Raw genomic sequence first — 144,179 nt, 5'->3', positions numbered from 1 at the left:
CCCACTCTCCCCTCTTCAATAAATCGACGTAATTAATTGGTGAAGACATGGTCCAATATTAAGTCATTAATCGATGTACTGAAGGTCCAATTCATGTTGAAACAGAACGTAATTAATAGACATACTCACATGCTTCACCAAGGCTTCACCATGATGAGGTTCACCCTCCATCCGTGTTTTTTGGTTTTACGTAACAAAGCAAAGGTATCCGTCCCCAGTGACAGGAAAACTTTCAGTTGATCTATTAATTTAATTATTTCATGGACTTTTTAAAAGGTTCATTTTGTTGCACTCTTGGTTTCACTCAAAGCTTAGTTTCACTCTCCCTCCTCTCTCCATCCTCTCTCACCCCTCCTCTCTCTCTATCCCACCCCTCTGACACTCTCTCCCACACATTCCCTCTTCCACCCTTGCCTCTCTCTCTCCCCTCCTCTCTTCTGCCCCCTACTCTCCTTCTCCTGCCCCAATTTCCTCTCCTACTCCTCTCCCACTCTTTCCCCCTCTCTCCTCTCTCTTCCACCCCTCCTCCTCTCTCTCTCTCCCCCATCCCTTCCTCTCTCTCTCCCACCGATCTCCCTCATCACCCCCACCCCCTTGTTGAGGGGATTGCTGAGGACTGACAGTTTAGTTTTGAATTAAAACAGGCTTCCCCAGAGTGTAGCATGTACGAATCAGAGTTGGAGTGAGCCGACTGGAGGGGTGCAAAGGTCGCTCCATTTTCAAGCATGTCAGAATGCAGGCAGGTCTTTGTGAGGTAGATAGCATGGGCTTTAAAATCTCCCTCCCAGTCTGCTGCAGAATTTGCTGGTTAAAAAGAAAATGTTGCTGTTTGGGTGTGTTTTATTGTCTTCCCTTCTCGCATGCCGCCTTCCTTTCCCCTCATTCTGCCTTCCCTTTCCCTCACGCTGCCTTCCCTTCACATCATGCTGCCTTCCCTTTCCCACACGCCACCTTCCCTTTCCTTCACGCTGTCTTCCCTTCCCATCACGCTGCCTTCCCTGCCTCTCGACTCACACTTACCTTCTCCCAAACCCTGTCCCCTCTCCACCCCTATGGACATCTCCAGGCAGTCTCCGAGTGCTGTATTTGCATGCTCTTTAAACCAATCCGATTTTGTTCAATCCTAAACGAACACGCCCCCCCCACACACACACACACACACACACACACACATCCTTTTCTCCACAAGATCCACTACCACATGCATGCGGAAAACCCTTCCACCCACCCCATTTTTCCCTCAAGTCCCCCTACCAAAACAAAAGTCCAAAAATCCCTCCCTTTCTGCTTACCTCCTCGCAAACCCCATCCCCACTTTGACCCGATTGTCTCCCCCATCCTTCTCACTCCAAACCTTCTAGTGGAGCATGTAGCGACGTTTGGTGAGGCGATGCTCTGCCCCCCCCCCCCGCTTGCTCGCTCTCCTCCATTCCTCCCTCGCCCCATCCTCACTGCCTCCGAGCTCCCACAGACCTTTTTGCTCCCCCTCCTGGATTGTGTGGCAACGTTTAATGAGGCATTGCTCTCTGTTCCTCCCTCCTCTTCCTTGCTCTCACCCCTTTCCGAGCTTCCCACTTCCTCACCCTCTCGCTCCCCGACCCCTCCTTGCTCCTTCCTCTCTCCCCCTCCTTCTTCGACCTTATTCCCTCCCTTCACCCCTCTCTCTCTCCCCCCTCCCTCTTCTTCCTCCCCCCTCCATCTTTCTCCCCCCTCTTTGACATTCCCGTCAATGAAGGATTGGTTTGTATTTTCTCGTGAATAATAATGGTCCGAGTACTGATCACTGAGACACCACACGATGTACATCCTCCCAACTGGACCCTATTCACACCCATCATGAATCCAGTTTCCGGGAAACTATTTATTAACTCCCTTCCATCGCCGAACAATCAGTGTTCATGTTTGGGATTTTCGGTGTTCAGGCAATGATCGTAAAACCACTGAAGGAGGAAAATAATTCTGGGGATTAGGAAACAATTACAACAGCGATCATTTCACGACTTTATACACCGCCCAGTGGTTTGTTTATCCCTGAAATGAAATTCGTGTCAATCAAGGAAACACACGTTGGTCATGGATATAACTTTAAACAAGAGGTTCATGGGACAAGAACAAAATATTATGTAATATAAACATAACCAGTAAAACGAGTTACACTGAGTGAATTAACCAGATAATATTAAAGCTTTCATTTAATAATATGTTAAGTTAACCCTTCAGAATATCTCACTTCCCTCCACCCCACCAACAAGTGGTGAAGGGAACGGTCATCAATGACAAGAAGCAGCTGCCGAAGCAGAACCTCGAGTCGGCTTCGCGCTCAGGAAGCGAGACTTCTGCTCCTCATCAGGGTTAACGTGTCCGTTCACTTTCAGTTACGTTTCTGGACTCACAAACTATAGAAATGATCCCTGAAAGTATAGTCTTAACTTGCTTTCTCCACCGACTCGCTCTTCAGCTTTACCGGCATCGAAACATCAGGGGAGAGTTCCAGGTTTTAATCACTTCATGTTTCTCTTTTCTCACATTTTATATAAACATTTCATGTGTTCGGATAAAGTTAATTTCCTTCATTATATTAACATTCTCTTCACCTCATTCCAATTACGACAAGAGAACATATTTGATGTAACCTTATATTGTAGTTTCGCCCATTCACCGCGTCAGAGGAGTGAGAGCAGTGACGTAAACGCGTTTTATGGTTTTAAATTGAATCCATCCAGATCCAAATCTACCCATATGTACCACGTCCATGTGTGCTGTAAACCTACCTCTACCTTGTAACTGTCGACTGCACATCCCGATTTGGACACCAACAGTACTGTGCAGCTCGGTAAGTGGCTTAAGCACTCAAGCAAGCACTCCAACAGACCGCCTGGCTTGGCAAGCGATGACCAATTTCCGTCGATACATCTATGCTCCCGGAAACGCCCGTGCAATGTCCGAATTGGAAAAATCAACACTTTTTTTAGGAGTCGGAACGGCTAACACTTTCAAATCTGGAGCTAACATTTTGTAATTCTGCTTAGTTTAAGAGATTCTCTCGGTTATTCAAATGCGCAAAAGAAATAAAGCCGTGAACGCTGGCATCTCCAGGCATTTATAAGCACTGCAATATACCCAGCGATTTATAGCTATGATGAACAGGCATTCGATAACATGAGTGGGGAAAGTGAAAAAAAAACTTCGTTATTGAGAAATTGTTGCAGCCTGTTCCAAGTCAGGCCAAGGTAGAGCAGGCCAAACAACATGGGGGCTTCAGACCCCAGTGAGATTACCCAGGAAACGCCGCCGTAAGACACAGAGCGAGGTGGACGAAGATCGCCTGATGAAGGATATAATTAAATAATCCCGTTAATTATGTTCAAAAGGGGTGTTTTAAGTATCTAAAGTATCAATTTTCACTCATGCACTGTGTTGGAGAAAATGCTTTCCGATTTTTCCCAGGGTTCTGGCTTCGATGTCAGTCTGCATACAAAATTTCCGTGCCTCCTCATTGTCTCGGGTCGCTCAGCTGCATTTTATTTCATTTATTTATTTGAATATATTGTTGCAGCCACGAGTACCAGGAAACCAGCTTGTCACTCAGGGGGATTAATCCCCGGTTGTCCTCGGTAGAGCCGGACCTGGGGGCACCGCTCATAATTAACGTTGTGGTGCAGTGGGTTGTTTTAAAACCACGAACGCCACCCGGTCAACCACGAGTTCCAGTGTCCACCGTCTAATTATTCCGTTTAACTGGAGGTCACGTGGTTACCTGAGTGGGGAGCGCGCCCTCGGTAAAGCACCAACGTTATCTGATTATATTTTAATTTGGGCGGCCGAGCGTTTTAACCGCTGGTTCGTACCGACGATTTTTGGTCAAATCTGTGGTAATTCCCTCCCAGTCTACCTCGGTTCGAACAATGCTAGACCAATGGAAGGAAAGGACAAACATGGACAGGTTGGAAATCGACAAATAATTTATTACTAATAAAATTAATAAATAAAAAGAACTTTTTATTTTCTGAGGTCAATAAAGAACGAATTTCAAAGCAAAATCAATCAAAATGCCACGAAAGAGATAAAGGGCAGATGCTTATCGGGGGTTGACTTACTTACAGCTAAACACAGACAAGGGTACTCAGCAGATCATTCAGGGGGAGGGGGGGGGAATAATCGTCTTCACCAGAAGATTCTTCTTCATTTTTTTTGTGGTCCAGAAGTCATTTCATCCAGAAGTCTTCACATTCACCAGAAAGTCGTCCGTGAAGTGAAAACGTCCTAAAATGCATGCGTGTTACGTCCGTCGCCAGCACCCAGCCCTGCCATGCACCCTCTTGGGAATAGCCTTGAACGCCAGTTGAAGTCTGGAGGGCACCAAGATCGTCTGTCACGGGTTTAGACCCTGGTGTTGTTGGTGACCGACCCATTCGTCACTTGTTGGCGGTGCTGCTCACACCCACACGAGGGATACCTTGAACAGATCTACACCTGAAATGCCAAAGAAGTCAAACTTCCATTATGGGACTAAATACGCTTCGACTTTTAAGCTAAATTATGCCAGAGAACATTAGTCAGCATTTTTCCATCACGGCCAATTTTGAGAAATGCAGAACATACCCCGTGTGCGGGTGTACCTTGATCCGTACGAGAGGGTAGTTTGAACCATGCCCTGGGATCACCAGTGAAGTAAAAAAGACAACTGAAGGTAATTATAAACTTTTAGTGAACTCTAAACAGTTTAACACATTGAAATGTTCAGAAGTTCATTTCTTGACGTACCTGGATATTAAATGTTATTCTCTCTATCTTCAAATCATGAACACCTTGATGAACGTTGCACCGTTTTTCGACATCCTGTAAGGCTCTTCTCATCTGCCACTGTCAGCTTTCCCTCCGTTTGTCTTTGACTTATGGTGCTGGTCCATCTTCTCAAGAAAACAGACTGGTTCTCTTCCATTCTTAAGTTCTAAAACACCAATTTTACAAGGACAAGGTATTGTGAACCTTAAATATAAGAACCCCGTTTAAATTGACAGACCCAAGTTTTCTGCTGCATCTGTAGTATGAGATAAAGAAGAAATTACCCTTTCAAATTTGCTTTGGCCATCATTGAAAAAAATAATTGTAATCTTACAAATCCAAAAGGCAAGTGAGAATGACTGGAGGAGTTAATGGACTTTCCACGAGATGATCAGAGACCAGACGACAAGAAAAATCTTTGTGAAGGGAGTTATACGAAGGGAATAGAGGCCTGTGGTTCAAGGTACCCCTTCGTTCAAGATTCCCCACTCTCCCCTCTTTAATAAATCGACGTAATTAATTGGTGAAGAGATGGTCCAATATTAAGTCATTAATCGATGTACTGAAGGTCCAATTCATGTTGAAACAGAACGTAATTAATAGACATACTCACATGCTTCACCAAGGCTTCACCATGATGAGGTTCACCCTCCATCCGTGTTTTTTGGTTTTACGTAACAAAGCAAAGGTATCCGTCCCCAGTGACAGGAAAACTTTCAGTTGATCTATTAATTTAATTATTTCATGGACTTTTTAAAAGGTTCATTTTGTTGCACTCTTGGTTTCACTCAAAGCTTAGTTTCACTCTCCCTCCTCTCTCCATCCTCTCTCACCCCTCCTCTCTCTCTATCCCACCCCTCTGACACTCTCTCCCACACATTCCCTCTTCCACCCTTGCCTCTCTCTCTCCCCTCCTCTCTTCTGCCCCCTACTCTCCTTCTCCTGCCCCAATTTCCTCTCCTACTCCTCTCCCACTCTTTCCCCCTCTCTCCTCTCTCTTCCACCCCTCCTCCTCTCTCTCTCCCCCATCCCTTCCTCTCTCTCTCCCACCGATCTCCCTCATCACCCCCACCCCCTTGTTGAGGGGATTGCTGAGGACTGACAGTTTAGTTTTGAATTAAAACAGGCTTCCCCAGAGTGTAGCATGTACGAATCAGAGTTGGAGTGAGCCGACTGGAGGGGTGCAAAGGTCGCTCCATTTTCAAGCATGTCAGAATGCAGGCAGGTCTTTGTGAGGTAGATAGCATGGGCTTTAAAATCTCCCTCCCAGTCTGCTGCAGAATTTGCTGGTTAAAAAGAAAATGTTGCTGTTTGGGTGTGTTTTATTGTCTTCCCTTCTCGCATGCCGCCTTCCTTTCCCCTCATTCTGCCTTCCCTTTCCCTCACGCTGCCTTCCCTTCACATCATGCTGCCTTCCCTTTCCCACACGCCACCTTCCCTTTCCTTCACGCTGTCTTCCCTTCCCATCACGCTGCCTTCCCTGCCTCTCGACTCACACTTACCTTCTCCCAAACCCTGTCCCCTCTCCACCCCTATGGACATCTCCAGGCAGTCTCCGAGTGCTGTATTTGCATGCTCTTTAAACCAATCCGATTTTGTTCAATCCTGGACGAACACGCCCCCCCCACACACACACACACACATCCTTTTCTCCACAAGATCCACTACCACATGCATGTGGAGAACCCTTCCACCCACCCCATTTTTCCCTCAAGTCCCCCTACCAAAACAAAAGTCCAAAAATCCCTCCCTTTCTGCTTACCTCCTCGCAAACCCCTCCCCACTTTGACCCGATTGTCTCCCCCATCCTTCTCACTCCAAACCTTCTAGTGGAGCATGTAGCGACGTTTGGTGAGGCGATGCTCTGCCCCCCCCCGCTTGCTCGCTCTCCTCCATTCCTCCCTCGCCCCATCCTCACTGCCTCCGAGCTCCCACAGACCTTTTTGCTCCCCCTCCTGGATTGTGTGGCGACGTTTAATGAGGCATTGCTCTCTGTTCCTCCCTCCTCTTCCTTGCTCTCACCCCTTTCCGAGCTTCCCACTTCCTCACCCTCTCGCTCCCCGACCCCTCCTTGCTCCTTCCTCTCTCCCCTCCTTCTTCGACCTTATTCCCTCCCTTCACCCCTCTCTCTCTCCCCCCTCCCTCTTCTTCCTCCCCCCTCCATCTTTCTCCCCCCTCTTTAACATTCCCGTCAATGAAGGATTGGTTTGTATTTTCTCGTGAATAATAATGGTCCGAGTACTGATCACTGAGACACCACACGATGTACATCCTCCCAACTGGACCCTATTCACACCCATCATGAATCCAGTTTCCGGGAAATATTTATTAACTCCCTTCCATCGCCGAACAATCAGTGTTCATGTTTGGGATTTTCGGTGTTCAGGCAATGATCGTAAAACCACTGAAGGAGGAAAATAATTCTGGGGATTAGGAAACAATTACAACAGCGATCATTTCACGACTTTATACACCGCCCAGTGGTTTGTTTATCCCTGAAATGAAATTCGTGTCAATCAAGGAAACACACGTTGGTCATGGATATAACTTTAAACAAGAGGTTCATGGGACAAGAACAAAATATTATGTAATATAAACATAACCAGTAAAACGAGTTACACTGAGTGAATTAACCAGATAATATTAAAGCTTTCATTTAATAATATGTTAAGTTAACGCCTCAGAATATCTCACTTCCCTCCACCCCACCAACAAGTGGTGAAGGGAACGGTCATCAATGACAAGAAGCAGCTGCCGAAGCAGAACCTCGAGTCGGCTTCGCGCTCAGGAAGCGAGATTTCTGCTCCTCATCAGGGTTAACGTGTCCGTTCACTTTCAGTTACGTTTCTGGACTCACAAACTATAGAAATGATCCCTGAAAGTATAGTCTTAACTTGCTCTCTCTCCACCGACTCGCTCTTCAGCTTTACCGGCATCGAAACATCAAGGGAGAGTTTCGGGTTTTAATCACTTCATGTTTCTCTTTTCTCACATTTTATATAAACATTTCATGTGTTCGGATAAAGTTAATTTCCTTCATTATATTAACATTCTCTTCACCTCATTCAAATTACGACAAGAGAACATATTTGATGTAACCTTATATTGTAGTTTCGCCCATTCACCGCGTCAGAGGAGTGAGAGCAGTGACGTAAACGCGTTTTATGGTTTTAAATTGAATCCATCCAGATCCAAATCTACCCATATGTACCACGTCCATGTGTGCTGTAAACGTACCTCTACCTTGTTGTATCTGTCGACTGCACATCCCGATTTGGACACCAACAGTACTGTGCAGCTCGGTAAGTGGCTTAAGCACTCAAGCAAGCACTCCAACAGACCGCCTGGCTTGGCAAGCGATTACCAATTTCCGTCGATACATCTATGCTCCCGGAAACGCCCGTGCAATGTCCGAATTGGAAAAATCAACACTTTTTTTCGGAGTCGGAACGGCTAACACTTTCAAATCTGGAGCTTACATTTTGTAATTCTGCTTAGTTTAAGAGATTCCCTCGGTTATTCAAATGCGCAAAAGAAATAAAGCCGTGAACGCTGGCATCTCCAGGCTTTTATAAGCACTGCAATATACCCAGCGATTTATAGCTATGATGAACAGGCATTCGATAACATGAGTGGGGAAAGTGAAAAAAAAACTTTGTTATTGAGAAATTGTTGCAGCCTGTTCCAAGTCAGGCCAAGGTAGAGCAGGCCAAACAACATGGGGGCTTCAGACCCCAGTGAGATTACCCAGGAAACGCCGCCGTAAGACACAGAGCGCGGTGGACGAAGATCGCCTGATGAAGGATATAATTAAATAATCCCGTTAATTATGTTCAAAATGGGTGTTTTAATTACCTAAGGTATCAATTTTCACTCATTACTGTGTTGGAGAAAATGCTTTCCGATTTTTCCCAGTGTTCTGGCTTCGATGTCAGTCTGCATACAAAATTTCCGTGCCTCCTCATTGTCTCGGGTCGCTCAGCTGCATTTTATTTCATTTATTTATTTGAATATATTGTTGCAGCCACGGGTACCAGGAAACCAGCTTGTCACTCAGGGGGATTAATCCCCGGTTGTCCTCGGTAGAGCCGGACCTGGGGGCACCGCTCATAATTAACGTTGTGGTGCAGTGGGTTGTTTTAAAACCACGAACGCCACCCGGTCAACCACGAGTTCCAGTGTCCACCGTCTAATTATTCCGTTTAACTGGAGGTCACGTGGTTACCTGAGTGGGGAGCGCGCCCTCGGTAAAGCACCAATGTTATCTGATTATATTTTAATTTGGGCGGCCGAGCGTTTTAACCGCTGGTTCGTACCGACGATTTTTGGTCAAATCTGTGGTAATTCCCTCCCAGTCTATCTCGGTTCGAACAATGCTCGACCAATGGAAGGAAAGGACAAACATGGACAGGTTGGAAATCGACAAGTAATTTATTAATAATAAAATAAATAAATAAAAAGAACTTTTTATTTTCTGAGGTCAATAAAGAACGAATTTCAAAACAAAATCAATCAAAATGCCACGAAAGAGATAAAGGGCAGATGCTTATCGGGGGTTGACTTACTTACAGCTAAACACAGACAAGGGTACTCAGCAGATCATTCAGGGGGAGGGGGGGGAATAATCGTCTTCACCAGAAGATTCTTCTTCATTTTTTTTGTGGTCCAGAAGTCATTTCATCCAGAAGTCTTCACATTCACCAGAAAGTCGTCCGTGAAGTGAAAACGTCCTAAAATGCATGCGTGTTACGTCCGTCGCCAGCACCCAGCCCTGCCATGCACCCTCTTGGGAATAGCCTTGAACGCCAGTTGAAGTCTGGAGGGCACCAAGATCGTCTGTCACGGGTTTAGACCCTGGTGTTGTTGGTGACCGACCCATTCGTCACTTGTTGGCGGTGCTGCTCACACCCACACGAGGGATACCTTGAACAGATCTACACCTGAAATGCCAAAGAAGTCAAACTTCCATTATGGGACTAAATACGCTTCGACTTTTAAGCTAAATTATGCCAGAGAACATTAGTCAGCATTTTTCCATCACGGCCAATTTTGAGAAATGCAGAACATACCCCGTGTGCGGGTGGACCTTGATCCGTGCGAGAGGGTAGTTTGAACTATGCCCTGGGATCACCAGTGAAGTAAAAAAGACAACTGAAGGTAATTATAAACTTTTAGTGAACTTTAAACAGTTTAACACATTGAAATGTTCAGTTCATTTCTTGACGTACCTGGATATTAAATGTTATTCTCTCTATCTTCAAATCATGAACACCTTGATGAACGTTGCACCGTTTCCGACATCCTGTAAGGCTCTTCTCATCTGCCACTGTCAGCTTTCCCTCCGTTTGTCTTTAACTTATGGTGCTGGTCCATCTTCTCAAGAAAACACACTGGTTCTCTTCCATTCTTAAGTTCTAAAACACCAATTTTACAAGGACAAGGTATTGTGAACCTTAAATATAAGAACCCCGTTTAAATTGACAGACCCAAGTTTTCTGCTGCATCTGTAGTACGAGATAAAGAAGAAATTACCCTTTCAAATTTGCTTTGGCCATCATTGAAAAAAATAATTGCAATCTTACAAATCCAAAAGGCAAGTGAGAATGACTGGAGGAGTTAATGGACTTTCCACGAGATGATCAGAGACCAGACGACAAGAAAAATCTTTGTGAAGGGAGTTATACGAAGGGAATAGAGGCCTGTGGTTCAAGGTACCCCTTCGTTCAAGATTCCCCACTCTCCCCTCTTTAATAAATCGACGTAATTAATTGGTGAAGACATGGTCCAATATTAAGTCATTAATCGATGTACTGAAGGTCCAATTCATGTTGAAACAGAACGTAATTAATAGACATACTCACATGCTTCACCAAGGCTTCACCATGATGAGGTTCACCCTCCATCCGTGTTTTTTGGTTTTACGTAACAAAGCAAAGGTATCCGTCCCCAGTGACAGGAAAACTTTCAGTTGATCTATTAATTTAATTAATTCATGGACTTTTTAAAAGGTTCATTTTGTTGCACTCTTGGTTTCACTCAAAGCTTAGTTTCACTCTCCCTCCTCTCTCCATCCTCTCTCACCCCTCCTCTCTCTCTATCCCACCCCTCTGCCACTCTCTCCCACAGATTCCCTCTTCCACCCTTGCCTCTCTCTCTCCCCTCCTCTCTTCTGCCCCCTACTCTCCTTCTCCTGCCCCAATTTCCTCTCCTACTCCTCTCCCACTCTTTCCCCCTCTCTCCTCTCTTTTCCACCCCTCCTCCTCTCTCTCTCCCCCATCCCTTCTTCTCTCTCTCACCGATCTCCCTCATCACCCCCGCCCCCTTGTTGAGGGGATTGCTGAGGACTGACAGTTTAGTTTTGAATTTAAACAGGCTTCCCCAGAGTGTAGCATGTACGAATCAGAGTTGGAGTGAGCCGACTGGAGGGGTGCAAAGGTCGCTCCATTTTCAAGCATGCCAGAATGCAGGCAGGTCTTTGTGAGGTAGATAGCATGGGCTTTAAAATCTCCCTCCCAGTCTGCTGCAGAATTTGCTGGTTAAAAAGAAAATGTTGCTGTTTGGGTGTGTTTTATTGTCTTCCCTTCTCGCATGCCACCTTCCTTTCCCCTCATTCTGCCTTCCCTTTCCCTCACGCTGCCTTCCCTTCACATCATGCTGCCTTCCCTTTCCCACACGCCACCTTCCCTTTCCTTCACGCTGTCTTCCCTTCCCATCACGCTGCCTTCCCTGCCTCTCGACTCACACTTACCTTCTCCCAAACCCTGTCCCCTCTCCACCCCTATGGACATCTCCAGGCAGTCTCCGAGTGCTGTATTTGCATGCTCTTTAAACCTATCCGATTTTGTTCAATCCTGGACGAACACGCCCCCCCCCACACACACACACACACACACACACACACACACACACACACACACACACACACACACACACACACACATCCTTTTCTCCACAAGATCCACTACCACATGCATGCGGAAAACCCTTCCACCCACCCCATTTTTCCCTCAAGTCCCCCTACCAAAACAAAAGTCCAAAAATCCCTCCCTTTCTGCTTGCCTCCTCGCAAACCCCCTCCCCACTTTGACCCGATTGTCTCCCCCATCCTTCTCACTCCAAACCTTCTAGTGGAGCATGTAGCGACGTTTGGTGAGGCGATGCTCTGCCCCCCCCCCCGCTTGCTCGCTCTCCTCCATTCCTCCCTCGCCCCATCCTCACTGCCTCCGAGCTCCCACAGACCTTTTTGCTCCCCCTCCTGGATTGTGTGGCGACGTTTAATGAGGCATTGCTCTCTGTTCCTCCCTCCTCTTCCTTGCTCTCACCCCTTTCCGAGCTTCCCACTTCCTCACCCTCTCGCTCCCCGACCCCTCCTTGCTCCTTCCTCTCTCCCCCTCCTTCTTCGACCTTATTCCCTCCCTTCACCCCTCTCTCTCTCCCCCCTCCCTCTTCTTCCTCCCCCCTCCCTCTTCTTCCTCTCCCCTCCCTCTTTCTCCCCCCTCTTTAACATTCCCGTCAATGAAGGATTGGTTTGTATTTTCTCGTGAATAATAATGGTCCGAGTACTGATCACTGAGACACCACACGATGTACATCCTCCCAACTGGACCCTATTCACACCCATCATGAATCCAGTTTCCGGGAAACTATTTATTAACTCCCTTCCATCGCCGAACAATCAGTGTTCATGTTTGGGATTTTCGGTGTTCAGGCAATGATCGTAAAACCACTGAAGGAGGAAAATAATTCTGGGATTAGGAAACAATTACAACAGTGATCATTTCACGACTTTATACACCGCCCAGTGGTTTGTTTATCCCTGAAATGAAATTCGTGTCAATCAAGGAAACACACGTTGGTCATGGATATAACTTTAAACAAGAGGTTCATGGGACAAGAACAAAATATTATGTAATATAAACATAACCAGTAAAACGAGTTACACTGAGTGAATTAACCAGATAATATTAAAGCTTTCATTTAATAATATGTTAAGTTAACCCCTCAGAATATCTCACTTCCCTCCACCCCACCAACAAGTGGTGAAGGGAACGGTCATCAATGACAAGAAGCAGCTGCCGAAGCAGAACCTCGAGTCGGCTTCGCGCTCAGGAAGCGAGATTTCTGCTCCTCATCAGGGTTAACGTGTCCGTTCACTTTCAGTTACGTTTCTGGACTCACAAACTATAGAAATGATCCCTGAAAGTATAGTCTTAACTCACTCTCTCCACCGACTCGCTCTTCAGCTTTACCGGCATCGAAACATCAGGGGAGAGTTCCAGGTTTTAATCACTTCATGTTTCTCTTTTCTCACATTTTATATAAACATTTCATGTGTTCGGATAAAGTTAATTTCCTTCATTATATTAACATTCTCTTCACCTCATTCCAATTACGACAAGAGAACATATTTGATGTAACCTTATATTGTAGTTTCGCCCATTCACCGCGTCAGAGGAGTGAGAGCAGTGACGTAAACGCATTTTATGGTTTTAAATTGAATCCATCCAGATCCAAATCTACCCATATGTACCACGTCCATGTGTGCTGTAAACGTACCTCTACCTTGTTGTATCTGTCGACTGCACATCCCGATTTGGACACCAACAGTACTGTGCAGCTCGGTAAGTGGCTTAAGCACTCAAGCAAGCACTCCAACAGACCGCCTGGCTTGGCAAGCGATGACCAATTTCCGTCGATACATCTATGCTCCCGGAAACGCCCGTGCAATGTCCGAATTGGAAAAATCAACACTTTTTTTAGGAGTCGGAACGGCTAACACTTTCAAATCTGGAGCTAACATTTTGTAATTCTGCTTAGTTTAAGAGATTCTCTCGGTTATTCAAATGCGCAAAAGAAATAAAGCCGTGAACGCTGGCATCTCCAGGCATTTATAAGCACTGCAATATACCCAGCGATTTATAGCTATGATGAACAGGCATTCAATAACATGAGTGGGGAAAGTGAAAAAAAAACTTCGTTATTGAGAAATTGTTGCAGCCTGTTCCAAGTCAGGCCAAGGTAGAGCAGGCCAAACAACATGGGGGCTTCAGACCCCAGTGAGATTACCCAGGAAACGCCGCCGTAAGACACAGAGCGAGGTGGACGAAGATCGCCTGATGAAGGATATAATTAAATAATCCCGTTAATTATGTTCAAAAGGGGTGTTTTAAGTATCTAAAGTATCAATTTTCACTCATGCACTGTGTTGGAGAAAATGCTTTCCGATTTTTCCCAGGGTTCTGGCTTCGATGTCAGTCTGCATACAAAATTTCCGTGCCTCCTCATTGTCTCGGGTCGCTCAGCTGCATTTTATTTCATTTATTTATTTGAATATATTGTTGCAGCCACGGGTACCAGGAAACCAGCTTGTCACTCAGGGGGATTAATCCCCGGTTGTCCTCGGTAGAGCCGGACCTGGGGGCACCGCTCATAATTAACGTTGTGGTGCAGTGGGTTGTTTTAAAACCACGAACGCCACCCGGTCAACCACGAGTTCCAGTGTCCACCGTCTAATTATTCCGTTTAACTGGAGGTCACGTGGTTACCTGAGTGGGGAGCGCGCCCTCGGTAAAGCACCAACGTTATCTGATTATATTTTAATTTGGGCGGCCGAGCGTTTTAACCGCTGGTTCGTACCGACGATTTTTGGTCAAATCTGTGGTAATTCCCTCCCAGTCTACCTCGGTTCGAACAATGCTAGACCAATGGAAGGAAAGGACAAACATGGACAGGTTGGAAATCGACAAATAATTTATTAATAATAAAATTAATAAATAAAAAGAACTTTTTATTTTCTGAGGTCAATAAAGAACGAATTTCAAAGCAAAATCAATCAAAATGCCACGAAAGAGATAAAGGGCAGATGCTTATCGGGGGTTGACTTACTTACAGCTAAACACAGACAAGGGTACTCAGCAGATCATTCAGGGGGAGGGGGGGGAATAATCGTCTTCACCAGAAGATTCTTCTTCATTTTTTTTGTGGTCCAGAAGTCATTTCATCCAGAAGTCTTCACATTCACCAGAAAGTCGTCCGTGAAGTGAAAACGTCCTAAAATGCATGCGTGTTACGTCCGTCGCCAGCACCCAGCCCTGCCATGCACCCTCTTGGGAATAGCCTTGAACGCCAGTTGAAGTCTGGAGGGCACCAAGATCGTCTGTCACGGGTTTAGACCCTGGTGTTGTTGGTGACCGACCCATTCGTCACTTGTTGGCGGTGCTGCTCACACCCACACGAGGGATACCTTGAACAGATCTACACCTGAAATGCCAAAGAAGTCAAACTTCCATTATGGGACTAAATACGCTTCGACTTTTGAGCTAAATTATGCCAGAGAACATTAGTCAGCATTTTTCCATCACGGCCAATTTTGAGAAATGCAGAACATACCCCGTGTGCGGGTGTACCTTGATCCGTACGAGAGGGTAGTTTGAACCATGCCCTGGGATCACCAGTGAAGTAAAAAAGACAACTGAAGGTAATTATAAACTTTTAGTGAACTCTAAACAGTTTAACACATTGAAATGTTCAGAAGTTCATTTCTTGACGTACCTGGATATTAAATGTTATTCTCTCTATCTTCAAATCATGAACACCTTGATGAACGTTGCACCGTTTTTCGACATCCTGTAAGGCTCTTCTCATCTGCCACTGTCAGCTTTCCCTCCGTTTGTCTTTGACTTATGGTGCTGGTCCATCTTCTCAAGAAAACAGACTGGTTCTCTTCCATTCTTAAGTTCTAAAACACCAATTTTACAAGGACAAGGTATTGTGAACCTTAAATATAAGAACCCCGTTTAAATTGACAGACCCAAGTTTTCTGCTGCATCTGTAGTATGAGATAAAGAAGAAATTACCCTTTCAAATTTGCTTTGGCCATCATTGAAAAAAATAATTGTAATCTTACAAATCCAAAAGGCAAGTGAGAATGACTGGAGGAGTTAATGCACTTTCCACGAGATGATCAGAGACCAGACGACAAGAAAAATCTTTGTGAAGGGAGTTATACGAAGGGAATAGAGGCCTGTGGTTCAAGGTACCCCTTCGTTCAAGATTCCCCACTCTCCCCTCTTTAATAAATCGACGTAATTAATTGGTGAAGAGATGGTCCAATATTAAGTCATTAATCGATGTACTGAAGGTCCAATTCATGTTGAAACAGAACGTAATTAATAGACATACTCACATGCTTCACCAAGGCTTCACCATGATGAGGTTCACCCTCCATCCGTGTTTTTTGGTTTTACGTAACAAAGCAAAGGTATCCGTCCCCAGTGACAGGAAAACTTTCAGTTGATCTATTAATTTAATTATTTCATGGACTTTTTAAAAGGTTCATTTTGTTGCACTCTTGGTTTCACTCAAAGCTTAGTTTCACTCTCCCTCCTCTCTCCATCCTCTCTCACCCCTCCTCTCTCTCTATCCCACCCCTCTGACACTCTCTCCCACACATTCCCTCTTCCACCCTTGCCTCTCTCTCTCCCCTCCTCTCTTCTGCCCCCTACTCTCCTTCTCCTGCCCCAATTTCCTCTCCTACTCCTCTCCCACTCTTTCCCCCTCTCTCCTCTCTCTTCCACCCCTCCTCCTCTCTCTCTCCCCCATCCCTTCCTCTCTCTCTCCCACCGATCTCCCTCATCACCCCCACCCCCTTGTTGAGGGGATTGCTGAGGACTGACAGTTTAGTTTTGAATTAAAACAGGCTTCCCCAGAGTGTAGCATGTACGAATCAGAGTTGGAGTGAGCCGACTGGAGGGGTGCAAAGGTCGCTCCATTTTCAAGCATGTCAGAATGCAGGCAGGTCTTTGTGAGGTAGATAGCATGGGCTTTAAAATCTCCCTCCCAGTCTGCTGCAGAATTTGCTGGTTAAAAAGAAAATGTTGCTGTGTGGGTGTGTTTTATTGTCTTCCCTTCTTGCATGCCGCCTTCCTTTCCCCTCATTCTGCCTTCCCTTTCCCTCACGCTGCCTTCCCTTCACATCATGCTGCCTTCCCTTTCCCACACGCCACCTTCCCTTTCCTTCACGCTGTCTTCCCTTCCCATCACGCTGCCTTCCCTGCCTCTCGACTCACACTTACCTTCTCCCAAACCCTGTCCCCTCTCCACCCCTATGGACATCTCCAGGCAGTCTCCGAGTGCTGTATTTGCATGCTCTTTAAACCAATCCGATTTTGTTCAATCCTGGACGAACACGCCCCCCCCCCCCCCACACACACACACACACACACACACACACACACACACACACACACACACACACACACACACACACACATCCTTTTCTCCACAAGATCCAATACCACATGCATGGGGAAAACCCTTCCACCCACCCCATTTTTCCCTCAAGGGCCCCTACCAAAACAAAAGTCCAAAAATCCCTCCCTTTCTGCTTACCTCCTCACAAACCCCTCCCCACTTTGACCCGATTGTCTCCCCATCCTTCTCACTCCAAACCTTCTAGTGGAGCATGTAGCGACGTTTGGTGAGGCGATGCTCTGCCCCCCCGCTTGCTCGCTCTCCTCCATTCCTCCCTCGCCCCATCCTCACTGCCTCCGAGCTCCCACAGACCTTTTTGCTCCCCCTCCTGGATTGTGTGGCGACGTTTAATGAGGCATTGCTCTCTGTTCCTCCCTCCTCTTCCTTGCTCTCACCCCCTTTCCGAGCTTCCCACTTCCTCACCCTCTCGCTCCCCGACCCCTCCTTGCTCCTTCCTCTCTCCCCCTCCTTCTTCGACCTTATTCCCTCCCTTCACCCCTCTCTCTCTCCCCCCTCCCTCTTCTTCCTCCCCCCTCCATCTTTCTCCCCCCTCTTTAACATTCCCGTCAATGAAGGATTGGTTTGTATTTTCTCGTGAATAATAATGGTCCGAGTACTGATCACTGAGACACCACACGATGTACATCCTCCCAACTGGACCCTATTCACACCCATCATGAATCCAGTTTCCGGGAAACTATTTATTAACTCCCTTCCATCGCCGAACAATCAGTGTTCATGTTTGGGATTTTCGGTGTTCAGGCAATGATCGTAAAACCACTGAAGGAGGAAAATAATTCTGGGGATTAGGAAACAATTACAACAGCGATCATTTCACGACTTTATACACCGCCCAGTGGTTTGTTTATCCCTGAAATGAAATTCGTGTCAATCAAGGAAACACACGTTGGTCATGGATATAACTTTAAACAAGAGGTTCATGGGACAAGAATAAAATATTATGTAATATAAACATAACCAGTAAAACGAGTTACACTGAGTGAATTAACCAGATAATATTAAAGCTTTCATTTAATAATATGCTAAGTTAACCCCTCAGAATATCTCACTGCCCTCCACCCCACCAACAAGTGGTGAAGGGAACGGTCATCAATGACAAGAAGCAGCTGCCGAAGCAGAACCTCGAGTCGGCTTCGCGCTCAGGAAGCGAGATTTCTGCTCCTCATCAGGGTTAACGTGTCCGTTCACTTTCAGTTACGTTTCTGGACTCACAAACTATAGAAATGATCCCTGAAAGTATAGTCTTAACTTGCTTTCTCCACCGACTCGCTCTTCAGCTTTACCGGCATCAAAACATCAGGGGAGAGTTCCAGGTTTTAATCACTTCATGTTTCTCTTTTCTCACATTTTATATAAACATTTCATGTGTTCGGATAAAGTTAATTTCCTTCATTATATTAACATTCTCTTCACCTCATTCCAATTACGACAAGAGTACATATTTGATGTAACCTTATATTGTAGTTTCGCCCATTCACCGCGTCAGAGGAGTGAGAGCAGTGACGTAAACGCATTTTATGGTTTTAAATTGAATCCATCCAGATCCAAATCTACCCATATGTACCACGTCCATGTGTGCTGTAAACGTACCTCTACCTTGTTGTAACTGTCGACTGCACATCCCGATTTGGACACCAACAGTACTGTGCAGCTCGGTAAGTGGCTTAAGCACTCAAGCAAGCACTCCAACAGACCACCTGGCTTGGCAAGCGATTACCAATTTCCGTCGATACATCTATGCTCCCGGAAACGCCCGTGCAATGTCCGAATTGGAAAAATCAACACTTTTTTTAGGAGTCGGAACGGCTAACACTTTCAAATCTGGAGCTAACATTTTGTAATTCTGCTTAGTTTAAGAGATTCTCTCGGTTATTCAAATGCGCAAAAGAAATAAAGCCGTGAACGCTGGCATCTCCAGGCTTTTATAAGCACTGCAATATACCCAGCGATTTATAGCTATGATGAACAGGCATTCGATAACATGAGTGGGGAAAGTGAAAAAAAAACTTCGTTATTGAGAAATTGTTGCAGCCTGTTCCAAGTCAGGCCAAGGTAGAGCAGGCCAAACAACATGGGGGCTTCAGACCCCAGTGAGATTACCCAGGAAACGCCGCCGTAAGACACAGAGCGCGGTGGACGAAGATCGCCTGATGAAGGATATAATTAAATAATCCCGTTAATTATGTTCAAAAGGGGTGTTTTAATTACCTAAGGTATCAATTTTCACTCATTACTGCGTTGGAGAAAATGCTTTCCGATTTTTCCCAGGGTTCTGGCTTCGATGTCAGTCTGCATACAAAATTTCCGTGCCTCCTCATTGTCTCGGATCGCTCAGCTGCATTTTATTTCATTTATTTATTTGAATATATTGTTGCAGCCACGGGTACCAGGAAACCAGCTTGTCACTCAGGGGGATTAATCCCCGGTTGTCCTCGGTAGAGCCGGACCTGGGGGCACCGCTCATAATTAACGTTGTGGTGCAGTGGGTTGTTTTAAAACCACGAACGCCACCCGGTCAACCACGAGTTCCAGTGTCCACCGTCTAATTATTCCGTTTAACTGGAGGTCACGTGGTTACCTGAGTGGGGAGCGCGCCCTCGGTAAAGCACCAATGTTATCTGATTATATTTTAATTTGGGCGGCCGAGCGTTTTAACCGCTGGTTCGTACCGACGATTTTTGGTCAAATCTGTGGTAATTCCCTCCCAGTCTATCTCGGTTCGAACAATGCTCGACCAATGGAAGGAAAGGACAAACATGGACAGGTTGGAAATCGACAAATAATTTATTACTAATAAAATTAATAAATAAAAAGAACTTTTTATTTTCTGAGGTCAATAAAGAACGAATTTCAAAGCAAAATCAATCAAAATGCCACGAAAGAGATAAAGGGCAGATGCTTATCGGGGGTTGACTTACTTACAGCAAAACACAGACAAGGGTACTCAGCAGATCATTCAGGGGGAGGGGGGGGGAATAATCGTCTTCACCAGAAGATTCTTCTTCATTTTTTTTGTGGTCCAGAAGTCATTTCATCCAGAAGTCTTCACATTCACCAGAAAGTCGTCCGTGAAGTGAAAACGTCCTAAAATGCATGCGTGTTACGTCCGTCGCCAGCACCCAGCCCTGCCATGCACCCTCTTGGGAATAGCCTTGAACGCCAGTTGAAGTCTGGAGGGCACCAAGATCGTCTGTCACGGGTTTAGACCCTGGTGTTGTTGGTGACCGACCCATTCGTCACTTGTTGGCGGTGCTGCTCACACCCACACGAGGGATACCTTGAACAGATCTACACCTGAAATGCCAAAGAAGTCAAACTTCCATTATGGGACTAAATACGCTTCGACTTTTAAGCTAAATTATGCCAGAGAACATTAGTCAGCATTTTTCCATCACGGCCAATTTTGAGAAATGCAGAACATACCCCGTGTGCGGGTGGACCTTGATCCGTACGAGAGGGTAGTTTGAACCATGCCCTGGGATCACCAGTGAAGTAAAAAAGACAACTGAAGGTAATTATAAACTTTTAGTGAAATTTAAACAGTTTAACACATTGAAATGTTCAGAAGTTCATTTCTTGACGTACCTGGATATTAAATGTTATTCTCTCTATCTTCAAATCATGAACACCTTGATGAACGTTGCACCGTTTTTCGACATCCTGTAAGGCTCTTCTCATCTGCCACTGTCAGCTTTCCCTCCGTTTGTCTTTGACTTATGGTCCTGGTCCATCTTCTCAAGAAAACAGACTGGTTCTCTTCCATTCTTAAGTTCTAAAACACCAATTTTACAAGGACAAGGTATTGTGAACCTTAAATATAAGAACCCCGTTTAAATTGACAGACCCAAGTTTTCTGCTGCATCTGTAGTACGAGATAAAGAAGAAATTACCCTTTCAAATTTGCTTTGGCCATCATTGAAAAAAATAATTGCAATCTTACAAATCCAAAAGGCAAGTGAGAATGACTGGAGGAGTTAATTGACTTTCCACGAGATGATCAGAGACCAGACGACAAGAAAAATCTTTGTGAAGGGAGTTATACGAAGGGAATAGAGGCCTGTGGTTCAAGGTACCCCTTCGTTCAAGATTCCCCACTCTCCCCTCTTTAATAAATCGACGTAATTAATTGGTGAAGAGATGGTCCAATTTTTCAGTCATTAATCGATGTACTGAAGGTCCAATTCATGTTGAAACAGAACGTAATTAATAGACATACTCACATGCTTCACCAAGGCTTCACCATGATGAGGTTCACCCTCCATCCATGTTTTTTGGTTTTACGTAACAAAGCAAAGGTATCCGTCCCCAGTGACAGGAAAACTTTCAGTTGATCTATTAATTTAATTATTTCATGGACTTTTTAAAAGGTTCATTTTGTTGCACTCTTGGTTTCACTCAAAGCTTAGTTTCACTCTCCCTCCTCTCTCCATCCTCTCTCACCCCTCCTCTCTCTCTATCCCACCCCTCTGCCACTCTCTCCCACACATTCCCTCTTCCACCCTTGCCTCTCTCTCTCCCCTCCTCTCTTCTGCCCCCTACTCTCCTTCTCCTGCCCCAATTTCCTCTCCTACTCCTCTCCCACTCTTTCCCCCTCTCTCCTCTCTCTTCCACCCCTCCTCCTCTCTCTCTCCCCCATCCCTTCCTCTCTCTCTCCCACCGATCTCCCTCATCACCCCCACCCCCTTGTTGAGGGGATTGCTGAGGACTGACAGTTTAGTTTTGAATTAAAACAGGCTTCCCCAGAGTGTAGCATGTACGAATCAGAGTTGGAGTGAGCCGACTGGAGGGGTGCAAAGGTCGCTCCATTTTCAAGCATGTCAGAATGCAGGCAGGTCTTTGTGAGGTAGATAGCATGCGCTTTAAAATCTCCCTCCCAGTCTGCTGCAGAATTTGCTGGTTAAAAAGAAAATGTTGCTGTTTGGGTGTGTTTTATTGTCTTCCCTTCTCGCATGCCGCCTTCCTTTCCCCTCATTCTGCCTTCCCTTTCCCTCACGCTGCCTTCCCTTCACATCATGCTGCTTCCCTTTCCCACACGCCACCTTCCCTTTCCTTCACGCTGTCTTCCCTTCCCATCACGCTGCATTCCCTGCCTCTCGACTCACACTTACCTTCTCCCAAACCCTGTCCCCTCTCCACCCCTATGGACATCTCCAGGCAGTCTCCGAGTGCTGTATTTGCATGCTCTTTAAACCAATCCGATTTTGTTCAATCCTGGACGAACACGCCCCCCCCACACACACACACACACACACACACACACACATCCTTTTCTCCACAAGATCCACTACCACATGCATGCGGAAAACCCTTCCACCCACCCCATTTTTCCCTCAAGTCCCCCTACCAAAACAAAAGTCCAAAAATCCCTCCCTTTCTGCTTACCTCCTCGCAAACCCCCTCCCCACTTTGACCCGATTGTCTCCCCCATCCTTCTCACTCCAAACCTTCTAGTGGAGCATGTAGCGACGTTTGGTGAGGCGATGCTCTGCCCCCCCCCCGCTTGCTCGCTCTCCTCCATTCCTCCCTCGCCCCATCCTCACTGCCTGCGAGCTCCCGCAGACCTTTTGCTCCCCCTCCTGGATTGTGTGGCGACGTTTAATGAGGCATTGCTCTCTGTTCCTCCCTCCTCTTCCTTGCTCTCACCCCTTTCCGAGCTTCCCACTTCCTCACCCTCTCGCTCCCCGACCCCTCCTTGCTCCTTCCTCTCTCCCCCTCCTTCTTCGACCTTATTCCCTCCCTTCACCCCTCTCTCTCTCCCCCCTCCCTCTTCTTCCTCCCCCCTCCATCTTTCTCCCCCCTCTTTAACATTCCCGTCAATGAAGGATTGGTTTGTATTTTCTCGTGAATAATAATGGTCCGAGTACTGATCACTGAGACACCACACGATGTACATCCTCCCAACTGGACCCTATTCACACCCATCATGAATCCAGTTTCCGGGAAACTATTTATTAACTCCCTTCCATCGCCGAACAATCAGTGTTCATGTTTGGGATTTTCGGTGTTCAGGCAATGATCGTAAAACCACTGAAGGAGGAAAATAATTCTGGGGATTAGGAAACAATTACAACAGCGATCATTTCACGACTTTATACACCGCCCAGTGGTTTGTTTATCCCTGAAATGAAATTCGTGTCAATCAAGGAAACACACGTTGGTCATGGATATAACTTTAAACAAGAGGTTCATGGGACAAGAACAAAATATTATGTAATATAAACATAACCAGTAAAACGAGTTACACTGAGTGAATTAACCAGATAATATTAAAGCTTTCATTTAATAATATGTTAAGTTAACCCCTCAGAATATCTCACTTCCCTCCACCCCACCAACAAGTGGTGAAGGGAACGGTCATCAATGACAAGAAGCAGCTGCCGAAGCAGAACCTCGAGTCGGCTTCGCGCTCAGGAAGCGAGATTTCTGCTCCTCATCAGGGTTAACGTGTCCGTTCACTTTCAGTTACGTTTCTGGACTCACAAACTATAGAAATGATCCCTGAAAGTATAGTCTTAACTTGCTTTCTCCACCGACTCGCTCTTCAGCTTTACCGGCATCAAAACATCAGGGGAGAGTTTCGGGTTTTAATCACTTCATGTTTCTCTTTTCTCACATTTTATATAAACATTTCATGTGTTCGGATAAAGTTAATTTCCTTCATTATATTGTTGTGGTTACCAGATTCGCAAACCACCATTCAGGTCCCTTAGGTGAGGTATCTCGGTAAGTGCATGTGTAGTTAGGCCCAAACCCGTTGTCTAGTGGGAATACATGTCATTTATACGTGCTGCGACTCTTCAGGATAGCCGTTTTTCTTTTACTATCTTTATTTTGGACCAACCGCCATGATTACCATCACAACCACAACAACAACCACCAACCACAACGCCGCTTCACCACAACCGCCACGACCTTTACCGTCACAACTCGCCACCATCGCATCACCGTCATCTCGCGCCACTCATGGGCACCGATGCTGGACTCGTGTAGGGCGCACGTTGAACAGCGTGTACAAAATCACGGATTTTGTGCTTCAAAAACGGATCAAAAAGCCTTCACGCCCACTTTTTCTCGGGCCAATGGGGAGCGAGGTGAAAGGTCAAAGGGAGGGGGTCAAAGGCGAAGTTACGGGGGGATAAAAGGACGGTGTTCGTCAGTCAGAACAGAGTCGCAAACAAGAACGAGAAGGAGTCGAGAACGAGAAGGAGTCGGAACGGAGGGGACGAGTGTGGAAGACTGGAGCCCGAAGCCTGCAGTGGCTGGAGAAGCTGAAGAGAGTCGGACGAGGGGGTGCTCGCGTCGGTGCCGGGAGCTGCACGCCCGAGGGAGGCCGGCAGCGCGACCTGGCCGAGGTGGAGACGCACACCAGGGATAATAAAGATCCTCTATACCCCGAGCATCAGCAAGCCCCTCCTGTTTCCCCCCGCGCTGAGATAGTGCGACCAAGGGGGCCCCGTTCCCACCCCCTACCAGACACCGTCCACGAGGCCCGCGGGTTGCGGGGCCATCGCCGCTCCGCGTCTCATCACCAGACGGGTAGGCGCGACCCGGTCTCGGCCTCAGGCCTGCCTCATTCTTGGGGATATTCTTTCCTTGGTTTTGGGTATGTGTTGTCGGCGCCGTCTGTGAAGTAGAATTGTATAAGTGTTGCCGTATGCTCGGTAGTCGGTATTAGCTCTGCACTGTGTTTTCACTTTTATGTTTGCTTTTTGTGGAAATGGAATTGTGTTTTCTTTTTTTTGTGTGCATTTGGTGGAATTGTATTTGTGTGCTTCCCGTGTGCCGCGAATAAATGTGCTTTATTGTTGAACTGTTCTCCCGCTTCGCTTCGTCTTTTCCTCCATTGAATCCCCATCTTGCTTCACGTAAAGGGTTGGTAGTGGGCTGAATACGCCCGATAATTAATCGAACCGTCGAGGTCGACGATAACACCGCTCGGTTATTCTGATAGTACGGAACGGGTCGCTTAAGTGGCCCGTGTCCGAAGTCGACCTGCGGCGAGGTGCGATCGCCCGGTCTACCCTCCGCGTGGGTACTTAGGTAGTTCGAATTTGGCGAGCAACCCTATCCCACGCGGGGGCTGATTGGCTCGATCGCGGTGAGACCGAAAGGTCCACCCGTGACTGGTTCCCGGCGTTAGTCCGAGAGGGTCACGACTGGATTGTCCGTCCGGTGGGCGACGTGCCGCGATTCGAGTTACGTGGCCGTCGCACGCCGGCGGGCGCGAAAACCGCAACAATATTAACATTCTCTTCACCTCATTCCAATTACGACAAGAGTACATATTTGATGTAACCTTATATTGTAGTTTCGCCCATTCACCGCGTCAGAGGAGTGAGAGCAGTGACGTAAACGCATTTTATGGTTTTAAATTGAATCCATCCAGATCCAAATCTACCCATATGTACCACGTCCATGTGTGCTGTAAACGTACCTCTACCTTGTTGTATCTGTCGACTGCACATCCCGATTTGGACACCAACAGTACTGTGCAGCTCGGTAAGTGGCTTAAGCACTCAAGCAAGCACTCCAACAGACCGCCTGGCTTGGCAAGCGATTACCAATTTCCGTCGATACATCTATGCTCCCGGAAACGCCCGTGCAATGTCCGAATTGGAAAAATCAACACTTTTTTTAGGAGTCGGAACGGCTAACACTTTCAAATCTGGAGCTAACATTTTGTAATTCTGCTTAGTTTAAGAGATTCCCTCGGTTATTCAAATGCGCAGAAGAAATAAAGCCGTGAACGCTGGCATCTCCAGGCTTTTATAAGCACTGCAATATACCCAGCGATTTATAGCTATGATGAACAGGCATTCGATAACATGAGTGGGGAAAGTGAAAAAAAAAACTTCGTTATTGAGAAATTGTTGCAGCCTGTTCCAAGTCAGGCCAAGGTAGAGCAGGCCAAACAACATGGGGGCTTCAGACCCCAGTGAGATTACCCAGGAAACGCCGCCGTAAGACACAGAGCGAGGTGGACGAAGATCGCCTGATGAAGGATATAATTAAATAATCCCGTTAATTATGTTCAAAAGGGGTGTTTTAATTACCTAAGGTATCAGTTTTCACTCATGCACTGTGTTGGAGAAAATGCTTTCCGATTTTTCCCAGTGTTCTGGCTTCGATGTCAGTCTGCATACAAAATTTCCGTGCCTCCTCATTGTCTCGGGTCGCTCAGCTGCATTTTATTTCATTTATTTATTTGAATATATTGTTGCAGCCACGGGTACCAGGAAACCAGCTTGTCACTCAGGGGGATTAATCCCCGGTTGTCTTCGGTAGAGCCGGACCTGGGGGCACCGCTCATAATTAACGTTGTGGTGCAGTGGGTTGTTTTAAAACCACGAACGCCACCCGGTCAACCACGAGTTCCAGTGTCCACCGTCTAATTATTCCGTTTAACTGGAGGTCACGTGGTTACCTGAGTGGGGAGCGCGCCCTCGGTAAAGCACCAATGTTATCTGATTATATTTTAATTCGGGGGGCTGAGCGTTTTAACCGCTGATTCGTACCGACGATTTTTTGTCAAATCTGTGGTAATTCCATCCCAGTCTATCTCGGTTCGAACAATGCTCGACCAATGGAAGGAAAGGACAAACATGGACAGGTTGGAAATCGACAAGTAATTTATTAATAATAAAATAAATAAATAAAAAGAACTTTTTATTTTCTGAGGTCAATAAAGAACGAATTTCAAAGCAAAATCAATCAAAATGCCACGAAAGAGATAAAGGGCAGATGCTTATCGGGGGTTGACTTACTTACAGCTAAACACAGACAAGGGTACTCAGCAGATCATTCAGGGGGAGGGGGGGGAATAATCGTCTTCACCAGAAGATTCTTCTTCATTTTTTTTGTGGTCCAGAAGTCATTTCATCCAGAAGTCTTCACATTCACCAGAAAATCGTCCGTGAAGTGAAAACGTCCTAAAATGCGTGCGTGTTACGTCCGTCGCCAGCACCCAGCCCTGCCATGCACCCTCTTGGGAATAGCCTTGAACGCCAGTTGAAGTCTGGAGGGCACCAAGATCGTCTGTCACGGGTTTAGACCCTGGTGTTGTTGGTGACCGACCCATTCGTCACTTGTTGGCGGTGCTGCTCACACCCACACGAGGGATACCTTGAACAGATCTACACCTGAAATGCCAAAGAAGTCAAACTTCCATTATGGGACTAAATACGCTTCGACTTTTAAGCTAAATTATGCCAGAGAACATTAGTCAGCATTTTTCCATCACGGCCAATTTTGAGAAATGCAGAACATACCCCGTGTGCGGGTGGACCTTGATCCGTGCGAGAGGGTAGTTTGAACTATGCCCTGGGATCACCAGTGAAGTAAAAAGACAACTGAAGGTAATTATAAACTTTTAGTGAACTCTAAACAGTTTAACACATTGAAATGTTCAGAAGTTCATTTCTTGACGTACCTGGATATTAAATGTTATTCTCTCTATCTTCAAATCATGAACACCTTGATGAACGTTGCACCGTTTCCGACATCCTGTAAGGCTCTTCTCATCTGCCACTGTCAGCTTTCCCTCCGTTTGTCTTTGACTTATGGTGCTGGTCCATCTTCTCAAGAAAACACACTGGTTCTCTTACCTTCTTAAGTTCTAAAACACCAATTTTACAAGGACAAGGTATTGTGAACCTTAAATATAAGAACCCCGTTTAAATTGACAGACCCAAGTTTTCTGCTGCATCTGTAGTACGAGATAAAGAAAAAATAACCCTTTCAAATTTGCTTTGGCCATCATTGAAAAAAATAATTGTAATCTTACAAATCCAAAAGGCAAGTGAGAATGACTGGAGGAGTTAATGGACTTTCCACGAGATGATCAGAGACCAGACGACAAGAAAAATCTTTGTGAAGGGAGTTATACGAAGGGAATAGAGTCCTGTGGTTCAAGGTACCCCTTCGTTCAAGATTCCCCACTCTCCCCTCTTTAATAAATCGATGTAATTAATTGGTGAGGACATGGTCCAATATTAAGTCATTAATCGATGTACTGAAGGTCCAATTCATGTTGAAACAGAACGTAATTAATAGACATACTCACATGCTTCACCAAGGCTTCACCATGATGAGGTTCACCCTCCATCCGTGTTTTTTGGTTTTACGTAACAAAGCAAAGGTATCCGTCCCCAGTGACAGGAAAACTTTCAGTTGATCTATTAATTTAATTATTTCATGGACTTTTTAAAAGGTTCATTTTGTTGCACTCTTGGTTTCACTCAAAGCTTAGTTTCACTCTCCCTCCTCTCTCCATCCTCTCTCACCACTCCTCTCTCTCTATCCCACCCCTCTGCCACTCTCTCCCACACATTCCCTCTTCCACCCTTGCCTCTCTCTCTCCCCTCCTCTCTTCTGCCCCCTACTCTCCTTCTCCTGCCCCAATTTCCTCTCCTACTCCTCTCCCACTCTTTCCCCCTCTCTCCTCTCTCTTCCACACCTCCTCCTCTCTCTCTCTCCCCCATCCCTTCCTCTCTCTCTCCCACCGATCTCCCTCATCACCCCCGCCCCCTTGTTGAGGGGATTGCTGAGGACTGACAGTTTAGTTTTGAATTAAAACAGGCTTCCCCAGAGTGTAGCATGTACGAATCAGAGTTGGAGTGAGCCGACTGGAGGGGTGTAAAGGTCGCTCCATTTTCAAGCATGTCAGAATGCAGGCAGGTCTTTGTGAGGTAGATAGCATGGGCTTTAAAATCTCCCTCCCAGTCTGCTGCAGAATTTGCTGGTTAAAAAGAAAATGTTGCTGTTTGGGTGTGTTTTATTGTCTTCCCTTCTTGCATGCCGCCTTCCTTTCCCCTCATTCTGCCTTCCCTTTCCCTCACGCTGCATTCCCTTCACATCATGCTGCCTTCCCTTTCCCACACGCCACCTTCTGTTTCCTTCACGCGGTCTTCCCTTCCCATCACGCTGCCTTCCCTGCCTCTCGACTCACACTTACCTTCTCCCAAACCCTGTCCCCTCTCCACCCCTATGGACATCTCCAGGCAGTCTCCGAGTGCTGTATTTGCATGCTCTTTAAACCTATCCGATTTTGTTCAATCCTGGATGAACATGCCCCCCCCCACACACACACACATCCTTTTCTCCACAAGATCCACCACCACATGCATGTGGAGAACCCTTCCACCCACCCCATTTTTCCCTCAAGTCCCCCTACCAAAACAAAAGTCCAAAAATCCCTCCCTTTCTGCTTACCTCCTCGCAAACCCCAGCCCCACTTTGACCCGATTGTCTCCCCCATCCTTCTCACTCCAAACCTTCTAGTGGAGCATGTAGCGACGTTTGGTGAGGCGATGCTCTGCCCCCCCCCCGCTTGCTCGCTCTCCTCCATTCCTCCCTCGCCCCATCCTCACTGCCTCCGAGCTCCCACAGACCTTTTTGCTCCCCCTCCTGGATTGTGTGGCGACGTTTAATGAGGCATTGCTCTCTGTTCCTCCCTCCTCTTCCTTGCTCTCGCCCCCTTTCCGAGCTTCCCACTTCCTCACCCTCTCGCTCCCCGACCCTTCCTTGCTCCTTCCTCTCTCCCCTCCTTCTTCGACCTTATTCCCTCCCTTCACCCCTCTCTCTCTCCCCCTCCCTCTTTCTCGACCCCCTCCCTCTTTCTCGCCCTCTTTAATATTCCCGTCAGTGAAGGGTTGGTTTGTATTTGCTTGTGAATAAGAATGGTCCGAGTACTGATCACTGAGACACCACACGATGTACACCCTCCCAACTGGACCCTCTTTCCATCCCATCATGGATCAGTTTCCGTGAAACTATTTATTAATGCCCTTCCATCGCCGAACAATCAGTGTTCATGTTTGGGATTCTCGGGTGATCAGGCAATGATCGTAAAACCACCGGAGGAAAATAATTCAGAGCATGAGGAAACATTTACAACGGCGATCATTTCACGACTTTATACACCACCTTATGGTTTGTTTATCCCTGAAATTAAATCCGTGTCAACCAAGGAAACACACATGGGTTATGGGCTTTACTTCAAACAAGAGGTTGAAAACACCCAAACATTGCATCGTGCAAAAAAAAAAAGAAACCACTTAAACTTATTTAAAAATGTGTATTAACTCAATAATATTAAATCCTTCGTTTAATTATATGATAAGTTAACCCCTCAGAATATCTCACTTCCCTCCACCCCACCAACAAGTGGTGAAGGGAACGGTCATCAATGACAAGAAGCAGCTGCCGAAGCAGAACCTCGAGTCGGCTTCGCGCTCAGGAAGCGAGATTTCTACTCCTCATCAGGGTTAACGTGTCCGTTCACTTTCAGTTACGTTTCTGGACTCACAAACTATAGAAATGATCCCTGAAAGTATAGTCTTAACTTGCTTTCTCCACCGACTCGCTCTTCAGCTTTACCGGCATCAAAACATCAGGGGAGAGTTTCGGGTTTTAATCACTTCATGTTTCTCTTTTCTCACATTTTAAATAAACATTTAATGTCTTTGGATAAAGTTAATTTCCTTCATTAAATTAACGTTCTCTTTACCTCATTCCAATCATCACAAGAGAACATATTTGATGTAACCTTATATTGTAGTTTCGCTCATTCACCGCGTCAGAGGAGTGAGCGCAGTGACGTAAACGCGTTTTATGGTTTTAAATTGAATCCATACAGATCCAAATCTACCCATATGTACCACGTCCGTGTGTGCTGTAAATGTACCTCTACCTTGTTGTAACTGTCGACTGCATTTCCCGATTTGGACACCAACAGTACTGTGCAGCTCGGTAAGTGGCTTTCGCACTGAAGCAAGCACTCCAACAGACCGCCTGGCTTGGCAAGCGATGATCAATTTCCGTCGATACATCTATGCTCCCGGAAACGCCCATGCAATGTCCGAATTGGACAAATCAACACTTTTTTTAGGAGTCGGAACGGCTAACACTTTCAAATCTGGAGCTTACATTTTGTAATTCTGCTTAGTTTAAGAGATTCTCTCAGTTATTCATATGCGCAAATGAATTAAGCCGCGAACGCTGGCATCTCCAGGCTTTTATAAGTACTGCAATATACCCAGAGATTCATAGCTATGATGAACAGGCATTCGATAACATGAGTGGGGAAAGTGAAAAGAAACTTTGTTATTGAGAAATTGTTGCAGCCTGTTCCAAGTCAAGGCATGGTAGAGCAGGCCAAACAACATGGCGGCTTCAGACCCCAGTGAGATTACCCAGGAAACGCTGTAAGACACGGAGCGAGGTGGCTGAAGATCGCCTGATGAAGGATATCATTAAATAATCCCGTTAATTATGTTCAAAAGGGGTGTTTTAATTACCTAAAATATCAATTTTCACTCATGCACTGCGTTGGAGAAAATGCTTTCCGACGGTTCTGTGATTTTTCCCAGTGTTCTGGCTTCGATGTCAGTCTGTATACAAAATATCCGCTCCTCCTCATTGTCTCGGGTCGCTCAGTTGCATTTTATTTCATTTATTTATTTTAATATATTGTTGCAGCCACGGGTACGGGGAAACCAGCTTGTCATTCAGGGGGATTAATCCCTGGTTGTCCTCGGTAGAGCCGGACCTGGGGGCACCGCTCATAATTAACGTGGTGCAGTGGGTTGTTTTAAAACCACGAACGCCACCCAGTCAACAACGAGTTCCAGTGTCCACCGTCTAATTATTCTGTTTAACTAGAGGTCACGAGGTTACCTGAGCGGGGAGCGCGCCCTCGGGAAAGCACCACTGTTATCTCAATTAGATTTTAATTAGGGCGGCCGAGCGTTTTAACCACTGGTTCGTGCAGATGATTTTTGGTCAAATCTGTGGTAATTACATCCCAGTCTATCTCGGTTTGGACAATGCTAGACCAATGGAAGGAAAGGACAAACACGGACAGGTTGGAAATCGACAAATAATTTATTAATAATAAAATAAATAAATAAAAAGAACCTTTGATTTTCTGAGGAAAATAAAGAACGATTTTCAAAGCAAAATCAATCAAAATGCCAGGAAAGAGATAAAGTGCAGATGTTTATCGGGGGTTGACTTACTTACAGCTAAACACAGACAAGGGTACCCAGCAGATCATTCAGGGGGAGGGGAGGAGGGGGGGGGGAGAATCGTCTCGCTCACCAGAAAGTCGTCCGTGAAGTGAAAACGTCCTGAAATGTGTGCGTGTCACGTCCGTCGCCAGCACCCAGCCCTGCCGTGCACACTCTTGGGAATAGCCGTGAATGCCAGTCGAAGTCTGGAGGGCACCGAGATCGTCTCTCACGGGTTGAGACCCTGATGTTGTTGGTGACCGACCCGTGCCTCACTTGTTGGCGGTGCTGCTCACACCCACACGCGCACCACACGCTTGCTTGCCCAAGCACTGGGAAGGATGAATTGTCTCGTTGTTGGCGCTGGTCAGACACCAGCTTCTTGCTCGCTTCTCAAGCTTACTTCTCTTTCTCTTCTCCCTCCCTGGCTTTCTTTTGCCCCGCTTTCTTTTCACCCCGCTTTCTTTCGCTTTCCTCTCTCCCGCTTTTCTCCTCTTTCACTTTTCTCCTCTTTCGCTTTTTTCTTCTTTTGCTTTTTCCCTCTTTTGCTTTTCTCCTCTTTTGCTTTTTTCCTCACAGAACGAACCTCCCGTTCGTTTATATATCTCCGGGCTGTCTCCGAGGGTGCAGTCCGCCCCAGCTCACCCTGCCCCACTGGCGCACGGTTACCATGACGACCCGTGCACTCTCAAAAAAGGCGGGTGTCGGGGCTCACAAAAGATTGTTGCTGAGGAAGAATGGGGGCGGGCTTCAGAGCTTGTGAAAGAAACATGTCTGTCGTAAAGAAAAAAGCTTCACATAAGAGAGGGGATCTATCCTTTACCCTTCTCAACACATCACATTTAATATCCCATTAGACATGGGGATGGGGCTAATCTGAACATGCATTTAAGGAAATAACAGTCTGAGGACCTGGATGTGTGGATGCATTCATCAGACTGAATTCTGAAATCCATAACAACATTTTTATTTTCATTTGCGGATGTTGTCCGACGGTTCTGTAATTTTTCCCGTTGTATTGGCTTCGATGTCCATTGGCTTGCAAAATTTCAGCTTTCTGTGTTACCCGGATGAAACCGATCTTTAATATCAGTCAGTGAGTCAGTGGTTAGAAAGAGCTTTATACTGGTATATTAGACGAGCAGAGTCCTATACCCTCCCTCCAGGTGGTGGGAGTTTGCACGTTACTTCGTCCTCTTCATCCGTATGCATCATCAGGCTGTGGGGCAGCATCACTGATTGAGTGCGGCTGTGCCGCTGATGCAGTGCCCTGTGTTGGCTCGGGCAGGAATTCATCATTTGTTCAGGGTGCTGGCGATGGCTCGCCAACTTTTCACGGAAGCCACCATGGGATCTTCAATTTCCACCACCTAATGATGGCCATTATTTACTGAGAAATATAGTGTGTATATTGCAAGAATACTGAATATATTGTTGTGTGGTGTGTGTCTAAAGTGGTCTTTGAGGGTCTAACAGGGGGCAAGGGAGTAAAGTTCTCATGGGGCCTCTTGGGGTCAGAAGGTCGAGTGAATCATGCAGTCTAAAGGGTCTAACTAAGGGCTTTAAGGGTGTAAGGAGTTCAAAGGGATCAGGAAAGTGTCTGACAAGGGCTTCAGGGGTCTATGATTGTTTTCCTCGTCTGGCATATGGCAGTTTGTCTGCTCGGTCGCGGTCACTTTGTTGGAGCATAGCCTTGCTTCTGATGCTGTGCTCCTATACCAGTGCATTGGAACTCATTTTGCCGACTTCGTAAAGGATGGCAGGCTGAATCAACCCCGCCTCGTGTTAATTCAGTGGCCAACAGGCTCGATTTCAGGAACCTGAGATCCCAAGACAGCCACCTCAGCCACGAAGCCTAAACAAGGCGTTCTGTTGTCGTTAAAGGTACGTTTCAATGGTAAAGGAAAGCGGGGCACCTTGAACAGGTTTTTCAACATTTGGCTCTAACATGACGGAGGGTACTTTGAACAGATCTACACCTGAAATGCCAAAGAAGTCAAACTTCCATTATGGGCCAAAATATGCTTCCACTTTGAAGCTAAATTCTGCCAGAGAACATTAGTCAGCATTTTTCCATCTCGGCCAATTTTGAGAAATGCAGAACATACCCCGTGTGCGAGTGGACCTTGATCCGTATGAGAGGGTAGTTTGAACCAAAGATCGTAAAGCGGAGCAAGATAGCCCACTCATGCGAAACAATGAAGTATCCAATGGACGTCCTCGGCGGCTATTTTAGCAAGCATGCAGAGCGAGCTTGCGCTCTCCAACAACCCAAAATTATTACCACCAGAAAGGTTTGTGAACACGAGTAATAATAATTTTTATTTTGTTTCTGGTGTTCTTAATTTCTTGCCTGAGGCAGGGTACATAAAGATGCATTCTAATGAATTTGCACTTTTTTAAAGTCAAAGCTTACTGCTTTGACTTTACTGGGTGTTTGGATATGGACACCCAGCAGGATTAAAAACAAAACCTGTCAAAGGGCGGAGGAGCTCCTTGTGAGCCAACGGCCATCCATATCTAGTGCCCAACTGTGTCTGCGGACGTCCTCCTGCAGTTGGGCCACTTCTTATTAGGAGGTTGGTGGCAGGATTTGCACTCCGGCCACCGTAAAACCCTTCATTCCGCAAAACGCAAAAACGCAAAAAAATCTGAAAACCCACTCCGTGGGAGTACCTCCTGTGTAGCTTCCCTTCGCAGGGCAGCTCACCGGATGACGGGATTGGGGCAAAGCCTTCGGGACCCCCAATCTTTGATAGGAGGGAAACCACGGGGTAACATCCCTGGGTCAGATTGCGGGAGAGTGTGTCGGAGTGGTGCTGAGGTGTCGTCCACCAGACGGCGGTCTCCTTGGGTTAACCTGAGGCGGTCCCTTCGGGTGGGTGCCTGGAATGTCCTATCCCTAAGAGAGGATGATCACCTGTCTCTGTTATCATCTGAGCTCAAGCGTTTGGACATCGGGATTGCAGCTCTCTCTGAGGTTCGGAGACCGGATTGCGGCGAGATAATGGCGGGTGGTTACACCTACTATTGGTCAGGTCGCTCTGATGGTTACCATACCCAAGGAGTTGCTGTAGCTGTGTCCAATAAGCTGACCCCAATGATAATTGAGGTAACACCGGTCAACGAGCGTATTATGAGATTAAGGATTCGTCACTCCTTAGGTGTCATTTCCCTGGTCTCTGTTTATGCTCCCACTGAGGCGAGTGATCTCACCGTGAAGGATGCATTCTACACCACACTCGAGTCTGTGTTTGATTAGTGCCCCAGACGAGATACACTTCTAGTCTTGGGGGATTTCAATGCATCGACTGGAACTAGGGACGGTTATGAGGTGTGTGTTGGTCCCCATGGGTCAGCAACTATGAACCAGAATAGCACTAAGTTCCTTGACTTTGCAATAAGTCATGGACTTAGGGTGGCTGGTTCATGGTTTCAGCGCCCACAAGCTCATCGCTGGACTTGGTATTCCAACGCTGGCGGTGTGGCAAAGGAGATTGACCATGTCCTCATTGACGGTCGTTGGAGGATGATCCAGAACTGCAGGGTCTACCGGAGTGCTCAGTTCCTCAATACTGACCACAGGCTTGTTGTTGCAACTCTAAAGCTGCACCTTAAATCCTGGAGAATGGTACCATCCCAGCCGAGGCTGGATGTTGCCAAGCTCAGGGATGAGAGAGTAGCTGAGGAGTTTGCGAACAGGCTGAGTGGACACTTGGGGGTCTGGGTGCTTTGGGGGGTCCTGAAGAGTTGTGGAGCGCCTTCAAGACCACCGTCCTTGATGTTGCCGGTGGATGCCTTGGAACTCACCGCAGGGCAAAGAAGAATTTTGTCTCTCAAGGGACACTGGATACCATTGACCAGAGTCGCAGGGCCAGGCTGAATGGCAGAGCTGAGCTGTTCAGGGAGCTGAGGCGTAAAACTGTACGTGCACTGAGGGTGGACAAGGAGGCCTATGTGCGAGGAATCTGTGAGGGGTAGAGCATCACCTGTGGACAGGTGATTCTCGTCCCGCTTACAGGGGAATTCGCGCATTACGTTCATCCAAGCCCATCCCTCGGAGCACTACAGTTCGAGCAGAGAGTGGTAGGCTCTTGACAGAGGAGTCTGAAGTGAAGGCCCGCTGGGCCGGTTACTTTGAGCGGTTGTACCAGGCTGATCCCCCAACTGTCGAGTTGGACGTCAAGGGTGTTACAATCCCTGTTGCTGACCCTCGAATCAACTGTGGTCCACCTACGCTTGTGGAAACACGGGCTGCGGTGAACCAGTTGAAACGGGGCAAAGCTCCAGGGATCTGTGGCATCCATGCCGAACTTCTCAAGGCTGGTGGAAATGCTGCACTCGTGTCGTTGCATGCAGTTTTGTGCTCTGCCTGGAACACAGGCATCATCCCAACTGACTGGAAGAGGGGCCTTGTTGTCCCTCTCTGGAAAGGGAAGGGTGATCGCCAAGACTGCAACAACTACCGAGGGGTGACGCTGCTCTCAGTGCCGGGCAAGGTCTTTGCTCGGATAATTCTCGATAGGGTTCGCCACCATCTGCTTGAGCACCAGCGTCCAGAGCAGTCAGGCTTTACACCAAAGAGGTCAACGATTGACCGTATCCTTGCACTTCGTGTCCTCACCGAACGCAGACGAGAGTTTCGGCAGGGGCTGCTTGCAGCCTATGTTGATCTCTGCAAAGTGTTCGACTCAGTGAATCGGGATGTCCTCTGGAGGATTCTTGGTCTTCGTGGGGTGCCACCAAAACTGATCGATCTGATGTCTGAACTCTACTCTGGTACTGAGAGTGCTGTGAAGTGTGGTGGTACCATCTCTGACTTATTTCCAGTTGTTACTGGAGTTCGTCAGGGATGTGTACTTGCCCCCACACTTTTCAGCACTTGTATGGACTGGATTCTAGGGAGGATGTCGGAGAGATCAAGTTGCGGTGCGTCATTTGGGAATGTCAAGATCTCGGACCTTGACTTTGCAGATGATGCAGTCATCTTTGCGGAGACTTTAGACATCCTCTTGGGGGCCCTCGAGGTGCTGAATGAGGAGTCGGAGCCGTTGGGATTACGGGTTTCTTGGGTCAAAACTAAGATCCAGGCTTTCGGTGACATCTTGGATGCTGCTGTCCTGTCTGTGTCTGTTTGCGGTGAGGATGTTGAGGTCGTGGAGAGATTCACTTACCTTGGCAGTGATATTCATGTCTCTGCTGGCTGCGAGTCAGAGGTCAATAGACGTCTGGGTCGGGCCTGGGGAGTCATGGATTCACTGGATCATGGGGTGTGGCGCTGCCGGTACCTGTGCGGGAGGACGAAAGTCCGAGTCTTCAGGTCCTTGGTACTTCCAGTCTTGCTCTATGGGTGCGAGACTTGGACTCTGACCAGGGATATGAGACGGAGACTTAATTCCTTTGGTACCAGGTCTCTTCGGAGAATCCTTGGCTATCGCTGGTCGGATTTTGTGTCCAACGAGCGGTTGCTGAGAGAAACTCGGATGAGATTTGTTACCTGCATAGTCCGTGAGCGTCAGTTGCGGCTGTATGGACATGTGGCTCGTTTTCCTGACTCTGATCCTGCTCACCAGATTCTCTCAGCGAGGGAGTCTCTTGAGTGGAGGAGGCCAGTGGGTCGACCACGTGCCTCATGGTTGCAACAGGTTGACCATCATCTCAAGGAGATGGGGATGGGCCTGGCATCTGCCTGGGGGATGGCCAGACGGAGGCCCCTGGAGTACCGGCGGAAAGTGGACGCAGCGACGTACTGTTCTGGCACATGCTCCCATACCTGACCTGACCTGACCATCATCATGTTTTTGTATTGTACAGCCCATAAATCCATAAACATGGATTTCACTCCACCAGAATCCCTTAAACCCCTTTAAGCTTCATATACATGCTCTAATATATCCAGTGTAAATGCTTGGAAGGAGTGATTCATGTCTCATAATGCTTGCTTGGATAAGTTCTTTCATACTCTGTGATCTGCATGATTTGAACTACAGCCGACATTTATCTATATCTGATCTACATGCAAATGTATGGGTACTGCAGTTCTTGTTTAATGAAGATCATGAAAAGTGATTTTATGGTTTCATGATATTTGCATGTAATTATATATATTGCAGACCTTTATAGAATCTCATGTTCATTCAAGTACATGGCTCTGTCACAAAACGAAGGAAAACAAACAGATCGTTCGGGGGGAGGGGAGGGGGGGGGAGAATAGTCTCGCTCACCAGAAAGTCGTCCGTGAAGTGAAAACGTCCTGAAATGTGTGCGTGTCACGTCCGTCGCCAGCACCCAGCCCTGCCGTGCACCCTCTTGAGAATAGCCGTGAATGCCAGTCGAAGTCTGGAGGGCACCGAGATCGTCTCTCACGGGTTTAGACCCTGATATTGTTGGTGACCGACCCGTTCCTCACTTGTTGGCGGTGCTGCTCATACCCACACGAAGGGTACCTTGAACAGATTTACACCTGAAATGCCAAAGAAGTCAAACTTCCATTATGGGCCAAAATATGCTTCCACTTTTAAGCTAAATTCTGCCAGAGAACATTAGTCAGCATTTTTCCATGACGGCCAATTTTGAGAAATGCAGAACATACCTCTTGTGCAGGTGGACCTTGATCCGTGCGAGATGGTAGTTTGAACCAAGCGCTGGGATCACCAATGAAGTAAAAAAGACAACAACTGAAGGTAATTATAAATTTTTAGTGAACTTTAAACAGTTTAACACATGGAAATGTTGAGAAGTTCATTTATTTACGTACCTGGATATTAAATGTTATTCTGTCAATCTTCAAATCATGAACACCTTGATGAACGTTGCACCGTTTTTCGACATCCAGTAAGGCTCTTCTCATCTGCCACTGTCAGCTTTCCCTCCATTTGTCTTTGACTTATGGTGCTGTTCCATCTTCTCAACAAAACACACTGGTTCTCTTACCTTCTTAAGTTCTAAAACACCAATTTTACAAGGACAAGGTATTGTGAACCTTAAATATAAGTACCCCATTTAAATTGACAGACCCAAGTTTTCTGCTGCATCTGTAGTACGAGATAAAGAAGAAATTACCCTTTCAAATTTGCTTTGGCCATCATTGAAAAAAATAATTGTAATCTTGCAAAACCAAAAGGCAAGTGAGAATGACTGGAGGAGTTTATGGACTTTCCACGAGATGATCACAGACCAGACAACAAGAAACATCTTTGTGAAGGGAGTTATACGAAGGGAATAGAGGCCTGTGGTTCAAGGTACCCCTTCGTTCAAGATGCCCCACTCTCCCCTCTGTAATAAATCGACGTAATTAATTGGTGAGGTCACGGTCCCATATTAAGTCATTAATCGATGTACTGAAGGTACAATTCATGTTTAAACAGAACGTAATTTATAGACATACTTCCATGCTTCACCAAGGCTTCACCATGATGAGGGTTCACCCTCCACCCGTGTTTTTTGGTTTTACGGAACAAAGCCAAGCTATCCGTCCCCAGTGACAGGAAAACTTTCAGTTGATCTATTAATTTAATCGTTTCATGGACGTTTTAAAAGGTTAATTGTCTTGCACTCTTGGTTTCAATCAAAGCTTAGTTTCACTCTCCCTCCTCTCTCCATCCTCTCTCACCCCTCCTCTCTCTCCCTTCCTCCCCTATCTACCTCTGCTCCATCCCCCTCCCTCCCTCTGCCACTCTCACTCCCATGCATTCCCTCTTCCACCCTTGCCTCTCTCTCTCCCCTCCTCTCTTCTGCCCCCTACTCTCCTTTCCTGCCCCACTTTCCTCTCCTACTCCTCTCCCACTCTTTCCCCCTCTCTCCTCTTTCTCCCACTCCTCTCCCTCTCTCCCCTCCCCTTCCCTCTTCCCCTCCCACTCTCCCTTTATCTTCCACCCCTCTTCCTCTCTCTCTCCCACATCCCTTCCTCTCTCTCCCACCGTTCTCCCTCATCACCCACACCCCCTTGTTGAGGGGATTGCTGAGGACTGACAGTTTAGTTTTGAATTAAAACAGGCTTCCCCAGAGTGTAGCATGTACGAATCAGAGTTGGAGTGAGCCGACTGGAGGGGTGCAAAGGTCGCTCCATTTTCAAGCATGCCAGAATGCAGGCAGGTCTTTGTGAGGCAGATAGCATGGGCTTTAAAATCTCCCTCCCAGTTTTATACAGAATTTGCCAGTTAAAAAGAAAATGTTGCTGTTTCTGTGTGTTTTATTGTCTTCCCTTCTCTCACGATCTGCTCTTCCCCTCATGCTGCCTTCTCTTCCCCTCATGCTGTCTTCTGTTTCCCTCACGCTGCCTTCCCTTTCCCTCATGCCGGCTCCCCTTCGCCTCACGCTGTCTTCCCTTTCCATCACACCGTCTTCCTTTTGCCTCACGCCACCTTCCCTTTCCCTCCCGCCACCTTCCCTTCCCCTCACGCTGTCTTCCTTTTCCCTCATGCCACCTTCCCTTTCCCTCACGGCACCTTCCCTTCCCCTCACGCTGTCTTCCAATTCCGTCATGCCGGCTTCCCTTTCCCTCATGCTGTCTTCCCTTTCCCTCATGCCATGTTCCCTTTCCCTCAGGCCACCTTCCCTTCCCCTCACGCTGTTCTCCCATTCCCTCACGCCACCTTCCCTTCCCCTCATGCTGTCTTCCCTTTCTCTCACGCCACCTTCCCTATCCCTCATGCCGCCTTCCCTTCTCCTCACGCTGCCTTCCCTTCCCCTCACGCTGTCTTCCCATTCCGTCACGCCACCTTCCCCTTCCCCTCATGCTGTCTTCCTTTTCTCTCACGCCACCTTCCCTTTCCCTCACGCTGTCTTTCCATTCCCTCATGCCGCCTTCCCTTCCCCTCTTGCTGTCTTCCCTTTCTCTCACGCCACCTTCCCTTTCCCTCACGCTGCCTTCCCTTCTCCTCACGCTGCCTTCCCTTCCCCTCACGCTGTCTTTCCATTGCCTCATGCCGCCTTCCCTTCCCCTCTTGCTGTCTTCCCTTTCTCTCACGCCACCTTCCCTTTCCCTCACGCCGCCTTCCCTTCTCCTCATGCTGCCTTCCCTTCCCTCACGCTGTCTTTCCATTCCCTCATGGCGCCTTCCCTTCCCCTCATGCTGTCTTCCCTTCCCCTCATGCTGCCTTCCCTTTCTGTCAGCTGTCTTCCCTTTCCCTCACCCTGTCTTCACTTTCCCTCACATTGCCTTCCCATTCCCTCATGCTAGCTTCCCTTCATGCTGCCTTCCCTTCCCCTCACGCTGTCTTCCCTTCCCATCACACTGCCTTCCCTGCCTCTGCACTCACAGTTACCTTCTCACAAACCCTGTCACCTCTCCACCCCTATGGACATCTCCAGGCAGTCTCCGAGTGCTGTATTAGCATGCTCTTTTAACGTATCCAATTTTGTTCAATTCTAGATTACCTACCCCCTCCCCACATCCTTTTCTCCACAAGTCCCACTACCAAATGTATGGGGAGAACCCTTCCACCCACCCCATTTTTTCCCTCAAATCCCCCTACCAAAACAAAAGTCCAAAAACCCCTCCACTTCTGTTTACCTACTCCCAAACCCCCTCCCCACTTTGACGCTATTGTCTCCCCCATCCTTCTCACTCCCAACCCTCTCCTGGAGCGTGTAGCGACGTTTGGTGAGGCGACACTCTGCCCCCCCCGCTTGCTCGCTCTCCCCCATTCCTTGCTCGCCTCATCCTCACTGCCTCCTATCTCCGCAGACATTTTTCCTCCCCCTCCTGGATTGTGTGACGACGTTTGGTGAGGCTTTGCTCTCTGTTCCTCCCTACCCCTCCTTGCTCTCACCCCCTTTCCGAGCTTCCCACTCCTCACCCTCTCGCTCCCCTACCCCTCCTTGCTCCCTCCTCCCTCCTCTCTCTCACCTCCTTCTTCGACCTTATTCCCTCCCTTCACTCCTTTCTCTCTCTCCCCCCTCCCTCTTTCTCGTCCCCTCTTTAATATTCCCGTCAGTGAAGGGTTGGTTTGTATTTTCTCGTGAATAATAGTGGTCCGAGTCCTGATCACTGAGACACCACACGACGTACACCCTCCCAACTGGACCCTCTTTCCATCCCATCATGAATCCAGTTTCCGTGAAACTATTTATTAATGCCCTTCCATCGCCGAACAATCAGTGTTCATGTTTGGGATTTTCGGGTGTTCAGGCAATGACAGTAAAACCACCAAAGAAGGAAAATAATTCAGAGCATTAGGAAACAATTACAACAGCGATCATTTCACGACTTTCTACACCGCCTTGTGGTTTGTTTATTCCTGAAATGAAATCCATGTCAACCAAGGAAACACACATGGGTCATGTGTTTTACTTTAAACAAGAGGCTGAAAACACCCAAACATTGCAGAGTGCAAAAAAAAGGAGCCAGTGAAAGTTATTTAAAAAAAATGTTCATTTACTCAATCATATTAAATCTTTCATATAATTATATGATAAGTTAACCCCTCAGAATATCTCACTTCCCTCCACCCCACCAACAAGTGGTGAAGGGAACGGTCATCAATGACAAGAAGCAGCCGCCAAAGCAGAACCTCGAGTCGGCTTCGCGCTCAGGAAGCGAGATTTCTGCTCCTCATCAGGGTTAACATGTCCATTCACTTTCAGTTACGTTTCTGGACTCACAAACTATAGAAATGATCCCTGAAAGTATAGTCTTAACTCGCTTGCTCCACCGACTCGCTCTTCAGCTTTCACGGCATCGAAACATCAAGGGAGAGTTCCAGGTTTTAATCACTTCATGTTTCTCTTTTCTCACATTTTATCTAAACATTTCATGTGTTTGGATAAAGTTAATTTCCTTCATTAAAAAACATTCTCCTCACCTCATTACAATCATCACAAGAGAACATATTTGATGTAACCTTATATTGTAGTTTCTCCCATTCACCGCGTCATAGGAGTGGGCGCAGTGACGTAAACGTGTTTTATGGTTTTAAATTGAATCCAGACAGATCGAAATCAACCCATATGTACCACGTCCGTGTGTGCTGTAAACGTACCTCTAACTTGTTGTACCTGTCGACTGCATTTCCCGATTTGGACACCAACAGTACTGTGCAGCTCGGTAAGTGGCTGAAGCACTCAATCAAGCACTCCAACAAAACGCCTGGCTTGGCAAGCGATGATCAATTTCCGTCGATACATCTATGCTCCCGGAAACGCCCGTGCAATGTCCGAATTGGACAAATCAACACTTTTTTAGGAGTCGGAATGGCTAACACTTTCAAATCTGGAGCTTACATTTTGTAATTCTGCTTAGTTTAAGAGATTCTCTTGGTTATTCATGTGCGCAAATGAATTAAGCCGCGAACGCTGGCATCGCCAGGCTTTTATAAGCACTGCAATATACCCAGAGATTCATAGCGATGATGAACAGGCATTCGATAACATGAGTGAGGAAAGTGAAAAAAAAACTTTGTTATTGAGAAATTGTTGCAGCCTGTTCCAAGTCAAAGCATGGGAGAGCAGGCCAAACAACATGGCGGCTTCAGACCCCATTGAGATTACCCAGGAAACGCCGTAAGACGCGGAGCGAGGTGGCTGAGGATTGCCTGATGAAGGATATATTTAAATAATCCCGTTAATTATGTTCAAATGGGGTGTTTTAATTACCTAAAATATCAATTTTCACTCATGCACTGAGTTGGAGAAAATGCTTTCCGACGGTTCTGTGATTTTTCCCAGTGTTCTGGCTTCGATGTCAGTCTGTATACAAAATTTCCGCTCCTCCTCATTGTCTCGGGTCGCTCAGCTGCATTTTATTTCATTTATTTATTTTAATATCTTGTTGCAGCCACGGGTACCGGGAAACCAGGTTGTCATTCAGGGAGATTAATCCCCAGTTGTCCTCGGCAGAGCCGGACCTGGGGGCACCGCTCACAATTAACGTTGTGGTGCAGTGGGTTGTTTTAAAACCACGAACGCCACCCAGTCAACAACGAGTTCCAGTGTCCACCGTCTAATTATTCCGTTTAACTAGAGCTCATGAGGTTACCTGAGCGGGGAGCGCGCCCTCGGTAAAGCACCAATGTTATCTTAATTAGATTTTAATTCGGGCGGCCGAGCGTTTTAACCGCTGGTTCGTGCAGATGATTTTTGGTCAAATCTGTGGTAATTACATCCCAGTCTATCTCGGTTCGGACAATGCTAGACCAATGGAAGGAAAGGACAAACACGGACAGGTTGGAAATCGACAAATAATTTATTAATAATAAAATAAATAAATAAAAAGAACCTTTTATTTTCTAAGGAAAATAAAGAACGAATTTCAAAGCAAAATCAATAAAAATGCCAGGAAAGAGATAAAGTGCAGATGTTTATCGGGGGTTGACTTACTTACAGCTAAACACAGACAAGGGTACCCAGCAGATCATTCAGGGGGAGGGGAGGAGGGGGGGGGAGAATCGTCTCGCTCACCAGAAAGTCGTCCGTGAAGTGAAAACGTCCTGAAATGTGTGCGTGTCACGTCCGTCGCCAGCACCCAGCCCTGCCGTGCACACTCTTTGGAATAGCCGTGAATGCCAGTCGAAGTCTGGAGGGCACCGAGATCGTCTCTCACGGGTTTAGACCCTGATGTTGTTGGTGACCGACCCGTGCCTCACTTGTTGGCGGTGCTGCTCACACCCACACGCGCACCACACGCTTGCTTGCCCAAGCACTGGGAAGGACGAATTGGCTCGTTGTTGGCGCTGGTCAGACACCCGCTTCTTGCTCGCTTCTCAAGCTTACTTCTCTTTCTCTTCTCCCTCCCTGGCTTTCTTTCGCCCCGCTTTCTTTTCAACCCGCTTTCTTTCGCTTTCCTCTCTCCCGCTTTTCTCCTCTTTCACTTTTCTCCTCTTTCGCTTTTTTCTTCTTTTGCTTTTTCCCTCTTTTGCTTTTCTCCTCTTTTGCTTTTTTCCTCACAGAACGAACCTCCCGTTCGTTTTTATATCTCCGGGCTGTCTCCGAGGGTGCGGTCCGCCCCAGCTCACCCTGCCCCACTGGCGCACGGTTACCATGACGACCCGTGCACTCTCAAAAAAGGCGGGTGTCGGAGCTCACAAAAGATTGTTGCTGAGGAAGAATGGGGGCGGGCTTCAGAGCTCGTGAAAGAAACATGTCTGTCGTAAAGAAAAAAGCTTCACATAAGAGAGGGGATCTATCCTTTACCCTTCTCAACACATCACATTTAATATCCCATTAGACATGGGGATGGGGCTAATCTGAACATGCATTTAAGGAAATAACAGTCTGAGGACCTGGATGTGTGGATGCATTCATCAGACTGGATTCTGAAATCCATAACAACATTTTTATTTTCATTTGCGGATGTTGTCCGACGGTTCTGTAATTTTTCCCGGTGTATTGGCTTCGATGTCCATTGGCTTGCAAAATTTCAGTTTTCTGTGTTACCCGGATGAAACCGATCTTTAATATCAGTCAGTGAGTCAGTGGTTAGAAAGAGCTTTATACTGGTATATTAGACGAGCAGAGTCCTTATACCCTCCCTCCAGGTGGTGGGAGTTTGCACGTTACTTCGTCCTCTTCATCCGTATGCATCATCAGGCTGTGGGGCAGCATCACAGACTGAGTGCGGCTGTGCCGCTGATGCAGTGCCCTGTGTTGGCTCGGGCAGGAATTCATAATTTGTTCAGGGTGCTGGCGATGGCTCGCCAACTTTTCACGGAAGCCACCATGGGATCTTCAATGTCCACCACCTAATTATGGCCATTATTTACTGAGAAATATAGTGTGTATATTGCAAGAATACTGAATATATTGTTGTGTGGTGTGTGTCTGAAGTGGTCTTTGAGGGTCTAACAGGGGGCAAGGGAGTAAAGTTCTCATGGGGCCTCTTGGGGTCAGAAGGTCGAGTGAATCATGCAGTCTAAAGGGTCTAACTAAGGGCTTTAAGGGTCTAAGGAGTTCAAAGGGATCAGGAAAGTGTCTGACAAGGGCTTCAGGGGTCTATGATTGTTTTCCTCGTCTGGCATATGGCAGTTTGTCTGCTCGGTCGCGGTCACTTTGTTGGAGCATAGCCTTGCTTCTGATGCTGTGCTCCTATACCAGTGCATTGGAACTCATTTTGCCGACTTCGTAAAGGATGGCAGGCTGAATCAACCCCGCCTCGTGTTAATTCAGTGGCCAACAGGCTCGATTTCAGGAACGTGAGATCCCAAGACGGCCACCCCAGCCACGAAGCCTAAACAAGGCGTTCTGTTGTCGTTAAAGGTACGTTTCAATGGTAAAGGAAAGTGGGGCACCTTGAACAGGTTTTTCAACATTTGGCTCTAACATGATGGAGGGTACTTTGAACAGATCTACACCTGAAATGCCAAAGAAGTCAAACTTCCATTATGGGCCAAAATATGCTTCGACTTTGAAGCTAAATTCTGCCAGAGAACATTGGTCAGCATTTTTCCATCACGGCCAATTTTGAGAAATGCAGAACATACCCCGTGTGCGAATGGACCTTGATCCGTATGAGAGGGTAGTTTGAACCAAAGATCGTAAAGCGGAGCAAGATAGCCCACTCATGCGAAACAATGAAGTATCCAATGGACGTCCTCGGCGGCTATTTTAGCAAGCAGGCAGAGCGAGCTTGTGCTCTCCAACAACCCAAAATTATTACCACCAGAAAGGTTTGTGAACACGAGTAATAATAATTTTTATTTTGCTTCTGGTGTTCTTAATTTCTTGCCTGAGGCAGGGTACATAAAGATGCATTCTGATGAATTTGCACTTTTTTAAAGTCAAAGCTTACTGCATATATATTTCAGTTATGACCATCATCATGTTTTTGTAGAGTACAGCTCATAAATCCATAAACATGGATTTCACTCCACCAGAATCCCTTTAACCCCTTTGAGCTTCATATACATGTTCTAATATATCCAGTGTAAATGCTTGGAAGGAGTGATTCATGTCTCATAATGCTTGCTAGGATAAGTTCTTTCAAACTCTGTGATCTGCATGATTTGAACTACAGCCTACATTTATCTATATCTGATCGACATGCAAATGTATGGGTACTACAGTTCTTGTTTAATGAAGATCATTAATCTGATTTAATGGTTTCATGATATATGCAAGTAATAATATATATTGCAGACCTTTATAGAATCTAATGTACATTCAAGCACATGGCTCTGTCACAAAACGAAGGAAAACAAACAGATCATTCATTTCTGCTGTCATGATGCATTACATACAAGTACATTGTGGGGATAGGATTTAAAATTGTACAAGACATTGAAATCTATATGAACACTGGAATGTTTAAATACATGGACACCTGTGCATCTAATATTTTGATCTAATACCGACTTAATGTGGTGCGAATAATTGAAAATAATTTATCTTTTCATTAATTGTCAGGAGATGATGCAATGTTCAGCATGGGTACTGTAAGTTTCATTTCCACCTGTAAAATGTGTGAAAAATCATTGCAGGCAAGCGGTTAAAAGTACATTTGCCAATGACACATAACTTTTCTTTTTTTTTCTCATGAAGTAAATCCATATGCATGAATGAAGACACTGGAAAATGCAGAGTTGTAAAGGAAAATAAAGAAATACTGTACTTGGAATAAAAAGGCATTTGTAAATATATTGTAAAGTCATGAAGTTTTAATAGAAATTCTTCCATATTTACGTGTACAGCAATCATTTTGATATTGTAACAGGTTATTGCATATTGAATGTTTGCTGTTTGCATTGTGTGTGTGTGTGTGTGTGTGTGTGTGTGTGTGTGTGTGTGTGTGTGTGTGTGTGTGTCCCTCTGTGATTGTGTGTGTCCCTCTATGACTGTGTGTGTGTGTCCCTCTGTGATTGTGTGTGTGTGTGTGTGTGCGTGTGTGTCCCTCTGTGATTGTGTGTGTGTGTGTGTGGGGGGGGGGGGGTTGATCCTTGCCTCCCCTCCCCGGATTTCTCCCCATGCCTAAATAGTTACTTTGAAGGATACTTTCTTGGAAGGTGATATTTATCATACAGATTGTGTTGCATGACTACTTTTGTTGATGATGATGATGATATATATATATATATATGTATATATATATATATATATATATATAAATATATATATATATATATATATATATATATATATATATATATCTCCAGGTAAGAATAATATACTTTCTGCGTGTGTCTGGGCTTTGATTTCTATCCTTTCCTCTCTCAATTTGCTTTTTCTTTTTTTTTATCTGTTGGCTTCTCTTCTTCTCTATTTCTCCATCCGAATTTATTTCTTTCTTTCCCTTTCTTCTCTCGCATCGATAAAAATAAACTGTCTTGTACATGGCTAATGTATCATCGCCTTACTCTCTTTCCCACCCCTCTCCTGCCTCCTACTCCGCGGTCAATACAGTGGTCGAACAGCAACGAAGAAATCAGCTCGGTTGCTAAAATGGCCGCCGCACTGCTCCGTTGCGTACTTCACAGAATTGAACGCGATTGCGCACGAGTGGGCCATCTTGCTGTGCTTTACGATCTTTGGTTTGAACCATGCCCTGGGATCACCAATGAAGGAAAAAAGACAACAATTGAAGGTAATTGTAAACTTTTAGTGAACTTTAAACAGTTTAACACATTGAAATGTTGAGAAGTTCATTTCTTGATGTACCTGGATATTAAATGTTATTCTCTCTATCTTCAAATCATGAACACCTTGATGAACGTTGCACCGTTTTTCGACGTAAGGCGCTTCTCATCTGCCACCGTCAGCTTTCCCTCCAACTGTCTTGGACTTATGTTGCTGTTCCATCTTCTCAACAAAACACACTGGTTCTCTTACATTCTTAAGTTCTAAAACACCAATTTTACAAGGACAAGGTATTGTGAACCTTAAATATAAGTACCCCATTTAAATTGACAGACCCAAGTTTTCTGCTGCATCTGTAGTACGAGATAAAGAAGAAATTACCTTTTCAAATTTACTTTGGCCATCATTGAAAAAAATAATTGTAATCTTGCAAAACCAAAAGGCAAGTGAGAGAATGACTCAAGGAGTAAATGGTCTTTCCACGAGATGATCACAGACCAGAATACAAGGAACATCTTTGTGAAGGGAGTAATATGAAGAGAATAAGAGGCCTGTGGTTCAAGGTACCCCTATGTTCAAGATGCCCCACTCTCCCCTCGATAATAAATTATAAATAATATAATTCTTGAGGTCACGGTCCAATATTAAGTCATTAATCGATGTTCTAAAGTCCAATTCATGTTTAAACAGAACGTAAATAATAGACATATTCACATGCTTCACCAAGGCTTCACCATGATGAGAGTTCATCCTCCACCCGTGTTTTTTGGTTTTATGTAACAAAGCAAAGGTATCCGTCCCCAGTGACAGGAAAACTTTCAGTTGATCTATTAATTTAATTATTTCATGGACTTTTGAAAAGGTTAATTGTGTTGCACTCTTGGTTTCAATCAAAGCTTCGTTTCACTCTCCCTCCTCTCTCCATCCTCTGTCACCACTCCTCTCTCTCTTCCTCCCCTATCGACCTCTGCTCCATCCCCCTGTCTCCCTCCCACCCCTCTGCCACTCTCTCTCCAACGCATTCCCTCTTCCACCCTTGCCTCTCTCTCTCCCCTTCTCTCTCCTGCCCCATATTCTCCTTCTTTCCTCTCCTACTCCTCTCCCCCTCTTTCCCCCTCTCTCCTCTTTCTCCCAACCCTCATCTCTCTCTCCCCTCCCCTTCCCTCTTCCCCTCCCGCTCTCCCTCTCTCTTCCACCTCTCCTCCTCTCTCTCTCCCCCATCCCTTCCTCTCTCTCCCACCGATCTCCCTCATCACCCCCGCCCCCTTTGTTGAGGGGATTGCTGAAGACTGACAGTTTAGTTTTGAAATTAAACAGGCTTCCCCAGAGTGTACATGTACGAATCAGAGTTGGAGTGAGCAGACTGGAGGGGTGCAAAGGTCGCTCCATTTTCAAGCATGCCAGAATGCAGGCAGGTCTTTGAGGTAGATAGCATGGGCTTTAAAATCTCCCTCCCAGTCTTATACAAAATTTGCCGGTTAAAAAGAAAATGTTGCTGTTTGGGTGTGTTTTATTGTCTTCCCTTCTCTCACGCCGCCTTCCCTTCCCCTCATTCTGCCTTCCCTTTCCCTCACGCTACCTTCCCTTTCCCTCACGCTGCCTTCCCTTCACATCATGCTGCCTTCCCTTTCCCACATGCTGCCTTCCCTTTCCCACACGCCACCTTCCCTTTCCCTCACGCTGTCTTCCCTTCCCATCACGCTGCCTTCCCTGCCTCTCCACTCACACTTACCTTCTCCCAAACCCTGTCCCCTCTCCACCCCTATGGACATCTCCAGGCAGTCTCTGAGTGCTGTATTAGCATGCTCTTTCAACGTATCCGATTTTGTTCAATCCTGGACGACCTCGCCCCCCCCCCTATACACACATCCTTTTCTCCACAAGGCCCACTACCAAATGCATGCGGAGAACCCTTCCACCCACCCCATTTTTCCCTCAAGTCCCCCTACCAAAACAAAAGTCCAAAAATCCCTCCCTTTCTGCTTACCTCCTCCCAAACCCCCTCCCCACTTTGACCCTATTGTCTCCTCCATCCTTCTCACTCCAAACCTTCTGGTGGAGCGTGTAGCGACGTTTGGTGAGGCGACGCTCTGCCCCCCCCTCTTGCTCGCTCTCCCCCATTCCTCCCTCGCCCCATCCTCACTGCCTCCGAGATCCCGCAGACCTTTTTGCTCCCCCTCCTGGATTGTGTGGCGACGTTTGATGAGGCATTGCTCTCTGTTCCTCCCTCCTCTTCCTTGCTCTCGCCCCCTTTGCGAGCTTCCCACTTCCTCACCCTCTCGCTCCCCGACCCCTCCTTGCTCCTTCCTCTCTCCCCCTCCTTCTTTGACCTTATTCCCTCCCTTTACCCCTCTCTCTCTCCCCCCTCCCTCTTTCTTGCCCCTCTTTAATATTCCCGTCAGTGAAGGGTTGGTTTGTATTTCCTTGTGAATAATAATGGTCCGAGTACTGATCACTGAAACACCACACCACGTACACCCTCCAAACTGGACCCTCTTTTCATCCCAAACTATTTATTAATTCCCATCACCGAAAAATCAGTGTTCATGTTTGGGATTTTCGGGTGTTCAGGCAATGAGAGTAAAACCACCAAAGGAGGAAAATAATTCAGATGATTAAGAAATATTTACAACAGCGATCATTTCACGACTTTATAAACTGCCTTGAAATGAAATACATCAATCAAGGAAACGGGTGGTATCATGGGTTTTACTCTCAACAATACATTAAAAAGAGAACAAAATTGTACATTGTAAACATATGTAGTAAAACTAGTTTTCCTGAGTGAATTAACTCGATAATATTAAATCTTTCAATTAATAAAATGATAAGTTAACCCTTCAGAATATCTCACTTCCCTCCACCCCACCAACAAGTGGTGAAGGGAACGGTCATCAATGACAAGAAGCAGCTGCCGAAGCAGAACCTCGAGTCGGCTTCGCGCTCAGGAAGCGAGATTTCTGCTCCTCATCAGGGTTAACGTGTCCGTTCACTTTCAGTTACGTTTCTGGACTCACAAACTATAGAAATGATCCCTGAAAGTATAGTCTTAACTTGCTTTCTCCACCGACTCGCTCTTCAGCTTTACCGGCATCGAAACATCAAGGGAGAGTTCCGGGTTTTAATCACTTCATGTTTCTCTTTTCTCACATTTTAGATAAACATTTCATGTGTTCGGATAAAGTTAATTTCTTTCTTTATATTAACATTCTCTTCACCTCATTACAATCATCACAAGAGAACATATTTGATGTAACCTTATATTGTAGTTTCACCCATTCACCGCGTCAGAGGAGTGAGCGCAGTGACGTAAATACGTTTTATGGTTTTCAATGTTAAAACATGAGAAATCGATCTGAGTGTGAAACGGATTATTTATATATTTTATTTATTTATTAATTGGGTGGTCGCTGGACTACCGTTATTCTCAGCTTTTCCATCTGTCTGTCTGTATGTATGTAATGGACAGCTCTGGAGGCCAGAGGAGTCAACGGATTTTGATGAAAATTGACTGGTAGGTTCATACCAGGATCTCGTTGTATGCTTTTGAGCTGGGGACTTTGAAATTATTGAAAAAAAATCCCAAAAATGTTTGGATACAAATTTTTTTCGAAAAACAAAAATCGGCTTCAGCGCTTTTATGCGCACTATAATCAACCTCTTTGTCAAAAAATTTCAACCCAATACGTCAATAATGTTTGACCATTATGCAATTATGTAGCGACCACCCATGTTGCCTACCAGCTTTTTTTTTTTTTTTTTTTTCTCTCTCTCTCTCTCTCTCTCTCTCTCTCTCTCTCTCTCTCTCTCTCTCTCTCTCTCTCTCTCTCTCTCTCTCTCTCTCTCTCTCTCTCTCTCTCTCTCTCTGTAGCATGACATTTTTTGGGCATAATTAAGAAGCAATCAATTGTGACTCGAAATGACGACGAGTTCGACAAACAATTAATTTTATTATATCACAAGCAGAGTACCGTACCCTCCCTCCGGGTGATGAGAGTTTGTGCATTTCTTCGTCCTCTTTCGTGTGCATCATCAAGCTGTGGGGCAGCATCACAGGCTGATAGTGGGTCTGTGCTGCTGATGCAGTGCCCTCTGCTAGTTATGGCAGGAATTTATAATTTATTCAGGGTGCCAGCGAAAGCTCACTTAATGACACCATGGGATCATTACTCTTCACGAATGACACCATGGGATCTTTAATATCAACCATCTAATGATGGCCATTGTCAACTGAAAAAGTATGGTGTGTATATTACAATACTGAATATGCTGTATTGTTGTGTGGGGTGCGTCTGAAGGGATAAAAATGAGTCTCACAGGGTGTGAAGGCAGTAGAGTTCGAAAGAACCGAGGCCAGTGGCCGGCAACCCAAATAACAAGAAGAGCCATTTTTTTCAAATTTGGTCAAAAACACGATGTCGAAAGAGCCGCAATGCACGTAAACCCCATTAGCCTATTTCATAAATTGAATAACAGGACAAAGACACACACACACACACACATTGATTTGTAACGCAACACATGTTTATTGAGTTGGTATCAATGAAAGGAGCCATGAAATTTTCTTCAGTACATTGACTCATCTTATCCATATTTACCTCTGCCACCAAAGGTGGAAGCAGGTTGTTTTCACCCCTGTGTGTTTGTTACTTGACGAAATCTACGATTTTGTCAAGTATGTTGGTCGGTTCAGTTTGTTACTTGACGAAATCTAGGATATCTATATATATATATATATATATATATATATATATATATATATATATATATATATATATATATATATATATATATATGTATATATAGTTACGTCTGAGGGGGGGTATGCATTCAAAGGGTAATTAGGATGTTTAATTAGGTATGCCATGCTGTTCGAGTTTACCAGGATCTCGATGTAATAAGTAGCAATTCAGTGGTGATAAGTTGTCTAGTAAATGTACGGGCTGAGAGCTGATGGCTACCAGGGGGGGTGGGAATCAAAGGGAGCGGAGGCGGAGAAACGTCCGGGTTGGACTAAAGCTTACCTGTGGGCATGGTTGCACCTGAGATGCCCCCATTATCTTGTGGTAACCCACCCCACGGCCATAACGGGATTCAGCCTGCATCATTAAAATGGGGACCATGACCTAGAAATGTGATGATGACCATGGTGTGAGTGTTGTGAAGATGTGTGAGTCCCACTCGATCCCGCACAACTTGACATGTGCAGCAAGGGCATGAGGTCTGCATAATTTTATAGTGAGGCAAATTTGAAAATTGGCTCCCCAGGTAACGCTGGGTCTATTAGCATCCACTGGGGGACCCGGTCAAGTGTAAATATCCCATGAATAGTGTCGTTAAGGCTTAGAGTAGGAATGTAAAGTATAAGTGTGTTTTTGTGGAACCTTTTGTTTCCCCTCCCCAGATCACTGGAAGAGTGTTGGGCAAGAGCGATGATCCAGAGGATGGAGTGCAACTTCGCTCAGTGCCCTCATGTGATAAAATAAAAAAATAAAAAAATGAATGATTGTTTAGGTGAGGATAAGGCCATAAGGGGGTAGTACATTAAGCAGGATAGGTAAGTTAGCTGCGGCTCGCTGCCCATTGCCCCTCCTACTTTACTTCGTTAGGTTAATTAGGTGTGAGTCAGTAAGTGTTAAGGCTGGTACAGTAGCGCCTGTGATATACCTTGCAGGAGCTGCGGTACCAGAGGAGGGGGCAGTGTTACGTCTCAGGGGGTCAGGTCAGGTATGGGAGCATGTGCCAGAACAGCGCGTCGCTGCGTCCACTTTCCGCCCGTACTCCAGGGGCCTCCGTCTGGCCATCCCCCAGGCAGATGCCAGGCCCATCCCCATCTCCTTGAGATGATGGTCAACCTGCTGCAACCATGAGGCACGTGGTCGGCCCACTGGCCTCCTCCACTCATGAGACTCCCTCGCTGAGAGAATCTGGTGAGCAGGATCAGCGTCAGGAAAACGAGCCACATGTCCATACAGCCGCAACTGACGCTCACGGACTATGCAGGTAACAAATCTCATCCGAGTCTCTCTCAGCAACTGCTCGTTGGACACAAAATCCGACCAGCGATAGCCAAGGATTCTCCGAAGACACCTGGTACCAAAGGAATTAATAAGTCTCCGTCTCAGATCCTTGGTCTGAGTCCAAGTCTCGCATCCATAGAGCAAGACTGGAAGTACCAAGGACCTGAAGACTCGGACTTTCGTCCTCCCGCACAGGTACCGGCAGCGCCACACCCCATGATCCAGTGAATCCATGACTCCCCAGGCCCGACCCAGACGTCTATTGACCTCTGACTCGCAGCCAGCAGAGACATGAATATCACTGCCAAGGTAAGTGAATCTCTCCACGACCTCAACATCCTCACCACAAACAGACACAGACAGGGCAGCAGCATCCAAGATGTCACCGAAAGCCTGGATCTTAGTTTTGACCCAAGAAACCCGAAATCCCAGCGGCTCCGACTCCTCATTCAGCACCTCGAGGGCCCCCAAAAGGATGTCTAAAGTCTCCGCAAAGATGACTGCATCATCTGCAAAATCAAGGTCTGAGATCTTGACATTCCCAAACGATGCACCGCAACTTGATCTCTCCGACATCCTCCCTAAAATCCAGTCCATACAAGTGCTGAAAAGTGTGGGGGCAAGTACACATCCCTGACGAACTCCAGTAACAACTGGAAATAAGTCAGAGATGGTACCACCACACTTCACAGCACTCTCAGTACCAGAGTAGAGTTCAGACATCAGATCGATCAGTTTTGGTGGCACCCCACGAAGACCAAGAATCCTCCAGAGGACATCCCGATTCACTGAATCGAACGCTTTACAGAGATCAACAAAGGCTGCAAGCAGCCCCTGCCGAAACTCTCATCTGCGTTCGGTGAGGACACGAAGGGCAAGGATACGGTCAATCGTTGACCTCTTTGGTGTAAAGCCTGACTGCTCTGGACGCTGGTGCTCAAGCAGATGGTGGCGAACCCTATCAAGAATTATCCGAGCAAAGACCTTGCCCGGCACTGAGAGCAGTGTCACCCCTCGGTACTTGTTACAGTCTTGGCGATCACCCTTCCCTTTCCAGAGAGGGACAACAAGGCCCCTCTTCCAATCAGTTGGGATGATTCCTGTGTTCCAGGCAGAGCACAAAACTGCATGCAACGACACGAGTGCAGCATTTCCACCAGCCTTGAGAAGTTCGGCATGGATGCCACAGATCCCTGGAGCTTTGCCCCGTTTCAACTGGTTCACCGCAGCCCGTGTTTCCACAAGCGAAGGTGGACCACAGTTGATTCGAGGGTCAGCAACAGTGATTGTAACACCCTTGACGTCCAACTCGACAGTTGGGGGATCAGCCTGGTACAACCGCTCAAAGTAACCGGCCCAGCGGGCCTTCACTTCAGACTCCTCTGTCAAGAGCCTACCACTCTCTGCTCGAACTGCAGTGCTCCAAGGGATGGGCTTGGATGAACGTAATGTGCGAATTCCCCTGTAAGCGGGATGAGAATCACCTGTCCACAGGTGATGCTCTACACCCTCACAGATTCCTCGCACATAGGCCTCCTTGTCCACCCTCAGTGCACGTACAGTTTTACGCCTCAGCTCCCTGAACAGCAAAGCTCTGCCATTCAGCCTGGCCCTGCGACTCTGGTCAATGGTATCCAGTGTCCCTTGAGAGACAAAATTCTTCTTTGCCCTGCGGTGAGCTCCAAGACATCCCACCGGCAACATCAAGGACGGTGGTCTTGAAGGCGCTCCACAACTCTTCAGGACCCCCCAAAGCACCCAGACCCCCCAAGTGTCCACTCAGCCTGTTCGCAAACTCCTCAGCTACTCTCTCATCCCTGAGCTTGGCAACATCCAGCCTAGGCTGGGATGGTACCATTCTCCAGGATTTAAGGTGCAGCTTTAGAGTTGCTACAACAAGCCTGTGGTCAGTATTGAGGAACTGAGCACTCCGGTAAACCCTGCAGTTCTGGATCATCCTCCACCGACCGTCAATGAGAACATGGTCAATCTCCTTTGCCACACCGCCAGCGTTGGAATACCAAGTCCAGCGATGAGCTTGTGGGCGCTGAAACCATGAACCAGCCACCCTAAGTCCATGACTTCTTGCAAAGTCAAGGAACTTAGTGCTATTCTGGTTCATAGTTCCTGACCCATGGGGACCAACACACACCTCATAACCATCCCTATCAGTTCCTGTCGATGCATTGAAATCCCCCAATACTAGAAGTGTATCTTGTCTGGGGCACTGATCAAACACAGACTAGAGTGTGGCGTAGAATGTGTCCTTCACGGTGAGGTCACTCGCCTCAGTCGGAGCATCAACAGAGACCAGGGAAATGACACCTAAGGAGTGACGAATCCTTAATCTCATAATACGCTCGTTGACCGGTGTTACCTCAATTATCATTGGGGTCAGCTTATTGGACACAGCTACAGCAACTCCTTGGGTATGGTAACCATCAGAGCGACCAGACCAATAGTAGGTGTAACCACCCACCATTATCTCTCCGCAATCCGGTCTCCGAACCTCAGAGAGAGCTGCAATCCCGATGTCCAAACGCTTGAGCTCAGATGATAACAGAGACAGGTGATCATCCTCTCTTAGGGATAGGACATTCCAGGCACCCACCCGAAGGGACCGCCTCAGGTTAACCCAAGGAGACCGCCGTCTGGTGGACGACACCTGAGGGGGGTATGCATTCAAAGGGTAATTAGGATGTTTAATTAGGTATGCCATGCTGTTCGAGTTTACCAGGATCTCGATGTAATAAGTAGCAATTCAGTGGTGATAAGTTGTCTAGTAAATGTCCATTTCTTCAAGGGGGAAATGATAATTATCACGTAATTAGATAGGGACACGGGTTAGGGTAAGTGTGTCTGCGTAAACCCTTTTAGTTTTCCCTGGAGGCTTGCCGTGACGTCACAGGACAGTGCTGCGGATGGCTCCGCCCCGTGATCACGATTGGCGGAAGGCGACGGCGGAGGGCCAATAAAACGGCTCGATTGGAAGTGACGAGGACTCGAGGATAAAAAGGTTCTGTTCGGGGGAAAAAGGGTGGGAGGAAGAAGATCGGTAAAGAAAAACCGTTTTGGTGGAGGCTGTTGTGCTGGGAGCGTGCTGTTTTGTTGGGCTGATTCGATCCTGGATTCATAGTGTCTCGTGGCCTTGCTGTGCCTCGTGCCTCACCTCGGTTGGCTCTGGGGTTCTGCTGGCTCAGAGTACGTGGTCGAACGGCGGGCGGACCTGCCTCCCTCTCCTGCTCGCAACTTGGCGCCAGAACTGGCTCCCTGGCGGCTGTGAGCGGACTTGGGCTGACACCAGGAGGTCGACAGCACCACGGTGTCTCCTGCACCAGACGAGCGCAACGCCAGCTCGTCCGACGCCAATCCAGGGACTGTTGCATCTACACCACGGGCTAGCCTGACCACCAGGACCAGCTACGTTGTGTGTGTGTGTGTGTGTGTGTGTGTGTGTGTGTGTGTGTGTGTGTGTGTGTGTGTGTGTGTGTGTGTGTGTGTGTGTGTGTGTGTGTGTGTGTGTGTGTGTGTGTGTGTGTACCTGGCGCCTTAGAGGGTTTGAGATTTGTATATCCATTGGAATTGTTTGTGTTTTCCCCACGCCCGAACCCACACCACCATCCCGTCGAATCGCCCCGGATCCCTCCTCTTGCCGAGTCTTATTATTTCTGGTTAGAGAAATAAACGTTATTAACTCAGTGAAAAGCGACTCGTGCCACCTTCCTCATCCCGTTTGCGGTAGAGCGATTAAAACCGCCATCTTTGGGTTATAAAAAATAAACCGCCTCCATCGTTTCGGCTCATTCTACGTTGGCGGGACTGTTCAAGTCCCGTGGACGTCACAATATATATATATATTTATATATATATATATATATATATATATATATATATATATATATATATATATATATATGCATACATACAAGATGAGAGTTTTACTAACATATAGATGAGTCAGCATTTTTCCGTCATGGCCAAATATGATGTTAAAAAAAAAATAAATCCGAAGTGGTTCAACATGCCCCGTGTGCAGGTGGACCTTGATTCGTGCGAGAGCGTAGTTTGAACCATGCCCTGGGATCACCATTGAAGTAAAAAAGACAATATTTGAAGGTATTTACAAACTTTTAATGAACTCTAAACAGTGTAACATATTGAAATGTTGAACAAGTTAATCAATAGAACTGACCTGCCCACACCTGGCATTTATTGACGGACACTACATGGCCAAAAGTATGTGCACACCTGTTCATCCAACATCTCATTCCAAAATCATGGGCATTAATAGGGAGTTGGTCCCCCTTTGCTGCTTTTACAGCCTCCACTCTTCTGGGAAGGCTTTCCACCAGATGTTGGAACATTGCTGCGGGGATTTGCTCCCATTCAGCTGCAAGAGCATTAATGAGGTCGGGCAATGATGACGGGTGATTAGACCTGGCTCGCAGTCGGCTTTCCAATTCATCCCAAAGTTGTTCGATGGGGTTGAGGTCAGGGCTCTGTGCAGGCCAGTCAAGTTCTTCCACACCGATCTCGACAAGCCATTTCTGTATGGACATCGCTTTGTGCACGGGGTCATTGTCATGCTGAAAGAGGAAAGGGCCTTCCCGAAACTTTTGCCACAAAGTTGGAAGCACAGAATCGTCTGGAATGTCATTGTATGCTGTATCATTAAGATTTTCCTTCAATGCAACTAAGGGTCCTAGCCCAAACCATGATAAACAGCCCCAGAGCATTATTCCTCCTCCATCAAAATTTACAGATGGCACGATGCATTCAGGCAGGTAGCATTCTCCTGGCATCCACCAAACCCAGATTTGTCCGTCGGACTGCCAGATGGTGAAGCGTGATTCATCACTCCAGATAACGTGTTTCCACTGATCCAGAGTCCAATGGTGGTGGGCTTTACACCATTCCAGCCGATGCTTGGCATTGCGCATGGTGATCTTAGCCTTGTGCGCGGCTGCTCGGCCACGGAAACCCATTTCATGAAGCTCTCGACGAACAGTGCGTGTGCTGACGTTACTTCCAGAGTCAGTTTGGAACTCAGTAGTGAGTGTTGTAAACCGACGACAGACAATTGCTCTGCGCTACGTGCTTCAGCACTTGGCGGTCCAGTTCTGTCAGCTTGTGTGGCCTACCACTTCGTGGCTGAGCTGTTGTTGCTCCGAGACGTTTCCACTTCACAATAACAGCACTGACAGTTGACCTTGGCAGCTCAAGCATGGCAGAAATTTGACAAACTGACTTGTTGGAAAGGTGGCATCCTATGACGGTGCCACGTTGAAAGTCACTGAGCTCTTCAGTACGGCCCATTCTACTGCCAATGTTTGTCTATGGAGATTGCATGGCTGTGTGCTTGATTTTATACACCTATCAGCAATGGGTGTCGCTGAAATAACCAAATCCACTCATTAGAATTTGAAGGGGTGTCCGCATACTTTTGGCTATGTACTGCACCTGGATATTAAATTATAACGGCAGCAAGCCACAGCCGCAGCAGCAACAAGCATGCCACTGCAATCGCTTATCTGCCGTTTGGGGTTTCGTAGTCGTAGTATTGCAGGTTAGTTTGATGTCGTACACAGATATAGACAAAAGAGTAGTGTTCATCCAGAAGCCTTTGGTCATTTATTCATTCCCAAAGAAGCTTTGTGAAGCTCCATGAAAGCTCCAAAAAGCTCTGAAGAGCTCCCAAAGGCTTCAAAAAGGCGCCGTGAAACTGTAAAGGAATGATGTTGTTTTGTGACAAGAATACTTCAGAAATGCATTAGAGTTCCACTATAAATCAAATACAACAAGAAATAGAGCAATCAGAGATTGTAGACCCTCGCCAGGACTTGTTTTGTGTGGTGTATTTTGTCTGGCGTTTGTGTATTGGTGTGTTATGTAATTAATAAGAGACATAATTAGAACCGTCACTTTATAACTGCAGGCAGTGATGACAGGGTACCAAGACGTCCAGTTTTGATTGGACACCTGACCCTGACCCATGACGTTTATTATTTTTATTATTCAATTGAATTCAGAATGGGAATAAAACAAATTGAATTCAAGTCAAATGGAAGAACAAATCTGTGCAGTCCTGCAATGGAGTAATCAGAAGGATCGCAAAAAAGCAAATATGAAGTCATCAGGAGCAACCTGGATAGGATTCACATTTCAGCTGCCACTCCTCTACCCACAAACCCACCCAGGCACAGCCAAGTGAGCCTTTTATTTTTTTTATTTTTAACCCACATCAAAAATTTAATAATTCTGGCTGCCAGATCATGTGCCCAATCAAGTTTAAATGTAAAACATGTATTCCCCATCACAACTAGATTACAAATGTGAAGTTTCATGTCAAGTGATTAAGCAGTTCTGAAGAAAACAATATTTTCTTCAATCCAATATGGCTGCCATACCATGTGACATGAATTATTCCTCAACAACCTTGTACACATGCCTTGGGGACATTTTTGTGAAGTTTCCCCTCAATCTATCACACTGCAACTGCTCTGGAGAAGATTTTCATATGTTTTAGGGTAAATCCAATATGGCTACCAAGCCATGTGACCTGTGATGTCAAATGTGCGAACCTTTTGTTCCTCATGGATCGGCAGTCATGTGTTCTGTTTTCACCCCTTTCTGTCTGTTTGTCTGTGTGCAGGATGTCTCAAAAAGTTGTGGACGGATCCAGATGAAATTTTGTGTACAGATTTGGTGTGTGACAAGGACTAACTGATTATATTTTGGTGAAGATCCGGATCCGGATTCGACTACAAGAATTTTTAAAGTGATTCTTCACCATTGAGAGATATGGCCAGAAATGATAGATATAATAGACTAGGCCAATTTCTGAGATATGTGACTGCATTGGGCATTTTTGAGGAAAAGCTGGTAAACTAGTTTTTCTGAAGCATTTGACTATGCTGAAAATGAATATTTTATTTACCAAGCTGAATTTTGAATTATTCGTATCAAAATTATCAAACAACAAAATGGCCGCCAAGCAAAATTTCAAACGCCCATAACTTCTGAACGAGTGGTGATAAAGTCATGATCTTTGTGTCTAAGACCATGTTTTTGATAGATATGAATGCACTGTAAATCAACAGATTATAATTATATTCAATATATATGGGTGAAACCAGGAAGAATTACATTGCCAGACATTAAAATTAAGTAATAATAATAACTGATTTGTTAAGAAAACCATGCGAAAACTGATCATGTAACACACATAGAATTTTCAATAAATTCTTAATTTTACATTTGTTGGTGAACATCTTCACATAATAATGATTGTAATGTTACTATGTCAGAATTTATTCACTCGTAATGAATTAAATTGCAGACAGTCGAATGTAACTGTGCTCCATCACACAAAATGTGTTCAACTCAGTCCATTTTGTTTTTACACATGATGCAACTGGTCATGCATCTAATGCCCAACAGCTTTGTGCATACCAGTTTCGACTTTCTGCATGTGCATTTAAGAGATGTACATCCCTTTGTGCATCCACATGATACAATATTCTCAGCCAATGCTGTGTCAATCCGGAGTATATCTTTGTAGCTGATAGTGTGACCAGCATTATGGAACATTGCTACCAATTTTTTAGACCTAGTTGCTTGGTGCAATGTTGACCCAAGTCCAACATGTTTCGGAGTCATTTTCTTTCCCCCACTCACACTATAGACGAGGTCCTGTGCAATACTAAGCACCCTTGTTCTTTTGTGTGCGTCCTCCTCTTCATCTTCCACTTCATCATTATGTTCATCAGGATCTAATTCCAATCGTGACTGTCCACCTAACAAGAGACGGATAAACATATACACACTTGGTGGAACACAATCTTTTGCTGCCTCTTCGCTTACATCTACTCCATTGTATGAAGGGTGAGACAGTATATCTAATCGTAGTTTTATGCAACATGAACCATGGAGAGAAAGTCATCTTCTGGGGGGTTTGAAGACAGGAATAGTTGTCAACTCATCATTTTACAGGCAGAAGTATTGTTTGTTTACCACATGCAGAGTTGTCATGCAGTAAAATAAATTAATAGACATCATTGACAAGAGGTGACAACTTTTCTTTGAATGTTGTTGGGCGGCTCATGAAGGATCTTGGAATTTCGATGCCTGCTTAATCTGCCAATTTTTTGTAGTGCAGCCAAACTTGTTCTTGCTCCAAAACATGACCTTCATCCGCTGAGTGCCTCAATTCCTGCCCAAGCCAGACCATGGCTAAATTAAAAGACATTTTCAACTTTAGCTTTGGCGCTGGCTCTCATAAACATCTTCAGGCAATTTGGATGGTAGCATCCTTCTGCTGCCATAATATCATTGACATCTGCCACGCGAATATTGACATTTTCTACATATTTCGCAGCTGACAGAATTTGGTTACTCATGTTCTTGGTCATAACAGTGCATGTCTTTTGCTTCATGCTGGTGCCCTGACAGAACTTGCAGAGTTGCCAGTCTATTGGCTTTGTTTGGCTTTGCAAGCCTGCAGATGAACAGTGTGGGGCATTAGATGCATGACCATCTGAGTGTGTAGGTAAGGTCTTACCATACTGTTTCTGTAATCGCTGATTTTTTTCCTTGCTTGTATACACAGCATAACATGACTTATGCCATACCAGTACTGGTGCTGAGGTAGCTTTGAAGGCTGAAGTTAGTCTGTCTGTTGCATTATCTGTACTTGGCATCCCTTAACTTCTTCCTTGCTGCAGTGGCATCCCTCATAGAGTTGAGGCCTTGTGACATTGCATCGAATAATGCATCATGTTTAGATTCTTGATAAATGATGCACAGCTCAATAGATACTGGCGTTGATCGCTTCAGGCTAACGACTGGGTCCATGACTTCTTTGCTCTGAAAATAAATATGGAACATAAATTATTATTAATGAAGAAAATGTAGGCCTACCTATAGGTGTTAATAACTGTTATAAAATAATAGGTTAGGTTAGGTCAATATTGCTTTACACCTCAGTTGAGGATATTTCACTCATATCGAGGCAGTTGGTTTGGGAATGGTGGAGGAAGACCCGAAAATCGAGAGAACCACCGACCTGCGGCAAGTAAACTGACAAACTTTCTGATACTGGATCGAGCGGGACTCGAACCCAGGCGGTCAGAGACCTATGATCTGTAAGCCAGCGCTTTAGACCACTTGCCCACCGCGGCCCCTATAAAATAATTCATGTTATGCCAGACTAGCAATATTTAACCTAATTGTATAACATACATTTTATCATTATTTGTCCCTTATCTTGACAGAGTGTTAAAATAGTGATTTCAGCATTACACAATTGTTAATCTGATGTGTTCAGCACATTCATACCTATCAAAAACATGGTCTTAGACACAAAGATCATGACTTTATCACCACTCGTTCATAAGTTATAGGCGTTTGAAATTTTGCTTGGCGGCATTTTGTTTTTTGATAATTTTGATACTAAAAATTCAAAATTCAGCTTGGTAAACAAAATATTCATTTTTAGCATCGTCAAATCCTTTGGAAAAGGTTGTTTACCAGCTTTTCCTCAAAAATGCCTTCAGAACTTTATGCAATCACATGTCTCAGAAATTGACCTCGTCTATAATAGCATGATATCTCAAAAAAGTTGTGGACGGATTCGGACGAGACTTAGTGGACATATCAATTTGGAGACGATAGCATACCATTTTCGTTCTCTAAATTTTTGGCTTGCACAGCCTTTCTTTGGGAGCAACTGAATTCACTCATCATCCCTCTGATGCTCATATTCCCAGCAAATATTGTCAGTATACGTATTTGCTCTGAATGGCTCGAAACAATGTATTTTTCTTTCAGGCTTTTGATCACCTCTGGCATGCAGTTTTCATCACATTTTGACGCTGTATTTTGTGTATTCTCCACAGTGCTTGGTCCAGCAATTAGTTCTAATTTCTTTCGCACAGAATCTTCCACTTTACTTCACTTTTCAGGAACGTACCCTGGGTTCCTTTCCGCCTTTCGTTTGTCGAATGGGCTTTCGCCTATCATCGATAACGACTGGTTTAATAGGTCAACTTCTGCTTCTTGCTCAAAAACCTCCTCGTCCTCATCTGTCGAAATAGATTCTGCAATGCCTTCGATAGTACCTTCTGATGATAATTTTGAACTGGTCGAAGATGATTCTTCAATACACTCTGGTGAAAACTGAGAAAGTTTTTTTCTGCACGAAGTACAAAGTCTGTCATCTTTTTTCACCTTTGAAGAAAATTTCATCAACATATCATTTGACACATTGCGAAGATCTTTTAGTTTCGTTTTATGGCAGCTGAACGGATCGCAACAGTTTTTGGAACTCCTTTCGATCTTCAGTCACCATGTTACTGCAAAATATGCAAAAACTGAGATAAGCCCATTTATAACTTAATTTGATGATGGTTATACAAAAAAATGTACACTTAAAAATCAATAGGCAGAATAATTTTTCACAAGTGATGCAATATATTGTTACGGTGGTGGAAATTCACAGAACACCATTTAGGTTCCCAAGAGATCAGTTATTTTGATAAGTGCGTGTTTTAGGTTAGATTCCCCCACCGATGTATAACGGGTCTTGTTCGTGTGCTGGGCTGTGAATCTTTGAGGAAGCCGTTATTCTTTTCTGTCTTTTATTTTCAACAACATCTCAACAACGCTATCAACTCCACAACACCGCCATCTTCTCGACAGCGCCATCAACATCGCGACACCATCACGCCCCCCTCAGCAACAGCGGCAAAATGCCATTGGCGCAGACATGCCACGCCGCATTGGAAGCCACACTCCACCGTCCGTGTGCAATCAGCCGTGAAACGGCTGATTAGTATAATCGGATCAAGATGAGCTCTGCCTCGGAAAAGACTGGCCAATCAAAACGTCCGTGTGCAAACAGCCGTGAAACGGCTGATAAGCATAATAGGATCAAAATGAGCTCTGCCTCGGAAAAAGCCAGCCAATCAGAAATGGGGTTTCCACCAGGGGTGAAAGGGCAGAGGTGAAAGTAGGCGGAGCCAGCAGGGTGAAGGGTGAAGATTCGAAGGGCAGGCACCCCCACCCGATAAAAAGGACGGAGTCGCGTCGCCAGAGCCAGTTGGAGTTGAGTTGGGGTGGAGCGTCAAGAGCGAGTTTGGCAGGGTCGAGGCGCAACGGCAGAAGGACAGAGTTTGGAGTCGCTGAAGGGAAGGTGCATCGAAGCTGCGTCGCGGTCCGGGCAGATGGCCCTGAGAGCTTCGAGCGGCGCTGAGGAGTGAACGGGCCCTAAAAGAGCATCAACTCTAAGAGAGCTAGGCACGTTAGCTCCTCTGAAGCGTCGTCGGCCAAGCCCGATCGACCAGGCTGTGAGGAAGGCCAAGCAACCAAAGAAAGCCGCCCGCCAAGCTGTTTAAGCCGCTCAAGTGACTAGCGCGTTTTGCAACGCCCCGGTGGAACAGAGACACAGGGATCGCCGACCCAAAGATCGTCGAGTCGCCACCAAGGGGCGGCCAGGTAATCAGCCCGGTCTCTTGGAGTCCTTCGGTCATCCCGGCTCCGAGTACCATTAAAGGCTCATGAGCCCTATTTCTTTTCCTTGGGTTTTGTATGGAAGTCTGTGGCGCCTTGTCTCATTTAAGTAGGAATTGCGATCAAGTGCATGATTGCGTGTACATTATCGCATGGACTTCGGCTGTAGGCTTTTTGCTCGTGTCTTGTCCCCATCCCCCCCCCCCATTGATTACTGTGAATAAATGCCCCATTGTTTAAATGCCAACCTGCTCGTTGCGTCATTTTCTGCCATTGACTGCCACGGCGCGCTCGGGTGTTAACTGGCTATTAAGGCCGATAAAAGTGATAATCTGGTCCGACGAAGCTTGAAGATTTAAAACCGCTCGGCAAAACGCACACGGGACGAGCACGCCTAACGGCTCGTTCCGTACAAGTTCTCATCGAGGTATAAACTCTCGATATTTCTGTCCGCGCGAATAGTTCGGTATATCGACAATTCGGCGATTAACCCTGTAGCACGTGGAAAGAATAATTGACAAGTTTATGGTGCGTTAAAAGGCACCCGTAGCTGGTTTCCAGGGTTGTCCGGAAAGCTACGACTGGATTCCGGCCTTCGGTGGGCATGCGACTGCGATTGGACTGAAGCGGTCGTGCGAACGCCGACGCCGGCAGAAATCTGTAACTCATATATATATATATATATATATATATATATATATATATATATATATATATATATATATATATATATATATATATATATTGTTACGGTTGTGGAAATTCGCATTACACCATAAAGGGCCCTCAGGTGAGATATCTCCATTGGTACATGTGTAGTTAGCCCAAACCCGTTGTATAGAGGGAATTTATGTGATCCATCTGGGCTGCGACGCTTTGAGTTAGCCATTTTTCTGTTCTATCTTTTATGTCAAACAAACAGCATCTCAACAACCACGCCATCCCCACCACAGCGCCAACCACACTACAACGACGCCACCTCCACCACCTACGCTACCACATCGCTTCTACAACCATTCGCAAACACCACCACCTTCGCCTTTACCTTCACAACTTCATCCCACATCATCGCTTCTACGGCCATTACCAAACACCACCGGTCAACACCAAACGTCGTGTTCCCGGAGCCGTTCGGCCATGGAGGCCGAATGCGTCGATCCGCGAATCAGGAATGCTTCACGCCCAATTCTCCTCCGTCCAATGGGCAAGCGCGAGGCAGCTTGGCCCCGCCTCCAGGCACGTGTTGGTGAATTCCGTCTATGTCCGTCTATGCAAATTTTAGGATCAGGGGAGGTTCACGCCCATTTTTGCCCGACCAATGGCGGACGGGGGAGGGGGGGTTGGGGGGAGCGGTGTGGCCCCGCCTCCAATCGCGTTCTGATCCGGGAATTTGCATATCGGCGCCTCCTGAGAACTATAAAGGTGCGAGCGGAAGGCGACTCGCGAGGAGAGTGTGGAACTGGTGGAGCTAAGCGCGAGTTGGAGCGTTGAGCGTTGCAGAGCGTCGTTGAGAGTTGAGCCGGAAGAGGTGGAGTGCGCATGGTGGAGATGCATGCGGCGGGTCGGGGCAAGGAAGCTCAGGTCTGAGGAAAGGAGGACGGCGGTCGACAACGAGGTTGCGGTGTGGGGGATCGCTCGTCTCGTCGCGGGACCCAAGCCAGCCAGCCACTCCCCTCCCCCAGGGCATCAACAATTTCCCCTTCCCCCGCGCTGAGATAGTACAAAAGGGGGCCCCGTTCCTCCCCCTCCCCAAACGTGGTGCCAACGAGCACGCCAGGGGCACGGAGTCGGGGCACAGCGGCGCGGACATTTTGCGGCTTGCCCGCCAACGCGTCACGAGGACGCGGGTAAGACTTCCCCGGTCTCGCGGACCTGGCCGCTCCTCTAGGTCCCGCACACATTTGGCCTACAGGCCTGTCTGCCTGCTTGTCTGTGAGGGTGGCTTCCTTCTTTTGCTTTTGTGTAAATGTGTGTTGGCGCTGTCTGTGAAGTAAAACTGTGTAAGTGTTCCGTGTGTACGCGTTAGGTTGGTGTCAACTGTTTTCTTCTTGCCTTTGCTTTTTGTGTATGGCTGTATATGTGTGCTTTCCGTGTGTCGCATAATAAAATGCTTGCTTGTTGAGCTGTGCCCGTTTCGCTTCATCTTTTCTCCATTTGAATCTCCATCTTGCATCACGTAAGGGGTTTGTAGTGGGTGCAACATCCCGGTAATTAATCTGAACCATCCAGGTCGATGATAACACAGCTCGGTTATCCCGATAGTACGGAACGGGCCGCCCAAGCGGCTCGTGTCCGGAGTCGACCTGTGGCGAGGTACGATCGCCCGGTTTTCCATCCGCGTGGGTACTTAAGTAGGTCGAGTTTGGCGAACAACCCTATCCTACGCGGGTGGCCGATTGGCACGATTGTGCTGAGGTCGAAAGGCCCACCCATGACTAGCCCCCGGCGTTGGTCCGGGAGGGTCACGACAGAATTGTCCGTCCGGTGGGCGACGTGCCGCGATTCGAGTTACGTGGCCGTTCGCACGCTGGCGGGCGCGAATTCGCAAATATATATATATATATATATATATATATATATATATATATATATATATATATTTATATAGTTGAGGAAATTGCCCTTAGTATGCTAATAAATATAGGATTAGCCCAGATCCCCCATTAAATGCATGTTTAGCCAGGCTGTTCAGAAAAATGGACGTTACATGTGTGTCGGGAGGTGTAAGAGGCTGTTTATTATTATCCGTGCGGTGGTGGTGTACCGAGAGCTTATTTTTCCTTCCTTCCCCTCTCCAGACGAGGCCCCGCCCAGTCGGCTGAGAGGGAGTGGCCTGGAGAAGGAAGTGAAACTAAGGGGAGGAGTTTGTCGGCTTCCCAAAGGGGTGCACCCCGAAAATAAAAAGTGGTAAGAAACTGAGAGGACGGAGTTGAGCAGTCGGGCTTCGAGGCGAGCATGCGCCGGGAAGGCAAGAGGGAAACGACGGGTGTCGAGGCGCGATCTGCTGGATGAGCAGTCGGGCTTCGAGGCGAGCGTGCGCCGGGAAGGCAAGAGAGAAACGACGGGTGTTGAGGCGCGATCTGCTGGATGAGCAGTCGGTTTTTGGAGGCGAGCAAAAAAAGAAAAGCCGATGGTGATTCTGCAGAGAGAGAAACTGAACCTGGGCGTGCCAGGTCTGCCTTCTGTGGCCTGGAGAAGCGAGCCAGGGCCGAAGGAAAGGCAGGGAAAGGACTGCATGAGGTCTGTCTGCCCTCGGCTGGATGAGAAACGACTGGTGGGAGTCGTGATCTGCTGTGTAGGGGACGGCTGTGTCTGTCTGCGATCTGCTTCGTGAAGGAGGCCTGGTGAACAGGCCAGGCCTGGACTTGTATGCTGGACCTTGTGAGAAACCAGCTTAAACCCATCATTGACCTGACGGTCTGGTGCAGTCGACCTCGTGGGGTCTGAACGCGTGGAGGCCGCATGTGTGGGTGGTGCGACAAAGGAGGACGAGCGCCATCTTGCCACGCGGCGTGCTCGAGCTTGGGGATCGAATCCGTGGACATCGGCTTGTTACGACCGACATCCGTGCTTTTGACACTTTCCTCTCATCCATGAAACATCACCAAGTACTCTGTCTTGTCTGCATGCTGTCTATGTCTTGTCTGCATGTCGTTTAAGGCTTATCTCGGTAGGGACCCCTTCGAAACCCGTAATCCGTATGTCCCTAGTTAAGAACGGGTTATATATTAATTAAAACATTGTCGTGAATATTTTGCTTATGTTGTGTTCCCCGATGTTCCCCAATAAATCTGGCTGATTCGTATGAAGTTGACGCTTTGAATCAATTCGTGCCGCGCTGAGAATCAATTCGCTCGATTGGTATAGAAAACCAAAATGGTTACAGATGGGCAGAAAACGCTCGGTATCTGACAAAACCAGTCTGTAACCGGGGTCAATTTCCCCAACTGGTGAGGTCCAGGGGTATGTTGGTATCGCGATTGAAGAAGCGTGACCCGAGGCCTGTGCCGAGCCAGCCGGCGTTATAACCCCGGAGACGGCGGTGGTGAGGGTGGCGCCGAATCTGTAACATTTGGCTATCAAGAGTCGGGTGCGTATCCTGCCACTGCTGAATCCTTAACAATATATATATATATATATATATATATATATATATATATATATATATATATATGTACATATATGTCATAGTCCAGAGATGATTGTCAATTTCAGACATAAAGTCGCCTGTCAGCATGTGACGTCATTGGAACGATGACGGCAAATGTCGCCCAATGTCGAATCAAGAATTAGTGATATGTGGACCCCGAACAATAAAACCATCATCACACTTGAACCCATTGAGATCCCATTTTAATTTATGCTGAGGTGTTGGAGTATATGAAGGGGTATTCTCACACGAAAAAAATCGGGATCATCGGTTTGGCTTGGGGACGGGGGGCCCAAGGTCAAAGGGCGCCCCAAACTATAACTTTTTGATTTACTCTTTCGGAGTGATTTTACTTTACACGATTCGAAAGATCTCGCTTTTACGAGCATTTTGATACCAAGATCATCCAAATCGGACCACTACAACCTGTGATATGGCCACTGGACGATTGTGGGTCAACCTGGGGCACCCAAATTTGGGGGAGGGGGGGGCTAAAATGGGCCCCTATGGGCCCCCAGGTCTGAAAATTGACACATAATGTTTTACCGTGGATACAAACACTTGCACAAAAAGAGTGAAATCTGAGACGATGTGTCAAAATTTCGCTGAAAAATGTGTACACTTGACATGGAACGCCCCATTGGGTGTGTGACAAGGAAGAATTGATTCAATTTTGGTGATGGGGCTAAACTAATATGTAGTATGATATCTCAAAAAATTGTGGACGCATTTGGATGAAACTTGGTGGACAGGTTGGGTGTGTTGTGAGGAAGAATTGATTTGATTTTGGTGAAGATCCGAATCCAGATCTGGATACGAGAATTATTTAATTTTTAAAGTTATTCTTCACAATTGATAGGGCCAAAAATGATATCGTACTCTATAGCTATATCATGACATTTCAAAAATGTTTTGGGCCCGATATGTTCTCGTGGATCCGGCATTACGTGGCGGAGGTATGCACTCCACTGAGTGCCCTTCTCGTTATTGACCTTAAAATAATAGGCGGTTGAATTCAGTGACCTGATATGCAAATTCAGTGACCTTTTTCAAATTTCAACTCCATCGTATGAAAATTGAGGATTTAGAAAATTTGGCCCAAATTGCCATTTTGGCCTATGTTTACCTCAAAATTAGTAGGTGTTTGAGTTCAGCGACCGCATATGCAAAAGGTCTAGAAATTTCAAGTCAATCGGATGAAAATTGACAAATTTAGAAACAACTTCAAAATTTAGCCTTTTTGGGGATGACCTTATGGCCAATGTTGACCTTTTGACCGAAGTTGATCTCAAAAGTAAAAGGTGGTTTAATTCACTTCCTTGATGTGCAAATGCTGTTCAAATTTCAAGTCCATCGGATGAAAATTGAGAATTTTAGGAAATTTGGCTCAAATTGGCCTATGTAGACCTTTTCGGTCTAAACCCTTTCGGTTTAACGAAACTTCAACACCGGACCATCACAAGGTTGGTATCATTAATCTCTGAAAATTTCACACTGATCAGTTAAGCGGTTTGAGCTGGAGGTGAGCGGACAGACAAACAAACGCACAAACGGAGGCGATCAACATATTTGTAAAAAAAAAAATTTTTGCCAATTAACAAACAAACAAATGAAAAATCACTCCGAGAGTGACAACTTGGCAAAACAGCACAAAGTAGATTGGCACTCGGTAGCGTGCACACCTCTGCCAGGTGGAACAGTTCAAGTTTTGTATCCCAAACTGGATCTCAACCAAAATCCAATCCGCTTGTACTTGTCACCTGTCCAACTCATCCACCTTGTTTTGTCATAACTCGTTAACAACATTTTGAGATATCGTGATATATTTAGTTTTTGGCTCGATGTATCAATTTGAGAAATCAGGCCTGTGTTGACCTTTTGACCTTAAAATTAATTGGTGGTTGAATTCAATAACCTGATATTCAAACGAATCCTGTTCACAATCAACATACTTGTCAAAAAAAAAAATTGTGTATCTTTTGTCGAGTCACAAACGGACCGCACTGTAATACCCTGTCGTTCGGCGAGGCGAATAAATCAAATGAACAAGAAACAAACCTCAAATGGCGTTGGAATCCGTAATGAAAATGGCACAAATGAACGTGACGTACAATGAATGGGTTTCCATGACAACGACTACAAGAAAAACATTCCAGTCTTTCTCACCAGATAAAGTCTTACAATCAACGACATCGATGGACAGACTAGACATGTACTGACCGCTTTAATCCTCCTGAACGAGGAGCGTTTGTTCGGGGATGAAACGTCCAATGGGCCTGGTCACACCGACCGCCTTGTGGCTCGATGTGAATCTCGCAACGCACTGTAAGATTAACACACGGTGTAAGATTCACACACGATGTAAGATTAACACACGATGTAAGATTAACACACGATGTAAGATTCAAACACGGTGTAAGATTAACACACGATGTAAGATTCACACACGATGTAAGATTCACACACGATGTAAGATTCACACACGATGTAAGATTAACACACGATGTAAGATTAACACACAATGTAAGATTAACACACGATGTAAGATTAACACACGATGTAAGATTAACACACGGTGTAAGATTCGCACACGGTGTAAGATTAACACACTATGTAAGATTCACACACGATGTAAGATTAACACACGGTGTAAGATTCGCACACGGTGTAAGATTAACACACTATGTAAGATTAACACATGGTGTAAAATTCACACACGATGTAAGATTCACACACGATGTAAGATTAACACACGGTGTAAGATTCACACACGATGCAAGATTAACACACGGTGTAAGATTAACACACGGTGTAAGATTCGCACACGGTGTAAGATTAACACACTATGTAAGATTAACACACGGTGTAAGATTCACACACGATGTAAGATTAACACACGGTGTAAGATTCGCACACGGTGTAAGATTAACACACTATGTAAGATTAACACATGGTGTAAGATTCACACACGATGTAAGATTCACACACGATGTAAGATTAACACACGGTGTAAGATTCACACACGATGTAAGATTAACACACGGTGTAAGATTAACACACGATGTAAGATTAACACATGGTGTAAGATTCACACACGATGTAAGATTCACACACGATGTAAGATTCACACACGATGTAAGATTAACACACGGTGTAAGATTCACACACGATGTAAGATTAACACACGCTGTAAGATTAACACACGGTGTAAGATTCGCACACGGTGTAAGATTAACACACTATGTAAGATTAACACACGGTGTAAGATTCACACACGATGTAAGATTAACACACGGTGTAAGATTCGCACACGGTGTAAGATTAACACACTATGTAAGATTAACACATGGTGTAAGATTCACACACGATGTAAGATTAACACACGATGTAAGATTAACACACGATGTAAGATTCAAACACGGTGTAAGATTAACACACGATGTAAGATTAACACACGATGTAAGATTCACACACGATGTAAGATTAACACACGATGTAAGATTAACACACGATGTAAGATTCAAACACGGTGTAAGATTAACACACGGTGTAAGATTAACACACGGTGTAAGATTCACACACGATGTAAGATTAACACACAATGTAAGATTCACACACGACGTAAGATTCACACACGGTGTAAGATTCACACACGGTGTAAGATTAACACACGGTGTAAGATTAACACACGATGTAAGATTCACACACGGTGTAAGATTCACACATGGTGTAAGATTCACACACGGTGTAAGATTCACACACGGTGTAAGATTCACACACGATGTAAGATTAACACACGATGTAAGATTCGCACACGGTGTAAGATTAACACACTATGTAAGATTCACACACGATGTAAGATTAACACACGGTGTAAGATTAACACACGATGTAAGATTAACACACGGTGTAAGATTCACACACGGTGTAAGATTAACACACGACGTAAGATTAACACACGGTGTAAGATTCACACACGATGTAAGATTCACACACGATGTAAGATTCACACACGGTGTAAGATTCACACACGGTGTAAGATTAACACACTATGTAAGATTAACACACGATGTAAGATTAACACACGGTGTAAGATTCACACACGGTGTAAGATTCACACACGATGTAAGATTAACACACGATGTAAGATTCGCACACGGTGTAAGATTAACACACTATGTAAGATTAACACACGATGTAAGATTCACACACGGTGTAAGATTCACACACGGTGTAAGATTAACACACGGTGTAAGATTAACACACGGTGTAAGATTAACACACGGTGTAAGATTCGCACACGGTGTAAGATTAACACACTATGTAAGATTAACACACGGTGTAAGATTCACACACGATGTAAGATTAACACACGGTGTAAGATTCGCACACGGTGTAAGATTAACACACTATGTAAGATTAACACACGGTGTAAGATTCACACACGATGTAAGATTAACACACGGTGTAAGATTCGCACACGGTGTAAGATTAACACACTATGTAAGATTAACACATGGTGTAAGATTCACACACGATGTAAGATTAACACACGATGTAAGATTAACACACGATGTAAGATTCAAACACGGTGTAAGATTAACACACGATGTAAGATTAACACACGATGTAAGATTCACACACGATGTAAGATTAACACACGATATAAGATTAACACACGATGTAAGATTCAAACACGGTGTAAGATTAACACACGGTGTAAGATTAACACACGGTGTAAGATTCACACACGATGTAAGATTAACACACGATGTAAGATTCACACACGACGTAAGATTCACACACGGTGTAAGATTCACACACGGTGTAAGATTAACACACGATGTAAGATTCACACACGGTGTAAGATTCACACATGGTGTAAGATTCACACACGGTGTAAGATTCACACACGATGTAAGATTAACACACGATGTAAGATTCGCACACGGTGTAAGATTAACACACTATGTAAGATTAACACACGATGTAAGATTCACACACGATGTAAGATTAACACACGGTGTAAGATTAACACACGGTGTAAGATTAACACACGATGTAAGATTAACACACGATGTAAGATTCGCACACGGTGTAAGATTAACACACTATGTAAGATTAACACACGATGTAAGATTCACACACGATGTAAGATTAACACACGGTGTAAGATTAACACACGGTGTAAGATTAACACACGATGTAAGATTAACACACGGTGTAAGATTCACACACGGTGTAAGATTAACACACGACGTAAGATTAACACACGGTGTAAGATTCACACACGATGTAAGATTAACACACGATGTAAGATTCACACACGACGTAAGATTCACACACGGTGTAAGATTCACACACGGTGTAAGATTAACACACGGTGTAAGATTCACACACGGTGTAAGATTCACACATGGTGTAAGATTCACACACGGTGTAAGATTCACACACGATGTAAGATTAACACACGATGTAAGATTCGCACACGGTGTAAGATTAACACACTATGTAAGATTAACACACGATGTAAGATTCACACACGATGTAAGATTAACACACGGTGTAAGATTAACACACGGTGTAAGATTAACACACGATGTAAGATTAACACACGGTGTAAGATTCACACACGGTGTAAGATTAACACACGACGTAAGATTAACACACGGTGTAAGATTCACACACGATGTAAGATTAACACATGGTGTAAGATTCACACACTGTGTAAGATTCACACACAACGTAAGATTCACACACGGTGTAAGATTAACACACGATGTAAGATTAACACACGATGTAAGATTAACACACGATGTAAGATTAACACACGATGTAAGATTCAAACACGGTGTAAGATTAACACACGGTGTAAGATTAACACACGGTGTAAGATTCACACACGATGTAAGATTAACACACGATGTAAGATTCACACACGACGTAAGATTCACACACGGTGTAAGATTCACACACGGTGTAAGATTAACACACGATGTAAGATTCACACACGGTGTAAGATTAACACATGGTGTAAGATTCACACACGATGTAAGATTCACACACGATGTAAGATTCACACACGATGTAAGATTAACACACGGTGTAAGATTCACACACGGTGTAAGATTAACACACTATGTAAGATTAACACACGATGTAAGATTAACACACGGTGTAAGATTCACACACGGTGTAAGATTCACACACGATGTAAGATTAACACACGATGTAAGATTCGCACACGGTGTAAGATTAACACACTATGTAAGATTAACACACGATGTAAGATTCACACACGGTGTAAGATTCACACACGGTGTAAGATTAACACACGGTGTAAGATTAACACACGGTGTAAGATTAACACACGGTGTAAGATTCGCACACGGTGTAAGATTAACACACTATGTAAGATTAACACACGGTGTAAGATTCACACACGATGTAAGATTAACACACGGTGTAAGATTCGCACACGGTGTAAGATTAACACACTATGTAAGATTAACACACGGTGTAAGATTCACACACGATGTAAGATTAACACACGGTGTAAGATTCGCACACGGTGTAAGATTAACACACTATGTAAGATTAACACATGGTGTAAGATTCACACACGATGTAAGATTAACACACGATGTAAGATTAACACACGATGTAAGATTAACACACGATGTAAGATTCAAACACGGTGTAAGATTAACACACGATGTAAGATTCACACACGATGTAAGATTAACACACGATATAAGATTAACACACGATGTAAGATTCAAACACGGTGTAAGATTAACACACGGTGTAAGATTAACACACGGTGTAAGATTCACACACGATGTAAGATTAACACACGATGTAAGATTCACACACGACGTAAGATTCACACACGGTGTAAGATTCACACACGGTGTAAGATTAACACACGATGTAAGATTCACACACGGTGTAAGATTCACACATGGTGTAAGATTCACACACGGTGTAAGATTCACACACGATGTAAGATTAACACACGATGTAAGATTCGCACACGGTGTAAGATTAACACACTATGTAAGATTAACACACGATGTAAGATTCACACACGATGTAAGATTAACACACGGTGTAAGATTAACACACGGTGTAAGATTAACACACGATGTAAGATTAACACACGATGTAAGATTCGCACACGGTGTAAGATTAACACACTATGTAAGATTAACACACGATGTAAGATTCACACACGATGTAAGATTAACACACGGTGTAAGATTAACACACGGTGTAAGATTAACACACGATGTAAGATTAACACACGGTGTAAGATTCACACACGGTGTAAGATTAACACACGACGTAAGATTAACACACGGTGTAAGATTCACACACGATGTAAGATTAACACACGATGTAAGATTCACACACGACGTAAGATTCACACACGGTGTAAGATTCACACACGGTGTAAGATTAACACACGGTGTAAGATTCACACACGGTGTAAGATTCACACATGGTGTAAGATTCACACACGGTGTAAGATTCACACACGATGTAAGATTAACACACGATGTAAGATTCGCACACGGTGTAAGATTAACACACTATGTAAGATTAACACACGATGTAAGATTCACACACGATGTAAGATTAACACACGGTGTAAGATTAACACACGGTGTAAGATTAACACACGATGTAAGATTAACACACGGTGTAAGATTCACACACGGTGTAAGATTAACACACGACGTAAGATTAACACACGGTGTAAGATTCACACACGATGTAAGATTAACACATGGTGTAAGATTCACACACTGTGTAAGATTCACACACAACGTAAGATTCACACACGGTGTAAGATTAACACACGATGTAAGATTCACACACGATGTAAGATTAACACACGATGTAAGATTAACACACGATGTAAGATTCAAACACGGTGTAAGATTCAAACACGGTGTAAGATTAACACACGGTGTAAGATTCACACACGATGTAAGATTAACACACGATGTAAGATTCACACACGACGTAAGATTCACACACGGTGTAAGATTCACACACGACGTAAGATTCACACACGGTGTAAGATTCACACACGGTGTAAGATTAACACACGATGTAAGATTCACACACGGTGTAAGATTCACACATGGTGTAAGATTCACACACGGTGTAAGATTCACACACGATGTAAGATTAACACACGATGTAAGATTCGCACACGGTGTAAGATTAACACACTATGTAAGATTAACACACGATGTAAGATTAACACACGGTGTAAGATTAACACACGATGTAAGATTAACACACGGTGTAAGATTCACACACGATGTAAGATTAACACACGGTGTAAGATTCACACACTGTGTAAGATTCACACACGGTGTAAGATTAACACACGGTGTAAGATTCACACACGACGTAAGATTAACACACGGTGTAAGATTCACACACTGTGTAAGATTCACACACGGTGTAAGATTCACACACTGTGTAAGATTCACACACGGTGTAAGATTAACACACGGTGTAAGATTCACACACGATGTAAGATTAACACACGGTGTAAGATTCACACTGTGTAAGATTCACACACGGTGTAAGATTAACACACGGTGTAAGATTCACACACGATGTAAGATTAACACACGGTGTAAGATTCACACTGTGTAAGATTCACACACGGTGTAAGATTAACACACGGTGTAAGATTCACACACGATGTAAGATTAACACACGGTGTAAGATTAACACACGATGTAAGATTAACACACGATGTAAGATTCGCACACGGTGTAAGATTAACACACTATGTAAGATTAACACACGATGTAAGATTCACACACGGTGTAAGATTAACACACGGTGTAAGATTAACACACGATGTAAGATTAACACACGGTGTAAGATTAACACACGGTGTAAGATTCACACACTGTGTAAGATTCACACACGGTGTAAGATTAACACACGGTGTAAGATTCACACACGACGTAAGATTAACACACGGTGTAAGATTCACACACTGTGTAAGATTCACACACTGTGTAAGATTCACACACGGTGTAAGATTCACACACTGTGTAAGATTCACACACGGTGTAAGATTAACACACGGTGTAAGATTCACACACGATGTAAGATTAACACACGGTGTAAGATTCACACTGTGTAAGATTCACACACGGTGTAAGATTAACACACGGTGTAAGATTCACACACGATGTAAGATTAACACACGGTGTAAGATTCACACTGTGTAAGATTCACACACGGTGTAAGATTAACACACGGTGTAAGATTCACACACGATGTAAGATTAACACACGGTGTAAGATTAACACACGATGTAAGATTCACACACGGTGTAAGATTCACACACGGTGTAAGATTCACACACGATGTAAGATTAACACACGGTGTAAGATTAACACACGGTGTAAGATTAACACACGGTGTAAGATTAACACACGGTGTAAGATTCACACACGGTGTAAGATTCACACACGGTGTAAGATTAACACACGGTGTAAGATTAACACACGGTGTAAGATTCACACGATGAGATTCGAAACAAGACGTGAGCTTTCCAGAGTCCGAGATTCGCACATCGCCTCAGCCTTATGGTTTCCCAGAATGCATCTACATCCGTTCTGACCTCCGCCCACAACCTTCGCTCCAAGCTCCGCCCACAACCTTCGCTCCAAGCTCCGCCCACAACCTTCGCTCCAAGCCCCGCCCATCACATCCTCTCAGAACGATCATGGTGTTGTTAATCTTTACTGACGGACAAACGTCATGACAGACATGACATGAATGTTATTCTGTCGATGTTCAAATCATGAACACCTTGATGAACGTTGCACCATTTTTCGACATCCTGAAAGGCTCTTCTCATCTGCCACCGTCAGTTTTCCCTCCATCTGTCTGTGACTTATTGAATATTGTGTTGCAACATCTTCTCAACAAACAACACTGGTTCTCTCACATTGTTAAGTTCTAAAATACTAATTTTACAGGGACAAGGTATTGTGACCCTTAAAATACTAATTACCCCATTTACAAACACACAATGAAACATATTTGTGAACAATTAATCCCCACATTTGGGGATTCGCTCATATCACGATGGTGGGGAACCTTGATCCATGGTTCCACCTGCCCGGCCCTTTCAGGCTGAACAATTAACACCGCCAGCCGTTGAATTAACACCAGGTGCGGTTGACTCAGCCTGCCATCCTTCCGAGGTGGACTTTAGGAGTTGCAGTGTATTGGTGTGGAGGCACAGCATCAGCGGCACAGTCACGCCGCAACAAAATGACAGCGACCCGGCAGCCAAACTGCCAACACAAGAAGAATACAAATTTTATACCAAGTAAAGTATCGGTCACGAGTGACGGGAAAAGTGTAAGTGAATCTATTAATTAAATTATTTCATGGATCTTTAAAAAGTATAATTGTGTTGCACTCTAAGTTTCACTCAGCGCTTAGTTTCACTCTCCCTCCTCTCCCCTCTCTCACCCACCCATCCTCTCCCCCCTCTCTCACTCACCCACCCTCCCCCTCTCTCACTCACTCACCCACCCTCCTCTCTCTCTCACTCACCCACCCTCTCCCCCTCTCTCACCCACCCACCCTCTCCCCCTCTCTCACCCACCCAACCTCTCCCCTTCTCTCACTCACCCACCCTCTCCCCCTCTCTCACCCACCCATCCACTCCCTCCTCTCTCACCCACCCACCCTCTCCCTCCTCTCTCACCCACCCACCCTCTCCCCCTCTCTCACCGACGCATCCTCTCCCCCCTCTCTCACGCATCCAACCTCTCCCCCTCTCTCACGCATCCAACCTCTCCCCCTCTCTCACTCACCCACCCTCTCACTCACCCACCCTCTCTTTCACCCACCCACCCACCCTCTCTCTCACCCACCCACCCTCTCCCCCTCTTTCACCCACCACCCTCTCCCTCCTCTCTCACCCACCCACCCTCTCCACCCTCTCTCACCCTCTCCACCCTCTCTCACCCACCCACCCTCTCCCCCTCTCTCACCAACCCTTTCTCTCACCCACCCACCCTCTCCCCCTCTCTCACCCACCCTCTCCCTCTCTCTCACCCACCCACCCTCTCCCCCTCTCTCACCCCCTCTTTCCTCTTCTCTCGCTGCCCTTCTCTCACCCCTCCTCTCTCCCTCTCCCTTGAATTGTGACGCCCTCCTCTCTCTCGCCTATCTATAATTATAGATAGATAATCTATATAATTCTCCCCCCTCTCTCTTGAATTGTGATGCCCCCTCTCTCTCGCCCCTCTCCCCCTCTCTTCCCTCCTCTCTCGCCTTTCCTCTCTCCCCTCCTCTCTCCCCCTCTCTTGAATTGTGACGCCCCCCTCTCTTTCCCCCTCCCTCCCCCCTTCTCTCTCGCCTTTCCTCTCTCCCCCCTCCTCTCTCACTCCTCCTCTCTCGCGCCTCTGTAAATGTATTCACAAATATCTACCAAGCACAACAATTAGTTCAAACTTTGGGAAAAAACAGCTTTCAAACCCTTGGGAAACAGCTGCTTCTCTTGGGAAAATTCAAACCTTGGGATGGGATGAATTAATTGAACAATTAATTCAAACCTTGGGGAAAACAGCTTTCAAACCTTGGGAAACACTTGGGAAACAGCTGAAACGGATGAGGAAGAACGATATCAAACTTTGAAAAGGCACATACTCAGGTCCCAGCGTCAATTGTGACATCAATTGTGACCTCAAAAGGAAGCATTGTGACGTCATAGCACCGTGTCCTGTCAATGGTCGGCTAATAAATGGCCGTAACTTGGGAACCGCTCGTCCAATTAATATCAAACCTGGAAAAGGAACATTCTCAGGTCCCCAGCGTCGATTGTGACGTCATACCAAACGAAGAAGAAGAAGAATTGTAACGTCAATCATGCAAAAAACAAACATTAATTGTGACGTCATTTGTGATGTCATAGCACCGTGTCTTGTCATTGGTTGACAGATAAATGGCCGTAACTTGGGAACCGCTTGTCCGATTAATATCAAACCTTGAAAAGGCACATCCACGGGTCTCCAGCAATATTCCTGGCAAGTTTCAATCAGATCGGACCGGTGGTCATCGAGAAACGGCGGTCGCATACAGACAGACACACACAGATTGCTGGAATTATAGATAGACTAGTGCGGGCCCGTAGGTGCGGGCCCATAGGTGCGTGCCAGTATGTGTAGCTTCGTTCCTTCGCTCTCATAAACGACGACTGGATTGGGACATTGTTTCAATTAGATCAGACCAACTGTATCATAAATGGCCATAACTTGGGAAACACCTGGGAAACATACTCAGGTCCCCAGCGTCAATTGTGACGCAGTGCCGGATTAAGCCTCGGCTGGCCTTAAGGCACATTTTGAAATTTTTGGGGATGGCCTGAAAATTTTAAATTAGATCTCAGGCTCATGGAAATGGACCCCAGACAAAAGATAAACTGATTCAAGAACAAAATATTTAATACAAAAAAAGACAAATATTTAATGTGAAAATAATTTTTGGCCCAAATTTTTTGGCTGGCCCTAAGGCACATGCCTTGTCTGCCTAATGGTTAATCCAGCACTGTTGTGACGTCATATCAAACGAAGAAGAAAAAGAATTGTGATGCCCCCTCTCTCTCTCCCCCTCTCTTGCCCCCTCTCTCCCCCCTAGTCTCACCCCTCCCCTCTTCCCCTCCTCTCTCGCCCCTCCCTCTCACCCCCTCCCGTCACCCTCTCTCCCTCCCCTCTCTCCCTCTCTCCCCCCTCCTCTCTCACTCTCTCTCTGTAAATGTATTCACAAATGTCTACCGAGCACAACAATTCATTCAAACCTTGAGAAAAAAAAACAGCTTTCAAACCCTTGGGAAACAGCTCTTTCCCATGGGAAAATTCAAACCTTGGGATTAATTAATAATTTGAACAATTAATTCAAACCTTGGGAAAAAACAACTTTCAAACCCTTGGGAAACAGCTCTTTCCCTTGGGAAAATTCAAACCTTGGGATTAATTAATAATTTGAACAATTAATTCAAACCTTGGGAAAAAACAGCTTTCACACCCTTGGGAAACAGCTTTTTCCCTTGGGAAAATTCAAACCTTGGGATTAATTAATAATTCGAACAATTAATTCAAACCTTGGGAAAAAACAGCTTTCAAACCTTGGGAAACAGCTGAAACGGATGAAGAACGATATCAAACCTTGAAAAGGCACATACTCAGGTCCCCAGCGTCGATTGTGACGTCATACCAAACGAAGAAGAAGAAGAATTGTGACGTCAATTGTGCAAAAAAAAACATTAATTGTGACGTCATAGCACCGTGTCCTGTCATTGGTTGACAGATAAATGGCCGTAACTTGGGAACCGCTTGTCCGATTAATATAAAACCTTGAAAAGGCACATACTCAGGTCCCCAGCATCGATTGTGACATCATACCAAACGAAGAAGAAGAATTGTGACGTCAATCGTGCAAAAAAACACAATAAATAAATATTAATTGTGACGTCATAGCACGGTGTCTTGTCATTGGTTGACAGATAAATGGCCGTAATTTGGGAACCGCTCGTCCGATTAACATCAAACCTTGAAAAGGCACATCCACGAGTCCCCAGAAATAATCCTGGCAAGTTTCAATCAGATCGGACCGGCGGTCGTCGAGAAACGGCGGTCGCAAACACACACACAGAGATTGCTGGAATTAGAGATAAACTAGTCCGTGCCCGTAAAAAAAAAAAAAAAAAAAAAATTAATTTAATAAATAAATATTCAAACCACGAGCAAGAAACAACAACCACACAGGCCGTTTCTTCACTCTCGCGTGCCCGTCCGTGCGTGGCCTGGAAGTTCGCATTTCGCAGTTACGATTATTCGCAATTTAGTTTTAATGGTCAATTATTCAATAAGCACCAACGTATTTTGCCTTTTCGCAATGTCGTCGCAAGGAAAAACAAAAAGAGAAGAGAAGAGAGAGAAAAAAAAATTACTACCTGGTGCGGAGCACACCAGCTCACTCTGATGTTACCGAAATTTCACTCTCCGGAAGCCCGTACGTTGTAACCTGAAATGGGGAACACGACTGAGCTTCCCTTCCCCCATTGGCCACACCCACGCAACAACGTGTCTTGTCATTGGTTGGTAAATAAATGGCCATAACTTGGGAGGCACTTGTCCAATTAATATCAAAACTTGAAAAGGCACTTCCTCAAGTCCCCAACAACATATCTGGCAAGTTCCAATTCGATCGGACCAGTGGTTGTCAAAAAACAGCGGTCACACACACATTGCCGGAATTATAGATTGATGATAAGTTAACCCCTCAGAATATCTCACTTCCCTCCACCCCACCAACAAGTGGTGAAGGGAACGGTCATCAATGACAAGAAGCAGCCACCAAAGCAGCACCTCGAGTCGGCTTCGCGCTCAGGAAGCGAGATTTCTGCTCCTCATCAGGGTTAACGTGTCCGTTCACTTTCAGTTACGTTTCTGGACTCACAAACTATAGAAATGATCCCTGAAAGTATAGTCTTAACTCGCTCTCTCCACCGACTCGCTCTTCAGCTTTACCGGCATCAAAACATTAGGGGAGAGTTCCGGGTTTTAATCACTTCATGTTTCTCTTTTCTCACATTTTATATAAACATTTCATGTGTTCGGATAAAGTTAATTTCCTTCATTAAATTAACATTCTCTTCACCTCATTACAATCATCACAAGAGAACATATTTGATGTAACCTTATATTGATTGTAGTTTCGCCCATTCACCGCGTCAGAGGAGTGAGCGCAGTGACGTAACCGCGTTTTATGGTTTTTAAATGTTAAAATTTGAGAGATCGATGTGAGTGTGAAACGGGTTGTTGATCTCTTTCCTCCCTCTCCCCTCCCTCCTCTCCCTTCTCTCTACATGGAAGACCAAGGTTAAATTGACAATGAGGTTGCAGCACTCAATTGTGACTGGAAATAGCGAGATCGACAAACAATTCATTTTATTCTATTATATCAGCAAATACAAACTGTTCCTTCACTGATGGGAATATTAAAGGGGAGGAGTAAGAAGGAGGGTAATAAGAGAGGAGGCAGAGAGGAAGGAAGGTAGGGTGAGGGGACGTAGAGGAGGTAGATAGGAGGGAGGAGGGAGGGAGGCCGTGGAGAGTGGGGAAGTGAGGAAGGATGGGGAAGCGAGGAGGGGTAGGGGAAGGGACGATCGTGTGACAGGAGGACAGTGGAGGTCAAGGGAACGCAATGTGATGGGAGGGTCCGTCTGGACATAGCCACCATCCACACGAAACCACAGACGAGACATGTTTGTCTAGAGAAAACCACTGTTCAGACAACAGGAATAATATAAAGGGGAGGGGGGAGAGAAAGGGGTCGATGAGTGAGGAGGTAGGGAGACCAAGGAGAGTGGGGGAGTGAGGAACGAGGGGAAGCGAGTAGAGGTGGGGGGGGGATGAGGAAGGAGGGGGCAACGAAGAGGGGACCGAGGAGGGGTGGGGGAAGGGAAGGCAGCACGAGGAGAGGGCAAGGGAAAACAATGTGAGGGGAGGATCCGTCCGGACATAACCACCATCCAGATTTAACCACAGTCCAGACATGTATGGAGATAACCACTGTCCAGACATAACAACCATCTGGATACGTCAGAGATAACCACCGTCCGAATTCGGCCGAAGATAACTACCGTCTGGATTCGGCCGAAGATAACTACCATCCGGATCCGGCCGAAGATAACCACCGTCCGGATCCAGCCGAAGATAAGCACCTTCCAGATACATCCGAAGATAACCACCGTCTGGATACATCAGAAGACTAGAACGGGCACTCATAGAGCGCATACCTTCGCCGCCACTACTTTTTTTGTTCTTGGTATGAGTGTGGGGAACTGGTTTCATATGAATGGTCTTATGACACAAACCACATATCTATAATGTCATGATCCCCCCCCGACTTTCGGGGGCTACGGACTAAACAACAATCAACTCACGTCGTTTTGGCGAGTCTTCACTCGCAAGCTCGGTGAATACAACGTTTCAACAAGAGAAGGTAATCTCGTTTGATGCTGGTTTCATGCAAATCGAATAAGAATTGACTGAGTTATGCCGAAAACTGCATATTTTTCAAGGGCGTGACCCCCCCCTCGACATTTTACCCCAACCGGTGACATGTGTTATGACGTCATTGTCACAAGATTGGGCATTAAATTCTGAACATTTTGGTGTTGGGTTCATGTAAAGCGGACAAGAATTGACCGCGTTATGACAAAAACCGCATATTTTTCAAGGTCGTGACCCCCCTGACCTTTGACCCCTAACCGGTAACAAGAGTATGGGCGTCATTGTGTCATATTGCATATCACAAGATGAGGCGTTGAATTCTGAACATTTTGGCGTTAGTTGCATGCAAATTGAATAAAAATTGACCGTGTTATCGTAAAAAGACGATTTTGACCTTTTCGTGACCTTGACCTTGACCTTTGACCCGAATGATCCCAAAATCTAATCGAATGCTTCCTGGCTAATAACCAATCATCCCACCAAATTTCATGCAATTCGGTTTAATACTTTTTGAGTTATACGAATCACAAGATTACAAATAAATAAATAAATAAATAAATAAATAAATACACACCGACCAAAACATAACCTTTCGCAGAATGCGAAGGTAATAAATAAATAAATACACGCCGACCAAAATATAGCCTTTCGCATAATGCGAAGGTAATAACCACCATCCAGATACGTTTGGAGACAGAGAGAGAGGGAGAGAGAGAGAGAGAGAGACAGACAGAGACGGGAGAGATAGAAATAGAGATAGAGATAGAGATAGGGATAGGGAGAGAGAGAGAGAGAGAGAGAGAGAGAGAGAGAGAGAGAGAGAGAGAGAGAGAGAGAGAGAGAGAGAGAGAGAGAGAGAGAGAGAGAGAGAGGTGAGAAGGAGAAGAGGGTGAGGGTGGGAGAGGGAGAGAGAGAGAGGGGTGGTGGGGTGGGAGAGACAGAGGGAGAGGGGAGAGATGGGAATGTGGGGAGAGGCGAGAGGGAGTAGGGGGGGTGGGGGATTCTGGCAGATGTGACGTATAGTTTAACGGCACACACATTGATGAATGTGTGAAACACTGGGATGAGAGTTTATAGCTGGGTCAGGATTCAGAACCAGGCTAGACAGCCTTGAGCAAGTGTGCTCAGCTATCCCGCCCTGATGTCAACGAAACATTCCATTTTTTTTTAATTTGTATTTATCTTTGCTGAAGAGACTGCAGAACACAGGGCCATCACAGGCGAGTGGCCTCTGAACTTAAAGTAGATCGACGTACAGTATTCAGTGACAGTGCAAATATTGTAGAGCATTTGCCAAGTGATTTCAGCACTCCAATGAAACGGTTGATGAGGAACGGCTCGCTTGGCAAGTGATTAGCAATCACCGAACCGTCATATTAATACACCTCCCGGAGATGCCCAAAATGTCAAATATGTCCGAATTGGACAAATGAACACTTTTTTTTAGTAGTTGGAACTCCTTATAAGTTCAAATCTGGAGCTTAAATTTTGAAACTTGGCTTAGTTTAAAAGATTCTCGAGGTTATTGCATGTGCGGAAATGAAATAAAGCCGTGAACGCTGATGTTGGGGAAATTATTCCTCTTTAGACAAATGGCCCTTGCCTCAGTCTGATATGACTTGGTCAAAGTGTTTTTTTTTGACTCTCTACTGTTCTTTCATTTAATTGTTAAGACCTAAGACCTACTTATAATCTTGTCTTTCTTTGCCACTTTGGACATTTGTTTAATTCTTTGCTAGTACAAGGTGACCGGTCTGATAAAACTGTACTTTCGCCTATATGCTATCAAAAAATCCTCTTTACCCTCAAAATGCATATATATGAGGAAGAGGTTCATTGAGGGAGTAGTGTACGAGGGTGTGAAGTGTACGGTGGATAGAATTAGAAATAAATTGTTCTCAAAAGAAAAGACTTGTCTGTGGACATTGGTATCGGTGTCTGTGATTTTATACAGGATTTTAAAACCGAATCGGACAAACGTTTAAACCCGAGAGGAGGAAAATAGGATTCCACAATCAACCAGGAAGAATCCTACAACGATCACTACGAGGAAGATCCCTACAACGATCACTACGAGGTTGGGTGAAAAATCCACATCACTGGCGTCTCTGGGCATTTATAAGCATTGCAATGTACCCAGCGGTTCATTGTTACGGTTGTGGGGGTCGATGAAAGAATTTAATAAGTTTAGCATTGTGTCGAGTTGCTTGGTCCGTGGCCGAGTAGAAAGCATCTCGATGTATTAAGTAGGGAATCTGTGAGCTTAAGTGTTACGTGTCACCACACGAGGCGTGGTGCAGTGTTAATTAGCCGAGGGAGTAAGAATAAGTTCCCCAGTATGTGATTGCTCTCTGTGATTTTTCCCCATGTTTTTATATTTCAAGATCAGCAACAAAGGCATGGAACGCGTCCCTGAAACCACAACAAACGGGCAGAAAGCCCCACCTCCAAAGGTTAACCAGTGAAGTCACGCCCCTGAGGGACGATTTGTGGGCGTGACATCAGAAGCTAGCCGAGCAGCCCCGCCTTTCCGGGTTTGGTGCGAGCAGGCCACGCCCGGAGGGGGATCTTAAGATAAATAAGGAGCGCACAGGAGAGGTGGCGGATCCGAAGAGAGAAGTGGAGTGATGAAGGGGAGCTTGCACATTTTGAGAGGCGAAAGAAAGGGAGCGCATAGGAGAAGTTGCACATTTTTAGGAGGAAGAAGGAGTTGACTTGGCATTCTGGGAGAGCCGTGATCAGAGTGGAGGAAAAAGGGGAATTGTTTGGAGAGGCGAGAGCGGAGATTGAGTGCATACCAAAGAAGACGACATGGCCATTGAATCCGTGTTGAGGCGGTTTGGCTCGTGTGGCAAAGTAAGACGCCAACTTTTTGCTTCTGGTCAGGTCGATGAGGACGAGCAGAGCACCTAAAGCCGTTACACTGGGGCTTTGAGCCTTATGTGGAGTACAGCTCGCGGATTGCCTGGCATGCGTTCGTCCTGCTACGAGAGAAGTGCCTCAATTCCAGTTCCACAAGGGTCAGCTCTGGGCCAAGCTAAGTCAAGCAATAGTTTGAAAGGAGGGTTTTTCTTTATATTTTGTTTCCCCATTTGTCTGTATTTGAGTCTGTGTGCAAGGCCTCGACTGTGGGATTTATTTATTTCATATGATTATCATTTCCTTTTGAAATATCGTCCTGTGTAAATATTTGTGCATGTTCGTTAAATTTATTCCTTTTAAGAGGTTGTATCTGTGCATCCGTTTCATTTCCAGTGCTCCTCCGCCTGTCCGCCATGCCCTTCGAGCACGTGTTAAAATCTCCGAGAATCAACGTGTCCGCCTCCTTTTAATAAGGAACCGCTCGACCGTCCGGGGGCTGCCGGTGTTAACCGCCTGTCACCACAATTTGGGCCGGGGGGGTTAACCTGGGCCGACCACCCCATGACACTATGATAAAGAAGCATTGAATAATATGAGTGAGGAAAGTGAAAACAACTTTATTGTGAATAAATCGTTGTGGCCTGTTCAAAGTCAGGGCATGGTTGAGCAGACCAAAAAAGATGGCGGCTTCAGACCCCAGCGAGGTGACACAGGAAACGCCTTGAGATCCAGAGAGTGAGGTGGCCGAGGATCGCCTGATGAAGGATATAATTAAATAAGGCCGTTAATTATCTTCAAAAAGAGTGTTGTAATTAACCCAAACACCCAATTTTCACTCCTGCACTTCCTTGGAGTTTTCTTAGTTTGCATGCAAACTATCAGGCTGTTTGGTTTTATAGTTTTGGAGTTATGGAGGACACACACGCACACACACACACACACACACACACACACACACACACACACACACACACACACACACACACACACACACACACACACACACACACACACACACACAGCCTTTTATTGGTATGCATTAATAGATGCACTAAAAGGTCCAATTCATGTTTAAACAGAAAGTAATTTAAAGACAGACTCACATACTTAACCAAGGCTTCACCTCGATGAGATTTCAATCTCCACCCATGTTTTTCGATTTTATGTAACAAGCAAAGGTATCCATCCCCAGTGATGGGAAAAGTTTAAGTTAATCTATAAATTTAATTATTTCATGGACTTTTATAGAGGTTAATTGCATTGCAATCTTGGTTTCACTCTTCCTCCCTCTCTTTCCTCACCTCCTCTCTCTCCTCCTCTCTCCCCACCACCCTCTCTTCCCCCTGTCCCTCCCTCCTCTCTCCCTCCTCTCTTATACTCCCTCCTCTCTCCCTCATTTTTCCTCCCCTCCTCTTTGCCTTTCCCTCCCTTCTCTCTCCCTTTCGCTCTCTCTTCTCTTTCCCTCCCTCCCTCCCTTTCGCTCCCTCCCTCTCTCTCTCCCTTTCCCTCCTTCTCTCTCTCCCTTTCCCTCCCTCTCGCTCTCTCCTCTCTCCCTTTCGCTCTCTCCCCCCTCCTCCTCCCTACCCTTCCTTCCTCTCTCTCTCCCCTCCTCCTCCCTCCCCTTCCTCCCTCCTTCCCTTTTCTTCCTCCACCTTCCTCCCTCTTCCTCCACATTTGAAGTGGTCCTGGAAAAATGCTATGAGAAGGTGGAACGACACTCAAGCTGTGATATATACACCTTCCCAATGTGGTGAAAGGCAATAAAAGGTGGGAATTCCTCTGGATTTTTTTTTCAGTCAAGTCAAAAAGCAACTCAGGCTAAGTGAGTGCGAAAATAACACTTCCTCGTGATACACTTGAGGGTTCTGAAGCGTCACTCGTTATACCCTCTCCCACCACCACCGGGAGCGACGCGACACGATACTCATTTCCGAGGCCAATTTGGGTCACCAAACTTTCGGAACTCCTGGTGAGGAGGGCAAATGAAGTTGCTGCAACCTTTACCATCTGACCCGTAGTCTCCTTGGTAAGTTTCATTGGTTAAGATTGTCTAAGTAACAACCGAATACATCAATGTCAGTAGATTGATGTCAAATTGCATATTTTAGTGTCATTACAGATGGACAGGGCTCACAGGGGGCCTACTGGGCGTCCTCCTCCTGCTTCATATGCAGCAAGCGACTGTAGAGTGTAGGTAACATCATTGGTTAGGGACGCGGCTATGCCGCTGATGCAATGCTCATATTACCAGTACACTGGAACTCATTTCTCTGACTTCATCAGGACAGGCTGTCAATCCCACCTGGTGTTGATTCAACGGAGGGCAGGGGCTCAAACTCAGGAAGCTAAGATCCCAAACCAGCCTCCCTGCCAGCTTACGGCTGTAATCAGGCATTCGAGTATCCTGCGTCGGAATGCAGACCCGTCCAGGACTGAACTTACTCCTTCGGTAATGAAACGGCATGGACAGCTCCGATGAGCGTCACAGCATAAAATAAATGGTTGATCGTGTGGTGGCGTGTCCACATAATTTACAGATAATAATGAAGAATTTACTGCAGTGGGCAATTCAGGAGGTTGTATACCACCATGAAATTTGTCCCTGAAAGGAAATCCGTGTCACTCAAGAGTATCCAGGGATGGAAAGGCAAAAGTATCGTGGGTTTCACTGTAAACAAGAGGTTGAAAACACCCCAAGACTGTGTAATGTAAACATATAACTAATAAAACACTTGCTAAAAGATGTGAAATCTACTATATAAATGGCAGTCCTTCTGTCCGTTTGTTTGTAACCAATAAGCTCCTAGACCAGTGAACCGATCTTGATGAAACTTTACACACATATAGACCTAACATTCAGCTCCAAGATGCGCTAAGTGGCTTTCCATAAAAATGAAAAAAATATATATATATATAAAATTTCCATTAAAAAAAAGGCTTTCGAATAGTGCGCCGGCATATTAATCGTAACAAAAGGCTTCATGGTTAAAAACGCTAGGGTTTTTTGAAATACAAAATGTTCGTATTCGTTGACTTTTTAAACATACACATTCTCCTCCTGTTATTTGAATTCTCGAACTGCACACGCACGGCAACAGCTAACTGCTGATATATCTGCTCATGAACGAGCCAGGCAAGCGGAGTCCGCTGCAGAGAGAGAGTCATCTTACTGCTGCTCTTCTGATGAATGAGCCAGGCAAGCAGAGTCGGCGAGAGAGAGAGAGAGAGAGAGAGAGAGAGAGAGAGAGAGAGAGAGAGAGAGAGAGAGAGAGAGAGAGAGAGAGAGAGAGAGAGGAGTGAGAGAGACAGGAGAGAGAGAGAGACAGGAGAGAGAGAGAGAGACAGGAGAGAGAGAGAGAGAGAGAGAGAGAGAGAGAGAGAGAGAGAGAGAGAGAGAGAGAGAGAGAGAGAGAGAGGAGAGAGAGAGAGAGAGAGAGAGAGAGAGAGAGAGAGAGACAAGAGAGAGAGAGACAGACAGAAGAGAGAGAGAGAGAGAGAGAGAGACAGAGACAGAGACAGAGAGAGAGAGAGAGAGACAGGAGAGAGAGAGAGAGACAGGAGAGAGAGAGAGAGACAGGAGAGACAGGAGAGAGAGAGAGAGAGAGAGAGAGAGACAGGAGAGAGAGAGAGAGAGAGAGAGAGAGAGAGAGAGAGAGAGAGACAGGAGAGAGAGAGAGACAGGAGAGAGAGAGAGACAGGAGAGAGAGAGAGACAGGAGAGAGAGAGAGAGAGAGATAGGAGAGAGAGAGAGACAGGAGAGAGAGAGAGAGATAGGAGAGAGAGAGAGACAGGAGAGAGAGAGAGAGACAGGAGAGAGAGAGAGGAGAGAGAGAGAGAGAGAGAGAGACAGGAGAGAGACAGAGAGAGAGAGAGAGAGAGAGAGAGAGAGAGACAGAGAGACAGAGAGACAGAGAGACAGAGAGACAGAGAGACAGAGAGACAGAGAGACAGAGAGACAGAGAGACAGAGAGACAGAGAGACAGAGAGACAGAGAGACAGAGAGACAGAGAGACAGAGAGACAGAGAGACAGAGAGACAGAGAGACAGAGAGACAGAGAGACAGAGAGACAGAGAGACAGAGAGAGAGATAGAGAGAGAGAGAGGGAGAGAGAGAGAGAGAGAGAGAGAGAGAGAGAGAGAGAGAGAGAGAGAGAGAGAGAGAGAGAGAGAGAGAGAGAGAGAGAGAGAGAGAGAGAGAGAGAGACACACCTAACTGCAAATAGAGCGTCACACCGACGGGCGAGAGAAGCACAAAACTCACGTTCCAGCTTTCTCGGTCCGGGTTTTGGCAGGACATCAAGGACAGTTGCCACTGCTGCTAGAAACATTGAGTGGCTCAAGGCCGCCTTCAACTCTGACCTTGACCTCAAGGATTCCGGCAGCATAAAGCCTTCCTTCCATAAATCTGAAGAATAAAAGAAGCCTTCCGAATTTTCACCATACAACTAATGCCTCAATCTAACTAGCGTGAGGAAAATAGGGCAAATTTCCCGGGTCTTACCGGGTACTTCAGCCAGTAACTCCATAATGTGAAATCTTTCATTTAATTATATGATAAGTTAACCCCTCAGAATATCTCGCTTCCCTCCACCCCACCAACAAGTGGTGAAGGGAACGGTCATCAATGACAAGAAGCAGCCACCAAAGCAGCACCTCGAGTCGGCTTCGCGCTCAGGAAGCGAGATTTCTGCTCCTCATCAGGGTTAACGTGTCCGTTCACTTTCAGTTACGTTTCTGGACTCACAAACTATAGAAATGATCCCTGAAAGTATAGTCTTAACTCGCTCTCTCCACCGAATCGCTCTTCAGCTTTACCGGCATCGAAACATCAAGGGAGAGTTCCAGGTTTTAATCACTTCATGTTTCTCTTTTCTCACATTTTAGATAAACATTTCATGTGTTCGGATAAAGTTAATTTCCTTCATTTTATTAACATTCTCTTCACCTCATTACAATCATCACAAGAGAACATATTTGATGTAATCTTGTATTGTAGTTATGCCCACGTCACAAACGGGAAGCTTATAGGAAGTGACGTAGGTTCAGAAGGTGGAACCAATAACCCATCTGGCCTCACTTAGGCTAAGCGGGTGTTGTTCCGGACTTCTGGTGCATCTTCTTGTGGATACTGTCGTCATGAAGCGTTTTTCACTTCAGTAGTGGTTTGTGGAGTTAATTTCTTCATGATGTAGTTTATAGTCTTGTCATTGTTTCTTGATTATTATAGTACGGAGACGGGTAAATGGACCTCGAACAAAGGGTTCATAAAATAAATGAATATCTGAACCATCAACCCGATTCTCTCCTGCACGATCCACCGAACATGGCTCACGATGCGCACTGTACTTTTACTGTGCGGTACATGGTACATGGCATAAAGCATGCGTCCCGCACGGGCTGCCAGAATAGTCTCAAGTTCTCCACCCAAGAAGTACTGCATAAGCACATGGGACTCAACTGCAAGCCGCCGAGCCTGCGTTCGAATCCTGACCCAGCTATAAACTGCCATCCTGGTGTTTCAGAGGCAGGGCGAGGCATCAATTATCACACGGACATTAAGCCGAGTGTCCCGTCTGCCGGCATTAGTTGGTGGACGTTAAAGATCCCACGATGTCCTTCACTGAGAGCACGTGAATTAACTTCGACACTTTGGAAAAAATTACAACTTCCTGATGTAACCTACAGGGGGCACTGCATCAGTAGAACTGCTGCACCCCCAGCAAACTACCACTGGCAACGACGTGCTACTTACGGAAGAAGAAGTAGAATCGTGCTACGGATCGGTATCCCATAAAGGAAGGAATAAAAGGATTTAAAATTCACATTTTAATGAGCTTACAAAAGGAGCACACTTGGGTGTTGTCATGGTTACAGGGTCCGCTTGAGATCTCGGAGGTCGGTGGTTCTAATCCCGTCAAGTCATTATCTACCAAAGACTGAAAATGGTACGTGCTGCTTCCTTACTTGACGCTCAGCATTTAAAAGGATAGAGCATAGGTTGGTAACCATTGCACAAGCTTGATGGGCCGCATCCTGCGTTGAATTTCGAAGGGAACGTGTGTCGTGCATGAAGGTTTAACCCCATTCGTTTATCCGTCAAACAAAACTCAATGTGATATATAGATTTGGACATGAAACTAAACTCCTCAAAAAAAAGTTGGGAAACTCAAGCTTGATCGATTATATCTCTCTTGTTATTGTGCTGTCATCACTATGTTTGGTATCATTAGAAAACCTGTTTATTTCTCTTTACAATGATAACCCAATTTGTTATGATTATGCAATCATGGAATGTGCAGTACATCAGAATATGGGGCAAGGTCAAAAGTGAAAAGTTGCAAAATGCACTGTTATTGTCATGTAGTGCATTCTTCTTTCTTTGAAGGAGAGAGAGAGAGTGATTTTAATGAATGATTGTGAGGCTATTGTGTTTCCAGGTGGTCATCCATGAATGCCAACTTGTATAGAATCTGAAATTGACATTCATGCAAAATGAGGACTCACTGGGCAGGTTTAGTGGGTCTTTGATAAAGGTCACTTTACAACTGTCTGGTCAGTGACTTTCCCAAAACATCATGCTACGATTATCAAATGTCGAAAAGGCCCGGGCAAGAGGTCAAATTGAAGCTGGGGTTCCACAGAAAGATGTTGCAGCTCTGTTTGAAGTGAGTCCCGGTACCATCTCCAAATGGAAGGCCAAGTTCCAGGAAACCGTTGATGTCAAAGACAGACCAAGGAGCGGACGTCCGAAAAAAAACTACTGAGCAAGAAGACAACTTCATCACCTTGTCGGCGTTGTGGAAGTGCAGGCTGTGTTCGAGAAATCTGCAGGCAAGATTTGCCCGACAATACGATACATGGGTTTCGGATCAGACAATAAGAAACCGACTACACGCAGCTAATCTTCATGCGCGTAGGGCTGCCAGGAAGCCAGCAATGACTGCCCTTCAGCGACGAGCCCGCTTCCGATGGTATCAGCAACACGTCCGATGGAACCGGATCATGTGGCAGTCAGTGATGTTCATTGTTCAGCGACGAATCTCGGTTCTGCCTACGGAAGATTGTTTTTGTTTTTGACAGAGAGGAATTGATATGAAATGAAGCGTTATGCATGTTTGTTTGAGTTCATGGATGACCACCTGGAAACACAATAGCCTAAACAATCATTCATTAAAAAATCACACTCTCTCCTTCAAAGAAAGAAGAATGCACTACATGACAATAACAGTGCATTTTGCAACTTTTCACTTTTGACCTTGCCCCATATTCTGATGTACCGCACATTCCACGATTGCATAATCATAACAAATTGGGTATCATTGTAAAGAGAGATAAACAGGCTTTCTAATGATACCAAATATAGTGATGACAGCACAATAACAAGAGAGATATAATCGATCAAACTAGAGTTTCCAAACTTTTCTTGAGTGGTTTATATATACAGATAATAACATGTGGTTTCTCCACCAAGAAAACAAACAAAACAAGCTCCAGGAAATGACCGTTTAGTTTATTCTGTTTCTACATTTTAATAACTGTGTTTCCATAATGTACGCCGCTAAACCAAAGCATCTCAAATCCAATAAGTTAAAACGAATCAAACGAATTGTTAAATAAAAATACTTCATACTTATTTATAAAACAAGGCAAGACCGCGGCCTGTGTCGTATCACAAGTGATCGTGTACGTAATCCTCGCCTCAAAATGTCTATGAACCAGGCCAAGACAAATAAGGCACAAAAAAAGAACAGGCAACTATAAGTGCCGTCAGACAGCGGATCTAAACGTCCCTACATGTACAATATTCTGTCCATTAAACTTGGCACAATAATCAAATGGAGGATGCACACGGTGCCCGCCATGGAATCCCGTGATGGTAAAAGGAACAGGTGGACGTACGCACCTGGGTTACGTGTGCAGATGGAGCAAATGAGTCATCTCGCTAGGGTATGTTAGAGCGGTCGAACCGCCGGGCCTTCCTACTAGGCCCAAAACCATTCAAATGCCCAGTTCTAGCCTCGAGGCAAAATTGCTGTACCATCAAGCTCCTCTTTGGGTGTAGAAAAAACACGTGTTAGGTATATAAAGTATAAATTCCTGCAGTTTAAAATAAGTGATGTAGCAAGTGAGGTTGCTCTGACAACTGGCAAGTCTCATCATCCGTTGAAAAGTACAAAGAAATTGCGTTCAGGGCCGAGATGGAAGCTCCGCACGAAGCGGAAAACGTCCGGTGTTCCCAGCACACGGCGACGCTCCCTCAGCATTTGAGCCATAACGTGACATTGGCGCGTCATCGCGTGCGCTTGACGTCCCGTCTTGCGGTACGGAGAACCGAGGCTGCTGAACACAACTTGGGTCATCAAAGCGGGTCCTGTTTCTCTAACAGGCTGGAAGGACATGAGTCTGATAAAGGGGAACACATGGTGAAGGTTCTCTTCTCTGGTTCTGAACACACACTTAGTTCCTCCAAGACCTGCAAAACACACACACACACACACACACACACACACACACACACACACACACACACACACACACACACACACACACACACACACACACACACACACACACACACACACACACACACACACACACACACACCTTCAGATTCTCCATTACCCACAAAATGTTCTAAGAATCTAGGAAAGCATTCAATTTGAACCTGGGCTATCAAGCTCTTCCAACACTTATTGACTAATTTAGATAATTAAACCGAGTAAACAATTCATTTTCCAAATTTGGAGCAAAAAGTCACCAGTTGAGGCAATCTGAGAGCTTCTTCATAGGCAGAGGTCAGCTCAGTGTCTTCACATCAGGTCGACTACTTTTAGCACTTGCCATGGTTCATGATTGCAGAAACTACAGGTTAACATCCACGTGGATTTATTACCCCACGCTCGTGAAACAAAGAGTGGTGTTAAGCAATTGGTTCACGATATCCGTCCGTCCGTCTGTCTGTCTGTCTGTCCACAAACATCAGTTTATGATCGAGGAACAAATCAATTTCAATTGAAACAAGAACCGAAAAACGAACCTTTAGTTTGACGGTGCTTTGGCTCTGAATTTGTGCCGACCCCACATGCGCAGAGAGGAGTGAGATAATATTTACTCTGTCTGCCTGTCTGGCATTCAAACAAAATTTAAAATAATTCCAAATGGGACAGTAACGTTTTTAAGGATGTCATAATGGACACAAACAACAGGCACAAATAACTAATCCATCAATCCATCTATTGGGACCACACTTTGTGCAGAGCGTTGGTGCTGCTCCAAGCAGCCTCCTTGGCTATTGGGTACAATCCTGGACGGGTCGCCACTCCGACACAGGATTACCAGCAAGCCGACACTCATTTTGCTGACCTCCGAAGGATGACAGGCGGAGTCAACCCCACCTGGTATCAATTCAACAGCCGAGTGGGATTTGAATTTAGGATCCTAGGATCCCAAGCCCACCACCCTAACCATTAAGCCAACACCAGGCATAAATAACTAATGTCATGTGTTACACAAGGTGGTGTAAAAGAGGGTGCATCAACGGCTGTAACCTTCCCAAAAGGTTTTTTCTCCGGCTTTTAAAATCTTCATTTTATTTCAATTTAATGATACACTTGAACATTGTGCAACACAAATCGCCTTTTTGGCACTTCCAAAAACCTCCAGTTCAGCAGTAATTGGACAAAATATTTTGGCATTTTATGCCATCTTGACCAATCACATGTGCTGCTCATGCTCTCAACGCTTCTAAAACGGTGACTCATGGGTAAATATAGATTGTGCTCGGACACGCAAAGCAAAAGTTGAAAAAGACCCTTCTGATGTCCCTTTTCTCAAGATTGGATGGGGTAAGGTGTTCTATGAACCCTCTGGTTTGGTTTGTGCTTTGGCCTCGATGGATTTGAGTGCTTCATGAAACACAAAGCAATTCCGTTTGAGATCTCTTTGGCTCTCCCACATGAAGCTGTCTCTTTTGCTTACATTGCGGTCGGACTGTGCGTCAGACAGTGCTGCCCGGTGTGGAGAAGAGTCAGGAATCTCATGGATGTCCTCCTCAGGAGCCCAGGAACAGAGGCTGTCTGGAAGACTTTGTACCACGTCCTGCAAGGAATGCATCTGTACATGTTTGTTGTGGACATCGTGGAAAGGCAAACTCGTGTTTTCCGGCGTATCCTCAATGACGAGCTAAGCGATGTCCTCTATTTACACCGATGCACGAATAATCTTACCTGCAACCCTTCCCAGTCGTGATCGTGGACTCGGGACATGATATCCTCGAGGAGCCCCCACAGCATTTTGTTCTGTTCCTTCTGCTGCTCAAGCTCCGTTCTCAAGCCCTCGATGGTCATCGTCTGCATGCGGTTCGGGTCACCGGGTTAAAACGCGATGGATGTGGCTACATCGGACGTGCTCCAAACAATCCTTTTATTTCACATGAATAAGAGAGATTATCTGAATCGTCAGAAGGATATGCTAGGCACTTTCATGTGTGAGGAGGTCATTTGGCCCGTCATGCCTGCACCATATGAGTACCACATTAATTCAACACATCAGGTTATCGACTTAAATTAAAGCCTGTATCTCACTGGGCTGCGACAGCTCGCGACAAAATGCGAACGGGTTTCTCCAAAATGTCTGGAAACATTCGCGGTGGTTCTCAATTTCCTCGCGTGAGTCGCAGGACGTCGCTCTGGTGTCGCTGGAATTTTGAACATGTTCAAAAAATTCGAGCGACAAATTTTATCTCAAAATAGTCACAGAGTCGGCGCGGTTGTCTCGAACCGGTCTCGAACCCTTCTCAATTTGGTTTCCGTGAGTCAGAAGGTGCAACAAATGTGACATGCAATGTAATGTAGATAGATTCACAATAGTTCAATCCAGATATGACGATAAAAAAATAAAATAAAATAACCTCATAGTCCATATTGTAAAACCAGCATTGTATGTCCTCTTTCTCTCTGGTTCTGAGTTATGGCCTTCAATGCAAACTTTTCACTTTCCCATCATTCCTCTCACCTTCCTATCATTCATAAATCACGTCACACATATTTTTACATAAATTAGGTCACACACAAAATATGGTCACACCCACAAGCCCCTATCAAGGCAGATGAACAATTGGGTCACACACAATGTTTGTGGGTGCAACGTTGACAAGTAACAAAACACTTTGAACAATCAGACTAGGTCAGAATTCTCCTGTAATCCCACCATCCTGTTCTGCCAGGGCACAGCTCCCACACCATTGTAGCACTCAGTCAGGTACTCTCTTACTCGTTTCCCAACTGACAATATGATTGCTGGAAGGGAGAGGCTATATATATATATATATATATATATATATATATATATATATATATATATATATATATATATATATATATATATATATATATATATATATATATATATATATATATATATATATATATAGTCCCGATTTCTCAATTGTCACGCACAGTTGTCGTGCGACTGTTGCACGACATTTGCGCGATGGTCGCACGACCGTCGTGTGACCGTCACGCGACAGTTGCATGTGCCAAAAAAATCTCAGTTTTGTCACCTGAACGTCGCGCGAATGTCGTGTGACATGTATGCGAACTCCAGGTGAAGTTCATCCCAAATTTTGCCGGGAGTTCGTGGGACATTCGTGCGATATTCATGAGACATATGCAAATGTGTTTTAGTATAAATTCAGTGTGATTCCAAGTGAAAATTATCGCCGTTTTATCGCAATTTGGTGTCTCCAACTAGTCGCGAGCTGTCGCAGCCCAGTGAGATACAGGCTTAACTGGGAGGTGGGAGTTGGGGCGGGGGGGAGAATTGTTGGGAATAATAACAGTGAGACAAGCACCGATATCATTAGGGTGATTTATATATGTATATATAATATATTTATTATATTTTAGGGGCGGGGGGGGGAGAGGGGGGAGGTTCGGGAGTGGTGTATTTCTACTTCTTATCCTTCATTAGTATGCAGCAGATGGCTACAGTTAGCAAGCATCACGTGCTGGGGGTGAGGCTGTGCCACTGTTGCAGTACTCCCTGTAGGTTAGAGTGGGAATTTGCAATTTGGCCATGGTGCTGACAATAGCTCGCCAACTCTTCACGAAGAACACCGTGGGATCTTTAACGCCCATCAAGCAATGCCGGCAGACAGGATGCCTGACTTAACGTCCATCAGTGAAACGGCACACACACTGATGAATCGCCCTGCGACGCAGAGCGGAGAAGTTAAATCACGAAGACTTGAGAGATTAAGTTCCCACTGGATTATCAAAACCTCATTTGCTTCCCTCATTCCATGGAACCAACCCAGTTTAATATGTCAAATCGATGTACTGTAAATCCGAGTCCCAATTTACGCCAAAAAGCCTTGTAACGACTGTGATTGTGCAGCATGACTTCTTCAGTGGACAACATAGAGTTAAACGGTGTGAGGTGGATTCTCAAGATTTCCTTCACTTACATCTATAAAGGCATCTTGCACATCAATATTCTGACAACTTTTGGGATCAATTAACACTTCCATTTCCCTCGTTACAAAGTAAGATAATCGGTGCACAGTTATCGAAATCACATTCTGTCTCGGGATTCACAAATGAAACAAAAAACAATTTTGTTTCCTTCAGGAACCTTGAGTTTACTCGTCCGGACCATGACGTTCGCGGTAAAAACCTTTGCCACGAGATTCATGGGAAATTGCACACTTGCCTTGCTCTCCAGAAGTTTAATCAGATCTTCTGTCTGACAGGAAAACTCTTCATATTCCACGACTTCATTCTCAGTGGTTTCGTTCTTCTGGAAGGACGAAGAGTAGAATCAATGTGATGATGAAACATCAGAGAATGTGAATGAATAAAATTACCTTCACAAGAAACACTTTATTTTCTCATGTTTTTCACACTTCGGTGTGCGGGGCACCGTAAAGTATACTGTGTGTGCGCGAGATAAGGATCGTTACCTGAAACGGCTCACGAACCTTCGAAAAGAAGCCAAAAACACTTGGAAAGTACCCGAGAGGTCGAGGCTGTGCCTCTGCACAACAAAAGACTTGGAGAACTTTCGCAGTTCGCCAAAGGGGCAGCTGACAGTACTGCAAACTTCCAACAATGTGGGCCGGTGCAAGACGAGTGGACGGGCGTGTGCTACACCAATCCCCAGACGTATCTCTACCAATGAATGGACTGTATATCTGGTTTGGGTTCTTCTGAGCACCAATGGGAAAGACATAGCTGGGGCTTGTGAATGTATAGAGTAAGTTTATAATGAGATTATATTATATATATATAGTAAAAGCCTTCGGCCTTAGTTATTTTATAACTTGGTTTACGCAGTTCTTCAGCTCAAATGTAGGGTCGGTAGGTCGAAATATAAATATAAATATAATTTCAATTTTTAGAAATTATATATTTTTATGATTTGTTTCGGATGTTCCATGGAAAAGACGAGGGTCGGTGGGGGGAAAATAAATATAAATCCCGGACCAGGAGGATCTAAGAAAACATTGAAGATGGAAGACCATTCAAATGCAGGATGCCCATGTTCACTGTATCATCTGATGTGAAAAACAATAAAGAAGGATTAAAATTTGTTTTTACAAGATAGTCTGGCATGTTTTTCTTATAGAAACCTGTTGGATTATCAAAAAATGGAAACAATGCTGAGAACAGTGCATAGGTGCATGTGCGCAACAGTGCATAGCGCTGGATAGGATTTTAAAAAAGGTGTCCACTCGGAGTCAACACGCTCAAAACGGTCAATCAGAGCCATAACCAGCTCTTACTTTTCAGCGGGTATCTGATCGTACCGTCTCCCCAACCCCATGAGCACATCAAAGGCTGATTTCTGGTCCATTGAAGGCTGAATATCAGTATCTCGCAGGGAAACTTTGACGTACTTGGCACCGAAATCTTTCAATACGAACAGCGGTTAACAACTTTCGACGGAAACAAAATCGGCACGATCGAGAGTTGCCTGCGAATTATCCCTGCTGCTGCACTGAATTGATGCAATAGTTCAGCCAGAATATTCGTTGTCAAGATGTTGCGTGATTAAATCACCAATACAGTCACTCAAATTTATACTGCTGACATACTTCTTAACAATCACTTTTGCCCCAGAAACCACAGTCAATCTGAACCAAGCCGGCCACTGCTCAGACGCCATGACCGAAGACTACTGTGCAGCTCTGGTGCTGTCCCGTTCGATAGAACTCATTTGCAGGCATGCGAGGCCTCAGGGTACCTCTTGAAAACGACGGGCAGTTGCACGCCAGTGCCCCGGCCAAATTCCAATTTTCTCCTTTCTTGAGTGCAGCTTCGATTGTCCCCGGCAGTCAGAGTCTGATGAAGTTGTTTTGCACCTGCAACCATCTGGCTCCTTAAATCCTTTCATGTTAAGTGCACTAGTTATGGAGAGGTGCTTCATTCATAGTTTTCAAATATGAAAACACCATTGACGATAATCGTTCGAACGCAGCCTCAACTTGCTGGGCCCGATGTTGCTTTTGTTATTCAATGTGCATCTTCTGAACTACAACTTTGCAAATCCATTAATGATGATATTTATGGAGAACGACCACACATGGAGACATTATGTGAAAAGCAATCGCTCTCACCAGCCCCACAACTACGGAAACTTCCTCCACACTCTACAGTAAGAATGTTGCAGCCAAAGTGTTACTCAACAGAAACCCCCTAAACCATTACATGCAAATGCATACCACGTGACGGGGCAAATCCGAAGGCCACCCATCCTGGAGGTTCTCATGCTCATAGTTCTGGTGACCCCTCTTTGGACTTTCCTCATGGACGTCCTGCTCAGGCCTGCACGTCGCATCGTCTCCTGCTAAGGACATGTGATAGAGCAGCCAACACGTCATCATGCCACATATTTAACAACAATGAAAAACCACCAAACTCACCACCACATTTCATTACTTTCCATGGAATGTTGCACCATTCTCTACTAGCTTGAAAAAGTTCTTATCTTGTCGTAAAGCTCCCGAGGCCTTGAAAGACTGACATTGTCAGACATTTTTACTCAAAGAAACTTGAGAAAAACACAAGATTTGATCTTATGAACGATGACATGATGGATTACAATCAGCCCCAGGTTGATGTCAGGGATGCGTTCCTGAAAAGTGCAACGAATATCGAAACGACAGAAACCGAAGCAATCTTTCTCATCAGGATTAATGGAATAAGGGGGAATTGCATTCCTCATGTTGCCACTTCACTTATTACATTTCCCTTTTTTACCCGTGACATTATCCTTTCTTTTTTTTTTTTGGTTAATGACAGTTTATATTCGAATACACATACGTGTAAACAAATAACAGGGTTCATACACATACTTTAAAAGAAAATTCCAGGAGTTTTCCAGGACAATAAATTCAATTTTCCAGGAGTTTTTGGCACAATTTTTAAAGTCAAAGTCATATTTTGATCAGCATCATATTTTGGAACTTGCATTACATGTATAATATAATTAACGCATAATTAATTACAGTACCTGATCCTTTTCCCAGATTCGGGCATGTATATCCATGTTTATTCTTCGTATTTTGATTAAGACTTTTGTTGAAGAGAAGAACATAACCATCTTCATCAGAATTTTTTTTTGTTAGTTGATGCTTGAAGTACGGTGCAATACCATAATTGCACATGTATGCACATTTTCGCTCACCACAGGAGAAATGTTTTGCAATTTCTGAATCTGGAAACATCTGTGCGAACAAGGACGAGACATCTGTACATGAATTAAAAGAGTTGTGGGAGTTCACCACTTTAAGAGTCCACAATACTTCCGATGTAAGGCAATCGTTCCGGCTGACGAATGAGGTTAGTGGCGCAGTTGAGGGCTTCGGTTGCGTTGGAGTTGGAGCAGCTGTGCTCCCCTGCCCTTCATTTGCCTTCGATGATCCAGAGAAGAAATCTCCAATGGTGCATCCACCAGCTGCCTTCTTTTGCTCCAGTAACTGCTTGTGTTTCGATCCTTTTCCGTGGCTCCGAATGGCAGGCTCGCCCAGGTTCGAAATGTCGAAAATCTTCAGGCAGATATTACACTTTGCACTGTATTTATCTGTGCCGCACTCCAATCAAGATACGTATTCCAGATGTTTGAGCCAGCACTCGTTGAATATGCACTTCCCGGGGGGAATAGTTCACGATCGCTGAAGTGTGTAAACAATCCAATTCATAAAACAGAAAGAAAGCGCGGGATAACTTGCACATGCGGTCGTAAAGGACCACTTTTTGGCGCTAATAAGATACATTAATGTCGTAAATTAATATTATTTCCGACAATCTACAACGTTGAGAAAGTAGTCTCCCTTGGCATATTTACGAGACGTTGACAAGGTGATTGTCGGAAATCTAAAATATATATATATATATATATATTTTTTTTTTTTTAAAGGAGTTTTCAGGAGTTTAATTTGATTTTTAAGCATATTCCAGGACATTCCAGGATAGGAATTGAATTCCAGGAGTTTTAAGGATTTTCCAGGAGGCGTACGACCCCTGAAATAAACAATTACGAGACTTATTTAAATAAAAATAGACATCTTCAGGAAGAGGTCAAACTTGGTGGTACCTCTTCTTCATCGTTCTTCAGTTAACGTCGGCATTTATACAGATGGTATGCACCACAATCGGAGGCAAACTTAATAACCCGGCGACATCAACGGCACGTTCACCAGCATCCACTGGACGATTAGCATGGAATTTCACTTCTCAGGTGATACTTTTACGCTGCCTTTTAGCCACTGTACAGTACAGTACAGTACAGTACAGTACATTTATTTATGTATGAAGCAAAGTACAGTCGTTCTTTCGGCGATTTTGTGATCTCCCAATTTGATGGTTTCGCGTTGTATTTTGGTATCTCTATCGGTCTCGTAAGCTCTTAAAATTGTCGACAATAAGAGGTATTGCTTTTTAAACAATGTAAGTTTTGTCTGGATTGGGACTTCCGGTTCAGGTTTTGAGCGGCAAGAGGTCTCCTTCGGGGCTCCCTGCTGACGTTCTCAAAGTTAAGTTCCGGTTGTTATTTGTCCCGTTTTAACTGTTTAATTTTCTCACCTACATGTTAATGTGTGTTCCTAGTTCGGTTTTGTTTCAAAAATCGTGCTATTTTGTGAATATTTATGTCGACGTTCTTACCTGGTGTTTGAGGCCTAGTCCTAGGCTTGAGGCCTACCGGTTCCACTCGGTGTTCGATCGTTTTTTTTTTGTTTGTTTGTTTGTTTTTTCTCCCCATTACCTTCAATTTCTATCCTCCCCATTACCTTCAATTTTCATCCTCCCCACTTTCCAAACATCCCTCATTCTCCCAACTAATCTCTTTCTTATCTCAAAAAAAAAAAAAAATATATATATATATATATATATATATATATATATATATATATATATATATATATATATATATATATATATATATATATACCCAACAACAACAACAACAACACGCTCACCTTCTCCCGATTCTGCTACTTCTTCTTCCTCTTAACTTCCTCCTCGTCTTCCTCGATTTCTTTTTTTTTTTACACTTCCATGACCTAATCTGTTGAACTCTCTCATACATTAATATTAACAACAAAAACGATCTTATAATGCTTCATCTTCCTCTCTCACACATGTGGTACTCTTTACTGTTTCACAATGCACTACTCTTCTGCTATTTTAACAGACTGCTCTCATTTCGACCTCTCCTTCATTCCTTGCCTAAAAATCCAACTATTACAGCGCTTCTTCTCTCCATGCTCTGAATTCGCCTTCATTGCATCCATCAAGAATTGTGTTAAATCGCATCTCTGACCTAAAACTTTTAAAAACCACAGTTTGCCATGGATGCTCGCTTTCCATCAACCATTCTTTTTTCCAACTTCAGTGCCAACTCACCCCCTCACCCCTCACTCTCACTCTCAAAGCAACCATCCCACTCTTTTCCCTCCAAGCCTCCCTCTCACCTCTTTCAAAAATTCCCCCTCACCTTTCTCCCACCTTTCATCCCCCTCACTCTTCCTTCTTTAAGTTGCCCCCCCTCTCATCCACCAACCTGCCTCCCTCCACTGCCATCTCACCTCCATCTCTTCACTCCACCTCCTCAAATCCTCAACTGCCATCTTCCTTGTCTCTTGTCCCCCCTCTCTCCCAGCACCACAGAGCCTTTTCTACTCCTCATTCGGCCCCCTCCCCTCGCTATTCTGCAATACCCCACACTCCTTCAGCAACCCTCCTTACCTCCCCCCTCGTCCCTCGTCCTACCCTCCCCCGCCCTCCACCTCCTGCACCCAAAGCCTCCTCCCCTACCTCTTCATTAAAAGTGTGGACCTCAAATATCCGGGGCCTTCGCTCAAACCTTTCAGATCTTTCCATGCAGGTTGCCACTGACAAACCAGACATTATCTGCCTAACAGAAACTTTCCTCTCCCAAGACGTGTCTGACTCCCAAGTATCTCTCCCTGGTTACTCCCTCTTACGGTATGACAGACCTGAGCCTCGTCCTGGTGGAGGTGTTGCTCTCTTCATCAAAGACTCTATTCCTCACTCTCCCTGCACTGCTCTCACTCCCCCACACCCCCAGGAATACCTCTGGCTTCGGCTTCCCCTCCACTCCCACCTCATGTTTATATGTGTACTGTACCGTCCACCGAACAGTGATGACTCCATCTACACCTCACTCTCCGAAAACATGGACCATCTTCTATCTTCTCATCCAAACTCTCTCTTCCTCTTATGTGGCGACTTCAATTGTCATCACGCCAGTTGGCTAGGTGTGGGTACCTCTCTCACCTGCCATGGGACATCAGCAAAAGCTTTCTGCGACTCATTAGGACTGACTCAATCGGTCAACTTCCCGACCCGGATCTCAACCAATGGTACTCCATCTCTTCTGGATCTGATTTTGACAAATTTCCCTGACAATATCTGCTGCTCTTCCTTCGCTCCAATCGGTTCTTCTGACCACGTCCTTATTAAAGTGGACATCTCTCTGGCTGTTATCAGAGAACCACCTCACCGCCGTCGAGTCTGGCATTTCACTCAAGCCGACTGGCAGGGTCTCCGAGCAGCCATCAAACTTACAGACTGGTCTCCTATCACTACTTTCTCAAACATCAACTCATCCTGGGAATTCTTTCAAAGAAACTTGCTCTCCCTCATGCACAGATTTATCCCCTCTCGTGTTCAGTTGTCTTACCCTTCCTCCCGCCCTTGGTTTACTGAAGCTTGTGGCGAGGCAGTTGTCCTGAAACAACTTGCCTTTGCCTCATGGAAAGCAAACCCAACTGAGGGCAATCTCAGTTCTTTCCACAAAGCTCGGAACAAGTGTGTATCTACCCTCAGGAGAGCCAGAAAACAACATCTTTCTCATCTCAAGTCTGAACTCTCAAACCTCTCTCCCTCCTCAAAATCCTGGTGGCGTTTAATCAAATCTGTTTCTGGTGTATGTTCCCCCTCCATCCCCTCCCTTACCTCAAATGGCCGCACTGCTGATTCCACACGTGATAAAGCTGAATGTCTAAACTCGGTGTTTGCAGCTAAATCTTGTGTCCTAAACCCATCACTATCTCTACCCACCTTACCCAGTCGCACCCAACTGTCCCTGGACTCTGTATCCTTTTCTCCTGACAAGGTGGAGAGCTTGCTTTCAAACCTCGAGTCAGATTCTGCAACCGGTCCAGACGGCATCAGCCCACGTGTCCTCAAAGCCTGCTCTTCTGCTCTTGCTCACCCTCTCTCTGTTCTATTCACCCTCTCATTTGCCCAAGGTCATCTGCCATCTGCTTGGAAATCTGCTAACATCACTGCCCTGCATAAAAAAGGTGCAAAAACAGATCCCTGTAACTACAGACCAATCAGCCTTCTCCCAATCATCAGCAAGGTTATGGAATCCATCATCGCTTCAGACATGAAATCCTTCCTCTTCTCCAATGGCTTGATTTCCAATCATCAATTTGGTTTCAGACCAGGTCACTCTACCCTGGATATGCTGCTACTGCTCTCCCATCAATGGATGGAGGTCCTCAATGCCAGACAGGAAATCCGAGCCGTATCCCTGGACATATCACGTGCTTTTGACACAGTCTGGCACCCTGCCCTACTCACCAAACTCTCTTCCCATGGTATTCAAGGCCATCTCCACTCATGGCTCGCAGACTTCCTCTCCTGTCGCAGTCAACGTGTGGCCCTAAATGGAGTTCTTTCATCCCCTCTTCCTGTGCAGGCTGGAGTTCCTCAAGGTAGCGTTCTGGGCCCTGTTCTTTTTCTGGTTTTCATCAATGATCTCTCGGACTCTCTGGAAAATCCTCTATTTCTCTTTGCCGATGACTCCACCCTCTGCCGTACCATCTGTCATCCCTCAGACCGGCAAGCAGCAGCTTCTTCGCTCACTGCAGATCTGGATAAAATCACAAACTGGTCCAACAAGTGGAACATGTCTTTCAATCCAGACAAATCTCACACTCTCACTATGTCTCTTCGAAAGGACCGTTTACAAAACCCCCCCATCCACTTTCTCAACAATCCTCTGGAAGAAGTCTTTTCTTTCAAGCTTCTGGGTCTCACTATCTGCCATGACGTTTCCTGGGAAAGTCACATTTCCAACCTCACCTCAAAAGCCAGTCGCCGACTGGGAATCCTCCGTCGTGCAAAGTCCTTCCTCGGCCCTCTTGAGCTCCTGACCACTTACAAAGCTTTTGTCCGTAGCCTGATGGAGTACTGCTCTCCCCTCTGGGCTGGTGCTCCTGCCTCCCACCTTTCTCGACTTCACGCTGTCGAAACCAGGGCTTTTAAGATCATTGGCATCTCCCGCAATGAAGCTGAGTCTTTGGGCCTCTCACTCAATCACCGCAGGTTGGTCGGTGGTCTTTCTGTCTTCTACCGACTCCTCTCCAGCCTTGCCCCCCTGCTCTCTCTGTGATTTGTCCCAAGCACATTTCCACAGGGCGCTCAAGGTCCGCCAACAACCCCCTTCTGGTAAAACTACCAAAATCACGAATCACTGCTCATCTTCACTCTTTCATTCCTCTTTTTTCCCGCCTTTGGAATAAACTTCCTCACTCTATTCTTTCCCATTCTTCCCTCCAGGCTTTCAAAACAGCTGTTCACCACCACCTCTTATCTTCCCCCATCCAAATCCTCGATCTTTTCTACCCCCGATAATCCACCCAAGCCCACTTCCTTCAATTCTCCTGCTTTCCTTCCTGAAAGTCCCTGTAATGTCCATCTTCTCCTCGCCATGTTCCCCGTCCCATCCCCATCCCTCTCCCTTCCACAGTTCACCTGTGTCTGTTCCCCAATGTTTTGTCCCTTCCACTCCCGCCCCTCTTGTCTCATGCCTCCTTGCTGTGAGTTGTGTTTTAGCTCTCATACGAGCCTCGACCAAGGTATACAAAAAAAAAGAAAAAAAAAAGTGTTAAAGTTGAGGTAACGCAAGTCAGGTCATGGTATTAATAACGTGACGACACATTGCCAAAACGACATAAAGAGGGGCGACAGAGACAGGGGTGTTACAGTATTTCAAAATGTCAATGTTGTTCTTAGGCCACAGGGGCGGATCCGGTACATGTCCTCTCTAAACAGCGCACCTAATGTGCAGCCTCCCTAAAGCCTACCCCCCCTCCCCCAACAAGAGAGATCGTTGTTCACATGTAGTGAGATGTATGTAATCGAAGATGCGGTCTCGGAACGTCGAACAATTTCCACAGAAAAACCAAATATATAACCAGGTAGACAAGCCTACTTAATATTGAATAGCGTTTCAACAATTAAAACGTAAAATGTGTAACGATTACATTTCAGGAAATGCTTTGGGTGTTTAATTATCACGTACGTTTTGAAGTGCATTAATTAATATACATTGTGCCAAAAATCAGGATCTCTTGGGTCATAAACGTTGTTGCAAAAGATGGATATCAATTCGGTATTTTCGGTGGAGTTTCTGTTATTGACATTTTAATTTCCCGATTTAACAACAACACCAACAACGGCCGAAGCGGAACGATAAAGTTCTTCAAAAAGGGCTTTTTCCCCTTCAAGAAAGAGAGAATTTAAGGACCATGATGTGCACGCGGAAAGAAGGTAATAAATAGTTAAACTGTTACAATTTGCTTTTGTAACTCCACTAACTGGTAGAGCCTTGTCAGTGTGTTGGAATTTTTTAACGATTGATGATTACACGAGTGCAGTCGTGTTGTCGGTAATACCATCTTTTGTTCGTTTGGTCCTTTGATGAATTGCCATTGTGAACTATCCATTAAAGAAAGAGAGCGCACCGAGTGTTCCAATGAAATTTAACCATTGCTTCATATACAAGAGATTGCATCCTATGAACGTTTAATTATTGATTTTTAATCAAAACGAATCAAAAATCTGAACATGAATCGTGAACATTCTGAAATGATAAACAATTAAATAACTTTTTAAAATCGATTCATATTATCCACTGAGCTCATTATAAGAAACTATCCCAATTTGACTGTTTTTGTTGTCAGACTTGTGTGCAAAGAGAAGTAAACACCAACGAGAAACACCCACAAAAAAGGTTGCCCTCGCTCTGTTCAGAAAAAAAATTTCTTCAATACAATGTTTATTTCTTCGCCCTACCTCACCTAAAATCCTGCGTCCACCCCTGTTGTTTGAATGTTTAATAACTTTGCCTTACCTCCATCCTCCATCGTTTCTTCTGCTACTCCCTCGCTCTCCATTTCATCGCCAGGCTCCTCGTCACATGCCGACACCTGCCCACTCCCCGAGTTCTCACCATAAGGTCTCAAGAGATCATTCTGGTCTGAAACAGCGTGATATTGTCCAGCTACTGCCTCATTATGAGAGCTGTCTGAGGCTATTGATGCTGGACCGCTGCAGACTGCCATCTCCTCGCCATCCCAGCTGTCAAACACATCCTGGCTGCTTCCTGGATCACTTGGCACACCTTGTGACAAGCCGTCTGTGCCGATTGGCTCGGGAGAGGCGGAGGCCATGGCGGAATGAAGGAGCGATGGAGGACCACCACATGGTGGTGGGGGTTCACGGCCTTGGTGACGATATCGACGCCGTTGGTTACCGATCCAGTTCTGGAGAACATTGGAGATTTCGCTTAGTACATTAAAAAAAAAAAACCCAAAGTTTACGACCCAAATAAGTGCAGGAATAGCAGCGGGTCTTGCCCAGCCCTTGCATGGTACTGTATATACCTTTCAAGAAACAACACTCACCCGTACAATCTCACAGTCAATGTTGAGCTCAGCAGCAACTGTTTCCATTTTCTCCTTGCAGATGGAACCTAAGCTTGTCATTCCATCATCCCAAAACCTCTTTAGTAATGCGAGGTCCTGTGGACTGAACTGAGTTCGGTCCTGCATCTGCACAAGGAGGAGACATTATCACAGGGCTTGGTTTTATATTATTTAGTAGCAAAGGTACCCGGCCTTCCACCCCTTCCTCTCCCTCCTTCCACCCCGTCCCCCCTCCTCCACCCCGTCCCCCCTCCTCCACCCCGTCCCCCTCCTTACACCCCGTCGCCTCCCTCCTTCCACCCTATCCCCTTCCTCCTTCCACCCCATCCCTCCCCTCCCCGACTTCCTTCCACCCCGTCACCTCCTTCCTTCCACCCCGTCCTGTCCCTCCTCCCATTCCCAGTCCCCTCCAATACCTTTCCCTGTCCCCTAATCCTTCCCCTGCCTCCTCCAACCTCACCCCTTTCCTCCTTTCATCTCCACCCATCCCCTCCATCCTCCCACAAAGGTACCCCATGTACGTTGTCTGGGATCTAATGTACATCAAATGGACCACCACAATTAAACACATATTTAGAGACCAACATTTTTTTTCAAGAAGCTGCAAAATATTGAAAAGAAATGTCAACAAAATTAAACATATTATTGTAATCCTTTTGAATATCAACAAAATTAAACATTATTGTAATGTTTTTCTATCAAGGGCCAGAACACGTTACGGATCAAAATGGCTTGTTTAAACATTTTTGCAGGGTGTATATATATATATATATATATACATGAAAAAGTTAGCTAAGTTAGGAGCCTTTTATACAAATGCTTCTTCCACCCTTGAGAGTTATGTTCTTAGAAGAGCAGTAACATCTATCTACCTATTATATTACTAAAACTCTCATCTTGTATGGATGTATGTTCCCGAAATACAGCCAAAACGGTACACGATAGCGCAAAAAATTTCGGCCCACCTTACTCACTATTCGCCTGCAGTGTGCATTATCAGATTTCATTAAAATCGGGCAACGAAAAAATTATTTTAAAAATAAATTCCCAATTCAGTCAAGTACTCTTCGGGAGAATTTGATCAATGCAAACAACCTCAGCGGTATAGTTCACTGGAGCTATCTTTTTTATTTTCTTGAAATGATTTATTTAAAAATCTCAAACATTTAGTATAGAAAAAGAAAGATTTCCTTTTTAAGCATAAAACAACCATCGCCATTTTGATCTAATACTTCCGTGTTCATTAACAAAATAAAATTGTGTTTAGAAGATTACGCACAATAATTTCTTCGACTTTGTTTTCTCCGGTTTTTTTTTCACATTGACGTGCAATATCAAGTTTCGTTTAAATCGGGCAACGAAAAAAATTATTTAAAAATCAATTCCCGATTCAGTCAACTACTCTTTGGGATTATTTGATCAATGCAAACAACCTCACCGTTATAGTTCGCTGGAGCTATCATTTTTAGATTCGCTTTTTTTGCTAGATATTCCTTATTGTCGGGTTTTCCGTGTGTGTGTGTGTGTGTGTGTGTGTGTGTGTGTGTGTGTGTGTGTAACGAGAGGCTCCACAGCACGAACCAGCGAACCAATTCCGATTTGCCAACATGTGCATTATTTGTTGGGAATGTGCGCATTTGAATTTCGTTGCCGAGCAACCACCCGTTGCTGTGCAGCGGCTGAAAAACCGCGTACAGTATTTTCAATACTTGTCCTTCAGTTTTGAATGTAGAAAAGCGAGACTTCGGAATTAAACACATCGAGATATTTAGAAAATTTTACTCGAGCCGATTTTTCATTGAGGTTTTATTTTTCAAATTGTAGTCCTTCAAAAACAGGGTGTCTATTCACTGTCATTTTTTAGGAGGGGCAAAGGAAAGTGGGCGGAGCTTAGGGAAAGTGGACGTGGTTGATGAAAAGTGGGAGTGGCATAGGAAAGTGGGAGTGGCGTAGGAAAGTGGGAGTGGCTTATGGAAAGTGGGCGTGGCTTATGAAAAATATTGTGTGGCTCAGGAGGTGTGGTCAAACAAGAGCATTGAGAGAAGTTTATCGGGTTTTCCGTGTGTGTGTGTGTGTGTGTGTGTGTGTGTGTGTGTGTGTGTGTGTGTGTGTGTGTGTGTGTGTGTGTGTGTGTCTGCAACGCGAGGCTCCACAGCACAAACCAGCAAACCGATAATTTATTTATTTACCGAAAACGACTCCCCACCCATACACCACCTCCAATTATTTATTTATTTACCGAAAACGATTCCACGACCCACACACCACCTTTAATTATTTATTTACCGAAAACGATTCCACGATCCACACACCACCTCCAATTATTTATTTACCGAAAACGATTCCACGATCCACACACCACCTTTAATTATTTATTTATTTATTTACCGAAAACGATTCCACCACCCACACACCACCTCCAATTATTTATGTATTTACCATTTCGGATTCTCCTCCCGACACACCACATCGAATTATTACTTACGAAATCTAAAGATTTCGTAAGTATATTGATGACTTCAGTTTCTGTTTGTTTGTTTGTCTGTATGTTTGTTTGTTTGTTTGTAGGCACGATAACTCGAGAATGGAAGACGCTACCAATGTCAAATTGCACCACGTGATTCAGGAGGCTGATGGCTAGTGCTGATTAGATTTTGGTCAAAATCGGTCAAAGGTCAAGGTCACAGTGAGGTCAAACATAATTCCATAAATTCATGTGGAGAAATGGAGTATTTTTGTTTCGCTCGACGTTACGAGTTCGTTTTAACTGCGATTTTAATTTTGTCTTCGGTTTTTGCGATCGCTTAGGACGCTTAAAACTCGGTTGTCGAAATTCTGGAACAGCGATGAATAACTGATATATATATATATATATATATATATATATATATATATATATATATATATATATATATATATATATATATATATATATAATAATAAGTCTTTTATCAGATTCTTCTGAAAAGTAATACACCTATTATCTGGCATATCCTGCTGGTACTGAATCACTTTTTTAAAAATAAAAACAAAAAAATGGAATTTTTATAAGAAATCTAGTTTTTGTCTGGGAGTCATAATCTGCAAACCACAGTGTAAAATCGTAGACCACAATGAATTCAGAATTCAAGCTCCCCTTGGGCTTCTGACTGATTCATGTTTTTATTAGACAAGGTCAGAGGTCAAGTTGACGATTTCGTAAGTACCAGTCTATGACTGCTTGCTTATTTATTTACCGTAAACGATTCCCCACCCACATACCACCTCCAATTATTTATTTACTTACCATTTTGGATTCTCCTCCCGACACACCACCTCCAATTATTTATTTATTTACCTTAAACGATTCCCCACCCACACACCACCTCCAATTATTTATTTATTTACCAAAAACGATTCCATGACTCACACACCACCTCCAATTATTTATTATTTAAAGTGGGAGTGGCGTAGGAAAGTGGGCGTGGCTTATGAAAAATATTGTGTGGCTCAAGAAGTGTGGTCAAACAAGAGCATTGAGAGAAGTTTATCAGGTTTTCCGTGTGTGTGTGTGTGTGTGTGTGTGTGTGTGTGTGTGTGTGTGTGTGTGTGTGTGTGTGTGTCTGCAACGCGAGGCTCCACAGCACAAATGAGCAAACCGATAATTTATTTATTTACCGAAAACGATTCCCCAACCACACACCACCTCCAATTATTTATTTACCGAAAACGATTCCACGACCCACACACCACCTTTAATTACTTATTTATTTACCGAAAACGATTCCACAATCCACACACCACCTCCAATTATTTATTTACCGAAAACGATTCCACGATCCACACACCACCTTTAATTATTTATTTATTTACCGAAAACGATTCCACCACCCACACACCACCTCCAATTATTTATGTATTTACCATTTCGGATTCTCCTTCCGACACACCACCTCCAATTATTTATTTATTTACCATAAACGATTCCCCACCCACACACCACCTCCAATTATTTATTTATTTACCATTTCGGATTCTCCTCCCGACACACCACCTCCAATTATTTATTTATTTACCGTAAACGATTCCCCACCCACACACCACCTCCAATTATTTATTATTTAAAGTGGGAGTGGCGTAGGAAAGTGGGAGTGGCTTATGAAAAATATTGTGTGGCTCAAGTGGTGTGGTCAAACAAGAGCATTGAGAGAAGTTTATCGGATTTTCCATGTGTGTGTGTGTGTGTCTGCAACGCGAGGCTCCACAGCACAAACCAGCAAACCGATTATTTTTCAAATGGTAGTCCTTCAAAAATAGGGTGTCTATTTACCGTCATTTTTTTTTTATGAGGAGTGCCAGTTGGCAAAATACGCAATAGGAAAAATCTTGCCAGGCAGAGTAACAATTGTATGTGAACCAATATGTCTTGGCAATGAATCTTCGTCGGTGGATCTGTCAGAATGAAAAGCATCGTATCCAGCGCTTCAATCCTAGCGAATCCCTTGTCGCCTACCGGCTTGTTGGATTCGCTATATATGCTAGATATTCCTAACTGTCGGGTTTTCGGTGTGTGTGTGTGTGTGTGTGTGTGTGTGTGTGTGTGTGTGTGTGTGTGTGTGTGTGTGTGTGTGTGTGTCTGCAACGCGAGGCTCCACAGCACGAACCAGCGAACCGATTTCGATGAAACTTTGCCAACATGTGGAATATATATTGGGAATGTGCGCGTTTGAATTTCGTTGCCTAGCAACCACCCGTTGCTGTGCAGCGGCCGAAAAACCGCGTTCAGTATTTTCAATACTTGTCCTTCAGTTTTGACTGCAGAGAAACGACACTTCAGAATTAAACACTTCGAGATATTTAGAAAATTTTACTCGAGACAATTTTTGATTGAGGTTTTATTTTTCAAATGGTAGTCCTTCAAAAATAGGATGTCTATTTACCGTCATTTTTTATGAGGGGCTTAGGAAAGTGGGCGGAGCTTAGGGAAAGTGGACGTGGTTGATGAAAAGAGGGAGTGGCGTAGGAAAGTGGGCGTGGCTTTTGGAAAGTGGTTGTGGCTTATGAAAAATATTGTGTGGCTCAGGAGGTGTGGTCAAACAAGAGCATTGAGAGAAGTTTATCGGGTTTTCCGTGTGTGTGTGTGTGTGTGTGTGTGTGTGTGTGTGTGTGTGTGTGTGTGTGTGTGTGTGTGTGTGTCTGCAACGCGAGGCTCCACAGCACAAACCAGCAAACCGATTATTTTTCAAATGCTAGTCCTTCAAAAATAGGGTGTCTATTTACCGTCATTTTTTATGAGGAGTACGAGTTGGCAAAATACGCAATAGGAAAAATCTTGCCAGGCAGAGGAACAATTGTATGTGAACCAATACGTCTTGGCAATGAATCTTCGTCGGTGGATCGGTCAGAATGAAAAGCATAGTATCCAGCGCTTCGATTCAAGCGAATCCCTCGTCGCCGACCGGCTTGTTTCTTTGTTTTTTTTGAAATGATTTTTTTTCTCAACCACTGTCACAACGGGAACCCAACGGGTTCACGGGTCATCCGGTATATTACTAAAACTCTCATCTTGTATGTACGTATGTTCCCGAAATACAGCCAAAACGGGGCATGATAGCGCAAAAATTTTCGGGCCACCTTACTCACCATTCGCCTGCGGTGTGCAGTATCAAATTTCGTTCAAATCGGGCAACGAAAAAATTATTAAAAAATCAATTCCCGATTCAGTCAAGTACTCTTTGGGAGGATTTGATCAATGCAAACAACCTCAGCGGTATAGTTCGCTGGAGCTATCTTTTTATTTTTTTGTTGAAATGATTTTTTTCATCAACCGCTGTCACAACGGGAACCCAACGGGTTCACGGGTCGTCTCGTTACCTTTAAATTGATGTTGAGGTTTTGTTTGTACTATTTTCAGTTTTTGAATAATTATCACGATAAGCGCATATGAGAGGTCACGTGACACCTTCGCTGATGTTACCGATCAATGTACCGTCTAATTAACAGTTATTTTTCACATCTGGTACCATGTTTGACGATCGGATCTCACCATCTCACCAATTATTTAGGTTGAAATCTGAAAAGATTTGGCATTTTTTTTTAAGCATTATAGACATCAGAGAGATGATGATGAGATGGTGACATGTGGTGAGATTGTGACAGTTGGTGACTCCAGTGTGTTGATAAGTTATGAATTGTGAGAAAATGACCTTCAAACCACTAGTAAGGTGCATTGTGGTAAAAACTCAACAGGGAAAATTGCATCATATAAATGCAGAGGAGTAAGGAAAAATTGCCTCGCTCCAAGCTCCTAATTTGAAAACTAGAGCATCTACAAAAGTGATGTATACAGCGATTCGTAGGTTTGAAAATCAGGCATTTGATGATATGAGTGAGGAAAGTGAAGAAAAAAAATTGAGTACTTTATCTTCCAGAAACTGTTGCGGCCTGTTCCAAGTCAAGGCAGGCTGAAACAAAATGAGCAGACCAAAACAAAATGGCGGCTTTAGATTGCTGTGAGGTGATCGAGGGCTGACCAAGATGGCACGCCACCGTCTTGGTGAGGCTTTTTTTGTTTTTGGATGATGAGTACCCCGTTAATTATCTTAAAAAGGGGTGTTTACATTTACCGAAACACCCAGTTTTCATTCATGCACTCCATTAACGTTCCCTTAGTAAGCATGCAAGGTTTTGGGCCACTATATTTCATGGTTTCGGAGTTATGGAAGAGACACACTGACACACACTGAGACACACACACATACACACAAACACACACACACACACACACACACACACACACACACACACACACACACACACACACACACACACACACACTGACATTTATGGAAGCCATCACAGGAGGACCAAAAGGCATCAAAGTTTCAGAAGTGAAGCAAAGTTTGTTAGCTGATCATATAATGGACACAGTAAGGAAATGTGCGAGGAGAATTGTTGTGTGTTCCTCACCACTCTTTTTCTTCCTCCGCAGAAGAAATGAAGAAAGGGCTGTGAAAGACACGTCAACAAATGGTTACACACATACAATGGCGGAATGTTTTGACATCAAATCATTCCTGAGCCTCCACATTTGTGTTGTTCAACCAAACCCACCTGATGAGAACCACCCTGTGAACCACCACCCTGCAGGAGACCGTGAGCAAATGGCGACACCACGGCATGTGCAGGACCATAGGTCGCAGGAGTGAGGCTGCTTGGAGAATGCAAGGCTGAGAGGCAGGAAAAGTATGATTATGAGAAGAAGGCCCGAATAATGAGAATCTTGGATAAAATGGACCCTAATCATACCATGATCGAGTAAGGAATACAACAGTTAAGACGAGTGGTGGAATGAAGGAATTAATAATTTTGTGATGCGACACAGAGCGGGGTAATGTGGTGGGCAATTGACTGTTCACACCTTCGCTCTGCTGCGTAACCGCTTGTGAGGTCGTCGAGAGCCTGTCTACGGATTCAGCGAGACACACAAGCGAGCGAGCGGCGTGCACTGCTCTCTCTGGAGACAGGTCACGAGTTCGCGTCGTACTGCTTGCTGTAGCTATGCTCACAGAAGGACTCGGCGTGGTTCCTCTTAGGCACCAGTCTTGGCCAGCAGTACTGCCATCTATGCCGGTGCTCTCGCCTTCTTGGGACACCTGCGGCCCCTCACGTGCTCGCTCCTCCTCCAGGGAATACTCGTCCAGGTCACCAGTTGCCATGGCAATAGAAAGGCCAACACCGTCACCCACAGGCACTGCGATTTAGAAGAAAAAGTACCAACGATGCATTGTACCACTCAGCATGACCTTTCCCACACCGTTCTATCGAGGACTGACCTGCACAAGTATTTCCAAAATCATACCCAGGCAGTCAAATGAATAAGGCTAACAAACTAACCATTTCCACAGCAAAGGTTAATCGAACTGAGAGGGCATACAAAACAGTTTCCTCCAATCAAAAGTGAGGATAATTCTCATGCCCCATTCCAGGTAAACTGTCAGTGTACCTGACCAACTCAATCACGTCCTGTTCACACTGCAGGTGAACCCGTGCCTTGCCGCACCATATTGCAGATTGGTGATGCCAGAGCTTTGTGTCAACAGTGAGATGCAGAGGTGCAGAAAGGACAATAGTGGAAATAACTTTTTCATGTCTGGGACAAACAAATCTGCTGTGGACACACAAGTGTCGCACTCACGATTAGGCCTCGGCAAAACAGAGGAACGCTGCTGTTGCTCTCCAAGGGAGACGACGCTCCGAATTTGAAGACGCGAGCCTTGATGAGAGGTCATACTTCCAGCAGGACACAGGGTCCTGGTAGCGGGCAGGATAGGCCGAATCCCAGTGCTTGCTCCTCGCTGTATAGAGCCTGAGACCTGCCAAGACTTGGAAGGGCTGAGGAGACAACATATAATACGAAGACCCACAGATGGCAAAGCTCCAATAACAAATTTTGTTTCCCACAGCAAGTATTTTGGCAACATTTCAATCTTGTATCAACTCTTACCTGGCATCTCTCAAACCACCTGACTTAAATTAATGACTGGGGTCCCATAAGGAGCCCCATGGGTCAATCCCACCTTGGTGGTCCGAATGACAGCAGTGTTCATGACTTAACGAACAATGTCTAGCTTTTCCATCCACCTCCCACAGATGTATTAAACTAACTAGATGCTTAGTCTCAGCTTCCCTTATAGATAAATGGTCCTCAAGATGCAGCAAATAAAGCCAAACCTATTCTCACCTTTCTTCTGTGCCCACTGGTTCCATTTTTATGGTCTTTCCCAGCATAAGCATTCCTTGGGAGCGGGAGTGACACGACCTTGGGCCCGTCTGGATTTCCCGTGCCTCCAATGGACGCACGAGTGGCAGTGCCAGGTTTGGGCGCAGGGCCTGCCTCACACCTCTGACCTGGACACACAGCGAATAAAACAAGGATTGACAGGTTCACTTGGTGCATTCCAATTCGGTTCTACAATGATCCAATGGTATCTCCAAAGTATACTCAAATTAGTTCATTATGGGAGGAGTAGGGAGAGAAAAATAGGAGTTTAGGATGACTGAAATTAAACGAGTGAAGTTAAGGGACATGTATGGCGCACATAGGATCAGGAAAGTGGAATTTTCTGCCGCATACTTTGAACAGTAGCTGTCGCCAATCAAATGCAATGAGATTACGGAAGATATTTTTCATGCAACATCGAAGGAAACTGCTCAAAGGCCAACAGAAAACTTTGTCAAATGTAAATCTATCAAAAACTTCAATGAGACATTATTTTGTGAAAATGGAATTTTGTTGCTATTTTTGGGCAATAAAATTAGTCGGCTGTTCAAGTGTTCAAGAAGTGATAGAGTTGGCAACTCTGATGTGTGTGAGTGTGAGTGAGTGAGTGAGTGAGTGAGTGAGTGAGTGAGTGAGTGAGTGAGAGAGAGAGAGAGAGACTTCGTTCCCTTCCTGCTGTCATAAGACAATAAAAATAGGACTGCACGTCCTGAATCTCACCTTGATCAGGAGAAAGTCACTCAAACCCCCCACAGACACCCATACACGCTGTTTTTTGTTAATGCCATGAACAAACTGGAGTAGATTGCGGGTGATGAAGGTTGTGGTCAGGTTTCATTGAAACTAGCATAACCCGCGCTCTGCGCGACATGTTGGGGTGGGTGTGTTTGAGAAAGGACCTGATGCAGAGTATCAGTAGTAATTTTACTTTAATGCAGTAAGTGGAATATGATTTCACTGTTTCAGAACCATTTTATTTACTTTTTTTTGTACCATGCACCTCATATGGTCTTTAAGATAACTAGTATGTGCCCGTAAAAAAAATATAAATAAATAAATAAATAATAATAATAATAATAAATAAATAAATAAACCACACAGGCCGTTTCTTCGCTCTCGCGTGGCCGTACGTGCGTGACCCGGAAGTTCGATATTATTCGCAGTTACGATTATTCGCAATTTAGTTTTAATACCCAATTATTCAATTAGCGCCAACATATTTTACCTTTTCGCAATGTCGTGGCAAGGAAAAACAAAAAGAGAAGAGAAGAGAGAAAAAAATATTTACTTCCTGGTTCGGAGCATACCAGCACTCTGATGTTCCCGAAATTTATACACCGTCTAATATGAAAACGATCATAACTTGGGGCATTGTGTTTATCTCTAAATGCGCATAAGAAATCGAGAAATTATTAGAATATACGAAGTCATCACTCTCCGGAAGCCCGTACATTGTAACCCGTAATGGGGAACGTGGCTGAGCTTCCCTTCCCCATCGACCACGCCCACGCAACAACGTGTCTTGCCATTGGTTTGGTAAATAAATGGCCATAACTTGGGAAGCACTTGTCCGATTAATATCAAACCTCGAAAAGGCACATCCTCAGGTCCCGAGCAATATATCTGGCAAGTTTCAATTAGATCGGACCAGTGGTTGTCGAGAAACAGCGGTCACACACACACACACACACACACACACACACACACACACACACACACACACACACACACACACACACACACACACACACACACACACACACACACACACACACACACACACACAGCTGGAATTATAGATAGATGTAAGCCGAATATCACGTTACTCGAGCGCAGAACAAAGTCAAAGATAGCGCGACACGAAACTACAAACTCGGAAATAATATACAAGATTGTGTGTAGTCTTGGAGAAGAGAGCAAATTCCTATTTTGAGGGGCTCAATCCCCACGCAGACCCCCCAAGACCCTGATTTTTTAATGCCATGAATAAACTTTTAGTACATCATGGGTGATGAAGGTTGTGGTCAAATTTCATCTAAATTGTGTGTACAGTTTTGGGGAAGAGAGAAAATACCTATTTTGCGGGGTCAAAACTCCCCCCCCCCATAGATCCCTTTAATAAGCACAGATTTTGGTCAATAGACCTTCGATAGGCATGAGATATGAAGCTTGTGGCCAAGTTTCATCAAAATTGTGTGTTTCGTTCAAGTGATAATGATTGAAGTGATTACGGACTGACTGACTCACTCACCTCCAGACACTGCTCGATCGCATAACCTCGCCTGACTAAAGTCGAGGTGAGCTAAAAATGATCCGGATGGAAAGCTAATGCAGTCATCGATTTACTTGGAATAAAAATTTGTGTCCGTAGATTCTGGATCGAGTGAAGACAGAAGCAGCAAGTAAACTAGAATGGCACTCGGGGAAGTGCATACCTCCACCAAGCAGAACAGCTAACGTATTATATCCACCGATAGGCCAGATTTGGATCCAGACTCGAACCAAAATCTAATCGGCTTGTTCTTGTCACCTACCCAACTCATCCACCGAGTTTTGTCATAACTCGAGGCACATAACAGTTGAAATGCGGGACTGACTCCAAAAGCGGCAAATAAGTCATCAATGGCACTTTGATGCTCGTAATTACAGTGATTAAAACATGAGGATTTCAAGAGAGCGCTCTAACCCATGTTATAGTGCGTTAACCGTATGTGCTGTTCATTTTATTCAGCATAATAAATGTATTGCATTACATGGTACTCGAGTGGGGTGCAGCTCGGAGCTTTCGGCGAAGCCACGAGGTAGCGCGTGTGACCAACTTGAGATGCACGGGGGGTGCACCTCGCTTGGTACGTCGATGCAGGCACTCCTTGTCGTCCGTAACGCCCTGGAAACTGGCCGACTGAGTGGCTCGTGGCTCCGGCGTGCGCGTTGGAACCGGGAACGACTCCTGCAGGTTGACAGTATGGTGGAGACTTGGCCGTTGTGACAATACTACAAGTGAAACATCAAGTCCCGTATGCAAATGGTGAACAATGGGTGAGAAATTGTCACAGCTATTGGAGGAGGTAGAGTCAAAGAGTTTTCACTTTTTAAAAATATTTTGCAGTCAAATACATGACTTATTATCCAATGTCTTCCAGAAACTCACAGAAAGTTAGGAAAAAAATGTGTAACACTGACTGGAGATCACAGAAAAGGACAAACATTTGTGCTGAGCTTCTCTGGGTCCATGAACATTCCTTCATAGTCGAGAGAAAACCCTTTCAAGCTTCCTATGTAGGACCTTGCTGTTATCACAACAGTTTCTTTGTTCTCATTTTACGGATATAAACCAACCGACAAGTTTCGGCAACATCACCCCCCCCCGGCCCCAAAACTGATACAATCGAGCCTGCGTTACCCCTACCCCAACACTCATACACTCAAACCTGGGATACCCCCTCCAAATATGAGACACTTAAACATGGGATACTCCCCCCCTCTAAATCTGATACACTCAAGCATGGGTTACAAGTTGAGCCAGTTTACCTCCAGTAGAGCCGATTGTCGTGCTGCCTTCCATTGAGCCTTGCTGTGCCGCCAAAAGACCTTTGGTCGCCTCGTGGACCAGTTTTCGGCGCTTGTTCCCAATCCAGGCCTGCAAAGTATCCCCAAAGACCTCAAACTAAAACAGAACCAGCAGCTTTGAGAAATAATCTATTTAAACCAAAACATTTCAGAGAAATTTACTTCACAAGTAAAACGGCATGGGGCACGAGTAAAAGAAACAATGGCCTATGAGTCAAAGCACCACATTTTGGCCAACAAACAAAATCAGAATAACTTTATGGATTACTAAAGAGAACCAAGCTTTCTATTTCACTAAAATCTCTCCCAAAGTGTGCTCGTCCAGTATTTAAATCAATCAAGAGATTCCATATTATTTGCTCAGGAGGTGAATAACAATTAGGATAAAAAAGGAGGTTCTGGATCCCAACTTTTCCAGAATATCACCTTTATAAAAGGGAAGATTTGATAAAATGTGGGATTTGATAAAATGTGGGATTCTATAAAATAGGTGATTCCATAAAATGTAGGGTTTCCGAAAAGGTGAGATTCCATAATGAGCTAGAAGGGCACTTGATAGAGCGCACACCTCCGCCACGCAATGCCTGATCCACAAGAACATATCGGGCCCAATAAATTTTTGAAATATCATTCTATATATCGTTTTTAGCCCGATCTCTCAATGGTGAAAAATCACTTTTAAAATTCTAGTAGTCGAATCTGGATCCGGATTTTCATCAAAATCGAATCAGTTCGTCCTTGTCACACACCCAACCTGTCCACAACTTTGAGAGATATCCTGTACACAAACAAACAGACAGAAAGAGGTGAAAACATAACCTCATTCACCTTCAGTGGCGAAGGTAATAAAAGAGGACTGCATCAATATGAAGATGAGCCCAAAGTGATGATTTTTTTTTTCCCAACTCCAGTTATTTTAACACAAGTATTGTACCACTGAAAACATGTATGTGTGTGTAATCCTTCACATGTGCTGAAAACATGTATGTGTGTGTAATCCTTCACATGTGCTGAAAACATGTATGTGTGTGTAATCCTTCACATGTGTTGAGAACGTGCATGTGTGTGTATATAATCATTTTTTTTTTCTAATCCCATTAAATCTCTCATTTTCCATGGTGTCCCTTTCCCCACAGCTCATTAACACGCTCTATTACTCTCTTCTTTTTTTTCTCCCTTTTTCTCCCACTCTTCTGATTTTTTTCTCTTTTCTTCAATAAAATTTACGGTTTTGCTACAAGGTGAGGCTGAAGGCAAATGGATCCTGGATTATTTTCGAATTAACCACGTCATGGATGATGACATGTTGTGAACCAATGTTAACTACTCCACTTAAATTAATTTGAATAAATAAACAAACAAATTTACGTGACGTGTTTACTAACAAGCAACTTTGCCAGGATTTTCTTGATGTGTCATAAATAATTATCTATACACGTTTCCATGATGATTTATGTCTGTTTACGAGTTACAGCCAACAGCGGACTACAATATGACGACCACCACACACAAATGTACACATGCGACAACAATTTACCCGTCACAAAAACCACCTCGAAGTCGGTTTCCATCTCAGATGACAAGCTTTATTTTCACAATTTTTTTTTTCCTTCCGGCATCTGCAGGTAATCTATACATTTTGAAACCCCTCCCTGATCGATTGGTGCATCCAGTGGCACAGAGTCCTATCATTTAAAAAAAGAATGACGGGATATCGTGCGCTCATTCAATGAATGACCGAAGGATATAAAATGGCATCCATGATCCACATGACCAGAAATTTTTGGGACGCGTCATGTCGCTACTCCCAGTACAGGGTGGGACAGAGAAACAGGAGATTTTAAAAAACGATCTCCGCTATGCCAACATGATGGCAACTTTTTTGACTGATCAACTAGTTACCAGGTTTCCTCAAGTTAATGAGGCCAGTTGATTTCAACAAGACGGCACGACGTTTCATACCGCCAGCGTGCTAATGGCCGCCGTACGAATACTTTTTCATAACCACATTATCTGCAGGAATCGTGACATCACTTGACCTCCAAGGTCACGAGACCTGTCAGCATGCGGCTTTTTAATGGGGGCACTTAAAAAGCAAAGTGTACGCTAATCGCCCACACAAGAGTGAAGAGCTGAAAGAAAGACTTCGTCAAGAAATTGCCGGAATTTATTTGGAGATGTTACGCCGCGTCATGGGAAGCATGCGTGGAAGACTAGACGAATGTCTGTGCAGAGACGGAGGTCAGCTCGAGGATGTGATCTTCAAGAAATAAATTTGGCAAATACAAAATCTAAATTTAATTACTGAGTTTTTTTTTTAAATCGTCCGTTTCTCTGCCCCACTCTGTATATAGTGACTCGAGAGAGGAGGGTATAATAGTCCCTAAGATGGTTTCTGAATAAAGCCCAAAGAAAAGGAGCGAAGAGGTTGGTTAAAATGTATCGATAAAGAGACCATTACCCGCACTACACTATAGTTGAGTCCGGCCTCGTGAGAACACTGCACGATGAGAGGCACGCAGTGGTTGCTCTGGTTGGTCATGCCATTCTCGTAGAATCTCTCGAGGATAAGCTGCTGTTCTGGAGAGATGACCGAACGCCGGTACATCTGGGATGATCACAGAACGAGTACTACATCTCATTAGGCTGTACACGGTAGACTCTTACTCGATAAAAAATATTTTCAAAATCCAAATAAAAAATAAATTAATTAACATGCCCTACTGTCTGTCTGACCCGCCAACTTTGTTTGACAGTATTTGAAAATATCACAAAAATAATTCAAATTTCTCAAAATGTGATGTCATGTCACATTCACATTATGGTAATACAAGTGTGCAGTTTGACATCACAAATACCTGGCATCACTCACCTGATGATTCCATATATTATTAAACAGTGTGACGTCACATTAATGCAAATATACTCATACATGATTAAACAGTGCAAAGTCACATTAACCTGATGATGTCAAAAATAATTAAACAATGTGACATCACATTAACCTGATGCCATAAATGAGTACACAGTGTGATGTCACATTTACCACATGATTACATAAATCATTATACAGTGTGATGTCATATTTACCCGATAGTGATGATTCCACTTCTCATTACACAGTGTGACATCATATTTAACTGATGATTGAATACACGAGTACACAGTGTGACATCATATTTACCTGATGATTGAATACACGAGTGCAGAGTGTGACATCATATTTACCTGATGATTGAATACACGAGTGCAGAGTGTGACATCATATTTACCTGATGATTGAATACACACGTACACAGTGCGACATCATATTTATCTGATGATTGAATACACGAGTGCAGAGTGTGACATCATATTTACCTGATGATTGAATACACGAGTGCAGAGTGTGACATCATATTTAACTGATGATTGAATACACGCGTACACAGTGTGACATCATATTTACCTGATGATTGAATACACGAGTGCAGAGTGTGACATCATATTTACCTGATGATTGAATACACGAGTGCAGAGTGTGACATCATATTTACCTGATCATTGAATACACACGTACACAGTGCGACATCATATTTAACTGATGATTGAATACACGAGTACACAGTGTGACATCATATTTACCTGATGATTGAATACACGAGTGCAGAGTGTGACATCATATTTACCTGATGATTGAATACACGAGTGCAGAGTGTGACATCATATTTACCTGATGATTGAATACACACGTACACAGTGCGACATCATATTTAACTGATGATTGAATACACGAGTACACAGTGTGACATCATATTTACCTGATGATTGAATACACGAGTGCAGAGTGTGACATCATATTTACCTGATGATTGAATACACGAGTGCAGAGTGTGACATCATATTTACCTGATGATTGAATACACACGTACACAGTGCGACATCATATTTATCTGATGATTGAATACACGAGTGCAGAGTGTGACATCATATTTACCTGATGATTGAATACACGAGTGCAGAGTGTGACATCATATTTACCTGATGATTGAATACACGAGTGCAGAGTGTGACATCATATTTACCTGATGATTGAATACACGAGTACACAGTGTGACATCATATTTACCTGATGATTGAATACACACGTACACAGTGTGACATCATATTTACCTGATGATTGAATACACACGTACACAGTGCGACATCATATTTATCTGATGATTGAATACACGAGTGCAGAGTGTGACATCATATTTACCTGATGATTGAATACACGAGTGCAGAGTGTGACATCATATTTACCTGATGATTGAATACACGAGTGCAGAGTGTGACATCATATTTACCTGATGATTGAATACACGAGTACACAGTGTGACATCATATTTACCTGATGATTGAATACACACGTACACAGTGTGACATCATATTTACCTGATGATTGAATACACGCGTACACAGTGTGACATCATATTTACCTGATGATTGAATACACGAGTGCAGAGTGTGACATCATATTTACCTGATGATTGAATACACGAGTGCAGAGTGTGACATCATATTTACCTGATCATTGAATACACACGTACACAGTGCGACATCATATTTAACTGATGATTGAATACACGAGTACACAGTGTGACATCATATTTACCTGATGATTGAATACACGAGTGCAGAGTGTGACATCATATTTACCTGATGATTGAATACACGAGTGCAGAGTGTGACATCATATTTACCTGATGATTGAATACACACGTACACAGTGCGACATCATATTTATCTGATGATTGAATACACGAGTGCAGAGTGTGACATCATATTTACCTGATGATTGAATACACGAGTGCAGAGTGTGACATCATATTTACCTGATGATTGAATACACGAGTACACAGTGTGACATCATATTTACCTGATGATTGAATACACACGTACACAGTGCGACATCATATTTATCTGATGATTGAATACACGAGTGCAGAGTGTGACATCATATTTACCTGATGATTGAATACACGAGTACACAGTGTGACATCATATTTACCTGATGATTGAATACACACGTACACAGTGTGACATCATATTTACCTGATGATTGAATACACACGTACACAGTGCGACATCATATTTATCTGATGATTGAATACACGAGTGCAGAGTGTGACATCATATTTACCTGATGATTGAATACACGAGTGCAGAGTGTGACATCATATTTACCTGATGATTGAATACACGAGTACACAGTGTGACATCATATTTACCTGATGATTGAATACACACGTACACAGTGTGACATCATATTTACCTGATGATTGAATACACACGTACACAGTGTGACATCATATTTACCTGATGATTGAATACACGAGTGCAGAGTGTGACATCATATTTACCTGATGATTGAATACACACGTACACAGTGTGACATCATATTTACCTGAGGATTCCACATCTGTGAGGTCATATTTACTTGATTATGCCTAAATGATTACACAGTGTGACATCATATTCACCTGGTGATTCTACATCTGATTACACAGTGTGACATCATATTTACCTGATGATTGAATACACGAGTGCAGAGTGTGACATCATATTTACCTGATGATTGAATACACGAGTGCAGAGTGTGACATCATATTTACCTGATGATTGAATACACGAGTGCAGAGTGTGACATCATATTTACCTGATGATTGAATACACGCGTACACAGTGTGACATCATATTTACCTGATGATTGAATACACGCGTACACAGTGTGACATCATATTTACCTGATGATTGAATACACGAGTACAGAGTGTGACATCATATTTACCTGATGATTGAATACACGCGTAAAGAGTGAGACATCATATTTACCTGAGGATTCCACATCTGTGAGGTCATATTTACTTGATTATGCCTAAATGATTACACAGTGTGACATCATATTCACCTGGTGATTCTACATCTGATTACACAGTGTGACATCATATTTACCTGATGATTGAATACACACGTACACAGTGCGACATCATATTTATCTGATGATTGAATACACGAGTGCAGAGTGTGACATCATATTTACCTGATGATTGAATACACACGTACACAGTGCGACATCATATTTACCTGATGATTGAATACACGAGTGCAGAGTGTGACATCATATTTACCTGATGATTGAATACACGAGTACACAGTGTGACATCATATTTACCTGATGATTGAATACACACGTACACAGTGTGACATCATATTTACCTGATGATTGAATACACGAGTGCAGAGTGCGACATCATATTTACCTGATGATTGAATACACGAGTACACAGTGTGACATCATATTTACCTGATGATTGAATACACGCGTACACAGTGTGACATCATATTTACCTGATGATTGAATACACGAGTGCAGAGTGTGACATCATATTTACCTGATGATTGAATACACGCGTACACAGTGTGACATCATATTTACCTGATGATTGAATACACGCGTACACAGTGTGACATCATATTTACCTGATGATTGAATACACGAGTACAGAGTGTGACATCATATTTACCTGATGATTGAATACACGCGTAAAGAGTGAGACATCATATTTACCTGAGGATTCCACATCTGTGAGGTCATATTTACTTGATTATGCCTAAATGATTACACAGTGTGACATCATATTCACCTGGTGATTCTACATCTGATTACACAGTGTGACATCATATTTACCTGATGATTCTACATCTGATTAGACAGTGTGACATCATATTTACCTGATGATTCCACATCTGCGAGGTCATATTTACCTGATTATTCCTAAATGATCAAACAGTGTGACATCATATTTACCTGATGATTCTACATCTGATTAGATAGTGTGACGTCATATTTACCTGATGATTCCACACCTGTGAGGTCATATTCACCTGATGATTCCACATCTCTGAGGTCATATATACCTGATTATTGCTAAATGATTACACAGTGTGACATCATATTTACCTGATGATTCTACATCTGATTAGACAGTGTGACGTTATATTTACCTGATGATTCCACATCTGTGAGGTCATATGTTCCTGATTATTCCTAAATGATTACACAGTGTGACATCCTATTTACCTGATGATTCTACATCTGATTAGATAGTGTGACGTCATATTTACCTGATGATTCCACATCTGTGAGGTCATATTTACCTGATGATTCTACATCTGATTAGACAGTGTGACGTTATATTTACCTGATGATTCCACATCTGTGAGGTCATATGTTCCTGATTATTCCTAAATGATTACACAGTGTGACATCCTATTTACCTGATGATTCTACATCTGATTAGATAGTGTGACGTCATATTTACCTGATGATTCCACACCTGTGAGGTCATATTTATATTTATTATATTCCACATCTCTGAGGTCATATATACCTGATTATTCCTAAATGATTACACAGTGTGACATCATATTTACCTGATGATTCTACATCTGATTAGACAGTGTGATATCATATTTACCTGATGATTCAATACATGAGTACATAGTGTGACATCATATTGACCTGATGATTCCAAATCTGTGAGGTCATATTTTCCTTATTATTGCTAAATGATTACACAGTGTGACATCATATTCACCTGGTGATTCTATATCTGTGAGGTCATATTTACCTGATGATTTAACACAAGAGTACACAGTGCGACCATATTTATCTTCTGATTCTCCATCTGATTACATAGTGTAACGTCATATTTATCTTCTGATTCCACATCTGATTACACAGTGTGACATCATATTCACCTGGTGATTCTACATCTGATTAGACAGTGTGACGTCATATTTACCCGATGATTCCACACCTGTGAGGTCATATTTACCTGATGATTCCACATCTGTGAGGTCATATACACCTGATTATTCCTAAATGATTACACAGTGTGACATCATATTCACCTGGTGATTCTATATCTGTGAGGTGATATTTACCTGATGATTTAACACAAGAGTACACAGTGTGACCATATTTATCTTATGATTCTACATCTGATTACACAGTGTGACGTCATATTTACCTGATGATTCCACATCTGATTACACAGTGTGACATCATATGTACCTGATGATCCCTCATCTGATTACACAGTGTGACATCATATGAACCTGATGATTTAATACACGAGTACACAGTGTGATATCATATTTACCTGATGATTCTACATCTGCGAGGTCAAATTTACCTGATTATTCCTAAAATATTACACAGTGTGACATCATAATTACCTGCCCATAGTTGTGCATTCCTCCAGGAGTCTGGTTCGGCCACATAATGTCCGGTTAACGTGTTCAAGTCTCTGTAGGTGTGAAACCCTGCTGGGAAAGAGAGGCGAAAGAGAGACGACATTCACATTGTTTACCAGTTTGTTACCATCAACGTTAATGCTACAACAGTATCATAAAAATATATAAACTAGAACAGCACTCGGTGGCGTGCATACCTCCGCCAGGCTGAACACTTTACATTTTGTATTCCACCAACAGTCCGGATCTGGATCTGGACCTGAACCAAAATCGAATCCGATGTTCTTGTCACCGACCAACTCATCCACCAAGTTTTGCCATAACCCGTCCACAACTTTTTGTAATATCATTCTATACATTGTTTTTGGCTCCATCTCTCAATTGTGAAGAATCACTTTAAAAATTCTAGTTTCCGGATCTGGATCTTCTCCAACATCGAATTAATTTGTTCTCGTCACACACCCAACCTGTCCACCAAATTTCGTCCGAATCCATGCACACCTTTTTGAGATATCGTGCTCACAGACAGGGGTGAAAACATAATCACCATCCACCTTCGGTGGCGGAGGTAACAAGAGATTAAGTTAACGGGCATTCGATAGTGTCTCTCTGCATTACGCTGTTCTACATATTACAATGTACGGATACCATTGTACTGTACATGCGTTGTGGCGTTTCATATCACCTGGGGTATAAGTTAAGGCTTCTGGAAGAGCTGATAAAAGGAGTGACATTGCATGACACACCTGGTTTAGTACCACAGGTATGGTTAATGATGATTACATACTGGAAAAGATAGCCTTAAGTATACAAATGAAAGAATGACCAAATTAGAGGAATAAGGTGGAGAATGATGAAGAGATAGTGAGTGCATAAGGCAGGTGGGACCGGGTACAAAACGACCCTGGGTGTAAACATTCTGTTGATCCAGGGGTAATTGTCCTGCTCCGCCGCATCACGTCAATTACCGACAACAGGACTCAAAACATTTACTCGAGTTTCCTTCACTTTACACACACAATTAATTAATTTAGGAATAACTTTTTCACTCTTAATGGAGGGATTAACGTTTGGGTGAAAACGGTGCTTCATTTGGACTTTGCACAACTGAGTAGTTGGGTTTATCGACTTGTTTGTTAACCTGGTTAGGATTATCGGCTTGTTTGGTAACCTGGTTAGGATTATTGGCTTGTTTGTTAACCTGGTTAGGATTATCAGCTTGTTTGGTAACCCGGTTAGGATTATTGGCTTGTTTGTTAACCTGGTTAGGATTATCGGCTTGTTTGGTAACCCGGTTAGGATTATCGGCTTGTTTGGTAACCCGGTTAGCAATCTCACTGCTCATATCAATCTCCATTGGAATATCAGCTCACGTGGCCGATGTTTGTCCCGAGATTACGAATTTGTTAGACACAGCTGAAGACACCCAACATTCCTTAATTCAGCCAATCACCCATCATTCATTCTGTCCCAACATTCCTTAATTCAGCCAATCACCCATCATTCATTCCGTCCCAACATTCCTTAATTCAGCCAATCACCCATCATTCATTCCGTCCCAACATTCCTTAATTCAGCCAATCACCCATCGTTCATTCTGTCCCAACATTCCTTAATTCAGCCAATCACCCATCATTCATTCTGTCCCAACATTCCTTAATTCAGCCAATCACCCATCATTCATTCCGTCCCAACATTCCTTAATTCAGCCAATCACCCATCATTCATTCCGTCCCAACATTCCTTAATTCAGCCAATCACCCATCGTTCATTCTGTCCCAACATTCCTTAATTCAGCCAATCACCCATCATTCATTCCGTCCCAACATTACTTAATTCAGCGAATCACCCGTCATTCATTCTGTCGCAACATTCCTTCATTCAGCCAATCACTCATCATTCATTCCATCCCAACATTCCATAATTCAGCCAATCACCCATCATTCATTGTCCCAAAATTCCTTAATTCAGCCAATCACCCATCATTCATTCTATCCCAACATTCCTGAATTCAGCCAATCACCCGTCATTCATTCTGTCGCAACATTCCTTCATTCAGTCAATCACCCATCATTCATTCTGTCCCAACATTCCTTCATTCAGCCAATCACGCATCATTCATTCCGTCCCAACATTCCTTAATTCAGCCAATCACCCATCATTCACTCTGTCCCAACATTCCTTCATTCAGCCAATCACCCATCATTCATTCTGTTGCAACATTCCTTCATTCAGCCAATCACCCATCATTCATTCTATCCCAACATTCCTTAATTCAGCCAATCACCCATCATTCATTCTGTCCCAACATTCCTTCATTCAGCCAATCACCCATCATTCATTCCATCCCAACATTCCTTAATTCAGCCAATCACCCATCATTCATTCCGTCCCAACATTCCTTAATTCAGCCAATCACCCATCATCCATTCTTTCCCAACATTCCTTAATTCAGCGAATCACCCATCATTCATTCTGTCCCAACATTCCTTAATTCAGCCAATCACCCATCACTCATTCTGTCCCAACATTCCTTCATTCAGCCAGTCACCCTTCATTCATTCTCTCCAAACAATCCTTCATTCAGCCAATCACCCATCATTCATTCTGTCCCAACATTCCTTCATTCAGCCAATCACGCATCATTCATTCCGTCCCAACATTCCTTAATTCAGCCAATCACCCATCATTCACTCTGTCCCAACATTCTTTCATTCAGCCAATCACCCATCATTCATTCTGTCCCAACATTCCTTAATTCAGCCAATCACCCATCATTCATTCCGTACCAACATTCCTTAATTCAGCCAATCACCCATCACTCATTCTGTCCCAACATTCCTTCATTCAGCCAATCACCCTTCATTCATTCTATCCCAAAATTCCTTAATTCAGTGAATCACCCTTCATTCATTCTATCCCAACATTCCTTCATTCAGCCAATCACCCTTCATTCTATCCCAACATTCCTTCTTTCAGCCAATCACCCATCATTCATTCTGTCCCAACATTCCTTCATTCAGCCAATCACCCTTCATTCATTCTGTCCCAACATTCCTTCATCCAATCAACCATCATTCATTCTCTCCCAACATTCCTTCATTCAGCCAATCACTCATCATTCATTCTATCCCAACATTCCTTCTTTAGCCAATCGCCCATCATTCACTTATCCCAACATTCCTTCATTCAGCCAATCACCCATCATTCATTCTGTCCCAACATTACTTCATTCAACCAGTCACCTTCAGACATTCTGTCCCAACATTCCTTAATTCAGCCAATCACCCTTCATTCTATCCCAACATTCCTTCATTCAGCCAATCACCCATCATTCATTCTGTCCCAACATTCCTTCATTCAGCCAATCACCCTTCATTCATTCTGTCCCAACATTCCTTCATCCAATCAACCATCATTCATTCTGTCCCAACATTCCTTCATTCAGCCAATCACTCATCATTCATTGTATCCCAACATTCCTTCTTCAGCCAATCGCCCATCATTCATTTATCCCAACATTCCTTCATTCAGCCAATCACCCATCACTCATTCTGTCCCAACATTACTTCATTCAACCAGTCACCTTCAGACATTCTGTCCCAACATTCCTTCATTCAGCCAATCACCCTTCATTCATCCTATCCCAACATTCCTTCATTCAGCCAATCACCCATCATTCATTCTGTCCCAACATTACTTCATTCAACCAGTCACCTTCAGACATTCTGTCCCAACATTCCTTCATTCAGCCCGACACCCATCAATCATTCAGTCACCCGTCATTATTTTATACATCCAGTCACCCATCAATCATTCGCCAGTCGCTCCTCATTCCTTCATACAATCAGACGGTTTGCCATCAGTTCGGCCAGCAGTCACACGACGATCCGTCGCTTGATGACCGACACACGACGAGCCCGACATTCACACACACGCACACATACGCACACACACACACACTCACCCACACACACACACACTCACCCACACACACACTCACACACACACCCACCCACACACACTCACACACACACAGACCCCCACTCACACACACACACACACACACACTCTCTCACACACTCTCACACACTCTCACACACACTCTCACACACACACACACACACACACACACACACACACACACACGGAGAGAGCGCGCGCCGCGATGATCGCGCCACCACGAGGCCGACACTATAATCACAAGCTGCGCCCTTTGTGTCCCCGGAATAACTCGGGGCCCCAAACAAAAGCGACGGACGAGCGAACTCGCCGAAGGCGCGAGAATCGTGGCGGACGGGGAGACGGAAGTGGCGGCGAGTGGGACACCGAGCCGGGAGGAGGAGGAGGCGGCGTGCGGCAGCACGGAGTGTGTACGGATCCGCGTGCTCTCATCACTCGCCATGAGGGACCGCTTCACGCCGTGACCCCTCCATTTTCCTCCACGACCCTCACAGACCCAACTCTCACGGAGCGATCCTCCTCACGGACATTCTTCCCCTTCACCCCCGTTATCGTTCCTCTTTATGGACGTGACCCTCGCCGTCCGATCCTCCACTCCCCCTCCCCCCCCCGAACCCCTCTTTACACTCTTGGAACCCCGTTCCTCGAGCACGCTCCCCCTCCCCCGTGGGATCCGAGTTCCCCCCCCCCGTGGGATCCGAGTTCCCCCGATCTGCTCCGACCCCCGTTACCCCCAATGTATCCCGGACCGAACGCTCCCTACCAGCGCCAGATACCTGTCCCGCAGAGCGATCGCGCGGCACCTCCCCACGCGCGATCATGATCGTGACGTCACGCGTCGGGAGCGCCATCCACGTATTCCACCGTTCCGATTCGTCACTCGGAGTTTTAATCGTCGTGAGGCTTTCACTTGGCTCACACTGTGGAACTTACACATGGGTGTAAATGAATTTTCTATTTTTAATAATATGACGGAGGTGTTACCTCGAAGGGAGGTAAGAAGAGACGGCCATGTCCGTAGTGAGTGTGTTTGTACGGTCATCGGTGGCCAGATTCACCTTCCTTTGGGGGGGGGGGTGCTCAACAGGTATCTAAAGGTTTACCTGTAGTGTTTACAGATTGTCAGTGCAATAAAATGTATACAACGTAGTAAAATAAACAAGCTCAAATGACCTAACATCCTCGTCCTCTTAATGATGACGTCATAAAAACGAATATGACGTCATTGCGATGTATCAGGTTTGCGATAAATTATCTGTGTTAATGCCCGGCTTGATTCCCGCAAACAGAATTCAAAAAGCTTGCCTAGTTTCGGAGATAATGATATAGGCGATTTCCATTAGCAGAGATATTGTGACGTCATAACTTTTTTTCTCGGAGGAATTTTCAAAATCGGAGATGGTTACTGTCTGCGCGGGGTATTTTTACATGTATATGCCAAGTTTAAGGAAGTTTCGATGAAAACTGTAGGCTGTGAAACAAAAAAAAAACGTCCACAAGAACAACAACGTGAGTAAGACTTGGAGATCCTCCACGAGGAGTGAATTCTCATTGGGTGGATGAGGGCATTGAATGGGGAGGGGGAGGAGGAGGGGATTTAATTGCTCAGATTTTCCAGATAATTGAATTACATTTGGGTGGACGACCCTCATCAAAAATTACAAACATTATCACAGCTAGCAGCGGCATTCACCTCGTTAAAATGGCGGCGGCTCTCGCTAACCGGAAATGATGGAAAGTTTCACCACCGCACCGCCTCCCCTCCCCCCCAATGTCGTACATTCAAACATTCACAAGGCATCATATTCTCCACCAGTCGCTCTGTCTGTCTGTCCGTCCAGGGCGGAGATTCAAAATCAAATCGCCACCATTTTCTTCGCTCCGTGTAGGCCTTAGGCTTCAGGTCTCTCATGTACATTCGAAGACTGAACAACGCGTCTTCTATCATGAAATCAAGGTACCATTTTGGTCCGTTATACATCGCCCAAATAAGGTACGTTTTCATGATACCTCGGAAAGAAATTAGTGATCTTTCATTAAAAAAAAATTGGTTTTCACCCGAGTTTTCAAGGCTGGATAGAGTGCGCAAGTACTGGATCTACGATAACGGCACTCCGTAGAGTGCACACCTCCGCCACTGATCGGCCGGATCTGGATCCATACCTGAATCCAAAATCAAATCGGCTTGTTCCGTCACCCACCAAACTCAATCACCAAGGTTTGTGTGAATCCGTCCACAGCTGTTTGAAAAATCAATTTTGGCCCCATCTCTCAATGGTGAAGAATGTTTAAAAAAAATATATAAAAATTTCTCGCATCCAGATTCAGATCTTCACCAAAATCTAATCGTTTCATCCTCGTCGCCCACCCAGCATGTCCACCAAGTTTCATCCAAAATCATCCAAAACATTGTTAGATATCATGCTGTATCTCATTTTTGGTCCTATCTGGCTATGGTGAAGAATCGTATCGACATTATCGGATCTGGATCTGGATGTTCACCAAAATTTAATCAATTGTTCCTTGTCAAACACCGAATGATGGGGTCAAAAAAGAAAAAAAAAAGAAGGGGCCAAAAACAACACAAAGCATGATATATCAAAAACGACACATACCATGATATCTGTGACTTGCTACAGGTAACATGTAAACCTGTATTAACCTGTTCCATGGTCGGGTCGTCGGCGACTAAACTGTCTCCCCCACCAAGTTTCTTGGTGAGGAGGATGTTTGGATATGGACACCCAGCAGGATGAAGAACAAAACCTGTCAAAGGGCCGAGGAGCTCCTTGTGAGCCAACGGCCATCGATATCTCGTGCCCAACTGTGTCTGCGGACGTCCTCCTGCAGTTGGGTTCCTTTTGATTCGGAGGTTGGTGGCAGGATTTGCACTCCAGCCACCGTGAAACACTTCATTCCACAAAACATTCAAAAAGCATAAAAAAATCGAAAACCCACTCCGTGGGACTACCAAGCTGTTCTTCTAGTCTTGGGGGATTTCAATGCATCGACTGGAACTGATAGGGATGGTTAGGAGACATGTGTTGGTCCCCATGGGTCAGGAACTGTGAACCAGAATAGCACCAAGTTCCTTGACTTTGCAAGAAGTCATGGACTTAGGGTGGCTGGTTCATGGTTTCAGCGCCCACAAGCTCATCGCTGGACTTGGTATTCCAACGCTGGCGGTGTGGCAAAGGAGATTGACCATGTCCTCGTTAGTGGTTGCTGGAGGATGATCCAGAACTGCAGGGTCCACCGAAGTGCTGAGTTCCTCAATACTGACCACAGACTTGTTGTAGCAATTCTGAAATTGCAGCTTAAATCCAGGAGAATGGTACCATCCCAGCCTAGGCTGGATGTTGGCAAGCTCAAGGATGAGAGGGAAGCTGAGGAGTTTGTGAACAGGTTGAGTGGGATTTGGAGGGGGGCTGGGTGCTGTGGGGGATCCTGAAGAGTTGTGAAGTGCCTTCAAGACCAACGTCCTTGATTTTGCCGGTCGATGTCTTGGAACTCACCGAAGGGCGAAGAAGAAGTTTGTCTCTCAAGGGACACTGGATACCATTGACCAGAGTCACAGGGGTCAGGCTGAATGGCAGAGCTGAGCTGTTCAGGGAGCTGAGGCGTAAAACTGGATGTGCACTCAGGGTGGACAAGGAGGCCTATGTGTGAGGAATCTGTGAGGGGGTAGAGCATCAACTGTGGTGAAGTGATTCTCGTCCTGCTTACAGGGGAATTCGCACATTGCGTTCCTCCAAGCCCATCCCTTAGTGCACTGCAGTTGGAGCAGAGAGTGGTAGGCTCTTGACATAGGAGACCGAAGTGAACGCCTGCTGGGCCGGTTACTTTGAGCAGCTGTACCAGGCTGATCCACCAGCTTTCGAGGTTGATGTCAGGGGTGTTACAATCCGGATTGCTCACCCTCCAATCAACTGTGGTCCACCTTCGTTTGTGGAAACACATGCTGCGGTGAACCGGTTGAAATGGGCTAAAGCTCCTGGGATCTGACTGGAAGAAGACTGGAAGAGGGGCCTTGTTGTCTCCCTCCGTGGAAAGGGAAGGGTGATCGCCAAGACTGCGACAACTACCGAGGGGTGATGCTGCTCTCAGTTCCGGGCATGGTCTTTGCTCGGATAATTCTTGATTGGGTTCAACACCATCTAATTGAGCACCAGCGTCCAGAGCAGTGAGGCTTTACACCAAAGAGGTCAACGATTGACCGTATCCTTGCTATTTAGGTCTTCACTGAGTGCAGACGAGAGTTTCGGCAGGGGCTGCTTGCAGCCTATGTTGATCTCTGTGAAGCGTTTCATTCAATGAATCAGGATGCCCTCTGGAGGATTCTTGGTCTTCGTGGGGTGCCACCAAAACGGATCGATCTGATGTCTGAACTCTACTCTGGAACTGAGAGTGCTGTGAGATGTGGTGGTACCATCTGTGACTTATTTCCAGTTGTTACTGGAGTTCTTCAGGGGTGTGTACTGGCCCCCACATTTTTCAGTATTTGTTTGGACTGGATTCTGGGGAGGATGTGTGAGAGATCAAGCTGCGGTGCATCGTTTGGGAATGTCAAGATCTCTGAACTTGATTTCACAGATGATGCAGTCATCTTTGTGGAGACTCCAGATATTGGGGGCCATCGACTTGCTGAATGAGGAGTCGGAGCCGCTGTGATTACGGGTTATCTTGGTCAAAACTAAGATCCATGTTTTCAATGACATCTTGGATGCTGCTATCCTGTCTGGACCTGTTTGTGGTGAGGATGTTGAGGTCATGGAGAGATTCACTCACCTTGGCAGAGATATTCACATCTCTGCTGACTGTGAGCCAGAGGTCAACAGATGTCTGGGTCAGGCCTGGGGAGTCATGGATTCAATGGATCATCGGGTGTGGCACTGTCGGTACCTGTGCGGGAAAACGACAGTCTGAATATTCAGGTCCTTAGTGCTTCCAGTCTTGCTCTATGGGTGTGAGACTTGGACACTGACCAGGAATCTTAGACGGAGACTTAATTCATTTGGTTCCAGGTCTCTTCGGAGAATCCTTGGCTATCACTGGTCGGACTTTGTGTCCAACGAGCAGTTGCTGAGAGACTCAAATGACATTTGTTACCTGCATAGTCGTGAGTGTCATCTGCGGCTGTATGGACACGTGGCTCGTTTTCCTGACACTAATCCTGCTCACCAGATTCTCTCAGTGAGAGAGCCTTGTTAATGGAGGAGGCCAAGGGGCCGACCACGTGCCTCGTGGTTGCATCAGGTTGATCGGAATCTCAAGGAGATGGGGATGGGCTAGGCATCTGCCTGGGGGATGGCCAGATGGAGGCCCCTGGAGTACCAATGAAAAGCGGACGCAGCAACGCACTGCTCCAGCGCATGCTCCCATACCTGACCTGACCTGACACACCTAACTTGTCCACCAAGTTTTGTTTGAATCCGTCCATAACCTTTTGAGATATCATGTTCACAGACAGACAGACAGACAGACAGGGGTGAAAACAAAACCTCCATCCACCTTCGGTGATGGAGGTTATAAACAATCTCCAGGGTGTATGGTAAGTCAATATCCAATTTTATATTGTAAGAGCGGTTTTATTTATGAACCCATTTTTTATGAAACAAAATGTAAATGATGGATTGCTCAGTGAGGTTTTATGCACAACTCTTTCAACCTCCATATATGCTCCAGCACTGTCAACACATTTCCTTCATCGGACTGGTACATTCGCTCCTATTGATCTCACTATGTTTTCAGGAATGTTGGTTAGAACATTTATTGGTTATTCTCTCCTCCAGGTCATCAAGGTTTTTGGACTTTATCAAGCTTCATACTATTGGACACTTTCATTTACATTTTGTTTCATTAAAATTGGTTCATAAATAAAGCTGCTACAACAATTTAATATCGGGGCATTACCCCTGGGCACTCACCTGGTAGCGGCTGGACAAGCTAACCAGGGAACTACTGGTAGGCATGGTTGACCCACAAAATATATAATAGAGATGAAAGGAAATAACTTTGGATGTTTTTTTTTTCATGCCATGAACAGTCTTTGGTACAGTCTTTGGTACAGTCTTTGGTACAGTCTTTGGTACAGTCTTTGGAACAGTCTTTGGTAAGGTTGTGGTCAAGTTTCATTGAAATTGTGTGTGTGGTTTTGGAGAAGAAAGCAAATACATATTTTGAGGGGAAACCCCCCCCCCCCACCCCTTAGAACCCTTTAGACCCCAATTTTTTAATGTCGTTAACAAACTAGTATATTATGAGTGATGAAGGTGGTGGTAAAGTTTCATCAGAATTGTGTGTGGTTTCTGAGAAACAAATGCATATTTTGGGGGGCATGCACCCCCCCACCCCCGTAGACTGCTTTAGACCCTGATTAAAAAATTTTTTATGTCATGAACAAACTATCGTTTATCACAGGTGATGAAGGTGGTGGTTAAATTTATTGGAATCTTGTGTGTAGCTTCGGAGAAAAGAGCAAATACCAATTGTTTTTTTTGGGGGGGGGGGTTAAAAAAAACCCCACTGAAACCCATTTAATGAGCGCAGATTTTGATGCGGTCAATAAACCTTCATTCGGCATCAGATATGAAGCTTTTGGCCAAGTTTCATCAAAACTTGTGTTTGGTTCAAGCGATGACCGACATTCACTCACTCACCTACAGGCACTGCTCGATCGCATAACCTCACCGGATTAACGTCCAGGTGAGCTAAAATGACAAATTTACCCTTTTTTTTACAGACATGATCCACAGACAAATTAACTTATTCCCAACCAAACTTACCTTTACCTTTACACTTGGCATTATTTCACATTCAAACTGGATCCCCATTCTGTGAAAAGCAAGAATAAATTATAGATTAATAGAAGCACCCACTCCCAATGGGAGTGGCCAGGGGGTTATGTTATTATTATTGTTATTATTATTATTATTGTTATTATTATTATTATTTGTATGTGCAATTCAAAATCCCTCTCGATGCGTAATTCAATTGTGGACTCAAAGTTGTGGACAGATTTGGACGAAACTTCATGGATGAGTTGGTTCGGTGATAAGAACAAGCCAATTAGATTTTGGTTCAAGTCTGGATCCAGATCTGGTCTAACATTAGGGTTCAAAATGTTCACCGTTCAGTCTGGCAGAGGGACTCTTCCAAATGCTGTT

General features: G+C 44.8%; 2 protein-coding genes, 1 long non-coding RNA gene and 10 other non-coding genes across 47 annotated transcripts; 1 reads left to right on the top strand and 12 right to left on the bottom strand.

The window, feature by feature from the left end:
• Nucleotides 1–2,211: 2,211 nt before the first annotated feature.
• LOC147011379 (small nucleolar RNA U3) lies at nucleotides 2,212–2,427 on the bottom strand. The gene has a single exon (XR_015052072.1). It is a non-coding gene; the product is annotated as a small nucleolar RNA U3 (small nucleolar RNA).
• Nucleotides 2,428–7,460: 5,033 nt separating this feature from the next.
• Nucleotides 7,461–7,676, bottom strand: LOC147011378 (small nucleolar RNA U3). Its single transcript, XR_015052077.1, has one exon. It is a non-coding gene; the product is annotated as a small nucleolar RNA U3 (small nucleolar RNA).
• A 5,105-nt stretch (nucleotides 7,677–12,781) lies between these two features.
• On the bottom strand, nucleotides 12,782–12,997 carry LOC147011377 (small nucleolar RNA U3). The gene has a single exon (XR_015052071.1). It is a non-coding gene; the product is annotated as a small nucleolar RNA U3 (small nucleolar RNA).
• A 5,091-nt stretch (nucleotides 12,998–18,088) lies between these two features.
• LOC147011376 (small nucleolar RNA U3) lies at nucleotides 18,089–18,304 on the bottom strand. The gene has a single exon (XR_015052076.1). It is a non-coding gene; the product is annotated as a small nucleolar RNA U3 (small nucleolar RNA).
• A 5,052-nt stretch (nucleotides 18,305–23,356) lies between these two features.
• On the bottom strand, nucleotides 23,357–23,572 carry LOC147011375 (small nucleolar RNA U3). The gene has a single exon (XR_015052070.1). It is a non-coding gene; the product is annotated as a small nucleolar RNA U3 (small nucleolar RNA).
• Nucleotides 23,573–30,182: 6,610 nt separating this feature from the next.
• Nucleotides 30,183–30,398, bottom strand: LOC147011374 (small nucleolar RNA U3). The gene has a single exon (XR_015052079.1). It is a non-coding gene; the product is annotated as a small nucleolar RNA U3 (small nucleolar RNA).
• Nucleotides 30,399–38,357: 7,959 nt separating this feature from the next.
• On the top strand, nucleotides 38,358–61,448 carry LOC147011371 (uncharacterized). 2 transcript variants are annotated; one of them, XR_015051965.1, is made up of 5 exons: nucleotides 38,358–38,508; nucleotides 38,670–38,749; nucleotides 48,399–48,579; nucleotides 58,629–58,708; nucleotides 61,245–61,448. It is a non-coding gene; the product is annotated as an uncharacterized LOC147011371 (long non-coding RNA). The 2 variants fall into 2 exon arrangements; XR_015051964.1 differs by lacking the exon at nucleotides 58,629–58,708 and having other exon boundaries at nucleotides 38,360–38,508.
• LOC147011368 (uncharacterized) lies at nucleotides 41,935–93,990 on the bottom strand. Of its 21 annotated transcripts, none has more exons than XR_015051956.1 (6): nucleotides 93,693–93,990; nucleotides 93,453–93,596; nucleotides 84,265–84,335; nucleotides 80,397–80,596; nucleotides 72,471–72,573; nucleotides 41,935–47,451 (listed from the first exon to the last, which is right to left on the bottom strand). XR_015051956.1 is itself a non-coding variant. In XM_085858145.1 (5 exons), exons 2-5 carry the CDS (start codon nucleotides 93,486–93,488, stop codon nucleotides 64,881–64,883), a joined length of 312 nt encoding a protein of 103 aa, XP_085714271.1. In that variant the 5' UTR covers nucleotides 93,489–93,614; nucleotides 93,693–93,990; the 3' UTR covers nucleotides 63,464–64,880. The 21 variants fall into 21 exon arrangements, 8 of the variants coding, with proteins under 8 accessions (XP_085714273.1, XP_085714272.1, XP_085714268.1 ...); XR_015051953.1 differs by lacking the exon at nucleotides 41,935–47,451 and adding an exon at nucleotides 58,702–60,314; XR_015051957.1 differs by lacking the exon at nucleotides 41,935–47,451 and adding an exon at nucleotides 58,702–60,314 and having other exon boundaries at nucleotides 80,488–80,596; nucleotides 93,693–93,989.
• Nucleotides 42,490–42,705, bottom strand: LOC147011373 (small nucleolar RNA U3). The gene has a single exon (XR_015052075.1). It is a non-coding gene; the product is annotated as a small nucleolar RNA U3 (small nucleolar RNA).
• Nucleotides 51,408–51,623, bottom strand: LOC147011372 (small nucleolar RNA U3). Its single transcript, XR_015052083.1, has one exon. It is a non-coding gene; the product is annotated as a small nucleolar RNA U3 (small nucleolar RNA).
• Nucleotides 84,589–84,804, bottom strand: LOC147011370 (small nucleolar RNA U3). Its single transcript, XR_015052081.1, has one exon. It is a non-coding gene; the product is annotated as a small nucleolar RNA U3 (small nucleolar RNA).
• On the bottom strand, nucleotides 93,754–93,969 carry LOC147011369 (small nucleolar RNA U3). The gene has a single exon (XR_015052078.1). It is a non-coding gene; the product is annotated as a small nucleolar RNA U3 (small nucleolar RNA).
• A 2,690-nt stretch (nucleotides 93,991–96,680) lies between the features above and the next one.
• HDX (highly divergent homeobox) lies at nucleotides 96,681–137,922 on the bottom strand. 14 transcript variants are annotated; one of them, XM_085858117.1, is made up of 18 exons: nucleotides 136,220–136,991; nucleotides 133,248–136,093; nucleotides 133,033–133,119; nucleotides 127,229–127,375; nucleotides 124,729–124,837; nucleotides 123,951–124,147; nucleotides 121,159–121,325; nucleotides 120,613–120,809; nucleotides 119,836–120,168; nucleotides 119,529–119,644; nucleotides 119,385–119,423; nucleotides 112,416–112,562; nucleotides 111,863–112,274; nucleotides 103,914–104,038; nucleotides 101,903–101,989; nucleotides 99,418–99,540; nucleotides 99,170–99,304; nucleotides 96,681–97,664 (listed from the first exon to the last, which is right to left on the bottom strand). In XM_085858117.1, the coding sequence occupies exons 3-18, from the start codon at nucleotides 133,075–133,077 to the stop codon at nucleotides 97,551–97,553; spliced, it is 2,493 nt and encodes an 830-aa protein (XP_085714243.1). In that variant the 5' UTR covers nucleotides 133,078–133,119; nucleotides 133,248–136,093; nucleotides 136,220–136,991; the 3' UTR covers nucleotides 96,681–97,550. The 14 variants fall into 14 exon arrangements, with proteins under 14 accessions (XP_085714243.1, XP_085714245.1, XP_085714246.1 ...); XM_085858119.1 differs by lacking the exons at nucleotides 133,248–136,093; nucleotides 136,220–136,991 and adding an exon at nucleotides 137,790–137,922; XM_085858120.1 differs by lacking the exons at nucleotides 133,248–136,093; nucleotides 136,220–136,991 and adding an exon at nucleotides 137,790–137,910 and having other exon boundaries at nucleotides 133,033–133,122.
• Nucleotides 137,923–144,179: the final 6,257 nt, after the last annotated feature.

The sequence above is a fragment of the Eptatretus burgeri genome, chromosome 15 (genome assembly GCF_056783735.1).
Source record: "Eptatretus burgeri isolate ZD-2024b chromosome 15, Ebu_testis_v1, whole genome shotgun sequence".
Lineage (NCBI taxonomy): Eukaryota > Metazoa > Chordata > Myxini > Myxiniformes > Myxinidae > Eptatretus > Eptatretus burgeri.
Note: the sequence above shows the minus strand (reverse complement) of the source record. Positions and strands in the feature narration are given on the sequence as shown.

What these genes read in the sequence shown, in the direction of transcription:
- LOC147011368 (XM_085858140.1), bottom strand. Translation starts at nt 93,717, where the DNA reads ATGGAGTTACTGGCTGAAGTACCCG. An exon ending in GTTACTGGCTGAAGTACCCG is followed by an intron (nt 93,615 to 93,692) that starts GTAAGACCCGGG and finishes AAAATTCGGAAG; the next exon opens with GCTTCTTTTATTCTTCAGAT. An exon ending in CGTTCAGGAGGATTAAAGCG is followed by an intron (nt 64,945 to 72,470) that starts GTCAGTACATGT and finishes CATATTTTGCAG; the next exon opens with TAACATGGTGACTGAAGATC.
- HDX (XM_085858119.1), bottom strand. Translation starts at nt 133,077, where the DNA reads ATGTGGCCGAACCAGACTCCTGGAGGAATGCACAACTATGGGCAG. An exon ending in CACAGGGTGGTTCTCATCAG is followed by an intron (nt 119,424 to 119,528) that starts GTGGGTTTGGTT and finishes TGTCTTTCACAG; the next exon opens with CCCTTTCTTCATTTCTTCTG. An exon ending in TTGACTGTGAGATTGTACGG is followed by an intron (nt 112,275 to 112,415) that starts GTGAGTGTTGTT and finishes AATGTTCTCCAG; the next exon opens with AACTGGATCGGTAACCAACG.